Here is a 144,179-nt window from a genome sequence, read left to right as displayed (position 1 = left end):
CTTTGAGTCTGTGAATGGCAGAGAGTCTTTGCTGGTTGTGGATGTCAGTGGTGTGCGGGTCACAAGTCAGTTTATTGTCCAATGAAATTCCAACGTATTTGAAACTGTCAACCTGCTCAACTGTCTAACCACTGATGGACATGGGGTTCAGGAGAGTGCAGTGTGTGTTGGGTGTGCGGATGACCGGTTCCTTTGTCTTATTAACATTCAGCTGTAGATAGTTATTGTTACACCACTGAGTGAAATGAGAGATGGAGTGTTGATAAGTCATCACAGAGTTATTGACTAAGGAGTGCAAGTATGGCAGTGTTGTCAGAGTAGAAGGCAATTGGAAGTTTACCCACCTGTGATGTCATTGTGTACTGACACACCATGGAGTTACACTTCTACATCACTGCAGCAAGGCGATAAGTTATACCAATGGAGATCGGCAAAATCAAGATTTTGAGCTTGTTATTCTTTAACAAAGTGTGAAACCCTAGACCGTCAAGTTCATAAAACATAAGTCAAATACCTTTCATGAGCTTTGTGCAAGTCTTTCAACAAGTCTAAAGCTTCTTATAGCACCTCTGCTTAATACATTATTAAAATGTCAAAATCTAACACAATTCTTCACAAAAATCATTAAGTGTGGCAGGTGAGGCACCTGAGTGAGAGAATGTCCGAGGCTAACCTTTAGGACTGAGTGAGTGGAACTACTATGACAGGCCTATCACACTGAATCATTGGAATTATGCAAACTATCATAAATATTTATATATGGAAGTTAATCATTAAAATATATATCAGTCAAATTTATACAAAAAAATAAAAATTCCACTGGCATTGCAGGAAGTCAGCATTATTCATGAATGTGATGTGTGTATTGCCAGTGCAGGTCACGACTAGTACTGCCTCTGGGATAAAAGACATATTGGAACTCTGTTGCCAGTCAAGACTTCCGACTGACTCAAAACCTTCTTCACCACACAACTCCTGCTCTCTCTCCTTTTCTCCTGTTCTTTTTTCTTTTCTGTTATCTAACTAATCTGTTTCTGCTAATACATCGTCTGTTTTCCTTCCTTGTTCTTTTACATCCTTCCTTTTTCAACCCCTTTCTCTTTACTCTGCTCTGGGTTTTTCTTCACTTAATTATTTTCCACATTTTTCTCATCTCATCTCCCCCTCAACTCCTCCTTTCTGCCCTCTCTATCCACCTTGTCCCACCATGTCCTCTTTTTTCTTTACCCCATTTCATCCCTCTCTTTCCTCATCCTCCTCATCATTATTATTGCTATCGCTCTCTCTTTCTGACCCTCTCTCTATATGTCTCTTTTTCAGATTGATTGTAAACAGCTGTCATTATGCTTAGCCCTTCTGTTAGTGTCATCAGAGAGTGAAGTGGGATGAAGGAGCACTGAACATGCAGTGTACATACTGTAAGGGTGTGTATGTGCAGTAGAGGCTGGTACCTGCTAGAAGTGCTGATGCTTGATTAGCTGTCATCATCAGAAATAACATAATCATGCTGGGTAATAAGGGCTGGGGGAAAATGACACTGCTCAGATAATTTTCTCCTAGGTACAGATGTCAAACATAATTCCCTTAGTGATGCTAATATTTTTAGAAACAAAGATGTATGTACATGATGATAAAATGTAATGATCCAGCGGTGATGTGTATGATAATGTTTTTACATAAAAGACTGTTCTGTTTCGTTCCATTTTTAAGAGATGCACCATTCCTTTAAGACCTGCAAGTTTATAATTAAACAGACACTAAACCATGTACATCATTAGTTTATCTGCTCTGGCTAAAGATGTATAAACTAGCTTCTGTAATTTTAATATGGAAGTTCATTGTTTACCTTTAAGAAAAGTAACTAAACTAGCTATGTGCCTCTGGTTAAAAGGCAGCCTGTGACCACAAGGACAGTGAGGAGATGGTCAGGGGAGGCCTATGAGACACTGCAGGAATGTTTCGAAGTGACAAATTGGGATGCACTCTGTGAGCCTCATGGAGAGGACATTGACGGGCTCACTGAGTGCATCACTGGCTACATTAACTTCTGTGTGGACTGCAATGTCCCAACCAAGACGGTCCATTGTTACCCAAATAACAAACCGTGGGTAACAAAAGACATCAAGGACATTCTAAATGCCAAGAGGAGGGCCTTTACTGATGGTAATAGGGAGGAGGTGAGGGCAATCCAGGCCGACCTGAAGGTGAAAATCAGGGAGGCCAAAGAGAAGTACAGGAGGAAGCTGGAGCGGAAACTCCAGCAGAACAATATGAGGGAGGTCTGGAGTACCTGGGAGTACACTTGGATAATAAACTGGACTGGACCAAGAACACTCAGGCTGTTTACAGGAAGGGCCAGAGCCGCCTCTATTTTCTGAGGAGGCTGAGGTCCTTCAACATCTGCCGGACAATGCTGAAGATGTTCTATGAGTCTGTGGTGGCCAGTGCTATCCTGTATGCTGTTGCATGCTGGGGCAGCAGGTTAAAGGTAGCGGACGCAAACAGACTGAACAAACTGATCCGTAAGGCCAGTAACATTGTGGGGTGGAGCTGGACTCTCTGGCGGTGGTGTCAGAGAGGAGGATGCTGGCCAAACTACACGCCATCTTGGACAGTGTCTCCCACCCGCTCCATGACGTGCTGGCTAAACAAAGGAGCACCTTCAGCGGAAGACTCATCCCACCAAAGAGCACCACAGAGCGCCACAGGAAGTCATTCCTGCCTGTGGCCATCAAACTATTTAACTCCTCCCTCTAAGGATTAGTCTGTTTGACCCTAGGTCACTAAACTGGACATTGAGCATTACATCTTAATAATAATTGTGCAATATTCTGTTTACTACTCAAGTGCAATATTAGTTTTCCCTTGTTAGTTTTTCTTATTACTGTTACGGATATACCTCAATTACTCTCGACAGTACATGCACCTCCGCTTTTACTATTATTTATTACATAGTTAGTGACATTGTATTTATACTGTACTTCACCATCTACCAGTAAACCCACTTGGTACTCGACACTTAGTTTATCTTATACTTATACCAACATGTTACTTAATTTATTTCTGACCTGTTTATAGTGTATAATATCGTTTTCTCCTGTGTGCACTGACGTAAAGAAGAGCTACTGGAACAAAGAGTTTCCCTACGGGGATCAATAAAGTATTTCTGATTCTGATTCTGATTCTGAAATAATCTGGGCTCAAAGGTCCACTTACTAGCTTTTCAGGCTTTCAACTGTATCACGGTCATCATCAGCTATAGAACTTGGGTCAACTGATAACAAATGAAGTTATTATAACTTAGGTTCTGTGAGCCAAGGGTGCCGCTAGATTTGTTCATTTCCAATTTTCTAAGGATAGAGAGGTATGACTGCTTGGTTGGTCCACCACTTTGTTCCAGACTGAAGATGGACTCCCATGTTAGATGGACTCCCATGAAGATCGATACTAATGACCTAATACACATATTGATGGCTTCTTTCCTACAACAGTATAGTGGGGAAAAAACACATGTATAACTTCATAACTCAACTTATACTTGACAACTTACGTATGCATGCGTCGGCGTTGGGTTTGTCTGTCATAAATTGACATTTTTACCAGTTTTAAGTCACATTTTACACTTCATTCAATTCATAATTGTAATTAGTGATCCATGGAATTAAGAACTTCTATGGCAGAGGGGACACACTTGCACACTGGCTAAAACGGTCATGTGCTATGGTGAGTGCCATGTGAGTAGTTATTGAGATCAGAGAGTTTGGGGGTTGGGAGATGATGATTTCGGAAGCAGTGTGTGTAGTATGGTATTTGAAACTGTCAACCTGCTCTACTGTCTAACCACTGATGGACATGGGGTTCAGGAAAGTGCAGTGTGTGTTGGGTGTGCAGATGACGAGTTCCTTTGTCTTATTAACATACAGCTGTAGATAGTTAACATTCAGCTTCCGTCGTGATGGCAATGGCCTAGGCTCACGCACTTTAACTGATAATTTATTCTACACAATCTGGAACTCTCCCTCACCCTGACTATATAACATTGCATGTCCTCACCCACTCCTGGTCACCTCCAGTCTCCACCAGCAAACCTCTACCTCCCCCTACAAACCCTACATTCTACACTTAATTATTCCTCTGGACTACTTTCTCCCACTGCTTACTCCATTGGTACAATTATCTCTTACAGTAATAATACAATGGACAGCAATAGACCACATCTAGGTGGAAGAACTTAATATCAGTTTCTTAGAATTCCCTACCTCACTATGTAAGGTAACCATAGACTCTTTTGCCCTGGTTGACACTGAATTGCTCATGAAGATAGTATCACAGTTTAAGTCCTCCACTTGCCCTCTTGCCCATCCCCACTACCTTTTTTTAAAACAAATTTTAACAGTTTATCAGATGAGATCCAAGCTATTATTAACTATTCTTTACAGACAGGTGTTTTTCCAGCCACACTTAAGAATGTTATAGTGAAACCCCTCCTGAAGAAAAACAACCTTCAGTTCTTAGCAATTTTAAACCAATTTCTAATCTTCTGTTTTTAGGCAAAACATTTAGAGAAATTAGTTTCAAAGCATCTAAATGATTTTCCTTGATTTGATGATTTACCTCAAACTGCATTTTTGAAAAATTTCAGTTCGGTTTTCTGGCCTATCACAGCACAATAATGGCCTTAGTAAAGGTTGTGAATGATCTTAGGATCAACTTTGACAAAAAAAAAACATCTGTCCTTGTTCTCCTTGACCTGAGTGCAGCATTTGATACAGTCGACCACAACATTCTCATAGACTACACAAATGTGTGGGCCTCACTGGCACTGTTCTTAAGTGGATTACATCTTACCTCACAAGTAGAGACTTCTTTGTTGCCCTTGACGAGCACTCCTCTAAGAAATATGAAATCACAAGGCTCAATACTTGGTCCAGTCCTGTTCAGCCTTTTATTGCTGCCCCTTGGTAGTGTCATCAGGAGACATGGCATCAATTGTCACAATCAATTGTTATGCTGATGATACTCAACTCTATATTGCTGTGTCTCCTGATGACACAAGTCCTATCGATGCCCTCCACAAGTGTATGTTAGATATTAATGCTTGGATGGCTCAGAACTTCCTTCTGCTCAACCAGGTCTGCTGACCAGGACCAGGAGAGCACTGCCTGTGTAAAAATCGCTGCACTGAATACCTGCACTAGATACCTGTTGATTTTAAGATTATTTTATTGGTTTACAAATCACTAAATGGTCTTGCTCCCAACTACTTGTCTGATATGGTTTTAAGATATGTACCCACTGGATCCCACATGTCCTCTTGTAATGGTCTCTTGGTTGTTCCTAGGGTCCGGTCTAAGACCCAAAGCAAGGCCACTATGGCCCCAGCCTGTGGAAAAGCCTGCCAAAAGACCTGAGAGGAGCAAAGAGTGAAGATATCTTTAAAAGATAACTTAAAACTCAACTTTTCAGCCTAGTGTACAGATGTTTAGTTTTGCACTATTAGTTTGATTACTTAATACTTGTTTTATTCATTTAAATGTTTTTTTTTAAGTTATGCTCTTTTTAACTATATCTTCAGCACTTGGAGTTGCATTTGATGAATGATTTGTGCTATATAAATAAAGTTTGATTGATTGATTGATTGATTGACATTTGTATAGCGCAGTGTTCACCGGAGCAACCACAACCGCTCCCCTTCTGTTACGTAGCCAAGATGGCAACCATTGAGGGTGAGAAGTGTCCAGCATTCCACACTCAACTTTTTGACCATTATGAGTACATCAGCCAGGTACTCGTAGTGCACTACATTTTGCCATAATTGTCAGTGTGAATGCACTTATGCACTCAAAATAGTATGTAGTAAGTATGGAAGCACACGAATAAAGACACAACATTAGATTCTTAGTTTTTATTGTATTAACTGAAGTACGCATTTACTACATTATATGTTAAGTTTCCAAACATGTCAAAGCAGAAGATTAAGATCTAAATTAACATCAAAATCACCATGTTAAAAACCCTGTTAAATATGAAGTTATGCTGCAGCTAATGACTTGAAAGCTAACAGTTTCTGGTTGTCATGATAGCGCAACAATGCTGTCAGACACAACAACTGTCACAGCAAGCAATGCACTGTAAATAGAGCACAAAGAAGTGCTGATCTCAATACAATCTAAAACAGCCGAACTTGTTTCAATCAAAACATCTAAAATCAGACTGTACACCAAAAGCTACTAGATTTACAGCTTTACGGAGACAAAGACACAGGCAGCCAAAGCCTGTGGGACAACAATGTCCATCATTGTCCAATTTGCGCAACCAGTTTTATTGCTGTCCTTAAAATAATATTTGTTAGCTGGCTTTCTCAACCCTAACCAAAAGTAAGTGTGTATATATTTGCAGACAGCATTAAGTATTCATCAGCCGGCTGTCAGTATAATTTCTTGTTTATTGTCTTTATCTGGTAACAACACAGAGCAGCCTGTGGCTCAAACTATAATTTTACTGCTGTTTCTCCAAACTGCTGTACACCACACCACACAACACAACACAGAATTGTTTGTTAAATGGCTTTTATCTGTCTCCTGCCAAAGCAGATAACAATATCTCACCCATACTAAAAAACAGCCACAAGTGGTACTTGGCAAGGTTCAAACCTATGAGGCAAATGATTTGACAGTGAAAACAGTGTAACAGTTTTATTTGCATTATCAATTATTAAAAAGTATTTAAATGAAGCTTCTACAACTGCAGGTGAGATATTGCTGAAATATTACAAACTAGAAAAATTACCAATGTGGATGCTGTTTAGCATTACCTAACAAATTTGGCCTGACTTACTATGAGGCCTCTGGGACTGGACTGCCCATTGTTACACATTCAAGAACTGTACTTCTTTAGTTGTATCATTATCTATGAGTCTTGAAGCATTCAGGCATAAATATTCATAGACTCTGCTTAGCATTGTCTTTCATGGAACTTCGGTTACAAGTATTACATTTGATAATAGAAAGACACTGTGTGGGCAATAAAAGTAAAGGTATATTTGTAACTTGGTAGCAAACAGTCATTTCTGGGTATTAGCCATTATATAGGGAATCCATATACACACTCAAAGATAAATAAAGGTGGAAAATGCAATGCATGTTTTGGAGTGATAGAACTTTTTTGCTACGCTAGTATTGATGGGAATTTGACTCCTGCAGTATTGTATTTACTAAATTTGATTAACATGAACTACATAGGATTGCTGGCTCCCTTAATGTTTTCCTTTTGGGATCAACTTTGTGATGCATCAAAGGCATCACAGAAAGAGGCATGATGTGGGCCAAGTGGTCATTTTGGTGCAAGGCTTTGTTGACAGACAGACATAGGAGAAACTACAAACATATTTTGCATAAAAATGTGGAGAACCTACAATAGCAGAAAATGAATTCACATGTAAGGGAGTTTTCTTGAGTTGAGGAGTCAGATGAAAAATTATGCTGGGCTCCAAAGGCATTGCGTATCCATGCAGATTTCACGTAATCTGGTTGATTAGCACAAAATGGGGAGTAGACCTTTCACACAGCAGATAGTTTGACTTGTGTCACAGCCTGGCACAAAATGAAAAAAATATACAAACAAATGGGTTGGTCATGTCCTGGATATCAGTAGTACAGAGGGTGGATGAAAGAGGGTGTGCTGAGTTGGTGTTGTCTTGGCAAAAGAAAGAAAACAATCACAACTCAGGAATGGGTGTGGAAAGGAGATCTCACTGAACCGGCTACTACTCAGAATCAGAATCAGAATCAGAAATATTTTATTGACCACCGAGGGGAAACTTTTTTGCTACAGCAGCTCACTATCACGTCAGTGCACACAGGAATAGAAGTACTTAGCAAAAAAAAATAAAAACCCGTGGGTAACAAAGGACATCAAGGACATACTGAATGCCAAAAGGAGGGCCTTTACTGATGGTAATAGGGAGGAGGTAAGGGCAATCCAGGCCAACCTGAAGGCGAAGATTAGGGAGGCCAAGGAGAAGTACAGGAGGAAGCTGGAGCGGAAACTCCAGCAGAACAACATGAGAGAGATCTGGAGCGGCATGAAGAGCATCACTTGCTTCAGACCGACTGGCAGCAGAGGAGTTGACCATTTTAGTTGGGACATTGCAGTCCACACAGAAGTTAATGTAGCCAGTAATGCACTCAGTTAGCCCATCAATGTCCTCTCCATGAGGCTCACAGAGTGAATCCCAGTTTGTCACTTCAAAACATTCCTGCAGTGTCTCATAGGCCTCCTCCAACCATCTCCTCACTGTCCTTGTGGTCGCAGGCTGCCTTTTAACCAGAGGCACATAGCAGGGTTTGAGGTGAACCAGGTTGTGGTCTGACCTACCCAGGGGGGGAGGAGGGAAGAGCTGTATGCGTCCTTAACATTAGCATACAGCAGTTCCAGTGTCCTCTCCTCTCTAGTAGGACAAGTCACATACTGGGTGAAATTAGTCAGTGTTGTTGAAACACTGACATGGTTGAAATCACCCGAGATTAATATGAGTGCAATCGGGTGTTGAGTCTGGAGTTGTGCTATGGCGGTGTGAATGGCGTTGCACGTCGATGCCGGGTTAGCAGAGGAGGGGATGTAAACAGCCACAACAATGGCATGTGAGAATTCACGTGGCAGATAATATGGCCGGAGTCCCACAGCTAGCAGTTCAATGTCTGGGCTACAGATGCTCTGCTTGATAGTAACGTGACTAGGGTTACACCATCTGTTGTTAACTAGAACAGCAAGCCCACTGAAACACTGATACAGATTGTTGTTTTTATGCATTAGCTAACATAAAATATAGGTTATTCAAATTTAGAGAGCGAGCAAGGGAGACATCTCAAAGAAACACGCGTCTAGTTACTGATTATGCCTTCTATTCTGTTCCATGAAAGTGCCAAGAAATGCGTTATTCAACAGAACTGCATGAAAATGAAAACAATACCAGTGGGAAATTAATGATATACAATAAAACAAAAAAGACTGTTTACAACAGTGTGCTCCTCTGTGCAGTTGAATTTATCTGCAGCAACACACCGGAACAGACTGTCACAATGTTTTTTACACAAAGAAAGAAATAACTTAATGTATTACATTTGCCCAATTTACAACAACGCACAAATAATTAAGAATTTGTCAAAGACAGTATTTTTCAAAGTTTATAAAGTTTCCCCTACCTCATCAACTCATAAAACTGCACGATTTTTTAAGGGAGTCTAGTGACTTTCTTCACAGGCTACAAAAGAGTTTATTGCGGTTACTGTTTAAATTGTGAAATCAGTTGAAACAGATAGTGGGTTCACAAACATCTGCTGCTTATCTTGGCAGGTAAGAGAGCCAGGGACAGAGAGGGACAGAGTTTCCTCCGGTTCCAGACTTATAAGAAGTAAATAACTGTTTGCCTGATGGTGTGCGCTGCACTTATCTGTGCAGCTGACTTTATCTGCTGTTAACAAGGCATCTACAGTAGACATAAAGCACGTTTTCCGAATTTACAACAAGGAACAAATAATTAATTTACTAAGATTTTGTCGTAGACAGCATTTCACAAAGTTCCTAAACTTTCCTCTAACTCAACAAATCACAAAACTTCGCAGTTTTTTAAGGAAGTCTGGGGACTTTATTGCCGTTTTTCACTGTATTTGTCAAATTTGACATGTGAGAGGAGATTACAGCACATTTTAGGGACTATAATGTTGGCTGGCGGGGGCTGTGCTGTCTGGCCTCCACAAATGCAAAAAACATTGTAAACAGGAAAGTAAGATAAAAAATAATTGGACTACTGTACCTTAATTTACCCATTATATATGCTCAAACCTGGTAGTTGGGAATAATATTGATCATAATAAAAGGTAACACTTTATTTGGATAGACCGCCTACAGATAGAGCAGAGTATTTGTAACATTTCAACTGTTTTGCTTTGTCTGTAGATGTTTAACAGATTATCAATAGCGTATATGTACAATTCATGATCATACTCTAACCAAGATGTTTTTTGGTCCCTAAACCTAACCAAACCTAGAAAACGGTTTTATTTGAGAAACAGTTGAATTGTTGAATCTCAACTAATAAGCTGTTCAAATGTTACAAATACTATCTTGTAAACTATCTGAAGGCAGACTATCCAAACAAAGTGTTACCTAGTAATATTGCTGAATTTTGGGGAAATGGGTTTAAAATGATGCACTGAACTTCAAAGTCATTAAGGTGAAATGTGAGGGTAATTTCAGGGTTTGTTCTGTTAAAAATATGTGAATAATAACTGTTGACAACTAGACGGGCAGCAAACATTATTGAAATTCCAGCAACTACTGTAAGTGTGGAAACAAACTGTCCAAAGCATGGCCTAAATTAAGAAACATGATGCTGCAGTGTACTGTGGGCACACATTGGGTTGTGTGAATTTAAACGGTATCAGGTCTTCCCCCTTTTTATGACTGCCAGGTTTTCACTCCACCTCCAAGTGTGGCTGTTCAGAACTATAAACACTTTTGATTTCTGACGTGGTCGGACAGCACGTTGTACAAGTACACCCTGGCTCTTAGCAGTATATGAGTGTCATGTTTGAGAGCGACTGTGGCTTAGTGGTAGAGTGGGTCGTCTGCCAATCGGAAGGTTGACGGTTCGAATTGCTCCCGAGGGCTGTGTCTTCGGTGTGTGAATGATTAGTTACTTTGATGAGTGAATGTGATACGTAGTTGTGTGAATGTGATACGTAGTTGAAGCGCTTTGAGTAGTCAGAAAGGCTCTATATAAGTACAGTCCATTTACCATGGTTTATGTATAGTATTTCCTGTTTTATTTTGAAATGCTCTTTTCCCCTCATGTGTCTGGTAGTTATACTTCCTGTCTTTGTTTGCTTTTCCCACCAGTTTTGATTATTTGCTGCACACTGATTAGTTTCACCTGTGTCTCGTTATGTCCTGAGTGTATTTAGTCTGTGTGCTTCCCTTGTCTCCTTGTCAGATCGTCTTCACCACATGTGTAAAGCGTTCCAGCCTTTCCGAGTGTTTCTGGACTTTGTTTTGTTTCTCTGGACTTCAGATTATTTGCTTATTCCCTACTGGATTACGTTTGACTGTTTGGACTGCCCTCCTGATTTTTTTTTATCTCTGCCTGCCTGACCATCCATGTAAGCCTTTTGTATACTGACTTGATATTAAACCACTGAACTTGACCAGCTCTGTCTCTGTGCCTGCATGTGGGTCCAACCCCCTTGTATTCCTCATATTCCTTGGCTACATTGACACGCAACACTACAATGAGCTGTTGGCAGTACCCCAAGTTGAAACTGTTCCCAGTGGTGCACAAGCAAATTTGATGTGCAGAAACAGCCACAGCTCTTGTACTCTCAGGCCAATGTTGTAAAGCAACTTCTTAAAACTTTGACTCCACCATTAAATTTATTCACACCTTGTGTATGTGTGTAACTGTGTCACAGAAAATCAGTATAATATTACTGTAGTATTGTTTCAACACCCAATCATTCCAGACCAGTGGTCCTCGTAAGAGAAATAATTAAAAAGAAAAATACTTGTATAGAAATGTCCCCTCCTGGCTTTTATTGCAGTTTATTTTTGCAGCTCAGTCTGTAGTCTGTTTTGGGGTTTTTTTGTTTTGTTTTTTAACTATTTTTTCGTTCGTGCATGAATTGGCAGGGTTTGATAGACGGTAAGCGTTGCAGAGGAAGATGATGAGGCTTGGGGGTTCTCCAGAGACTAGAGACGAGCATCGATTGCCTAAATAGACTTTACCAGAGACTGGATGGTTGATATGAGGGTATTTCATGATGGGTGAAAGGCAGCATAATGATCGTGATTAGCAGAGCTGGCAGTACGTTTGGCTTCAGGTGCTGAGTGATGGGTTTTCGATCCGCATTCGCTGAGCTGTTGTAGGCACACAGAAGTATAGTCTTCCTGACTGAACTTTCACTAGAGCTTCATTTGTTATCCTGACTACACATCAGTTATGTCAGACCGAATTACGTTTACCATAAGGCAGCATCTTGCATGGAATAGACTTTATCCAGTACCATGTCAACATAATTGTAGGTAGAATTACTGATCTTACAAAACAATTTGCTTATGTACTTAAAAAAGTAAGTAACCAAATATCAGCAGCTACTCTGAGGACTGTAGTGTCCATGTTTCACAGAGTAACTCAGATTTTTTCACTTGTTAGACAAGTATTGCCATATTTGTGTTTGTCAGAGCTGCAAATTATCAGAATCAGAAATACTTTATTGATAAATACTTTATCTGTTTGATGCAACATTATCTACAATATTTTAAAAGGGTATGATTCATAAAGTTTGACTGGAACAGCGAAATGTCTTGCTTACAGAGTCACTCTTTATTACTTGTAGTAAAGGATTACTAGCAAAACTCACATTTTTATAGTCAGGATGTTAAATGAACCAGGTTTTTTGACCCTTCTACATGTATGGAATCAAATACGTTTTTCATATCACCTGTTTTAAACAGTGTAATCACAAAGAACGTGGTATATGAGATATATCACAGTACCCTTACCACTAAACTACATTTAAAAATGACCAAAACCTCCTTTTTCATAACTAATGAAATGGAAATATAAATTGGGTATATATAAGCCGTAACTTTTATCTAAACTATCCAGATCATGTCCTCCATCGGGGTAAGGGTTTCTTGTATACTGAAGTTGTCTCAGCTGGTAATGGAGATCTCAAGTCACAGTGGTCATCCTGGGTTTTCTGAGGATGTGTTTTTATCTCTTAGGTTATTTGATAGCCATATGCTAAGTTGATGTTAGTTAACGTTATGCTCCACACAGACACAATCTTTGCATACTAACTCTTTTTGTAACTTTGCACAGTTATCCTACACCGGTCTCACACACACAGACCTTAATTTTGCCTTAAACATAACCACACACAGTGGAAAGGGACTTTAAAACTCCTACTCCATGTGCTTTTCTTTGTCTGACCATGTGTGTTCATGTTCGTGCACACTGAACATACAGAGGCAGATCAAAGAAACACACACCTTTTCTGGAGCGTACCCAGACATGCATATACACACACACACACACACACACACACACACACACACACACACACACACATGCTCTCTTCTCACATGCACACACCCTTTTTTTCTTTAGTGCATTTAAGTTAGGTTTCATCTTGTATGTTTTACCTTTGTTTACCTTTTTAAATAAATGTTTGTGGATATACAGTGGTGTGAAAAAGTGTTTGCCCCCTTCCTGATTTCTTTTTTTTTTTGCATGTTTGTCACACTTAACTGTTTCAGATCATCAAACGAATTTAAATATTAGTCAAAGATAACACAAGTAAACACAAAATGCACTTTTTAAATGAAGATTGTTATTATTAAGGGAAAACAAAATCCAAACCTACATGTGTGAAATAGTGATTGCGCCCTAAACCTAATAACTGGTTGGGCCACCCTTAGCAGCAACAACTTCGTTTGCGATTACAATGAGTAATAGTAATAATAATTATTATTCTATTTAACATAAATATATATGCCATTTAAACCCTACACTACCTGTTTCCCTTCTAGGTGATCTGACCATAGTTACTGACATTTAAATATTTTTCTTCTTTTATTCGCTTTCTTTAAGGATGACGCCCAGTGTTGATGTAGCCTGAGAAATGTGATAACAGGGTTGACATTTGGAGAAAAAAAAATTGTATTTTTATTTTAGTATTTAAAGTAATTTTAGTAGGTATGATCTATTTTTCTGTGCACTTTGAGCACTGAAAATACCTTTCCTTAATAATTGTTTTCATTGTCATATTCTCTTTTATTGTGACTATTCTCAGTAATTGCACCTTCCATGCTCTTTACAGTGCCAGCCACTCAGAATTGCTGCTGCCAGCTGAAGGGTTTCTGGCTGCCAACTGACTGGGATGTAATTTTCAGCCATTTTCCAGCCACTGTAAACATGCCCATTCATTCAATTGCAGGGTGACACCACGAGATGGTGCTTCCTTCACAAAAACACATTCACACATAAACCATGTGTGAAGAATCGATGAGTTAGGATGAATATGTCAAAAAATAGAAAAGTTGACTCTGAATGACGCATTTTTAACAAAGAGTGTCTGTTCATAGGCAGTGTGTTTGAAATGCCAACAGAGTGTTGCAGTGTTCATGGAATACAACATCAACAGACATTTTTCGACCAAGCATGCTAACTATGCCACAAACTTGTCATCATGGGATAGAGAAGAAAAAGACTTGAAATTGTCTTCCAACTTAATTACCAGGCAGAATATTTTTACAAAGGAGTTGACCATCCAAGAATCTGCAACAAAAGTTTGTTATATGCTGTCACACGAGCTCACGAAACAGAGCAACCCTTTATCTGATGGTGAATTTTTGAAAGACTGTATGGTAGAGGCAGCTAATATACTTTGCCCTGACAACAAAGGTCAGTTCGAAAACGTCAGTCTGTCTCGTCGTAAAGTCACTCGGCGTGTGGAAGTAATTGATGAAGTGTTGTTTGCTAAATTGTCAAAAAGGGCAGATGACTATACATTTTTCTATCGCACTGGATGGGAGCATGGATATCAAAGATACCACCCAGCTACTTATTTTCATTCAAGGGATAATCGACGATGTGGAGTCAATAGTGGAGGAATTCATTGCCATGGAGTCGATGAGGGTGACAACAAAAGGAACAGACCACTACAACAGGCTGTCAGGATGTTTGGAGAGACTGAACCTGCCATGGACTAAATTGCTGGACGTGACCACTGATGGATCCCTGATCCTCACCGGGAAAATTGTTGGGCACCTGCGGAGGATACAGGACTGGGTAAGAGACGACCCCAACTGAGATTTGATCTTCCTACACTGCATCATTCACCAGGAAATCCCTGTGTAAATCTGTGTTGCAACTTAATCATGTTGCTAAAACGGTGATGAAACTTGTGAACTTTATCCACAGACGTGCTGTACCACTTGAATGTTTGCTGGCTGAGCCTGGGGAAGATTTTTCGCCATGTGCAAGAGTTGAAAGGAGTGATAGGGATTGCTCTGAACCATTGACCCTAAGTACTTAAAGTCCTGCACCTTCTTCACCTCTGCTCCCTGTAACCTCACCGTCCCACCTGGGTCCCTCTCATTGACACATGTATTCTGTCTTACTGCAGCTAAGCTTCATTCCTCTGTTTTCCAGAGCAGACCTCCATCTCTCTAGATTTTCCTCCACCTGCTCCCTGCTCTCACTACAAATCACAATGTCATCCGCAAACATCATAGTCCATGGAGATTCCTGTCTAACCTCATCTGTCAGCCTGTCCATCACCAGAGCAAACAAGAAGGGGCTCAGAGCCGATCCTTGATGCAGACCCACCTCCACCTTGAACTCCTCTGTCACACCTACAGCACACCTCACCACGGTCTTACAGCTCTCACACATGTCCTGCACCACTCTAACATACTTCTCTGCCACTCCAGACTTCCACATACAATACCACAGCTCCTCTGTCATACGCTTTCTCTAAATCTACGAAGACACAATGCAACTCTGGATGACGCCGAAAAATGAGTGAATGCATTTGTTACTTCTAGGCTAGACTACTGCAATTCCTTATTATCCCGAATGCCCGAATAAGTCCCTTAAGACTCTCCAGTTGATCCAGAATGCTGCGGCATGTGTACTGACAAGAACTAGGACAAGAGATCATATTTCTCCAATGTTAGCTTCTCGGCACTGGCTCCATGTAAAATCCAGAATATAATTTAAAATCCTTCTCCTCACCTACAAAGCTCATAATGGTCTGGCACCATCGTATCTCAGAGATCTCATAATACCTTTATCCGACTAGAACACTGCGCTCCCAGAATGCAGGGTTATTTGTGGTTCCTAGAGTCTCCAAAAGTAGAATGGGAGCCAGAGCCTTCAGCTATCAAGCTCCTCTCCTGTGGAATCAGGTCCCAGTTTGGGTTCAGGAGGCAGACACCGTCTCCACATTTAAGAGTAGGATTAAGACTTTCCTCTTTGATAAAGCTTATAGCTAGGGCTGGCTTGGGTGAGTCCTGAACCATCCCTTAGTTATGCTGCTACAGGCCTAGACTGCCGGGAGACTTCCCATGATGCACCTCTTTCCTCTCTCCTTCTCTCCCTCTCCATCTGTATGCATTTTTATCCCATTACTGCATGTTACTAACTCAACATTTTCTCTCTCCCGTAGTTTTGTGCTTTCTCGTCTCTCTCTTCTCTCCTTCTGTCACTTTCAGCAGGTATTTCTGCCTCCAGAGCTGCAGAGCTGTGTTCCTGCTCGACAACTGCTACTACAGTTGTTGTTATTGGCTCTGTTACTAGTACTGACATTATTTTTCCTATAGCTGTCATTCCTATTATTACTAATTTATTAATATTAACACTACAATTACTATTCTACTATTTAAAAAGAAAAATTCTAGGTGGTATGTGTCAAATGCACACATTGACACACACACAAACAGCTTATGACTGGCATTGCATGTTAATCTTTATTGACGCTTTTGTTCCTGACAAATAAGTGCTGGGAACAAACAGTGAGGCGGTGTGGTAATGTTAGCAGAAGCCTTTTCTTAATTAAAAAGCTTGTCTTTGTTATACCTGCACCAATGATAACAGCAACTGTGTGGGGGAGATAAGGTGAGGAGTGGGGGTTGTATAAGAAGTAACACAAGAAATGACACTGTCTGTTCGTGTGTCTGTGAGGGATCTTACAAAACTTTGTATTAAATACCTAATCGGGATATTATGTAAATGTATTAGGTACATACATGTAGCGTGTGGTGTGATGGGAATGTGACAAGTACCATGTGTCTATATTAAAGAGAACATAGGGATATACAATGTTATTCAGGGAGTCGTGACTGGTGATGCTGATGTGTGTACTTCATTTAGGAGCAGACTGTTAAAATCATGAATGTAACTGCTGTCACCTATAGGTTTCTGAACAGATGTTGTAAAGGAGAGATTGAGTTTCCTGCTGACACCATTTTTGCCAATTACTGCAGCCACAAAATTTGGTCAAAGCAAGGGAAGCCTGGTTGAAACTGATGAAACCAGCCAGTGGCAATCAATCAAGCAAACACATGACAAAACCAAGACTGTCACCTAGAAATTACTTTTAAATGCTGGTAACTTGGAACAGAATATATTTTATATCAACATAATAAGAAAGCCTTTTGAATGAACATATCTGGCAAGCTGTAAAATGTTTGGACATACAGTACATGCACTACAGCATGATTAATCTTTTTTACGGTTATGTTAAACACTCACAGCAACTGGTCATGGTTAGGTGATGATGATTTTGGTTAAATTTTGAAAATGTCAAACGTGACTTGAGGCACAAGACATGGTGTTTACTTTGTCTATGGTGCATGGTGTACTTTGGTGTTTACTGCACCATGTTTATTTATGTGTTATTTAATAAACTGGAATTAGAAAAGTGAGGGGGGACCCTCTATCCCCTGTTCCCCAGTGGAAATTACACCCTTGCTTTCCCTACTTCCCTTGCCTTGACCAAGTGTTTTTGTAGCCTTAACCTAACTGCATGCAAATAGGTTTATGTTTCGCTCTGGTCCTGCTTTCATCATTCATCTCTTCCACCTGCCTACAACTTCTGTGCGTTAAAAGAACATAGCACTTCCTTCTGTGAAAAAAACGTAATACAAGCATGTTAATTTATGTCTACAATATAGACATAAAAGGTTGGATGCAATGTGATATTCTCAGATTAGTAGTAGTCAAGTCAGGTCAATTTTATTTATGTAGCCCAATATTACAAATCACAATTTGCCTCAGGGGGCTTTAGTAGTGCTGCGTGTTAAAAAAATGTTAAGTGATGTAACATAATTATGTCTGTGGCGCTAGAGAGGAAAGTGTCCAGAATGGAGTAGGAATGTCAGTATTCAGTATTACATGTCACTCTGCCCATTTGATATGTGATTTTGATATTTTCTGTCTACATAAGTATGAAGTATGCCAGATCTACAATAAAATGCATGTAAATCACCCCCTACCTTTTGAGCTATCTTGTCATGGATCATGTGTTGGTCAATGAGAAATGTTTAGACTGCTGGTAGTAGTAGAGGAAAGGTCTATGAGTCACCAAAAACGGAAGGATTCATCCTCTGGGAACCATAAATATCCACAAGAGCGGAGATAGTCCAAATTCCAATTGTAAAATGTATGTGCTGTGTGGTGCCCTCAAAAATTCCTACAATAAAACAGAAAACTAGGGGTCATTAGTTCAAATGCATCTTAAGCACTTTGCATTTCCTTCCATTTGGTCACAGTGGCTAGTTGGTTATGACATGCTCAGTGTATCTGTGCATGGTGCTGACTTTTAATGTTTGGTTTCGATAACCCTGCTATACCCACTTATATTTACAGTACCCACAGTGACATGTCAGGAGGAAGAAACATTATTAGTATAAACATTATCGAAAGATAGAAATAGAAGATAGAAATGTTATCCGACATTTGGATCATTGGAGGAAAGAAATGCTTTAACTACAAATAGAAATATTGTCACCACTGGTAGATTGTTTCAAAGCTATCAGAATCATTAACATTTCTGCAGTCTGTGCTGCAGCAGTATTGATAGTTTATGGTTATGGAGGTAGGGCCGACCTGCAACAGAATGGAGAGTAGTTCCTTCGAAATGTGGCAAATATGTTTTGGCGTATTACATAAGCATATGATGTTAGGGAAATCTGTGCCTATGTAATATAATCATCTGTGGGACAAGTACTAATTACCATTGTATATGTAAACTAGGGGCCTTCTTGAAAAATGTTTTACCTTTGCTCAGGTAATTCATGTTGCACTTCATTTATACCTTGTGCCATATTTCTGTATTTGTAAAGATGCAGTGAGGACCCAAGTACAGTTAGTACACTTAAGGACCAGCAGGATACTGTAAATCTGGGTGAGGAAAGTGGATTTTTTACTTCAGTAGATTTGGAAATAAATTGATTGATTGATTGATTGATTGTTCTGTCATCATTCTGTCATTCTATCATTAACTATAGACCAATCTCCAACCTGCCCTTTCTGAGTACAATTTTTGATTGATTGATTTTAAACAAACAAGCACAGTTCTAAAGTGGTTCAGGTCTTACTTAACTGGTTGACAGTTCTTTGTGGCCATGTGGGACCACTCTTCTGATAAAATAGCATGTGGTGCCTCTTAGGGCTGCATCTTAGGCCCAATTCTCTTGAGCCCATTATTGCGACCACTGGGAAGCATTTTTAGAAATCATAACATCAGTTCCCATAGCTACACAGACAATGCCCAGCTGTATATCTCTGTATGTCCAAGTGATTCCTGTTCTATCAACAATTTGATGGCATGCATCTCTGACATAAGTCTGTAGATGACTCAGAACTTCTTACAGTTGATTCTAGATACAAATAAGATTTTAGACAGTTTCTCTGTCTCAGCTTTTGCTCCAATAACTGATCACCTAAAGTCATTAGCAACAAGGAACAGGTCAAAAACCTTGATGTTATCATTGACCCTGACCTTAATTTTAAGTATCACATTGGAAACGTGATTAAACTCCACTTTAATCATTTAAGGAATATTGCCAGAGCCAGGCTGATACAAAAAAAGTTAATACATGCTTTTATCTTTTGCAGGCTGGACTGCTATAACTCTATAACTCCACGTGTTACTCTATAACACGTGATCTGGCAAAGACCAGACAGAGAGCCCCAAGAACAGGAGGACGCAGTATGCTCAATTTTAAATTGAGATTACAGCAGTGTTCTTGCTGACATGACCAGCTCAGTCAGGCTCTGTTGATTACACTTCGAAACCACTGAACACTTGTTGTGTGACAAAACAATCTCAAATCTAAGGTCTGCTTACTTGCTGCAGATACACCTGTTAAAATAATAATAATAAATTCAAAAACTACTGTACATTAATAAAAAAGCTAAAAAGATAAGTCACAAGTCTAGATATAAAAACAGAAATGGCAGTGTCTGGAGAAGTTCCTCAGGTGGAAGAAAAAAGACTTGGTAATGGATTTTAGTGCAGCTCAAATGAAAGCGTGGAGTCAAAGATGATGCCCAGGTTTCAGACCTCTGAAAAGGGGCAGATGGAGCAGCTGTCAATGGACACTACCAAATCACCAACCCAAGCTGTGGCGTTCAAGACTGCCACAACTGTGTGTTCTGTTTTGTTGGTGTTAAGTTTGAGCATGTTTGATTTCATCCAGTTTTTTGTCATGGAGGCAGTTGATGAGTGACAGAGGAGGGAGGTGGATGGAAGGTTTTGTGTGAACGTACAGCTGTTTTTCATCGGCATAGCAATAATATCTAATCCATGACTTCTACTATCATACACAACACTGCCTCAGTGCTAGGACTGTAACTAAATATGAATACACTTTTTTTTATATAGACATTTCAAACAATTTATTTTCATCTGGGACTCTTCCCATTATATACACCAGTTTATAAAGAAAATCATGCAGTATGGCCTAATGCAATTCTGAGTTGGATTTTTCCACCACCCTCTCGTTCTATTTTCACTATTGATCATCCTTATACAGTTTTATTTTGACTCAATTTAGACGTACTTTTGGTAACACTTTACAATAAGGGACAGAACATTTTGAGTAGTTACCAGGGATCAAATGAGGAACTAACTGCTAGTGAACCATTAGTTAATGAGCAACTCCTAATCACATTTTAAAGCGTAGCTAACGATTAGTTAATGATTACTTCATTAAGAAACCAGTGAGTAACTAATCAGGAACAACTTAATTATTGATGAATTGTTAATAAGTACTTCCCTAATAATTCCTAATGGAGGACTATATAGTAGATGATGATGAGTTACTATAGACTGGGAGATCCTATATTAATTAATCATTAGGTAATGATTAGTTCATGAATATCTGTCGATCATACTGACGCTTTTTGAAAGCATTAATATTGAGTTCCAGCTTCTTCTTAGTGCCAGGTACCTCAGAAATTAGTCAAGGACTGAGTCATCATGTGCAAATACTGTACTTTAAGGACATGGGGAAAGTACCCTTCAGTCAAGAGAAGAATTCTGCTTGTTTAGAGTAGAAGTCTGCTTTTTGCCAAAATCTTCCATTTTAGGTCAAGTGCTTTACTTGCAGTACCTATATTTTACTGCGAGGTACTGCTGCATTTTCAATCTAATGTTATACACTATTTTTGGTGGAATCCTTTGATTTGTCTAATGACTTGAATTGGATATGATTGAGAGTGGACTGATTTTGTAAATACAGCTATTAATAATAACGCTGAGACCACTCCCCCCAAGAATCCTGTGTGGAGCAAAGCAGCATGCATAGCTCATAGTCTCATTGTTTTCCACTATAATATGTGTGGCTTTAGAAGTCCTACTAACAACTGTGGAGGGCATTCCACATTAAAGGGGAAGGGTAAAAACAGGTAAACTGTAGACGCACAATTAAATATGACAAATACCACTCCAGGGATTTCCTTGAGATTTCAACGCATCTATTTAGTCGATTGATGAGGATGGAATGATCAATGGTATCAAAGGCAGTGCTTACATCGAGTAAAACCAAGATGGACTGTTCTCCCCTATCAGCATGCATAAGGATGTCATTCGTGACTCTAAACAAAGAAGCTTCAGTAGTGTTTTTGACGAAAGCCAGATTGAAATTTATCAAAAATATTATTCCCTTCAATAACTTGAAGGAGGTGCTCAACAACAAGTTTTTCCGGTACTTTAGAAATGAAAGGTCATTTCAAAATGGGTCTAAAAAACGGATGTATCAACGCCGGGTTTTTTAAAAAGCGGCTGGATACAAGCTGTCTGAAATTTATCGGGCACACAACCAGAGGTGAGGGACAGGGGCATAATTGTGAGTACAGCAGGGCCAATGATGGGTAGAACCTCTTTAAAGAATCTGGAGGATAAAATATCAAGTTGGCAGGAGGACAGGCGCAGATGAGAAATTGTCTCTATGAGGTTGTGCATGGTAATGGGGGCAAACTGGGTTAGTAAAATTGGAACATTACTAGATAGGTCAGAAGAGGAGAATGGGGGCACAGTGTTGAATCTGATGTTGTTGATTTTGTTGACAAAGAATGATAAATACAATTCACAATCTTCAGTTGAGGTGGTAGAGATAGCAGTCGAAGCAGGTTGTACAAGCTGATTGATTGTGCTAAAGAGAGCTTGGGGGTTATGTTTTATTAGTAGTAATTAATTCTGAGAAGTAAGCTGTTCTTGCATCCTTTATTTTCTGATTGAGTCAGAAGGTCTTTCATGTGTAGAAAATGAACATTAAGTTTTGTCATTTTCCATCTGAGCTCAGCCCTCCTGCAGTCTTGCTTACAGCTAAAGATAGCATAATTAATCCACAGGGATGATTTGGTGGCTGCTACTGACCTGGTCGTAATAGGTGAAATGGCATCTATCACAAGGAACACACGGTATTAAAATCACTGACCAGATCATTAATGTAAGAAGGTTGAATTGGGCTATTATATAAATCAGAGAAGATAGAGAAGAACTTTAGAGCAGACCGGTTATTAAAAATGCGGGAACATACTGTTTGCTTTAGAATTAGAGAAGTTGCCTGGATGGAGGAGTCAAATAGAATACATTTGTGATCAGAGACAAGTTCTATCAATGAGAGAGAGTTTATAGTCAGGCCTAAAGAAAATACGAGGTCAAGGGTATGGCCTCAGTTATGAGTCGAACCAGAGACACGCTGCACCAGGTTGAATGAATCAGTAATGTTTAGGAATTCAGTGGCATAATGGTTAGATGGGTCATCGACATGGATATTAAAATCCCCTACAATTATAATTCTGTCATGATTGAGGACAATGGATATAAATTCTGAAAATTCTGCTAAAAAGCTATTATTTGGTTTCAGCAGGCGGTAGATTGCAATACAGCAGACAGGTTTTGACAGTTGACTTTAAACTTCAAAGCTCTGAAAGTTATCGATAGCGATGTGTTTATAGTTGAAATGGTTGCTGTAGATAACAGCAAGGCATCCACCATGGCATGTGTACCTCGTGGAGTTCAAAAAACTGTAGTCAGGAGGGCAGGGTTCGACCAAATGGCAGCAGTCTTTAGCCAGGTCTCAGTCAAAATGAGAAAATCAAAATTATGCAATATGATCAAAACATTCAGTATAAAAGTTTTGTTTGACAGAGACCTAGCATTGAATAGAGCAAATTTTGCTGGAATGATGGCTGTAGGAAGGACAGTGGAACTGTTTATGTACTGAAGGTTGTTTTTGATAACCTGTTTAGCGGTGCAAAATGGACAAGGAACCCTATTTCTTACAACAGTCTTATTAGGGAGATGAACTGGTGAAGGTGTTGGGGACAGGGATGGACACTAGGGGGTGCCAGTACCCAGGTCAGTAGATTGAGGTGGAACCATAGGAGAAGAAGAGAGGATTTCCGATGGACATGAGTGAGATGTAAACAGTCAATCACATGGATGAGACAGCACCGTGTGCAGCAGTCAGCATCCAAGTACCTGATTTGTTTGGCTGGCTACCGTCCCTATCAAAAATAGACAGGTGATTCCAGAACAGGTCAATAAAACCCACATTGTGAGCTCTACAGGTGGACTGCAGCCAAGAATGAAGACTAAGGCTACTGCTGAAACGACCAGTACCACGGCCTACAGTGGGAATGGGACCTGAAATAAAAACAATGATTAAAATCTGATTTCAATCAGAGCATATGGCTCCACGGCACATCAGCTTCACTCATATCGGATAGTCCATTCTCCACAGCTACCGGACTCTCCATTCGGGCCCCAGGTTCGGCACTGGTCGATGCCAGCCATGAAAGAGTGGTGATGGAGTCAGAGACCGCAGCCTAAGATAGCCGTGAGGCGCGTGATAGAGAAAGGGATGCCTGCGTATACAAGATGTGCTTGGACTGGGCTAAGGCGACCGATAGAAAGCTATTGATCAACTTTTCCCTTTCCCAGATTTTATTCTCAAGTAGGTGGATGTTGCCCTCCAGCCTGATTACAGTTCTCACATGCAGCTATGTTGTTGTTGAAATATTTGAAAACTGGCTGGTGCTAGCAAGCGGACTAGCCACTAAGCAACCAGGCCGCCCAATGTTTGTCGTTAGCTGTGGTCTCTCATTTTGTAGATGTCTGGATAAACTTATGGTGTTAACAGCCCCTCCGTAACACAGCAAACATCCCAGTCATCACCAACTTCAAGATAGCTCCTGCTATCAGAGTAATCCACTGAGGCTGTATGATAGCAAGATAGCTCCCGCTGTCAGACAGTGAGGGGGTGAGTGGATGATAGGTCCATGGCTGTCAGCCATCGACCACTGAGCCTTCTACCATCATAACATGATTAACCCCCCCCCCGGTGCAAGTAAAATCTTGTTACTGAAAGTGCAATAAAAGCTGAGTAGTTTATCACTATGACTAGTATTTTAAATGTTTTTTATAATCATACGATCTGCTTAATGAGGTAACTTAAGCATAGTGTTAACCGTTCCTGCTGCAGCTTTCAGACTGTGGTCGGGAAGCACAGGGAAGACTTTGTATTCTTCCAGGGGCTAACGCCCTTCACTTTTACCCAGCAGCTGGGAAGACACAGGAATGTCTTTGGTATTGAGGAGCTGCAGTGTCTAAGCAGAGGAGGAGAGTGTCAAACCATTCAATTAGTCAGTCAACATTACACTGGTACAGTCTGGGGTCATTGCTGTCAGTCAGCAGCGATAGTAAGGTGGAATCATCTGAGAATTTTAAAAGAAACTGGTTGGGCACGCTGGTGGGACAATCTGCAGTGTACAATGTTAACAACACAAGTGATCTAATGCAGCCTTGAGGTGCTCCAACATTAGTCCTGATCGAAGAGGAAAGTGTATCATTTACTTTTACTAGCTGTATTTTGTTTGTGAGAAAAGAGTTGTACCAGTGAATGTGGTTTGGATTTAACTGTAACTGAATCATTTTGGACACAAGTAAATCAGGCTGAATTGTATTAAATGCAGATGAAAAGTCCAGGAAAGGAGCTCTGGCATATGTTTTAGGTTTGGAGGTGAGATGCACAAGCGTGACAACTGCATCTTCCGTGCTGCAACCTTGCTTGTAGGCAAATTGAAAAGGATCCTCTGTGTTACCATATGCTTTGCAGAGATGTTGGACCATCTTATCCAGTGACTTCATAATAACAGATGTAAGTGCTATTTGCTGAAAATCATTGTACTCTTTAGCATAGTGTTTTTTTTGGGGAGAGGTTTAGTATGAGATGCCTTCCAAGCTAATTAAATGGTATGAGTGCCAACTTACACTTGAAAGATTGGTTACCAGTCAGGGGCCAATTCCCTGACAAAAGATTTTAAAACAACAGCACTGCTTGAGTCAGGGCCAGTGACTTTCCTTGAGTTGGTATGCTGGAAGATGCACCTGACTTTATCAACAGTAAGGACAATCCTATCTGCACTATTGGGTGTAATGCTCTTATGTAAATCTGCACATTACTCAGGGTTGTCGGCAGAGTCAAAACAAGAGAAGAAGCGATTTAGCTCATTTGCAAACACAAGTTCACTGTCCGTCACAATAGGTTTGTTCAAAGATGACATTCCTGTCATCCTCTTCATAGTGTCCCAGAGTCTTTTGGGGTTGTTTGCTTTAAAGTTATCCTCTAGATGCTGTCTGTGTGCCTGTTTGGCCTCCCTGAGTTTCTTCTTTAAGTCATTTTCTAACTGTTTTAGTTTGACAGTCTTTATTTTTAAATGCCATTTTCCTGGTGTTGATATTCCTTTTGATATCTTTAGTCACATACAATTTATTATTTGGGCAGATCTTTATCCTGCAAAATGTACATAGTCACTAGTTACAGTGGTGGTTTCATTTAGGGAACTATTATGAAACGTTTCCCAGTCAGTCCAATCAAAGCATGCTTTAAGCTCCTCCCTACTCTCAGGGGACCATATCCTGATTTCTCTCTCCTCTGGCTTACTACTCTTTAGTTTTGTTTTGTAAATTAGAACTAAATACACAACAGAAGCCAGGCAATGAACTGTCCAGATTACAATGATGCCATGGGTGTACAGCGTGAACAGGAGGGAGCTGAGCACACAGCCCTGGGGGGATCCAGTATTGAGCACTAGAGTGGAGGAGGTGCGACCGCCAATCTGAACTGTCTGAGGTCTGTTTGTGAGAAAGTCTAATATCTAGTTGCAGAGTGTAGTACTCAAGCCAGTTATTTTCATGGGGGAGATAGTGTTGAATGCTGGGCTGAAATAAACAAACAGCATTGGGTGTAGGTGTTGTTGTTCTCAAGATGTGTGAGGGCTGAGTGGAGGGCACTCTCTGTGGATCTGTTGGTTTTGAATGCAAACTGGTGAGGGTCCAAGCTGGCTGGGATGTTGTCTTTCATGTGCTGGAGAACCAGTTTCTCAAAGCACTTCATCAGAATGGGGGTGAGAGCCACAGGGCAGTAGTCATTTAGACCAGACACTGCAAACTTTTTGGTCTTTTGGTCAAACTTTCTGCAACTGGGTGGTCGGCACATGTATAGTATATGGCCAGGGATTCAATTTATTTATTTATATAGTGGAAATTCATAACAGAAGTTATCTCTTTGCACTTTTCCTATAGAGCAGGTCTAGATCATACTCTTTATAATATTATTTACAGAGACCCAACAAATCCCACCATGAGCAAACACTTGGCAACAGTGGCAAGGAAAAACATCCTTTAAGAGGCAGAAACCTCGGGCAGAACCAGACTCAGGGCGGGCAGCCATCCGCTGCCGGTTGGGTTGAGAGAAAAAGAGAGGGAGAGAGAGAGAGAGGAAGAGAGGGAGAGGGAGAGAGAGGGGAGGGGAGAGGGAAGCACAATGCAAATTCCACCTAGAATTTTAAAATAATAATAATGTAATGGTAATATTAATAAAGTAATAATAATAATAGGAATTATAGTGATAGGAATAATAATGATAATAATAGTAATAAGACTAATAATAACAATTGTAATTGTCGAGCAGGAACACGTGGGCAGCAGGTGGCCCACAATCACAGATCCAGTCTCTGCAGCTCTGGAGGCAGAAATACCTACTGAAAGCGACAGGAGGAGAGAGGAGAGAGACGAGAAAGCACAAAACTACGGGAGAGAGAAGATGTCGAGTTAGTAACATGCATTAATGGGATAAAAATGCACACAGATGGAGAGGGAGAGAAGGAGAGAGGAGCTCATTGCATCATGGGAAGTCTCCCGGCAGTCTAGGCCTATAGCAGCATAACTAAGGGATGATTCAGGACTCACCCAAGCCAGCCCTAGCTATAAGCTTTATCAAAGAGGAAAGTCTTAATCTTACTCTTAAATGTGGAGTTGGTGTCTGCCTCCCAAACCCAAACTGGGACCTGATTCCACAGGAGAGGAGCTTGATAGCTGAAGGCTCTGGCTCCCATTCCACTTTTGGAGACTCTAGGAACCACAAGTAATCCTGCATTCTGGGAGCGCAGTGTTCTAGTGGGGTAATAAGGTATTATGAGCTCTTTAAGTGCCTGACCATTAAGAGCTTTGTAGGTGAGTAGAAGGATTTTAAATTATATTCTGTATTTTACAGGGAACCAGTGCAGAGAAGTTAATATTGGAGAAATATGATCTATTTTCCTAGTTCTTGTAAGTACACATGCTGCAGCATTCTGGATCAATTGGAGAGTCTTAAGGGACTTATTCGGGCAGCCTGATAATAAGGAATTGCAATAATCCGGCCTAGAAGTAACAAATGCATGGGATGTTATCAGGCCCAGCAGCTTTACTCATATTCATTCTCAGCAGGATTCTTTTCACAACCGCTGTGGATACTGAAAGTGGCTGGTCCTCTGGAGGCATAGTAGACTTTACAGCTGCCTCTTTGTTGATGAGATCAAAGCAAGCATAAAATGTGTTAAACTCATCTGGCAACATGTCCTCACATATTATGGGGGCGCTCCTGCTTTTGTAGCCTGTGATGGTCTGGATTACTCACTACATGTCTTTGGTATTGTTGGTGTTGAGGTCTTTCTCCAGTCTCTCCTTGATGCCAGCTTTCAGTCTTGCTCTGGCGGTGTTGTACGCTTCCTTGTCACCTGACCCAAAAGCATCTTTTTTGGCTCTGAGTAGAGCCCTCACCTCTCCATTCATCCAGGTGTTCTGGTTGGGGAATGCTTTTATTGTCTTTGTGATCACCACATCATCAACACATTTGCTGATGTATGATGTCACTGATGATATATATTCAAGTTTGATGTGGTTCTCCTGGATGGCGGCATCTCTGCCAGTCTGTGCACTCAAAACAGCCCTGTAGAACTCCTGTAGTTTCATCTCTCCACACTTTAACTGTTTTGTTCTGATGGTTTGACCCTTTTAATCAGCTGGGAGTAAGTAGGCAGGAGAAATGGGGAAATATGGTCTGACTGGCTTTGTAGCTGCCAGGAATGTTTGTGTACACATGGTCCAGTGTATTGGTTCCCCTGGTGGGGGTGTGGACATTATAATAGAATTTAGGTAAAACAGATCTGAAATCTGTTTGATTAAAATCAGCAGCTACAAAAACACCATCCAGTTGTTTTGTCATGTGACAGTTGATGACCTCATACAGTTCCTGTAGTGCATTTTTTTGAATTTGCAACTGGGGAAATGTAAACAGCAGCAACAAAAACACTGGTGAATTCTCTGGCCAGATAATATGGTTGACATCTTTATATTAAAAACTCTATATCTGAGAAACACTGTCCAACTTTGAGTACTTTGATACTTTGCATTTCTGTCATAGACAATACATGCTTTAGAAATAAAGGGAAAAAAACAACAAATTAAAACAAAAATGTAGCTGACATACCACTAGAAGAGCTGCAGAGTCGCACCACACAGAATCCCCACCCCTAGAACATTTGTTCGATTACTGTAAAGTAAGCACAAAGAAAAACTGAGTATTGCAAACCAAAAATAAGAAACGCAAACCAAAGGACAGGCAATACAGTCACACTGAAGCTGTGATTTTTAGATGCGAATCACATTTCTTTGCATTTCACATTGTAGATCTTAAGTGATTTTGGGTTGCAGTTTTTTTTGGATGTTTGCGATCCCACATTTCATTGCGTTTTTTATTAACAAACAAAATGAACCAAATATAATGACAACATACAACTTTGCTAAATGTGGATTTCAGTGTCTTATTTATACTAATGGATATCAGCAAAAACGAGACCTTTACTGACCATATGACATTTGAAAACATTTTCTATTATCAACCCTCTTGGGCACATTTCCTCTCATTCCAGTCATGTCACAGGCATGTAAAAAAAAAAACCCACAAAAGATGTATACGCTGTACAGAACAGTAGGTTGGTTTCTCTGCAGGTTTTACAGACTGTGGAGTGAAATTATAAAGCACATGAATTATTTTTCTATTTCTCATAAGACATCAAACAGAAAATCATAATAATAAAAACATTAGTAATAGCTGTGGTCAGGAAAGCAGTGACTGGAGCAGATTTTTAATAAAAGAACAATCCATGAAGCAACATGTTATATCACCCCAAACCCAGCAGAGCTGTTTCTACTGGCCCAACAACATGAGAAAGCTTGTATGTTAATTAATCTTTGTTAAGGATAAAATACACTTCTCATTCAGATTGCATCACACACACACACACACACATCAGCACACGCCTAGAGACATAAAAGCTAACATGAAATATTATTCCCACACAGAACCTGCATGCTCGACTGCCATTTATTATCGATGTCAAAGACTTTCTGAGAAGCAATAAAACAGATGACTGGATAGAGTCAATTTGTGACAGAAAATATGTGTGCGTGTGGTAAAGAAAGGGGGGAGGCTGTCACGTCACATCATCACGCTTAACGTTACCCCTCCACCCCCTCCCCTTTATCACCGGTGACGTAAGCCACACAAACTACTTAAACAAACCGCGGAGCCACTAGCCGCAGCAGTCCACCGAGCATTTTGAACGGAGTTCACAAGAGTTAAATGGGTGTTTGTTTTTTCCTCTAACCAGTGACACCCAGAACGCCGCGGTTCGGTACTTCACTTTGTGTCACCGAAGACAGAGCGCGGACAGACAGAGAGAGAGTGCCACACGGGGAGCCGCGCGCAGATATATTGGGTGCACAGGCTCGCGCCACTCAACAGTTTGTCACTCCGCCGGTACCCCCGCTGGCACGCGCGGACGAGGAAAGCATAGGTCGTTAAGTATCGTTTAAAATAACACAGAGGTAAGATCATAACTTCTTGATTTACAGGAAACAACCGCTACTATGGCTACTGCTACTTCTACTACAACTACTACAGTTACTACTAGCCTACTGCTGTCAGTACAACTAGTAATAATAACAGTAATTCACTGAAGTCACGCACAACACCCACGTTACACATTTACACTGAAGGGAACTTTCATGGCATGCCTTACATACATATTTTCAAATGTAGTCTTGTGTTTTTCCTGTTGTTAATATTGCATTTTAATATTCAGTATTAGTAGTTGTAGTAATGGTTTGGAAGTTGTCGTAGAAGCAGACTTCGTAGTGGAAATAGTAGTATTAGCCTATTAGTAGTAGAAAATGCTAAATAACAGATTACATTTCTCTATCTAGTGGTTGTCATTATAAAAAGATAACATTTTATTTTATAATAGATTTTTAATGATTATCATTCGATTTCACATTTTACTTAAAATGTTAAGTGAAGTATAATATTAACTATTTGACAAAGTTTTAATTTTTTGTAATTTTCTGTCCTAAGTCCATGGCTGCCCCTGCACACGGAACATGCGTGTGGATGTTGGTTCTGGGTGCGTGTGTGTCACTGGTGGTTGGAACGGACTGCGGGAAGGAGTGTGCACTATGTGTGTACCGTCTGCTGGGACAGCAGTCTGGTTTTCCCTCCCTGGTAATGTCACTATATTTAATTATGACTTTAAAGTTTATATATATTCACTAATAATTGATATATTGAAATCACTAAGGTTACAGAGACAGTCTGGCGTCTCACCTATGGTAAAGTTTCTTAGAAATAAACTCAATTTTATACAGAGACTAACCCAGTGTGGGTAACAGGCAAAGTAGTCTGGTTACTCCTCCTCACAATGTCATATTTGTATAATTTAAATTTTAACTTTCTCTGTTCCTCTTCTTTCATATGCCCCTTTCAATTTATGTTTTTCACTCCATCCCTTTCATTCTTTGCTTTCTGTATAGTTCCTCTCCTTATCTGTTTTTCTTAATTTCCCTTCTTTCCTTTTTCTGTCTCCCATCCCTCTGTACTTTCTATTCCTTCCCTCTTTCATTTCCCCCCTCTCCTCTTTCCCCATTATCTTCTTTATGTCTTCAGTTATTAGATGACTGTAATTATGATAATATTGTCCCGTAGACTTCAAAACAATAAAGCCTCAACAAATATATATTATACATTTCACTGTTCTCCTTTCATTGGTAGGGATTTCTCGCTGAGGGTTTTCCTTTCCTCCATACTTTATTCCTCTCTCCTTCGCTTTCAATTCCTCCTCTCCCTTTCTTCACTCGTCTTCTTTTCCCATTTGAAAACCTCCTCCTTCAGTCTGTCAGTGACTAATCATTGTAATTTTCCATTTATTGTCCTCTCTGTTCTTCTTTCCTCCTTCCTTCTCATTCTATTTACTTACGTAGAATTAATTCCCTGAATTCTTTACACTTAAAAAGTTTCAACCCCACTTAGAATCCTGTGATTGCCGGTGGGAGGGAAAGGACAGTATAAAGACCCAGACAAAATATACTATCAATAGAAATCTAAATAGAATGTTTTCTTTAGGCTTGAAATCTGAAAACCTGTCCATATCTGGTATTTGTTGTCCCCTTTCCATCTTTACACAATTATTACTTGTTGTATGCTTCACATTTTGGCCACCAGAGAGTGCTGCTGCCCTCCACCCTCCCAGCCCCTCAGGTGCCAATATGTCCTCAATTCAATTTTCCTGTTCATTAATTCTGTCTTCATAAGCCAGCGGCACTGAAAGCTCAGCAAGAATCCCTCCTCCATGCCATCAAACAGGAATTTCTGATGGCTCAAATAAGTGGAATCCAATGACACATATGAGGTTGGAAGCAGGTTATCCGGCAGTATGCAGCCCCCAGGGCCCCGCAGATGCCTTTAGTCTGATTATACCCCTGCCACCAGGTTCTATGCACTCACATAGTTAAATGATGACTGGGATAAGTGGCTGGCGGGATGGGGGACACACAGCTTTTATAGGGGAAGCTTCCATTAGATCAATAGGAAATACTGTGTCAATGGGTGAGGAACAGGCTGGTACAGATGGTTTTAAAGGAGAAATTGTGTTTTTCTAAGTCGTTAAGGGAGTAAGTGAGGGATATGGTAAATAAAATGGGCTGTGATCTCCCAAACCATCTGTTGACTGTTGTAATCTCTTTGTCATTGACTGTTTCTCTCTTTTGTGTAGTCTGTGTATTTCTCTATATGAACACAATGTTGGAGTGCAATGCACACAAGATAGATGGCAGAGCTTTCTCTATGTGTTTATGTCTCCATTTAAATTTCAGTAACAATTCATCAAGCTTTATTGCCATGGTTTAATATGACTAGGGTGGGAAAATGAAACAACAGTGATGGAATGAGAAATGCATGATTGAAAATCCTTTTTTTGGTCTCCATTTGTCAGTGAAAAAACTAGACATAATTTCAATTTCTTCTCTTTGAATGCTATTGGAGGATTGGACTACAGCCTCAAACGACTCCACCACAATACATTTTAGCATATCCAGAGTTGAGAGCTGTTTTATTTTGCCATGATCCAGTTAACAGGTTGGTGAGAGACTCATTCTCAATTCATCACGGCACAAAATTAATATGAACTATTTAACATTTAACTCTGAACTGACTATAAGGAATCACCATAGTCACTGACCGAATCAGTAGTTTCAGTGGAGCGCCCCTCACTGGTGACTGTAAACATTGCCACATGCTCAGGAGGTAGAGCGTGTCATCCACTGGTCACAGGGTTGGTGGTTTGATTCTAAACGATCCACGTTTTTACTTAATCTGTAAAGTCTGAGTGGTTATTTAATGTAGAAAATGAAAGGATTCTTTCCCTGATAAAACCATAGTGATTCTGATATTTCAATGGAAACATGACAGTGTGTTGTAATTGGCAAACATTGTATTGATAAGCTTGATTATGAAAAGTCATAATGATAATTTTGATTGTTCTAGACATGCTCACTTGAGTGCGAGGGTGGGTTGGACAGCCAGAAGCTCCGCCTGTGCCAGGACTTCCTGTTGGAGGAGGAAAACGACATTCCTCTGGATGCTGACCCCCGTCAACAGCAGGAACAGGAAGCAGGGGGTGCCATGACAGCTGACGAAGAGGACGCAACATCACCGGAACACCAGCTGGCCAAGAAGTACGGCGGCTTTATGAAGCGCTACGGTGGTTTCATGTCACGCCGCTCCTCCTCTCCAAAGGGGGCACTAGAGGATCCTGGAAACCAGGACGAGGAAGAAAACGTTCGCCTGGAAATCCTAAAGATTCTCAATGAAGCGGCCGAGCACGGTGGTGAGGGGGATGGTCAGGGAGGCGAGGCGGTGAAGAGGTATGGAGGCTTCATGCGTCGGTCTGATGGAGGGGTGGTGCAGGGCGACCTGCTGGAGGCGGTGTTAGGCCGCGGGCTTAAGAAGCGCTATGGAGGGTTCATGAGGCGCGTGGGCAGGCCTGAGTGGCTGGTGGACAGCAGCAAGAGTGGGGGGGTGTTGAAACGGGCTTGGGAGAACAGCGAGCTACAGAAGAGGTATGGTGGGTTCATGGACTAGTACGCCACAGTTATGACCCTTCACTCCCCCAATCCCCTCTCTTCAACCAATCACCTTGTAGTCAGGACTTGTTGGTGTCTGAATCAACTGGCCTCCCGCTCTGCTAATTACATTGCATCATCTCGCTTTGTATAACGTGCTGCTGCCTACTTCATTGGTTCACTTGGTCCTGTAATGATAAAAAAGATAAACATTTAATGTTCAGGCAAATAATTTTTTGGTCTGTTTTTGGTTTTCATGATATTATTTATTAAAAGAATCTGTTGATCGAGGTGTGTTGGTCAAGTGTATGATTTAAAAAAAAAAAAAGACGCACGGGTATAGGTTTCAGAAGTGGGAGACACAAAGTCAAGGGCTCTTCAAACATTAAAATATGCAAATATTTGCTGTATTGATATATAAGTATATCACCTCAAAAGCAATAGAAATTTTATGTAAATACAGCAATTTACATAGAAAACCAAAATAAAGTACTGTAATATTAATGCAGTAGCAGTTATTAGTTGTACTTTACACCTGACCTGATACTTAATGTCAGATCATGTTGTATTTGCATCTTTTCTGAGGCGCACACTTATCTTTACTGCCTGATGTCCAATTCTAGTGTGTTTTTAGGAGAAAATTATAATTACATATTGTCACCTGTAAATCAAAATTTCCATAAGATTATTTCCCCCCAGAAAACAGTGCAGTGGGTAGAGGTAGTTTTTTTCAGCCTTGAGTAGTGTCTGCAGGTCATCCTCTCAGGCGACACTGAGCATCAACAGACTCTACCACGGCTGTTGACATGAGAAGAGGACTAGAACAGACCTGAATGGCGAGTGGATGACATTGGGGAACGAGTGGATGCATACCTCCTGATAAGGCATGCATCCTCTCTTGTGTTGACAATGAAGGTATTTATGTACGTATGGCCTGTTAGCAGCTGGTAGAGCAATAAGGCTTAGCAATAATTAAATACTAACCTGTGCCGTGATACTACACTTCACTGGATACACAGTCCAGTTCACCTTCGTTGTCCCATCGAAATCAGTGGTTGGGATAACTGGATTATAAATAAAGTGAGGTTTATATTATGTATTCAAGTGTATGGTTAGAGGTTAGACAACAAAGTAATAAATGGAAGATCCACTGAAGTCTAATCATTTAAACATGGACACATAAACACCGTAGGAGGCCCTGGGGCAACAATGAGCAGTAGACCCCTATTAACCTCCATTCCTCTGTACATTGTGTATGTATGTACAGTCTCCGAGTCCATATCAGGGCTGTCCAGCACCTCAGGAACTGGTATAACCTTGCTCCCAGCAATGTCATTACTCAGACACCTTTGATGGGTAAGTGCAACTTTAAAGAACCCACTGACGAGGGAAGACTGGACATGAACTTGGTTCAGAAGGTGAAGGTACCAAGCCCATTTCAACTCCTTGAACAATGGCATTTGAATGGCAAGAGGATCTTGCTGACAGAGGTAAGATGCTCTCTGGGATAGTAGATTGAGAACCTCGTGTCTCGCAGTATTTTTACTGGCTTTTTGAATTTCCAGTTAGAGAAACCAAGATGAAGACATCATGCCTTTGTACAGTAATGGTAAAGTGTGCAGCAATACTCAATAAGTCAGCCTTACGGCATGCATCAAATTTTTCAAAACTAGATTTGTCAATAAAGTCTTGCAAACCGAAAACCATTTTTACCAGAAGTTGAGACAGTAACACAACAACCAGAATGGGGCCAGAGACAAAGTAAAAGAAAATGCAGCGTTTATTTGGCATTTACATAAACAAAGGTTCTGTAAATGGAGGGGCAACAAAACCCAAATAAAAGACCACACTAACTTATCTACAAAGTGGCTTCAAAGACCACTACAGTGGGGGCACCATTACTGGATCTTTTCCAGCTCAGGGGTTTGTCACAACGAGTTTTTAACCACAAGGTTCAAAACATGAGCAAAACAGTAAATATGTTTGAGTTGGTTGACGTACGAAGAAGATGAAGGCTTCGGAAACTTTGTCAACGTCTGTGATCATTCCACACTGATCATGCCTGTGACTTTTTCTCTGATTCCCCACTCTTTCATTAAATATTCACAAGCTTCAGCCGAGTGAGCTGCTCTGTGAGTCAGTGGAAATGGTTGTACCCATAAAAGAACAGTGACCAGCTTCAAGTTTTCAGTTATGTAGTGGCGTGATCATCTTGTCTCCAACAGAGATTGCATTGCTACTTGGAATAGTGTAGGTAGAATCCAGGATGCTGAGTTTCGAAAGCCTCCATCTTCTACCATAGAGGATGGCTGGCCATCCTTTACAATCATATTCAGAAAAGGCCTGATCCAACCTTTGTTTTCTGGACACTGTAAGAAAGAGAATTAAGTGTGTGGATAATAAAAATTCCTGCCAAATCTCACAATTAATCTCCTCTCTTCTTAACCCAACAATGTTAAGTGTAACTGAGGCATGTAGTGTAGTTTAGAGGCAAAACTTTCAAAGCTTTCAAACCAATGAAACACTTTGTGAAGCACCAGTGACATTTGAAGCTTCAGATGTCATCAGTCACGTGGCAGCGGCCATTTAACACAAGCTCCGACACAACGTATCTCAACAGTGCACTTCACAGGCGTGACACAAGCTTCGGAGCTTCTGTATCGTCTACCTATCACTAGAGTAAACCATTGAGGCTATTTTGAAGGTAAGCCTCATATATTCTTTATTTTAATAATTTTTTCAAGGAGCTGAATCAACATTTGACATTTGAACAGCCGTCACTGATTGCAGTAATCCACAACAGCCTCTGCTGAACATTAAATTACCTGCCACTTATATATCTCTGAAATAATTGGATATGTGAGCAATAATAATATATGTGTGTGAATTAATATGTTTATTCATGTACAACAGGTGAGGCAATTTACGTAAAATGGGGACAGGTAAGTCAATACAACAATTTATATCAGAATTTTCCTCAGGCTATTTTTCTTGGCAAGGGAGAGAGGCCTAAACCATTTACTCCATCTAATGACAAAAAATCTGTATTCAACCAAATGCTGATAAAATCTCTAGCAACTCTATAAGAGTAAGCTCACCACACTATGGCATCAGACATCAGACAATCAGTCAGTTAGTTAATAAATCTGATTTACATTCATCTGAATACACAGAAATATGTCAATCTCTGCAGAGTTAATGGAGGTTTCTTATCCTGCGTCTTATCCTGCGTCTGCTCTAGGACAGAGGACAGGAAGTAGGCAACCTTCTGTAAACTCAGGTGGAATCAAACAACTATGTTAAAATCATACATCTCACACATCATAATCTCACATACACCATCACTGTCTCAACATGCACATATGAAGTCTCAGCATACTCCTGTAGAAACCTGCGTGCCATCTTCTCTGCAGGTGTGTGGTGCACATTGTGTGCATACTAGAGGTCTTCACAGGTCCAAAATGTTTTCTACTCCGGGGGGGGGGGCAGGCACCAGGAGGCAAGTAAGGTTGAGTTCACCTGCAGCAACATGGACATTTTGGGGTATAAGCAAAATGTTGGGATTTAGGTAGGGCAGGTTTGGTTATTAGGGACCAATAATCAAACGTGAAAAACTGTCTCAAAAGGTGGCTGTCCACTTTGAAATGCTGATATTTAAAGTACTATCTTCTAATCTGAGCACTGACTGTCACAACCAGCTGTTATTGCAACACATACACAAAATAACCACAGGCAACTTCTCTTTTAAAAGTACAATACAATTTAACTTAAGCACTGATTAATAATCCATAACTTCAGCCAACAAACCACTGTCATCTACTCTAAACACAATAAGCATACAACAATCAGCAAGCATGTAAAGTGCAGGTATGTATGTATGTGTGTGTGTGTGTGTGTAGGGAGCGAGGAAGATGGCAGGCGTGACCACGTGGGTGGTCGTCTGAACCAAAATGGCGGGCAGGCCTGCGAAACTCAAAAAAAGGGGAAGAACAAAAATGGAGGATGCACTCTATTTGTCCTCAAGATGGCGTGGAATGTAGCTAGATATGCTACCACGCTATCTCTGTATATGTACATGTAAAGGTGTGTGGGTTACTGAAGAGGAATGAGAAAGAAAAGCACACAAAGTAAGGTACAAGAGATCTCAAATGCTGTGGTGAGACACAATAGTTGCCCCTTTATCACACAGGAACCCGGCAGCGAAATTTCATTCAACAGTCGTGTTACTGGACTAACACAAGTGTAGTAGATTAAAGGATTAAATATATTAAACTGATCATGCTGAATGATCTTAATTTTAGTAAGAGGAAGGAGCAGGTTTACACTCACTTCCGGCTATCAGAATAAAATCAACATTCATATTAAATAACAACGTTCAACTCAGTAAATTCATTTAAAAATGGGCACCACTCCTATACAAGGAGAAAATCTTGATAGTCATTTATAATAATTAATTAATCAATTGATTCATTAATTAGTAAATGAATTGATAATTAATTTAATAATAAATTTAGTCTCGATCTGAAGTTGCTACAGAGTTCTTGTCTCAGGACAGTGACCGGAATATTTCATACTCACAAACACAATAACCAACGTTTTATAAATGTTTATTTAACTACAAATGAGACGGTGTAGTCCCTCATTCGTCCAGGAGTGTTCCATCGTAGAAAAGGTTTCAGTCGTAGTCATCTGGACACTGTTTTCAGAATCAAGACGTTTCGGCTCCCATCCGGAAGTCATTCTCAATTCTCATTTTCACAATTGAGAATGACTTTCGGATGGGAGCTACAAACTACAAACTACACACACAGGACAATAAGTACTAGACTACACAAATAAATATACTACTGGACACACAAATGAACGGATAAATGCAACCATAAATGAATGATATGAACACAGTGATGAATAAACAATAAGTGAATGAATGACCATGTGACACAGAGGATGTAGTGAATAATTATTTTGGTTAGCAGTATTAACTTGTGTAAACACAGGAAACCACTATGTGGACAACTTTAATAGTTACCAATCAAATAAACTATAGGCACCGTTCAGCAACTGAGAAGTTTTGGAAAGTTAAAGGAGATTATTATTAAGAATTATTAATCACCTGAAGTAATTTAGCTCTCATACCTATGTTGATGGGAGATCCTAATTTGTATCAATGTAATTGTTCGTATTAAGCTAAAGCATCAAACCCCAATGTCACAGAAAAGTATCTGTTGTTTCACCTGAGTTTTGGCTGAGTAGGGCAAGCGTTGGAGGGAAGAGGAGAGGAGAAGCAGTGCCCTTTCTCTGGGGCACACGGTGGTGATCGGTTCTGGATGAAACTCCAAAGAGTTACATGTTTCAGGACGCGCTGTCGGTCCCACGGGTGACTCTGGCCTGAGTCGGATCTCTTCTTCCATAAGCAGGCTGATGAAGTTTGGTTGTGATGGCAATGTGGTGTGAGCATCTGCCAGCTTTTGGCTGAGTTTAAAGTTAATAGAGTTTGTTGGGTCTCAGGATTCAGTCAGGTGTTGTCGCATCCCCACCCCCCCACTCTCTGCCGAAACTTCACTCCACTCCCACCATATCTTTATTCTTTCTGATGGATTTATAAAGTTAATAAAGTTTCATTCTCCCATGTTAAAGCTTTGTTTTATTAGTTGTTGGGGGGCACCACAAACTGAATATTGTCGACTTATAACCGAAGTAATTAACAGACAGTGTTAATTAAATGTCCTACATGGTACATACATACATATTCACATTTCCTGCTTCATTACCTATTAAGCACATCATAAGTGGCAGATATATAACATCCAGTAACCTTAGACATGTTCAATTGATTAATATTAAGGTTAAGACAACAAGAGATCAGTTGAAAGTATTCTTGGCAGTATGTCCTTAGAGTGGCAAGCAAGGACTTACACTACTGAAACTGTATCCCAAATGATCACACATGCTGTCCCAAATTGACATCATATTAATTTCTTTACATAAACAACAGTTCTTGTTGACAGGTTCTATTTATCTTTGTAGCGTCAGCATGACAACATCAAGTTCCACACTCTTCTTTATATTGCTACTTAATGTAACACATTTATTAATACGTGTGATCCTGCATGGCAAAGTCATTTTCTTTATTCCTTTAGTCTTAAAGTTTGACAGGTCCTTTCTTTCACTTGATGAAGACCAGAGATCATGAGATATTCCTTAAAAGAGGGTGGTGTCAGGTTGTGTTATGCACGATCAGGGAGAGTAGGTTGTAATTTACTAAACTGGCTTAGGTTGTTCATGCTTCGTGAGTTTCGAGAAATTGTCATTCAACCTGCCATTAGTGACCTGAGCCCAGCAAAGGTCATGGGACAGAGGAGGTTGCTGGGGAAGGCTTATCAGTATCTGGACAGGCCTAGTTTATGACTTAGAAGCCAGCTTTCAGAAAAGTCAAATACTTTTCATTAATAAATATCCAAAATGTTCATCAGGATCGAGATTGATCATGCTACACAAGTAAACGGCCCAGTGGCATGGTACCGATATACAATGAAACATGCTAGGAGCGAAAACACACAGCAGAAACAGGACAGCCAGTTAAGAACCTCGGGAAGATCTCTGACTGCAGCCTCAAAGATGCCACTTCCATCCAGAACACCAGAAGAGCTTGAGACCTGGCTCATCAAGGTGGACAAAACAGGCCTGCCAGGGAGGTTCAAGGCCTGGATTTACCAGCACTCCATGTTTCCCCAGATCCTGTGGCCTCTGCTGGTGCCCATAACAACAGTCGAGTCCATCCGGAAGTCATTCTCAATTGTGACCAGGACTGAAACCTTTTCTACGATAGAACACTCCTGGACGAATGAGGGACTACACCGTCTTATCCTTCAGCTTCCAATCAGTGGCCTGACTGAAGAGTTCATGTTGTTACACACACGGGAAGCACTTCAGTACATCGAATCCAGGGACCCAAAAGTGGTATCTGCTGGCATCCAGGTTCGAATAGGCAGAATATGGAGTGCAGACAAATCACTGGAGATGGCTGAATCTGTGGATGAATCAAAAGGCACTGGTTGGCACTATAGCAACAGTTGCAGGCGTAGGCTACTTCTCTGTGACCAAGATAAACAACGACCAGGGCAAAGAGCGGCAACATCTGGTTCAGGAGCAAGTACGCATACTGCACTTAGTACTGTAAGTAGGAGTGTTGCTCCTTGCCTAGGAGTGTTGCGGGGTGCAACACTCCCTCTTTATCTAGCTGCTGCTTCTTCCCAAAACATACTAGTCACATTGCACATATTATGTATGCTAATAAACTATTGTCTTGGAAAATCAGCTTCTTTTGGCTGATTTCTTTACATTTCGTTATAGGTAAAACATGACAAAATTGTTGCAAAATTATTATATATTTTACAACACTGACTTTGGAATTTGGGGAGGCAGTGTTATCATGTCATTATCTAACTTCATTAATTCTTAGTGGATGTTTCCAGACTTAGATCTTGGAGCAAAAACTAAGCTCAAGAAATGTCTGGTTGTGCAAGGCTATGAAGTTGCATGGCATGCATAAAAAAGAGCTTTAAAGCCTGATCCATCACTTAAATAGTTTAAATACTTACATTTTATTATTTATTATTTCCATGCTTCCCTTTAGCGACATGGCTCTATGGATGGCGTTGTCATTGTGTCATTACCATTAGATTTGGTACAGATATCCATGGTTCGTAGATGATTAATCCTAATGACTTTGATAATCCCCTGATATTTCATCTAGCACCAGAGGCAGACCTTTCTTCTTGCACCACCATTAGGTTGACATTTGTGAATTTTCTGAAAGAAATACAGGGGTGTGGGTGAGCAAATGTGGTTGAGATCATTTGTAGAGCCTGCTGTTGTGTAGGGGCCGGGGCTAAGCAAATAGGGGCGTAACTATGGCAAACAACTGGGGGTGCAACTTGTTGTGGTGCATGCAAATGGAGCTGGAGCCAGGGCCGGAGCCGCAACACCCCTGGGTCAATAACAGGCTCCATCTGTTATTGAACAGGGGCGTGGCGAAGCAAATAATGGCAGGGCCATGGCATCCCCATGAGGTGGACCTTGCTATCTGTCTTAACTACTTGTAGCATTAATCAACTTGATAAATATGTAACAATGGTTAATAAGCCTCAAGGGACTCACCAAAATTATGTAGCATTAACACATTAATTGCTACAAAAGATGAAGTAGAGTGACTGCTCTCAACTTCCGGTTATCAGAAATTCATTTAAATTTTATTTATATAGCGCCAATTCATAACAGATGTTATCTCATTGCACTTTTCCTATAGAGCAGGTCTAGACCATACTCTTTATAATATTATTTACAGAGACCCAACAAATCCCACCATGAGCAAGCATTTGGCGACAGTGGCAAGAAAAAACTTCCTTTAAGAGGCAGAAACCTTGGACAGAACCAGACTCAATGCTGGGCGGCCATCCGCCTCTGCTGTGTTAGGTTTTGAGAGATTTAGAGAGAGAGAGGTTTGGAGAGAGAGAGAGAGAGAGAGAGAGAGAGAGAGAGAGAGAGAGAGAGAGAGAGAGAGAGAGAGAGAGAGAGGGAGATGTTTAGAGAGAGGTTTAGAGATAGAGAGAGAGGACACAACTATTAAACAACTAAATACACACACACAACTAACAACTACTAATGAATTAATAAATGCAGCCATGAATAAATGCAATGAATACAGTGATGAACAATTAATGCATTGAGGACTACCAGATAGAGACGTGAATGATATCTTGGCAAGATGTATTCATTTGTGGGAACACATGAGTGGATGAAAACTTTGGCATTAACCAGTGAAATTAACTTAATTAACCATTCAGTACCTGAGAGACTGGGAAGCATTTTTAAAAATATACACACAAAAAACAACTGTTACAGTAAAGAGTATATGTCATCTTATGATCCCCCCCAACTCTATGAAAGTGGAATACTAAATTGCTGGAGTACCCCTTTAATGCATTTACATGCTAGTAAGACTGAGAATAGCCTGATATCTGCCTGCCAGTATGGTGGCTGATATAGCCTGTGATGTCAACTGCAAGACCTCAATAGGACTAGTTCAAATAAGAAGGTGCACCAATCTGATACAAACACACCTGTGCATTATTTCAGATTGTCTGCATTTACCCTAACTGTTTTTGAGTATTATCAGCTGGTGTGTGGACAGCGATCCAAGATTGGTAATTGTAGGATGCTTTCAATACTTTCATACAAAATCTGTGGCAAAGTTTTTCTTGCGGGTGTGCATGTTGGCTACTTATGGTAGCTGCTAATGGTTACACACATACTTGTACTCAGTCTAATAGTAATATAGTTAATGGTAGATAAACTTTCACCTTCAAGATGACTTAATTGTTAAGTTAAATAATTTTCTTCTACTTTGTTGCACTAAAGCAAAACAATTCCTCCTTTGCGGAGACGATAATATCCCTAGCACTAGTCTATTTCTGGACATAGAAGTGTTTTGATACAAGTATTCTTACCTGATAGCAAATTATACCAAATCAGAATGATTTATTAATTTAGTCATTTTTATCTTTGAATGAGAGATTCTCTTTCATTAGACCGTCTCAGTTTCCCTATGCATATCATCCCTCACAGCCACCCCTTCATCTCTATTATCTGAATCAGTCACTAATATAAATTAAATGAAAGATGCCAGTCTGATCACTGTGTTTGGGGAATACAGATCAGACTCCATCTCCATCCCCTTCCATCTATCTGATAACGCCAGATAGATGATAAGAATGAGAGAAACAGAAGAAATGAAATCTGAAGGGAATGTGCATTGTCTCAATAACAGCTGCTCTGAATTTCCCTGATTACTCTCCAACAGCTTCTCATTCCTGCTACTTAAGGCGGCCTCTCCTGCCACCCATTGAACACGTTTTATATGTCTAAATTGTCTTCTCATCTCCCTCACTTGTGTCTTTGTCCCTTCCGCTTAAGATGTGAGGAAAAGAAGGAAGGAATCAAGGAAACCAGCCTGTAGTGAAATGAGACATCCCCTTTCTCTCAAAATCCAATTTTAACTGTTGTCAGTTATGCTCTCTGCACCTCATCATGCAATGGGCACAACTCATAAAGCTGATCATGTGTAGAGAGCAGTACAAAGGCATAGTGTAGCATGGGTGTATGTCACTATTTTGGGATAGATAACACGAGAGCACCAGCAAATTTGAAAGACCAAACAACTGTACCATTACTTACTTATTTAACTTGACACAAAACAGGGCCATGTCAATTAACCTCTTTCAAAGAAGACAGGTAAGAACCATAGACTGTATATAAAGATGGACGACATGACAGCTCCCCAAAAGTGAAGCCAAAACATCTTGATCACCCCCTGGTAGCTGGCTGCAGTACAGGTCAAGATTAGATTAGATTAGATTAGATTAGATTCAATTTTATTGTCATTACACAAGTACAAGGCAACGAAATGCAGTTTAGGTCTAACCAGAAGTGCAATAAGCAAGTGCAGGATATAAAGTATGTAGTAATAGTTAATAGTTATACTTTTTTATAGTTTGTCAGAAATACAATAGAAGTTGACTCGCTGACAAATACATTGCGTTTCCTGTGGCTTCTTCACAATAAAAATCACCCCATGATTGTTGCCAGTTAAGCGTTTTTAGTGTGAAGCAGCAGCAGCTGAATGTTCTGTTTGCGTCAGCAGTAACTTAATACAGCTCTGACATGAGGTAAAGAGAGTGAAGAGTAAACAGTGAGGCTGAGATCAAATTAAGTTGGTTTACATGTTGCATAATTTCCCTTTGAATCCCTAATGCGTGTGAAGGCACTTTGAATCCAATGGCAGGAATATGCCACTTATAGTGAAAACTACTACAGAAAGGTAATTTCATAATGTAAATACATTGAATGGCTATTGCAGAAGAAATGCCGGTCATAAATAGTATCAAAAGCGGTGTTTGATTTCATGAAAATCTTAATGATTAAAACTTATGGGCACAATGCAGTTCATTGAATCCAAAACAAACTATGTGTCAAACACATTAATTCTTGTTTGCCAGAAGATTTCGAGGCAGACCTTCTGGCCCTGGGTTTTAAACAGCAAAGGTTGTTTTATCAGTCTGTGATATATGATAATAATATGAAAATCCTACCAGTAACTGCTATGACATATCCTTCTTACCACATCACTTCATAGTCCATACTTGCTGCAGGAAATTTCTGTCATTCAGTTATGAAAATCATGCCAATGGAGCATTATTGACAATGAAACCAGTGTGATTTCATTTACGGTTTGTGTAGCTGCTCCAAAGACAGTGTTTGCTGGCAAAAACCGAATAAAGCTTAGTGATTTTGTTTTGTTATTGCTCTGAACATGAGAGACAGAGGTCTTTCAATTATAGATCATAATTATCCCTCTCTCTCCTCTCTCCATCTCTCTCTCTCTACCTTCGTTCTCTCTCTCTCCATTTCTCTCTCCAGCTGTTCATTTAGCTTTCAGCTGTGAAATGGGGGGATCATTCAGTCCTGTTGGGATGGAACATAACAGCATTTTACTTCAATTAGACTGCACAAAAACACAATTGATCCTCCAGATAGAGCACAGCAAGACTTTGATCATTAGGTATGTGTCATTAGGTTAGTCTTGTGTGATTATTATTATTGTGATTTATTTTTTAATTTATTATTTGCTGTGTTGCATGATTTATATTCTTCTTGTATATATTTTTGTCCATTTAGTTCCCAGGTAAAACAAATAAACCAAAAGTGCACTATATATATATATATATATATATATATATATATATATATATATATATATATATCCTCTAGCCTTAAAGAGCAACTTGCAGGTTGAAACTAAAACTAAAACTAACATTTAAGCAATATTACAGATGCCCTGCAGTAGCACTGAGGGGAAAAGTTTTCTGTTTATGTAAAATTTCTTCTGTGGCTCTTCAGGAGGAAAAATCCTGATGAGGCACCCATCGATGGCGGAATGCCTCATGGCCAGCAAGGCGAACATAGCCAGCCCCCACCTCCTCCATCTCCTCTGGTTTGGGGAAATGAATAGCTTTGTGGTGGATGGTCATCATTTCCTCCATGATGTTGTGGACAGTCCTGCAAACTGTGGCTAGTGGCATGGCAAAGATGTCTGCAGTTACCATGTAGGAGGCTCCACAGGCAAGCCAGTAGTCCATGACCTTTTTGCCGTGGCAGCGTCTGGACCAGCATGTTGATGCCGTTCCAGGATAACCTGAAGGCTGGTTTCAAGTCAGCTCCAGAAAAGAACATGGTGAGGATAGGCACATGGTCATTAATTTGTACATACCTTTGTAAGGGACTTTGGTAAAAAATAAAAAGCAATCACTTTTTTAGAATTTTTTAACATTGTTTATTAATTGTTGTTATAGTTATTATGTATTATATGTATTGCTTATTTATGTCTTATTACTATTTCATATTTTTAAACTGTATTCTAAATATGAATTGTCTGATATGAAATTGAAGTCTACCAGAAATACATTTCTAACATCTGACCTGTTTGGTCAGGTGCTTGCTTATGCTTAAGAAGGTTTCCATTTCTTTCATTGCCTGACAGGCTTCCCAGGGGTCAAAAAGTTACTGTAGCCTACATGATTACTGTATCATAGACAGGAAATGTCCTGTTTGTGTTGACATCTATCCTGGTTAATGACTAAAGATGTACGTGACACAGATGAAGAGTACTTCTTGCATTAATGTATAGTGATGTTTGTGCACCTAACTGTACAAGGCCTGTCAGACTGAGTATCAACCGCTTGATGTTTGAGTACCAAGAAGACAAACGGCAGGTATGTACACTATGTGGAATGTGGGCTAACACCTCACATTACCAACATTAAATGTACTGTGAAGAGTTTTGTACATGTATTAATAGGTTTTTATTGCCAATGTTTGAATGGTTTGAAATGTAACTTTAAAAATGAGACAGATAGCTTTACTTGTTGCTAAAGTAACCGCTAACTGCTGCTAACTCCGGTTGCTACTTATCTCAGTTAGCCATGCAGCTAGCAGTCCAAGGTGGTTTTCTTACCAGCTCCTGGCACCCCAGGGCTGACCCAGCCATAACCCCTGCCGTAACCACCGCATAACCCCAGGCCTCCAGACGTGGGTGCTGACTGATGCCCGACCTCTCTCTCGCTCCTCTCCTGCTTCATGCCTCTGCTGTCCCCGCCTGGACCACCCGTGGGGTGCAGGATGCACTCCGTAGGTGCAAGCGTGAGCAACAGGATGCTGACTGCAGTTCACTTAAAGGACATCGGTGTCATAAATGACAAGGATTTTCTGAAAACTCCTTAAAATAAAGACTTTATACAATATTAAACTGCATTAGTTTTTATCTAGGTGTACCAAGTAAACAGTCAAGTCTACATATAAATGGGTAGACAGGTTAACAAAAAAGCATAATGATTAGACAAATGTAGCTAGAGAGACATGCTTATATGGCACGTGTCCTCTCCACCCTCCACCGCATCCTGGCTCTTCTTTGACGGATTCGCCTCGTCTTCAGCTTCTTTATAAAGAGTACAACAGCAATCTGGGTCTGATCCATTTTAATGCATTGTGTCTAATTTTCTAATGTCTGATGTCTAATTTTATTTCTCCTCATTCATTCATTCATTCATTCATTCACCAATGTCCACAACAACAACCTTCCACAACCTTTTTCCTGCCACTGTTTTTTTATATGTAGGCTACAGATCTTGGAACACTCAAAATATATACATATTAATATTTTTTAAATGAAATGAGCAGACACATATTGCCAAGACGAGGTGAGATGGTGATGTCATCAAGTATGCTACTGTTCCAATTGCAGAATGACCGTATTGCTTTTTTTGCCGTATTACCTTGGGAGTTTGTACTCCTGAGTCAAACTTGCCAAGTCCGAACTACCAGTTACGCAAGTCTGAACTTGGCATACTTGGTACTGAGAAAGGCCACTCAGCGTGTGGTAGTAGGTGGTAACAGGGTCATCATGTAAGACAGTTAGACACAAAATGATGAAAACAGAAAATAATGACGCAATTTTCTGCAATTTAACAGCAGTTTTTGTAGCTTAGTAATCTTCCACTTTATATTAGGGTATATGTGTATTTAGATAGATTTTCATGTCAATTATATGTGCTGTTATGATTATTGAAAATTACACTCACTTATTCACTCACTTCTGCACCAGCTTCTACACTGCTGCCACTTTTCTTGAAAAAGAGCTCAATCTTGTCAACTTCACCCAAAAATTTTAAGGGGCATAAATTCACATAAAAAGACTATATCCTCAATGCAAAAAAAATTTAGAGAACATAGACAATAAAGCCACAGATTAAATGAACCTGCCAACATGTTAATAGTTGTATTTTCAAACACAGTGCATAGGAAACAGCATGAGTACAGATGAGACTGTGCTGACATCAAATAGCAGTGTCTGCTCCACTGGCAATAAAAGCTCAGACTGAGCAGTAGTAACCTATTTTCCAACTGCTCAGTCTCTTTGAATTATCCATCATCATCACTAGCCTAAGAACATATAGCCTGTAACCACACCTAGTTACACACACTGATATAACTAGAGACAAGGGGGGCAATAATAGCCAAGTGTAGGATTTTCATGCCTATTAACATCTGTCTGCATTCCAAAAGGAATTCCTAACTTTCCCCAAGTTCACTTCCTAATTGCATTTCATTTTCACACATTTGAAAAAGGGATTGATGCTCTACTAACCACTTCAGCAACCTAGCCTACATCTCCTTCAGCAATGACGCGCAACAGAGTGCTGTGCGCTCATACCTGCTGTTGCAAACCGATTTCATCCTTTTGGAGCGGGGTTTGTGACTTTTTGAGGTATGATTAGAAAAATACATCTGACTCATAATATAAATTGATCATAACTACATATTATAAAAAATATTAGTAATAAAATATAAAATAAAATAAAAATATAAAAAATCCAGATATCAAAGCTTGAAAGGGCATGACGCCACTGGGTGGCACTGAGTCTGAGCTGTTTTAATTTAATGAGTCTTTTTTTCTGTTGTCATACATGCGTTTCACCATTTTTCATCATTAATTATTGTGTTTGTGCAGGTTGCACAAACTCCAGCCTGTTAGGACATTGAGTCCACAGTTTTCCCAACAGGAAAAAGAATAGCGCTAGCTCCGTGCCTGGGTGTTCACAATGGGATGTCGAAGCCATGACTGTGTGAGACTGATAGCCGATGCACTTCCTTCAGTACACACAGCTTCTTCATCAGGGGCATGTTCAGTCTGAAAATGGTATGTACCATTTTGCTACGGTTTCCGGGTTGAACAACATGTTTCCTCAACTGTGTGCAACGGTGTGCAACGGGCAATTGTTAGACAACGAGACTTACGAGTCTCGTTGTCTAACGATTGCTAATGCCAAATTAGTCAGCATAATGATTTCAATCATGAGAACAGCATGTGGTGAGTATTTATTGTTGTAAGGCAGTGTAGCTATCTTGTAAAACCCACCAGCTGATAAGGCACAATTGCTAATGTTAGCTAGCATTCGCTTCCTATTTTATAAAACCTACCATTTGATAAGGCATAATTGGTAACTTCAGTTTGCTAACATTAAAACCCTGAAGTCTAGTTATAGAGCTTGGTGACTTTGTTTGTACAGCTAATACATTTGTAATTTATTTTCATGTGGTGTAATGTTGGTGTGTTATAAGGTTTTGGGAGATAATGCAAGTAATGAAGATGTACCTAAAGCCAGTGCTGCTGGCTCCTTAACTACGATCTGTGCTTCATAGTACAACCTCAAACCTTCCCATCGTTCATCGGGTGGTGTAACTTTACTCTTCAATTCAATTCAACTTTATTTAAATAGCACCAATTCATAACAGAAGTTATCTCATTGCACTTTTCCTATAGAGCAGGTTGAGACTGTAATCTTTATATTATTTACAGAGACCCAACAAATCCCACCATGAGCAAGCACTTGGTGACAGTGGCAAGGAAAAACTTCCTGTAAGAGGCAGAAACCTCGGGAAGATCCAGACTTAGGGTGGGCAGCCATCTGCGCCCATCCGCCTGAAAGAGATAGAAGGAGAGAGGAGAGAGACGAGAAAGCACAAAACTACGGGAGAGAGAAGATGTCGAGTTCGTAACGTGCATTAATGGGATAAAAATGTACACAGATGAAGAGGGACAGGACGAGAGAGGAGCTCATTGCATCATGGGAAGTCTCCCGGCAGTCAGATATCACCCAAGCCAGCCCTAACTATAAGCTTTATCAAAGAGGAAAGTCTTTGTTGAAGCCATTTCTATGGAAGTATGAGTTTATTTTGTAAATCTGAGAAAAACTTGTGTTGCAAATGAAACGTATAAATTGGAATGTAAACAGTTAGCCAGTGATCTAGTATAATGCAATTTGATTGGCTGTTAGATTTAGTATGAAAGAAATAGAACCCTGCGAAACAGTCAGAAGCCACTGGACTTTGGAGCAACACAGTCTTTTGACCTACACGGAACTACACAGTTAATTTGTAAGAAAAGTAAAGATCCTAAGTTTAAAATGTTTTATGTTTCGAGATTCATAATTAAACAGTCATCTTTCCAAGAACTTTGGATTCAAGACTTTTATTCACTGACGTTTTGTGTTGAGTACAAAAGAACTGTGAAGTCCTAAGCTAGTGAGTTAGCTTGTTGCACTCACAGTCTTAAAGTCTTTAAATGTGGAGATGGCGTCTGCTTCCCAAACCCAAACTGGGACCTGATTCCACAGGAGAGGAGCTTGATAGCTGAAGGCTCTGGCTCCCATTCTACTTTTGGAGACTCTAGGAACCGCAAGTAACCCTGCATTCTGGGAGTGCAGTGTTCTAATGAGGTAATAAGGTATTATGAGCTCTTTAAGATACGATGGTGCCTGACCATTAAGAGCTTTGTAGGTGAGTAGAAGGATTTTAATTTCTATTCTGGATTTTACAGGGAGCCAGTGCAGAGAAGTTAATATTGGAGAAATATGATCTATTTTCCTAGTTCTTGTAAGTACACGTGCCGCAGCATTCTGGATCAAGTGGAGAGTCTTAAGGGACTTATTCGAGCAATTGTTTGCAATAATCCAACCTAGAAGTAACAAATGCAAGGACTAGTTTTTCATGTGTGTTTCACTGTGTTTCAAGTTTGTTTCATGTGGGAGTTAAAGGATAAATTCTGATCAAAGATAACTCTGAGGTTCCTTACGGTGATGCTGGAGGCCAGGGCAATTATATCATTAGATAAAGTGTCTTGGAGGTGTTTGGGGCCAAGTACAATAACTTCAGAGTTTAACATCAGAAAATTGCAGGTCATCAGGTTTTTATGTCCTTAAGGCATGCTTGAAGTTTACCTAATTGATTAGTTTCATCTGGCATGATCGATACCTTTAATTGGGTATCATCCGCATAACAATGAAAGTTTATGGAGTGTTTCCTAATAATATTGCCTAAAGTAAGCATATATAAGATGAATAGAATCGGTCCAAGCACACATCTTAAATCTAGCATTAGCTGTACATGTTCTATAGTAAACAGATAAGTCATCCATAATGTAGGACAGGGCAAAATATGCAATATACTGAGAAACACCTCTCAGTATAATGCAGTCCGGTATAACTCCAACACTATGACCTCTAAACATTGTAAGCTTTGTAAAGGTAGATTTTATGGCAGGGCTGTTGGTAGTTTCATTTAGCTTGGCTTTTGGTATAATTACATATTCTTTTTTTACATTTAATTTCTGTTCTGAAACAGGTCTAGGGAAAACTTTGGATGCTGCTGCGAAGGAGAGGGAGTGTGAGGACCTGAAGCTGTGGAGGAGGCCAGCCGTTATTATCCCCCTGTACTGGAGCTTCCACTCCTAATGGAGATCCAGATGTGATGGAGACAAAATGGCAAAGCATGGTGAACCATGTTCAGGACATCCATGTCACAGTTACTGCCGTGACGCCTAGTTTCTCTGTGTTTTTACCCTCCCCTGTTCTCCTTGTGTGTTGTCTGTCTCTCTGTGTCAGTGTCTGGACTTGGCGATCTTCCTCCCTCTCTCCCCCTGTGCTGCCTGTCTGCCAATCAAGCACACCTGATCCTCATCAGCCTCATCACTCTGCAGTACTTCTAGCCCGGCTCTTCACTCACTCATTGCCAGATTGTTCCGTCAGCTACCATGGTTGTACCTCTCTGGCATCCTCCTGCGAGAATCTGTTGCTTTGTGATTTCCCTGTGCGATTTGCCTCTGACTAATCCTGTTTCTCTTTGTGCCTCAGGACCACGCACACCTACCTGCCACTCTTTCCAGATACACTACGCTGTCTCCTGCAACCCACTTTTGGATTCATTCAAGCAACCAGCCCTAGACTTCCCCCGTTCCATTCCTGCTTCCCTCTACAATAAATACCCTTTTATCATTCAAAACCTGTTTGCCTTTGAGTCTGCTTCTGGGTACAAAATCTACAAAACCTAACAGAACAATCGAGCCATCATGGATTCGGACAATCTCCGCCAAACCACAGAAAATCTCCACCTAACTACAGAAGATCTCCGCCATGCCCTCTCTAACCAAGGTAAACTCATGGGCCAACATGACCAGGTTATTGGAGAGGTTATGGACACATTACAGGGTCTGTTGGCCAGCGTTTCACGGATTGAAAATCAGCTAAACTCAGCCAACTCCCAGCCCACTCAGTCTGTCCTCAGCTCCCTGCCTCCCTGTCAACATCCAGTTTGCCCAGAGAACCTCATGTCCCTGAGCACTACATTGGAGATTTGGGTTCCTGCAGTGTGTTTCTCCTCCAGTGTTCCCTGTTGTTCAAGCAGCAGCCTCAGATGTACTTAGTCAAATAAGTCCAAGATAGCTTATATTTTGGGTTTGCTATCAGGGAGGGCTAAAGCTTGGGGAGCAGCTGTTTTGGAGAGTTCATCTTTGGCTTATTTCTCTTATGCAAATTTTTTAAGGTTTTGATTATCCTGTTAAGGGTAAAGACACCGGTAAGCGGCTTTTGTCTCTCCGCCAGGGCCCTGTGTAGGGAGTATTCAGTGGAGTTTTGGACATCAGCGGCAGAGTCAGGTTGGAATGGTGAGTCACTTCAAGGGGTCTTTGTTAAGGGGCTCAGTGAGTCTGTCAAGGATGAATTAGCTGTGAGGGATGAGTCTAAGCCAAACGGCAGGAGAAATCTGAAGCTGCAGTCTGCATCTACTGTGGTCGGTTTGGCCACTTCCTGGATTCCTGTCCTCGTCGGTTAAAAGGGAAGACTCATCAGTAGCAGTGGTCGGGGTTCTGGTGAGTCAGTCATCTGAGTTTCCAAGGACACATATGCAAATTGATGCAAGACTTGTTATAAATCTCTCTGGGGCTGGAGTCTGGGGCTGATGAGAATTTTTTGGATGCTAACCTTGTGGCCCAGGCTGGTATTGACACCAAACATCATATGTTCCTCTTCATGCTAATGCTCTTAATGGAAGACTCCTAGCCTGTGTCACTCATCGGAACAAGCCTCTGAACCTGCTCCTGGCTGGTAATCAACACAAGATCATCCAGTTTCATTTCTTTCCCTCCTCCCATGCTCCCTTGGATTTGGGAAAGCCCTGGCTACAGAAACATAATCCTCACATCGACTGGTCTGCTGCCAAGGTGGTGAGGTGGAGCACTTTTTGTCATTTGTCTTGTGTTCTGTTGGCACCTGGCACCTGCTGAACCTGCAGCTGTTTCTCCAGATCCCGTCCCTCCTGATCTCTCCTCTATTTTCTCTGTGTGTCATGATTTGGGAGAGGTGTTCAGTAAACAGCGTGCTCTTTCTCTGCCCTCACATCGCCATATGACTGCGCCATAGATCTTCTCCCTGGAGCTCCTCTGCCATCCAGTCGACTATACAACCTGTCTCTTCCCAAGAGGGAAGCCATGGAGAAGTACATTCATGACTCCTTGGCAGCAGGTTTAATCCGTCCCTCTTCCTTCCCTGTGGGTGCTGGTTTTTTCTTTGTCTCTAAGAAAGATAAGCCTTCTCCCACCAGTTGACTCCTGCAGAACGCAACTGTGACGTTGGTAACCGTGAACGCTTACCATTTGCTCTGGAAGAATGGAGACATTGGCTGGAAGGGGCTGAGCATCCTTAAAACTTGTTGTACATACCCCAGCTCCTAACTACCAACCAGGTCAGAGAGTTTGGCTCTGTTCAAAAGAAACCCCTTTTGAAAACGTACTCTAAAAAACTCTCCCCGCATTATATTGGCCCTTATGTTATTGACAATATTATCAACTCATCTGTTGTTAAACTCAAGCCAGGTCTGAGAATCCATCCCACTTTTCACGTGTCCCAGTTGACATGTTTTCCGTTTATTTGGCTGAAATTTAATCAATAATCAGTTTTGCCCTTGTCATGCAGATACAGCTCCAGCAAACCCACCATCAGTCCTCCCTAGTCCTATCCAACTCTCAGTTGAAGGAGAAGAAGGTGAGCAGTACTTTGTTGATAGTAGCTAGCTAGTTTTATCCAGAGCAATCCATGGAGCTGATGATGGAAGATCTCAGTCTTTGGGGTAAAACCCTCCACTACTTCTCCCAGAGTAGAGATCATTCAAAATAAATAACAAATTATCACAAAATAATGATGATGATGATGATGATGATGATGATGATGATAATAATAATAATAATAATAATAATAATCTAATTAAGATACTACTTTTAATTTTAACCCCAAGTGAGATTTTTCCTGACTGGATAATCACATTACTGTCAATACATTGCAGTAGGCTACTTTCAAACAAATAGTCAGATTGACAACGGCATTGAATTACATAAAGTAGCTCCTCAGATATTAAATATATTGCTGTATTATAGTATACCATTTATAAAAGTATAGTATTGGTATGCATCAGTAGTATGTGTAGACCTGCTCAGTGTTCTAAGTCAGTCATCAGAACATGTTGGTAGTTGAAATTATGATGTTGATACTATTACAGGATACTCTATATATTATATACATGTATACTCCAGAACCAGGACCTTCCTCAACCAATGAAGCCAGAGAGGAAGTGAAAGAAGAGGCAACGGACAGTGCTAGAAGCAGCAGTAAAGAAGATCACGAGGAAGCAATAAAGAGCAAGCAATGCATGGGACAAAGAGATGCTCAGCTTGAAGATGCTTCAGATACTGAGGCATGCATATTGGTTTCAGAAAATGATGCTCTGTTGGGGTGGTCAAGTGGGCAAGTGTAGTGTGTTACAGCGGTGTAGCCTACATGGGTGATCTATGGGGGCCCAATATTATATTTTTATATGGGAGAACCTTTAACATGCAAGCATGTATTTGTTTTAATATAAAAAAGCATATGTTCACATGTTTTTTATTGACTTATCAGTGACATATATTGACAGCTGCAGTGTTTAACATGCAATAAGTTGCACTACAGAAAGAGTGATATGCAACACTTTCTGTCACTTTTTAATTGACGGGTGATGGATGGTGACCTTTGAGTAAACATGAATTAAACCCGGCCCCCTTGACCTCTTGACCCTCCCTCCCTCCGGTGGGTGGCGCTATGCATGGACCAATGAGTGTGAAGCAGGCGTGGCTAGCAGGAGCTAATGGGAATGAAGCAGGCGTGGTGAGCAGGAGCCAATTGGAGCGAAGCAGGCATGGGAATGAAAAAAAACCCTGTAAATGAAATAATATGAATAAATAATTCAATCAGTCATTCAGTGAAATCAATAGTATCAAAAGTATAAAAAATTATTTACAAACTTACCATCTGTAAAATCTAATCTTTCAGGAGAAAAAGACATGTCCTTCTCTGTCGTCTGTCTGGTGCAGAGTGAGATGTGAATGAATTGAAAGAATGTCGGAGGGTAGGCGGAGCTTGCGTGAAACAATGGGCATACAGCAGGCAGGGTTAGGGTTAGCCAATGGGAAAATAGATTAGGAGGAGCTTGCGTCAAACAAAAAAATTTATAAAAGCAGAATATTTCTGGTCTGAAACATCAACAGATGAATCAGTTGAAGATGATCAGCCAGACGCCTCTGACGAGTTATCAAAACGCAACACCAGTGGTCGCACTGAAGAAACAGGTGTTGTATTTGAGTCAGATCCAGACACCTCCCGCCAACGTGCTTCAGGAGTAATGGGTTTTAGAAGATGGAGGTGTGTGGGGATATGCGTTCAACTATGAAGTATGGAGCATTCCAGATGTCATTACGGCTGCCCATCAAGGTGTGGATGAACTTCTTTTGCTGCACAGTAAAGAGCATCCTAACCCACTATGTCACAGTCTGGTATGGGAACTGCTCAGCTGAAGAACGCAAGGCACTGGAGCGGGTGGTGAAAACTGCCCAGTGCATCACAGGGGGTCCACTTCCAGCCACTGAGGACATCCAGAGGAAACGCTGTCTGCGTCGAGCCCGCAGCATTCTTAAGGACTCCTCTCACCCCGGCCAGAGACTGTTTTCTCCCCTGCCTTCCGGCAGGCGCCTCAGGTGCTTCCGGACAAGGACCAGCAGACTGAGAAACAGCATTTTTCCCAGAGCTGTCTTCCTGCTGAACTCTGCCCCCCGCTGATTCCACTGTCCCCTCATATATCTTAATTTAAATGCTGCTATATTAATATTGTTTTTGCTACATGTACCACATGTTCATGCACTACCAGACTATTTATTTATACATATACTGCATCATTTGCACTCCAGTACTATGTACTGAATACTATACTGCAATAACTCAGCTACTGCACTGTTAACTATTTCCATAAATTGCACTACATAATTTTCATTGCACTACTGTTCTGCCCAGTCCAATTCATTATTGTACATATCCATCAGTATACTTCTGTTTATAGTAATGCCATCTGTATATAATGTCCATAGTACCACTTGTAAAATATTTTCATAAAATTGCTCTATACTGCATTTATGCACATACTTTATATCCTGCACTTGCTTATTGCACTTCTGGTTAGACCTGAACTGCATTTCGTTGCCTTGTACTAATAATAAAGTTGAATCTAATCTAATCTAATGAAAATTATGGTTGAAAAAGCAGAAAAACTGAAGGATCTCTTTCTAAGGAGTCAGACATTGAGAGCCATTCTGATGATGAAAAAGACTCTGTTTACAGAAGACACCACCCCCAACTCCTCCTCCTCTGACTCTGCCCTGCAATTCATTCCGTTTAAGCCCTGCCCTCGAAAAGACACCCCCACCATCCATGCTGGGGAGCCATGACTGGATTATACCTCCTCCTACACCATCTCTCTCCCCTGACTGGCCCTCTTCTTCTTAGGTATCATCAGCTCCAAGCACCTCGCCACCCCCCTCTCCCAAGAAAGAGGACGAACCTGATGGGGTGCTCTCTGACCTATTTCTGAACACGGTGAGAGCCGTGGTGGTTCGCCTGTTGAGCAACGTTCTGACCGCATACACATCTGAAATCTGTAACGGCTGTCAAATTGATCATCCGAGTCAGCTACAACACAAATGTCTGTTTGAGATGCCGACGCATTGTTGTGCGTTTCCAACAGAAGTTTAAGACTAGAAATGAGATTCAGAGAACCTTTGCCCCATACTACCACTCTTATCGTTTATGCTTGTTACGAGTCTGTTTTGGAGATCAATTCCAAACGACAGGTGCTTGTGGACTATTACTGGGACAATATGAACAATCATCAATTGGACGGATTACTACGTCATTTACTAGGATATGCCTTTTGCGGAGTGTGGGCCACAGATCAGTTACCTTTACTGCGTCAATCCTTTAGACTTCCAGCCTTTTTTATCGTCAACACACACCCTGCACACGAACCAGGAGAGCACTGGTTGGCCCTCACCCTTGAGGAAGGCAAAAAAGGCAGCTTTTTTTATTCTTTCTGATTCTCCCCAGATTTTTCACTTTATCCTAAAAGCATCTTGCAATTTTTAGAAAACCGTTTTGAATCTATTTTATACCACAATCGGCTTATCTTGCGGCCTATCTTTTGAAAATGTGCTGTCTTTGTATCAAGATGATGTGATGAAAAATGATGCTATGGTATCAAAATTTGTGAAAAAATATCAACGTTGTACGAGGCTGCAAAGAGCCGGATCTTTTCACCACACAGTCTGTTCTTTACAAATGTTTAAAGATTGTTACAACTTATAAATAAAGATGGATCTGGAGACGGTTAAATTCGTTTGATTCCTACCTTTTGAAGTTTATGATTTTGCTCGCTAGCACGGGGGTTACTCATCAAGGATGAAGGGATGTTGAGCTCCCGTAAAGTATTTAGAAACCCCATCCATCCCTTGGGTTCACTGGATTTTTCATGCAACAGGTCTAGCAGGTGTGAGCCTTTCAAAATCTCTCCCTTATGGACAAACTCTCCTGAGAGAGCCCATCTGCTCTTGGTTAATTTCTTCATAATGTACACTGCATTGTTATGGTAGCAAGCAGGTAGGTTTTGCAGCACCTCGTTAACAGTTTCATCGTGCGTTACTTGTTTGTCTTCTCGCTGATCTTATTGCTCCCCAGATTCTTTGGCTAGAGTCAAAGTGATACAACAGTCTTCTTTTTCATCTTGTTTGAGCAAAGCTAGGTATCTTTGCAGCAGTCTCATCGTTTCCCCGGTGTTGGGAGCAGAAGCTACAGACTGACTCAGACGGTTTAGCTGTTGAGGCGAAATCAAAAATATCTTTTGACTCATGATTTATCTTCTAATAAGCCCTCCAAGTAGCTCTCCAAACATCGGCACCACCGCTGACAGCAAAGGTAAAAGAAAACCTCCAGACTGTTTTCTCAGAGCCTGATGTTTGGTTTTTAGACTGTTTTTTTTCCTGGCCACTAAACCTGATCATTTTCTTTTGTTTTCTGAGTTTTTTATATTGAGCAGAGATCAAGGGAATGTTTCCTTTTAAGAGGTTTAAGGAGAGCAGGGGGAAACAGGTTTTCATCATCAAAAGAAGGAGACAGGCCCTCAACAAATTGAATCTTTTTCTTTTGCAGGTCAGCATACAAAGGGTGAAACGATGTAAAAATCCATACAATGTTATCAGGCAGTTTATCCATCAGATGATTACAGTTTTCCGAAACAGACTTTACAAAATAAGTCTTGCCGCAGCCGCTCAGTCCTGTGACCAGACAAGAAAAAGGCACTTTCAGTCTGGGGTCAAAGTTAGTTTCTTCGGATGAGAACGTTTTCTCCTCAATAACCAAAAGGCAATGTTTGTCCTAGACTCAGCAGCCGTCTTTTATCATATACAACTCTGAACTTTTTTTGGAATGATGTGTTTTTTAGAAGGAAGCCTTAACTCGCACACTACTGTGCTGAGGGATTTCAATGACTGCCCTCTCTGAACCAGGTCTTTCACAGCATTGGTGCGTCTGCGTAATGTCTTTTAAACATACAATAACCTTGTTGTTTCGAGTTTGGTAAACGTAACTTTTTGGACCCACAGCCACAAATTCTTTGATGCTATCTAACTAGTCTGTCAAATCTCCCAGGTAGTTACCCAGCTTGAGCCGCGTCTCTCCCTCTTGTGTGACATAGATGAGGCTGTCTGTATCACAGTAAAGGACTCTGTCTTGCAGCTGTTCCAAATATCTGTACATCAGACGTCCGTATGTGTGTGTGTGTGTGTGTGTGTGTGTGTGTGTGTGTGTGTGTGTGCAGGTGCATGTTTGTGTGCACGTGTGTGTGTGTTTGTGTGTGGTCGGTGCAGCGCAGAGTTAACCTCTGAGATTTAACTTCTTTCTTTTTCTTCTTTTTCTCATTATTTGTGATGTTTTTTGTACAGGCTTCGCACACGGAGCTTCATATAGAAACTTCAAGTACATTTGACATCTGGCTCTGTGTTAAAGACAGTAATTGTAAATTGTAATTTCCCTTTGTGTCATGGTACAGCTGTACCATTCCTAGTGTCTCTGTTTGTCCCCTGTTGGTTCCCCTGCTTCATGTGTGTGTGTGTGTGTGTGTGTGTGTGTGTGTGTGTGTGTGTGTGAGCTGGGGTCACCGGCCTTCTGGGAACTGCCAATCAGTGACTGACACACCTGCTACCCATCTGCTCCTGCTCACCTGCTCTTCATCCACAATCAACACCTGGCAGTGTATCTACCCGGCTCTTCTCACCAGTCTTCACCAGATCGTCTGTTTACCCCAGTAGTATTACGCCTTGACTTCTGACTTACCTTCCTAGAGAATTACCTTTATGCTATCTGAAACCCAGACTAACTCTTTGACTCCCTGTGTTCAGGTTTGTTCCTCTCACCTGCCTCCAAGTTGCCCACCGGCTTCCCAGGAGGACCTCACCTCAGATCTCCACTGCTCCACCTCAGCCCGCTGTCCTTTCTCCACCTGCCTGCTTTCTCCAGTCTCTTGCCAGCCCGCTGTCTTCACCCAGTCCACCGGCTCCCAGCGATTACCTCCACACTTCTGGTTCCTCATTGTACTTCCTAATAAGCGGAAACTACGTCACTCCCTCTGTACTAGTCTTTTGGGTCCAGCCACGGTGTACCACAACACCTTATGATACTGTGAAACTTTAATGTATAATCTTTTTCAACATAAGAGTGAGTAAAGGTCCCCAGATTCCAGATTTTATGGGCAATTTACCTTTATTTTGTACTAAGTGTGTACGTAAGTCCGGCTGACACGCATTCAGTATGCCTTAAAGCCATAAAAGAGACATTCCTCAGTCTGTCTTCAGAAAGACCTTTCAGGGACGCAGGATGTATTGATGATTGAGAAAGCCATGGGCATCCGTTAGGGTTATATTTACCTTGTGTGAAGAGTTTCACCCGCCAATTTCAAACTGGCCTCACAGATAATTTAGCAGCAAGGAATCTTCAGAAAGAGCAGCAAACTTTGACCTTTTAGGGACACGTGATGTATAGATGTATTAATGAAATGCCATTGGCACCCCATTATAGTTTTACTTATCCTCTATAAGGAGTTTCACCCGCTAATTTCAAACTGCCTTCACATATGGCTGACCTTCAAGGGTGATGTTATTATGGAGGAAATCCGATATACCCTCATTCCTCACTCTGCCTTCACGCAGTCTGCACTGGAGCTGTACGAGATGCCGCATGTTGACATTCATCAACGGATATCTGGACATTTATTCAACTTCAAAACTTTAATCATTCATTTTTTAGTTCACATTTTACCGAAATCATCGCCTCACGTAAGCTCCTCCTCACCCTGCCTGCTGCGCTCCCATTGGTTCACACAAGCTCCGCCTACTCCCGCATTCTTCCAATTCATTCACATCTCACTCTGCACCAGACAGACGACAGAGAAGGGTGTGTCTTTTTCTCCTGAAAGATTAGATTTTACAGATGGTAAGTTTGAAATTATTTTTTATACTTTTGATACTATTGATTTCACTTAAATGATTGAATTATTTAATCATATTATTTAATAATTAATAAAGGGTTTTTTTTTCATTCCCACGCCTGCTTCGCCCCCATTGGCTCCTGCTCACCACGCCTGCTTCACTCCCATTGGCTCCTGCTAGCCACACCTGCTTCACGCTCATTGGGGCACGTATAGTGTCACCCACTTCCGGGAGGAGGGAGGGTCAAGGGGTCAAGGGGGCCGGGTTTAATTCATGTTTAATCAAAGGTCACCATCCATCACCCATCGATTAAAAAGTGACAAAGCGTTGCATATCACTCTCTCACTACTGCTAGCTGTGCACTTTAAGTGATGGGACAATTAACCTCCATTCTATATTGGAGTTGTATAGCCAAATCCATACTGTGGCCATATCTCTGCAGGTGTGCCTTAAGCATGTCCATCACACACACATGTAGGAGCCATATGATCTGCTCCTCCTTGGTACAGATTATAGACATTTCATTGCACTGTTATCATTAGCTCTCTCCTGTTCTTCTGTTATGAGAACCGAACCACCCCACCCAACTGACACTTTATCATTTCTAACAAACTGTCCCTTTATTTTGTCAGAGAAAGCATTGGAGCATCTGTCAAATCTTACCATACTTCATGACTGTATCTTTTTCATTTTTGCACTAACATGGAGACATTTTGGCTTCCTTTTGTTTTAAGATGTTGCATTATTAGAAATCATCAGTCCTCACTCGATTCATGGCCCTGTGTTGTTCTTGTAAAATGTGATCACTTATCTTTATGACTTTGCAGGTGATTTTTCCAAAGCACACTCACACCAAATTTATTTCAGACAGCAACACACAACAGAGGGCTAACAGACGAGGGACACAAATTCATTTTATGATATTTCTCTGATGTACCGGCGCTCCCTCTCCTCATTCACTCTATGTTGAAACTTTTGTACACACATACACACGCAGGGCATGAGGCTTAACAATTCAAAGTGTTGTCCTGCAGACTTGCTGACTGCAGGCAAAAGTTGATTAGCTGTTGCAAACAGGCTTACATTTATACAAAGAAACAGGGATATCAGAAAGAACATCATGTACTGAGGACAGTATGTATTGTAATGGCCATGAAAGTGAAAAGTATCAGTTTTGGGGAACAAAGCAGAGACTTTAGCAACTTACAAACAGAGGAAATGTAGGATTCCTCCACTAGAGCGCTGTCTCCACACGAAGGGTGGAATCGTGTGCCAAGAGGCTGGGACCAGCCTGTGCACCACCGAAGGGAGAGCTAAGTCTAAACCACAGCTCCTCCTATCAGATAGTTGTACATTCTCATATATAACTCTGTGTAATGTTAAGAATAGCATTCTTTTTTAGGATGATGGCTACAGATTAACAGCTTGCTGACTGTGGTTTTCTAAATTGAAAAGATCCTTGTACAAGATGAGACGGTGTAGTCCCTCATTCGTCCAGGAGTGCTCCATCGTAGAAAAGGTTTCAGTCGTAGTCATCTGGACACTGTTTTCAGAATCAAGACGTTTCGGCTCCCATCCGGAAGTCATTCTCAATTGTTTCATATCAGACTATGTACAGTTGTATTTCGCATTTCTATTAATTAGAAATGCCAACTATCCATAATGTACAGTTTAGTAATGCCTAGAAGCAGACCTTTGAATGAGAGTGTAACACCTCTTTTTCCAAAAGTGCCCCCCTTCTTTTAGTGGAGACTCATTTGGTTAGTTTCACTATTAAACACAGTCTAGTTTTCCATGACATTGGCTTATTATTGTATAATACGCTAAATTTTATTATCAATAATACATTTTGTTTATTACATATTTGGGTGAACATTTTTAATTTATTATTGATAAATCAGCTTCCAGACCAACAAAACTGTTTAGTGATCATTTGTGAAGAATGTAAATAATCGGACTGATAGTACATCTGCTCTTGAAATTTTTCACCGATGGGAACCAATGGACGAGTGCCACAGACAGGAAGTCAGAAAGTATTGAGAAACGGACTTTGTTGGTTTTGTTCTTTACACTCAATTTCCTGACAGTAAATTAAAAACAAATATGGGATTGCATTAGTCTTATGCTTTGCCTTGTGATTATGATCAGGTTGACAATCCTGCATTGAAATAATCCCAAAGATGTATATAACTTCTTATCGTATAATAAAGTAAAAAAACCTAGATAACTCTGACTCTTCCTCTTTCCGTTCCACACAGACACGCACACCTTGTCGTCTGATATCTGTTGATAATATCTGAACGCATCTTATAAATCAACCAGCTCTCTCTTCATGACATCTGGAGGTTGAAATAGAGATTAATTATCATCATTAAAAATGAATATTAATGCCTATCTTGCCATCAAGTCTGGATTAAGATAGATGATATCAGCCACCACCACCAACATAACTTTATATTAACTTTTCAATCAAAACATAGTTAAGGTAAATTAATTTAATGATACATAACTGTGCAAGAAGTAATTCTTCTTGTCATCTAAACTTTCTCTTAAAACTAACATGGTCTGTGAATAGTGGAGACATAGCATCATGTGCCTGATGTCTGTGATTGGTTCTTGTGTTTTGGAAAGGCTAGATGAAACTCTGTATCCAGTGCTATGTTCAGGGGTATGGTTCCAGCAGGGGCCTGTCTCATGAAATGATTTCAACTTACTCTGGCTCTTTGAGATATCACAAAAACCAAACAAATGCAATCACAGCTAATTAATATCTTTTCTCCCTGTCATTTGATATTATAACTTAGCCTACATGTATTATTTAAGAGCAAACATTGTTTGCAGGCAATAGGGAGGAAATTATGAAATATGCAGACTGGAGGGGTCCCTCCAACAGCAGTAAACCCTCCTATAGAGGATATAGTTCTGTCTAGTCACCAGGGTTGACCTATTGTTGAGGGGGTCTACTGCAATACTATAAGCTTGTGCCAGTCAGTCAGGCGTCGTTTCTCCACTGGCTTCCACCCTTCAGTTTTGGTTTCTTTATTTGGTTTGTCTTTAATTTCTCTTTTAGTTAAAGGTTCTGTATACAAGATTTTGAACATTAATACAGCAGCAAACAACTATTTGCTATGTAAGATATAGTGGAGTAATGGCGTCCTAAGCAGAGAATGGCATCATACTCCCTCTATATGTGTTGTCATCTGAGCTTCTCTGTTCTTTCCTAGTTTACACTGCACCTGGTTTGACAACCCCAGAGGGTCACCAAAATTTAAAAAATGAGTCAGTCACACCCATGTGCATGTGTGCTGGCAGATTGTGTGTGTGTTTGCACTAGGGCTGGGAATTAAGTTTTGATAACTGTCACAATTAGATTCAGTAATAGAAGTGTGATGATATTAAAACATGACAATATTTCATGTTTTTTTAACAAATAGATTGAGGAAAGCACTTTGGGATATTGAAATGGCTACATTGTTAAGAGATGGTAGTTTATTGGTAAAGTGCAAAAGTATAGAGAAATATGTAAGAAAGAAATAGCAGAAAGAAGAACAAGTTTTGTCCTAGGGGAATTCTTGTGATTTCAAGAATTCCCCTAGGACAAAACTTGGAAGAACTGAAAAAAATGCTTAAAAGAGAAAAGATAACAGGAATTAGATGGCTGCAGGCAGTTAAGACTGGTGAAAAAAGTTGACAGTCTGCTGGAATTCAAAGATGAAGTTCTTCATGGAAAGGTGATGGTTGGATAAATGAGATTCAATATAAAAGCATATGTTTCTCCTCCCTGGAGATGCTAGAAAGGTCAGAGGTATGGCCACACTGCTGGGGTGTGCAAGGGAAAGCAGAGATGTGGAAGATGTGGAGGAGAACATGCTTACGGAGAATGTGGAAGTAATAGTACAGTAACATGTTGCAACTGTGGAGAAAATTACACAGCAACCTATGGAAGATGCATAATGAGAAAACAGGTGGTTGAAATTCAACAAGTAACAGAACAGAGAGTATGCAGAGGCAGTAAATATATGAATACATTAAAAACAAAATCAGATGTTATATGCATACAGGAAACATTGCTCAAACCAGTTCTAGATTTTATTATTAAAGTATATTCTAGCATACGGAAAGCTAGAACCAGTGGAAACGGGAGAGGGTGTGCAATATTTATCAGACAAGGAGTAAAATATAGGCAACTAATGACAGTACAAGAGTTAGAATTAATAGTTATCAAAGTATGGACCAAAGAAGGGAGTATGAAAGTAATAGATTTCTATAACCCATGCAAACAATTAGAGAAAGAAAAATCAGAATCAATTTTTGAACATTGTAGAGGGAAAGTACTCTGGTGTGGAGACTTGCATACACACAGTACAATATGGGGGAACCCAGAAGATTCGAATGGAGAAATTTTAGAAGAGATAATGGATGAAAAGGAGTTGGTGTGTTAAAATTATGTTTCAGGCACAAGGGTGAATTTGGTGAGGGGTACAAAATTAGCAATTGATCTCACAATGGTATCACAACCTGGAATAAGTAGTTGGTATTGAAAGGAAGCACTGTAGGTTGTGATCACTATCCAATATCTGTTAATATAGGAATAGAAAGTGATATAGAACAGGTTGAAAGAAAAGGGAGATGGAAATTTGAGGAAGCAGTTTGGAGCAAGTTTAAAACATTAAGGGGAAATTGAAAGTTGTAAATATAAATCAATCAGTTAATGACTTGAATTCTGAGATCAGTAGAATTCTATTAAGAGCAGCAAAAGTCTATCCCAAAAAGAAGCGGTAATAAAAGCAAAAAGTTAGTTCCATGGTGGACATAGAAATACAAAGTCAAAATAAGGCTTTCAAATTTTTGAAAAAAACATTGTGCTTTCAAAATGTAATTAATTATAAGAGAAACCAGGTAGTAGTGAGGAATATGATATAGAGGACTAAAAGAGAGTATTAGAGGAAATATTGTGATTCATTAGGTAGAAATACACCATTAGAGAGAGTATGGGGTATGATTAAAAGAATGTCTGGTAAGTGGAAAGAATATAGATATCCGATAATGATGTCAGGATACTCCAGGCTCCACTACCCACTAATGATCCACACCTGCTCCCAATCACTCCTGTTCCATATTAGCTCCCAATCACAGTGAGCATAAAAGCCCTGCACTCACCTCAGTATGTGTCCAACTTCGTTCATGACTAGGACTCCCCACACTACTCGGCATTACGAGCGGTCTCCCTTCTCCATCGATCTCCCTCCTTCACACTTCCCTCTCTCCATACTAACTCTCTCCCTGGCTGTTATCAAATAAAGAACATTGTCCATCTCAGTGTCTCCTGCCTGTCTGTTCCGTAAAAGAAAGTCGGACCAATACTGAAGGTATAAGCTGGCATTCCCGTAGTCTCTCTGTCAACCCCCCACTTCACCATGCCGAGGGCCAGACCGGAGCCCTTTTTTGATTCGGTGGTGGATGATAAGGGTGTTCTGTGGCTATACCCAGCGAAGCTAGACATGCAGCCCACTGTGCCAAATCCCTATCACGTCTGGCTCGAGGTGGTCCACGAAGTCACCATCTCGCACGCCGGACTACCAATTATCAGCCGACTAACCCGCTATTCACATGCATCGGCTCCATCATCACTCTGCTCCCCTGCTCTGCCGCCCAGCAACCCACCATCTCCACTGCCATCTCTAGTCCCAGCGCCCGCGGCAGCCTCCAGTCCCAGCGCCGCGGCAATCATCACTCGCAGCCAGATCGCTGCAGCCATCACTCGCTGCTGGTTGGCAGCAGGCAGCACCCCCTGTTGGATCGCAGCAGTCATCACTTCCTGTAGGATGGCAGCAGCTCCCCGCTCCCAGGCTCTCCGCCAGACCGCAGCAGCTCCCCGCTCCCAGACTCCCTGCTGGATCGCAGTCGACTCCTCTCCCAGCTGGATCGCAGCAGCTCCTTGCTCCCAGTCCTGCTGTCCAGACGCTGGCTCCCAGTCCTGCAGCCCTGTTGCCGGCTCCCAGTCCTGCAGCCCCTTCGCCGAATCCTTGTCATGCTGTTCCAAAGCCGGTTTTCAGTCCTGATGTCTCGTCACTGGCTCCCTGTCCTGCTGTCCTGTCGCCGTCCCCTGAGCTGGTTGGCAGACCTCCAGGGGGTTCCCGCCTCCGGCATCCAGAAGGTTCCCACCTCTGGCTTCCAGAGAGTCCCAGCCTCCACTTCCACCTCAGGCCTCCAGGGGGTTCCCGCCTTAGCCGCAGACCTTCAGGAAGTTCCCGCTTCCGGAAGGTCCACCCCTTCGCCGCAGACCTACAGGGAGTTCTCATCTCCGACCTCTAGAGGGTCCACGCCTTCGCGTCCGTCTCAGGCCTCCGGAGGGTCCACGCCTTCGCAGTAGACCTTCAGGAGGTACCCGCCTTCACCGCAGCCCTCCAGGGGGTTCCTGCCCTCGCCGCAGCTGGCCTCCCTTCCTCCTGTGCCACCAGTACTCCGCCAGGCCTCCAGATGGTATTGATCTTCATCGCAGATCGCATGAGATCAGCTCCTCAACTGTCAAGCCCCTGAGTCATCCACCCAGGGTCACAAGCTGTCCAGGCCCCGGGCCGTCCGCCCGAGGTCCCCAGCTCCTCGCCTGTCCAGTCCCTGGGTCGTCTGCCCGAGGTCCCCAGATCCTCGCCAGACCAGTCCCCGGGTCGTCCACTGGGGGTCCTCAGCCCCGCACCAGGCCAGTCCCCGGGTCGTCCACCAGAGGTCCTCAGCTCCACCCTGGTTCTGCTACCAGGTCGTACACCTGGGATCCTCCGTAACACCCAGGAGCGGATTCATGGTCATCAGTCCGAGACTCCGTGCTCCACACCTGTCCAAGCTACTGGTCGTCAGTCCGACACTCCCTGCTCCACACCTGTCCAAGCTCCTGGTCGTCAGCCCGAGACTCCCTGCTACACACCTGTCCAACCTCCTGGTCGTCCGTCCGAGACTCCCTGCTCCACACCTGTCCAAGCTACTGGTCGTCAGTCCAACACTCCCTGCTCCACACCTGTCCAAGCTACTGGTCATCAGACAAACACTCCCAGCTCCACACCTGCCCAGGCTCCGGCCGGCCGCCTGGATCAACATGCTCCCCTTGGTGGAGGACGACCACCATGTCGGCGGGGTTTTTCGGCCCTCAGGAGCTGGCCGTGGAGGGGGGGTACTGTCAGGATACTCCAGGCTCCACTACCCACTAATGATCCACACCGGCTCCCAATCACACTCCTGCTCCACATTAGCTCCCAATCACACTCAGCATAAAAGCCCTGCACTCACCTCAGTATGTGTCTGACCTCGTTCATGACTAGGACTCTCCACACTACTTGGCATTATGCCCAATCTCCCTTCTCCAGCAATCTCCCTTCTCCAGCAATCTCCCTCCTTCACACTTCCCTCTCTCCATACCCACTCTCTCTCTGGCTGTTATCGAATAAAGTATATAGAATAGAAAATTTGCAATAGCAAAAAACATAGAAGTGCTGCAAGATGAAAAGGAATATGGACATACAATTAATATGATGTTTTCAATGAATAATGCGTTAAACAAATCTGGAAAGACAACTCCAATGAAAGATCAAATAAGCTATTGTATGTTAAATAATCTTAGTGATAGGAGTAAAGAAGTATTATTAAAGTTGTATAATAAGATATGGGAAGTGGGATCATTGCCCACTCAATGGAAAGAATCCATAATTAACTTGGCAGAAAGTTAGAGACCGATAGCTCTAATATCTCATGTAGGCAAAATTACGGAAAGGTTAGTTTATTATTTGGAAATCAAAGAATTAAAATGTCATCATATATATATATATATATATATATATATATATATATATATATATATATATATATATATATATATATATATATATATATGCATTGGACAATTGTTATGCAATTCTCTATGTATATTGTATCTGTCCCTATCAAATAAACATTAATAAATAAATAGATGGATTAAAAGTTTTTCAGTTGATATAGGAATAGGAAAATAGGAATATAGGATGATCTCAGTAAGATTAGAAAGATATTTTAGTGGGAATTATTTAGTATAAAATGGAACCCCTCTAAGGTAAGTCCAATATTGTTTTCAATTATGATAAATGAAATATTTAGCAATGTAGATTGGCAATTGTAGGGTCTATTGGGGTCTCATTATTTGCAGATGATGGGGTTATGTGGAAAAGGGGACAAAATATAGACAAAAGAGTTCATAATTAAGAAGTTACAACAAGCAATAGAGAAAGTAGAGGCATGGGCACTGGAATGGGGTTGTGCTTTTCAGTTGTAAAGACAAAGGTAGTTTTTTTTTACAAAAAGGAAAATAATATCAAATCAGTCTTAAACTATATGGAGAAAACTCAGAAAGAGTAGATTGTTTCAAGTATTTGGGAGATTTTGTTTGACATACAGCTCACTTGGAAAACACATATTGAAAGAATAGTAGGAAAATGTAAAAAGATACTGAATATTATTAGATGTTTGATTGTTTGCCCTGCCCTGATTAGTTTCACCTGTGTCTCGTTATCTCCCCTCACCTGAGTGTATTTAGTCTGTGTGCTTCCCTGGTCTCTTTGTCAGTTTGTCTTCGTCCTAATGTCAAGCGTCCCGGCCTTCATCGCTGGCCTCCAGAGGGTTTCTGTCTTCACCGCTGGCATCCTGTCCTCTGGACCTGCGCTATCCATCTGTCAGTTCCTCGAGCCGTCCACCTTGGGTCTACTGCTCCGCACCCGTCTTGCCCTCGGGACGTCAGCCTGAAGTCGCTACACCGTCTTTGTCTAGCCCCCAGGTCCCCTGGCCCTGTTTCGCTCATTGCATTTGAATATTGTCCGCTGTACAGCAGGTTAAGTCTTTGAAGATGAAACGTCAAATGCAGTTTTCATTTTTAGATTATTGGACTTAAATATTGCTTGCATGAATGGAAAATCAGGTTACACTGTTTATATTTCATTTTCAAATTTGAATTAACATTTGAATATTGTCTACTGTACAGCAGGTTACAACTTCGTAAATTGAATGTCAAACAGCTTTTCATTTTAATATAGTCATGGAGCGCCCAAAATAGTGTGAAAATGAAAATTGGATTATTGCATTTTAATTTGTACTCAAACAACATGTGGAAAATTATGCTATTGTGGAATTATCATTTGAATAATAATTCCCTTCACAGAAGACGTCTCCAGATATATTCTTTAACAGCTAATGATTTGTCTTTGTAATATAATACTATATTCTGATATCATAATTAATATATATAGGCAGTCATGTCTCGTTAGCTATAATGTTAATAAATTAATATAATTATTACTTTTATTTTATTGAAAGTTTTACTAGTCAAATACCTCTCACAAATGTAGTTTATCCATAAATTGGATAACATTTTTAGTGTTTCTGAGGAAATTTGATAACTACATAAAAAGTAATACAAGGTTGTAAGATTTTTATCATATTGATATTATTTGCCTTTTATCTCTTGTTTCTTAACTCTTGAACTCCTATTCCATTGACGTAAATGATTTATAACTGTCATGCACTACACGTGTTTTATTTATTTAGTTAGGCTAGTTGCAGTGATTGTTGTACATGCAATTTACATTTAATTGAAAAGTGAAAAAGCGCACGCACACTCAAAGTCCCACAATACCTCGCGTGGCAGAGGAGACGAGCGGGGCGGGGAATGGTTGATTGCCTGTCATGTGACAGGCGACTCCTTGTTGAGCACGCGCAGCATTTTGCTTGTTTGATGTGACATCCTGCTTATTTTTTTTCTCCCGAGGCTACAGAAACAAACGGCCGAACCTCTGCCGAGACAACAGACCGAGCACAGCCTGTCAAAACTGTTATCCTGCTAAACAAACACCACGGTACGTTCACCGGCTCCGGCAGCTGTAAACACACACACACACACTCTCATGTGCTATCAACTTCAATGTGAAAACTTGAATTAGAGCAGCGTCCTGTGTGTCTTTACGTTAGCCTATGTGTTGAGAAAAGGTCTCGGTGTCAGCTGAACAGACAAGGGGATCACTGTTAAACACACTCGGTAGCTCAGTAGGACTCATGTTGGTGAGTTATAAGCTCATTTCGTTTAAATAGATGCATTATCAAACTGAGTCCGTTAAATAGCTGTCAGTTATTTTCCGCTTTCTTGCAAAACGTCTTTTGTGTATCGCTCATTGATAACTGTTGACGGAACTGGCGGCTTGTGGTGGTTTTTAAAGAAAAGCTAAACTTTAAAAAGGAGTTTCTTAACTAGGTTAACCCCTCAGAACAAACGAGCAAAATCCGTAGTGCATGTTTTTTACCCGTGACCCTGTGTTGTACGTGTTTAGCCAATTAATACTGTTCAATTAACTTTACATCACTTTTTTAAAGCATGTTGTAGTGGGTAGAACTATGGTTTTCTTACCTTCCACTCAGTTATTGGTTTTTAATATGTATTATACATGGTCACTAAGGTATGGAAATTTGAGTTTTTAATCCTTAAAAGTGAATGCATAATGTGTACTTTTTAAGGTACTTCCGCATAAGTAGGAAACCATGCAAATAGTTAAATCTAGTGCTGAAATGATTAGCTGATTAATTATTTAATTAGTCAATCAACAGAAAATTAGTTGCCAGCAATTTTGATAATCAATTAATCGTTTGGAGTTTTTGCTGAATAAATAACACAAACATTAATCTCGTCTCGTGATCAGTTTAGTTAGAATAAACATCGACCACGCTCAGATTTGATTGACTGACGTCACATGAAGCCGGACAGACGCTGCACGGAATCGGCCCGATGTTAATGTAATTGGTCACTGACTTTCTGCCAGATGGTTAAAGTTTGACGGCGTCACGACGTCTGATCGTTTGCCTGGACGATAAACGATCTGGCTCGCAGACATCTCGGATTTCGGGCAGGTCGGAAATGTTGCTCGGCTGTCTTGTGGCTTCAGCTGTTCCACGGTCCAGTTTCCCTCCTGGTTGCTGTCAAAAGATGCGTTATAACTATAGCGAGCCTGTTTTAATATCGGAGTAGTATTTTGCATGTTGTGCTAAAACTGTAGTCTTCAGACTGCTGTAATATAAAACCGAATTCACTGCAGGCAGACCAGACTTACTTTCTGTTCATAGCAGAATTGCACAAAGTAATGCTGCTTTTAGTCAACATTGTTGAGGACACAGCCATCTTGTTTGAATAAACTTTATTGTAATTGTCACAGGACAAAGCCGACCGCTCAGTGTGACCTGGTGTCCGATCAGTTGATCCGTCCAGTGCGACCGATCGCCGGTTCTGCTCGTGCAGATAGGCCGATTAAATTGTGTAGTAGGAGTTAACGCAGAAGCACAGTGCCTTTTGGTAACAACCCCACAGAGGTCATCACATTTTGATTCGAATCTGAGGTAGGTCCGGCCCTTTTCCCATTCAAACAGACCCGCCCGTCCTGGGTTCGGTGGGGCCAGTCACAGCCGTTTATCTAATATGGGGTCCCCAGGAAGTGCGCAGGGCTTTTAAGAGACTTTGACATAGTGGCCAAACGGTGGAATTACAACTTCGGGGTCTGTCACGTGATGCACACTGGCCCCACAAAACCTTTTCCCATAGATGTACATTGTGAAAGAAGCAGCTGTAAAACGATGGACACTTATTTTAAATTTATTTTATAGCCGGGGTTGCATGAAACGCTAGTGCGCTTGCGCCTGTGGGGGCCGGAAGCTATAGAAAGATCCGGGAAGTCAAACTTTTTTGGCCACTGAGCAGCTTTCATAGGAATGAACGGAGCCCCGCCTCTGACGCTCTATCCAGTTCTCTTTATACATCCATGTTGCCAACTCAGACCAGTAGAGAAAGTTGCACAGGCAAAAAGCTTTGATGTGAAATAATCAGAACTATTTGTATTCATGTAGGACCACATCACTCATAGTAGGAACCTGATTGAGAGAATACTGTAGGTTTCCGGGTCTTTGTCTCAGGCGAGGCAGCCCACCTCTGCTATAAAAAAACGGATTACTTGTGTTCACCCTGCTGTCCATTATGTTTCTCTCTCTAATGTATCCTCTTTCTTTCCCTTCCTTCCTTCCTAGATCCATCATGAATTTCTTCCTGGAAACAATCCAAGTCCTCTTGCTGTCCATCTGGTACAATGTGGAATCTTTCATCCACCTCTTTGTGCCCATGAAGAAGAAGAACATAGCTGGTGAGGTGGTGCTGATAACGGGGGCAGGTAGCGGGATCGGTCGTCTCATGGCTCAGGAGTTTGCGGCTCTTGGTACTGTGCTGGTGTTGTGGGATATTAACCAGGAGGGGATGAAGGAAACGGCTAGACTGGCTAAACAGAGCGGAACCAACAGAGTCCACTACTATCTGTGTGACTGCAGCGACAAGAACGAGGTTTACAGAGTGGCTGACCAGGTAAGGTTCCTTGAAAAACAAAACTATACTGTTTGACCAAGTACAATGCTTGGCTTGCTGTACTCAGCTAGCTGCACCCTGTTGGCCGACTCAGTTTATTATAACCTGTTGTTGGGGTATGCCCGCTGTCAAAAAGTAGGTTTGGCCAGCATTTGTATCAGTTAGAATAACGTTGTACTCATCAAAGTAATTGCAGAGATCTGGGAGCAGCAACAGCATTAAAGAAGTCTGATGGGACAGGAAACTCGAGCAGGGACAGGTTGTAAACCAAAAGTTTAGCCAGATTATCGAGACCGCTTTATTTTGATTATAGCCTGATCGATACTGAATTTTTGAGGCCAAAACTGATATTGATATTATCGATACTGAGCATTGCTGATCAGTCTTGATATAGATCCTTAAATTAGTTTTTGTTTTGTTTTTTTTAATCAGCTTGTCAGTGCCCTTTGGTGGACAAAGATTGTACTGGAGACAATGTTTCTAAATGACCTCAAACTGTTACTTATCGGCTGACATACACCGATACAGATATTTCTGCATTAAGCTAATATTGGCAGATATATCGGCCTCTTCAAATTTTGACACTTTATTTTTACAAGTGTTTTTTTGTTGTTGGCAGAAAGGTTTCCAAACTAACTTATCAAAACACAGCTCTCATACACTATTGTGTTATCATGTTGTTATAGCTAGCGTATCGTTCCTAAGGAAACAAATCTATTCGTTTAGCTACTAAATATTTACTTTACCCTTTTTTCTGTTTGGTGCTAGGTAGTAGGGTACTTTTGGCTTTCTGATCTCCTTTACTGGAAATGTATTCATAAGAGATGTGAGTCTCAACCACAGTCTATGTTCATTTCAATTTTATTTATATAGCGCCAATTCATAACAGAAGTTATCTCATTGCACTTTTCCTATAGAGCAGGTCTAGACCGGACTCTTTATAATATTAATTACAGAGACCCAACAAATCCCACCATGAGCAAGCATTTGGCGACAGTGGCAAGGAAAACTTCTTTAAGAGGCAGAAACCTGACAGAATCAGACTCAATGGTGGGCGGCCATCCGCCGTGTGTAGAGAGAGAGAGAGAGAGAGAGAGAGAGAGAGAGAGAGAGAGAGAGAGAGAGAGAGAGAGAGAGAGAGAGAGAGAGAGAGAGAGAGAGAGAGAGAGAGAGAGAGAGAGAGAGAGAGAGAGAGAGAGAGAGAGAGAGAGAGAGAGAGAGAGAGAGAGAGAGAGAGAGAGAGAGAGAGAGAGAGAGAGAGAGAGAGAGAGAGAGAGAGAGAGAGAGAGAGAGAGAGAGAGAGGTTTGGGAGAGGGAGGCACAATGCAAAGACCACGTAGAATTCTTTATTTTCTTTAAATAGTAGAATAGTAATTGTAGTGTTAATAAATTAGTAATAATAGGAATGACAGCTATAGGAAGAATAATGTCAGCATCAGTAACAGAGCCAATAACAACAACTGTAGTAGCAGTTGTCGAGCAGGAACACAGGGGCAGGAGGTGGCCCACATCCACAGATCCAGTTCTGGATGTAAAACCAAAACCATGAGATTAAAGTAGCTGCAGAGTTGGCTGATCAGCAGTGGTTGCTACACTTTCACAGTCATTAGTCATTTGGATCTGTGTTAATTTAAACTATTACTTAGTGGAGTTGTGTGCTATTTTGAAGAATGTAGTGAGCAGGACATTTTACAATGTAAATGAGCTTGTCATTGCTCACTGGTGGAGAAACTATGTAATGGAGACATTGTAAATTACCTGAAACATATCTCTACTGACATTTACTGTGACTTACAGGCCGACATAAACGCTGATGGTGATATCGGTCATGCCAATATATTGGTCCGTTTCTGACTTGTTTAAGTACAGCTTCCAACTAATTAAATTGCAAATTAATCTGGAATGAGCCGCGCATTGACGCAATAAAATACTTTTCCAGTGGGTTTCGGTGATCCTTACCTGCCAACATTGAGAGTCCCAGAATTATTTAGCCTAGTTTTACACTGAAAGGTGAACAAACATGAAAATACAGAAGTTATTTTCTTTTTGTTTGGCCAGTTGTTTTCATTAAGTATCTCATATTTTATCCACATTTATATCAATGCATGTAGACTAAATATTAGGCACACCTCTTGGTATAGAACAATACAGTTCAACAGTAGCACAAATGATAACCTCTGAAATGACCATAAAGTTGAAACAGCAAAACAGTTTAAATAAAAACGGAACATTATAACCTTCATGAAGGCAGGACTTATTGCAGGCCTGTTGTATTATACTGCATTAGTTTTAACTAGTCAGACCTAATGAACGGCAACGGAGTCTGTTCGTGTAGTTGTATGTAAATCAGGGCGTTGCCTAGAAAAGCATGATCAGCACAACCCAGCCTTGGACAATAGGCGTGTCATGGAACTGCCTTCAGGGTATTGTATTACATTACATTTAATGCTAAAATCTTACAAATAATACAACTTGATGGTGTATGCTTATGGAAAATCAGCTCAAGGAAATACATTTCTCGATTTTACTCTAGCAGTCTGTGTGTTTTGTGTGTGTGTGTGTGTGTGTGTGTGTGTGTGTGTGTGTGTGTGTGTGCGCGTGCCCTTGAGGCAGGGGAGGGATGACTGTTGTGTAAACAGACACTTTCTTGGCTTCATACACTAAATGTAGGCAGGAACTGTAACAACTAGACCCAGATGAATACACACAGAAGGATCTGAATTACTTCAACAGCCCAGAAACACACGGCCACCAACACTGTGGTTGTTACACAGCTCAGGGCCATCAGAACACACACGTGTGAGCTGGCAGCTTAAAACGGCAGCATCTTAATTGTGCAAGGTCTCTTATAGAAAATAAACGATAAGTAGTGGCTACACCAACAGATTTAAAGGCATTCTCTTGTATTAAGCTTACAGGACAGGAATATTAAACAGCACAGTGTGTCACAACCTGTCTGCATTTTTATCTTAAGACCCTGTGCTGCTGTTTGGTGATTTAATAAGAATAGTAATTTAATTGTAGTTTTCCCTCTCTTCATTTATAAAAAAACTCTGAGACCACAGCACTGACTCACCAGCTGAAAAAACAAATGAATAAATGTTAAAAAAAACTGAATAAATAAGAGCTGGTTAATAAAAGCTATTAACCAAATTCCTCAGCACATCACACATCTCTACCTGTCAGTGTCAAGCAGACACCTTGTCACCAACTTAACATCTTTCACGTCATTCAAAGAAGTTTGTCAATTTAAGACTTGTTGTATCTCAGTCGACTTACAGCAACCTGTAAAGCTGATCCAGCTCATCCGTGCCTGTCGCCCTGTTTCACAGACGTAGCTAGCTATGTCGCCATCCTTGACCCAGCCTACAATATCAGGATGTCCCAATCTGATCTCAAAGATCGGTATCGGTCCGATCAAGTCATTTTTTTAATCTGATCGGTATCAGCTATGTTGAGCTGTATTGAGCCTGATCCGATCCTTTGTTTTACATCAGCTGTCACACAGGTGTTTTTTGCTCGCGAAGCTTTGATGCACAACAATGCAACGAGTGCAGCCGTCGTTAACTCTCTGCTGTCTGTCTGTCCGTCCTCCACTCCGCGGAGCCCCTTGTGTGTAAGAGCAGGGGCTGAACCACATACCATAAACTACAGCAAAATGCAGTATGAGACAGTTTGAGCTGAAATGAAACGAGTGCACATAAATTAGGTAAATAACAGTGTGAGTCTCTCGTGTTTTGCTGTCATCTATGGTGCGTGGTGTCTCACCGCGGGCGGGGGGCGGGGCCCACCCGGGGCCCACCCCCTGCTCGGAGGAGAGACGGACAGCGGTAGAGAGCTGACAACAGCCACACTCAAGCCCCGCGAGCAAAAAGGCAATAAGCTTAATTTATTAATGTAATCCACGCAAAAGATGTACAGACGACGAAAATAAATCCTTAACAGAATAAAGTTAATTCAGGTAACTCAGGCAAAGGCTGCACCGTAGCAACAAACACTGGAGGACACTTAGAAAAGGAGAGAGAGATTCCCTCGAGACAGCAACAAAGCCAAAACGATTACAGTTTATTTTACTTTATTTTGTAAAAAAAAAATAAACAGAAACGATGCAGAGCTATTCAGTTGTCAAGCATATAGGCCTACATTGGTTTGATTTTAATAACTTTAATTTACTTGACATGTACACTTGTATTATCTAGGAAAATAGAAGTATCGGGCTCGGTATCAGACGATACTCAATATTAAATGACTCGGGGAAACATCTATGGGCACAACATTAGACCTATTTAACTGCTGAAGAAAATTGGTACAGTCAATTAAGAAATTTTCAAATTCTACAGGCTTTAAAGTATTTTTTGTTTCTTACTTATTTGTTCTTACGTTTGAAAACTTTACATTAGTGTGGATGGAGGGCCAAAATAAGCCAGTTTAGGGTGGATTTACTCTGAAAAGAAGGTGATTTTTAATATGTATCTGCACCCTCTTCAGGGCTACAGCAGGGGTAGCAATGGCAAGGACTGCAGTGCATGGGAAACTCATACATCCAAACTGGGAGGAAAAAATGGAAGCTAAAACATATGGTTTACCTTTGACTCAGGTCACACTGATTTCAGTCTGCCTGGGTTCCCTGGTTCTTTGATCAGTCGGCCTTAAGATGCCACAAATGTTAATTTCTGCTTGACTGGGTATATAGGTCCCAGGACTTGGAATTGATCTCTCTGTGTTGGTGAAGACCTAAAGGATTTTTAGGACATGATGTCATGAAGACACATTGTATTGCCTTCTAACCTTTGAAGGGGTTTGCACTTTGTGACAATGCAGCAGATATGTTATTGATTGGTTTAAACTAGGATGAGCAGATCGATCACAGGAAGTAATTCATAGCTTGTGTTAAGAAATTTCTTGCACAATGTAAACAACCTAACTCCTGGAATAGTAACTTTATTCAGCGTATCAACAGCTCACGTGAACAGTCTAAACAGTCTTCTGCTTGGTAACATTTCAAGCAAAAATCTGCATATTAAGGAGCTCTGTCTGCCCCTGGGAATATATTTTACAACATGGGATTGCATCATTTATGATGGACATTTTTCTTTGCTCCATGCAGGTGAAGCGAGAGGTGGGTGACGTCAGCATTCTGGTGAACAATGCTGGGATCGTGACAGGAAAGAAGTTCATGGATGCTCCGGATTCCCTGATTGAGAAGACAGTGGAGGTCAACACTATGGCTCACTTCTGGGTCAGTCAGACCCAGCAGTCTTTCGGCTACAAAATCACTACACATTGCCAGCTTAGTTTTTTCATGAGGTTTCCTGCGTTGGATCCATATTTACAAAGCAGGGCTCCAGACTAACTTTCCACTAACTTTCCACTAGTAGCACTGGTGCTACTAGTGGTGCTACCAGCACAAAATTTAGAAGCACCACCTAAATTGACATGCAACGCACCTCATTCCTATTTTTTCCAACCTTAACTGTATTACTGATAAATGCTTTGGTAATAAATTTACTGAAATATTGTGCTGTGTTTGGCCACACCGAGAGCAGTACATACAATACATGGCCTTCCTTTTGTTGCAGTAGCCAATCTAATATTGCAACACCCCCCACAACGTTACACCACTACCCACACAACCCACGCCGCAGTTTATGTAAACAAGATTAATGAACAGTTTTTAAAACGATAACTTTAGTAAAACATGTCAAATAGAACAAGGGGAACGTGTCCCTCCAGGAGGAGGCTGGCTAGAAGGAGCACATACTGGCACAATGGCATCCTGGCTCTGGCTAAATCTACATCCGTCTACTGCTGAAGCCCTATCCACAACCTGGATGAGTAACTAGTGTAATAGTATAATATTATAACATTTGGTCAATACAGCAGTTTAAGAAATACACATTTGTAATTTTTGTAGGTTTTGTTCTTTTTTTTATTAAATTCTTGTGCAAGAAAAATGGTTTACATCTGCAGTTAGTCTCTAATTTGTTAATGCTAAATACTAATTTATCACTAATCTTAACCATTTATGAATTAAAATGAGATCAACATTGCAAAAGTTTACTGTAGCACTTGAACCTTTATTATTATTTTTTGTTTTATGTCCCGCCCCATCCAGGCTGCGATTCGGTTCACGAAAAGTGACATTGACGAGCACATCGACTTTATGAGAAGTTTCACCAAAAGGCACCCGATATAGCTAAAAAGCCAGCTAGCCAAACCCAAACCTTGCTTATCTTATCCCTGTTGCCTTCTGTGTTACATCTTCAGCTGTAAAACCTTGACTAACAGTTGAACTGGTATTGAGGATCTTGAGGAGGACGATGTGGGTCGACGATGCAGCTCTCTCGCTCTTGTTTTTTTATAATGGGCTGCTCAAGCGGCCCACAGAGCCACCGGCCGACCGGGATTCATCCCGGTGCTCCTGGCCAGTCCAACTATCGGAGGGTCTGAATGATCTCTTCTGAAAAATGAGTCGATAGTTTGTTTCATTGTCACCAAAGGGCCGAGTGAGAGCACTTACGGACCAGACACAAGTACACATCATAGACTGTGTATATAAAGATAGACGACATGTCAGTTCCCTAAAAGTGAAGCCAAAACCTCTCGATCGAAACTAAAAACTCCAAGTACACGTAAAATAAATTTTTCCCAAAGATGCTGAGGTCATTCGAACCACGATGGTTTTGATTGATTTTCGTAGGTGACGTTATTAACAACAAGCCTAAAAATAAAATAAAATTTCCCCCTTCCTGTTTACTCGATACACATCTGATTTCAGCTACAACACGGAGTCAGGCCACCTACAGAAGTTCTCAGATGACTCTGCCATTGTGGGGTGTGTCAGTGGACAACCGGAGGAGGAATACAGAGGCCTAGTGGATGACTTTGTTGGGTGGTGCAGACTGAACCACCTGCAGCTGAACATTAGCAAGACGAGGGAGCTAATTGTGGACCTACGCAGGGCTCTCTGGAGGCGGTGACGGAGAAGAGGATGCTGTCCAAGTTGGTTAGCATCCTGAACAGCGTCTCCCACCCACTCCACGACATGCTGGTTGAGAAGAGGAGCGTCTTCAGCCAAAGACTTGTACCCCCAAGGTGTTCCACTGAGCTGCACAGGAGATCATTCCTGCGTGTGGCTATCGTTGTCACATTAAGGACATCAGTGGACTGGAAGACCGCTGAGTTCTTACTGGACTTACAATTACATTCTCTAACTTCTGGCAATGTGCAATGCATCATCTTTTAACTTATATCTTATAATTAAACCCAGTTTGCACACCTTACAGCAATACACACACTGTATGCATGCACATGTTTAAAGGGCATACTTTTATACTTTTGACTCTTATGTTTAGTACTTGTGTTTTGATATTTGTTCTTGTGCACCATTCTTGCGTGGTTTATTTGGGTACTGTTGCTGTGACATGAGAATATCCCCCCAGGGATAAAAAAAAAAAGTATATCTAGCTATCAATGTAAAATTTTACATTTTCTCTAGCCTTTGCTCCAGTTGTCTCCCCTTTTTAGCTTTTTTTAGTTAGTTTTATTTGATCAATACATTTAGAAATGATCAAATCAAGAGGAGCGTGGAAGTTTTACTTACTAGCTTTTTCCAGGACTTTTAACTGCATCTCTCTGAAGTTCTGTACTTAGGTGACATGATGACTTAACTTAACTATCTGCATGACAACTGAGCAAACTTCATCTGCTCATAAAGACTGTGAGATACATTTGAAAGCTCCAGAAACATATACTAAGTAGACCTTGAATTTTGATTTGAAAATGATTTTTCTTTTTTTGGTCAAAATAATCAAGATAATTAATACAAGCAACTTACAGTATATTTAAATGAATAAATTAGAAAGTGGTTGTACCGTTCAGAGGACAACTGACAATCAAATCCCTGCCTGTTTCTAGGCTTCTATATTCTGTTTCATGGTTTATTTGTTTTCTGTCTCTCTCCGCTCAGACCTACAAGGCCTTCCTTCCTGCCATGATTGCCAACAACCACGGCCATCTTGTCAGCATTGCCAGTTCTGCTGGACTCATAGGAGTCAATGGATTGGCAGGTGTGTGTTTTCTCATCATATCGTGCATGTCACTAATTCTTAAATAGAATGCCACGGACTAAAGCCCCTATGTGTACAATTCTTGTGTGTGATTACCGTATCTTTCAAATTATTCTGATGGTCATAAGTTTTTGTTCAATTGCAAGTCATTTGCAGGTCTGGTGGAAATTGATAGTCTAATGGTTGGACTGCCATTTTTAGTCTCATTCATTCAGTGTGACATGTTCATGTTAGCCATTTTCTGTTTGAGATGGGTTTAATTTTGTTTTGTCCTAAGGGACTGTTCGTTCGTATTTATGAGAGGGGGGTGCAAAACGGGGGAGGCACGTCAGATAATTTTTAAGCACTGGGGAGGAACATATGTTTTTTGTTTTTAATTTTGGCAATAGAGGAAGGACATACAACTTGAAATTTTTGTATTTATTTTAAATAAATTTTTACTTTTTTCAAAATACGTGTTTTACCGCTGTTCTAAACACTCACTAAACTTGTAATCTCGCACCCCTACCTTAACCTCATTGGACCTCAGGCCCCACCTGAACCACCCATTGGACGCGATGCATGCATGACTATAGTGAGTCCCGTATCTGTGATATTAGATTTATCAGGATTTTCGTTGTTTAAAAGCAGCTTTCTGTTAGGTATTTTTGACCCCCCTTGTGTTTTGTGCTGCAACTTGCTCTTGTGTTTGTAACTTAAGGTTTTATATCTATGTATTGGGCAGTAGGTGGCAGCATAAGACTGACACAACACAGGTTAATTTAAAGATACTTTCTTGTACTATTAAGTTTATATGAAACATGGATATACATTTACAGCATGGGGTGACTCCTGTTCAGACTCTCCCGAACGGAGGGCTATCAGACTTTTGGAGCTGAAACTAGCTGGATAAAAACATTAGCCACTGGCCTAGCTAGCTTGCCAGCCTTCGTAGCATTACCTTGACATATGCATTGTTGGCGTTAGAAGTGGATGTAGTCGGTGCTGCTGACTCATCAGTAGTACAGAGATGTGCTCCTGGTGGACAGCCACAGGTGAGCAAGGGGAACTGTCAGGGCTTATTATATTCAAATAAATAATATTTAAAAAGTCATTAGTTATAATTTTATTTCTACGGCCGCCGTGCCAATTTATTATTCTGGCTGCTGCTACTACTCTTGTATATGTTACGGTTTATTTGGGAAAATTAAAAAAAAATTTAAAACCACAGAATAAAAACAATAAAACTAACATTTGATTTAACAGAAAATTAATTAAAAGCAGTGGTAAACAGGTAGGTCTTAAGCTTGGATTTGAAAGTAGTCAGGAATGTCTCAAGTCTTAGCTCTTCTGGCAATTTGTTCCACATTTGAGCAGCATAGAAGCGTCATGTTTAGTCCTGAAAGGTCTGCATGGAATAGAAAAGAGAGAATGATGACAGTGTAAGGTTTATAATGTAGTTATGGCACAGACTAGTACTAGGGGTTAAGTCCATGTGCAGCATTTTTTTGATAACAAGCTGCAACTCTACAAGTAAAGGCACATTGACCCGACAACCAACAGTGGCTGCAATCGTGTAAGGGTTCAAGGTTCAAGGGTTCATGTAATGGTTATTTTACAACATAAGGTTGTCTAACGAAATTTACGTTTGTAATCAACTTATTGACACACACACACAGCACAACATAACAAAAAACTATTAATTTTGATGGAGTGAGGGGCATGAATTTAAAAGTCACAGCCTGAGGAAAGAAGCTTTCTGTAGTCTGGTGGTACGGCAGCAGATACTTCTGTATCTCTTTCCAGACGGCAGCAGGGTGAACAGGCTGTGGCGGGGGGATTGTATTTTAGTATCCTTTGGGCTCTGCGCAGACACCTCACCGATATCACTGGTGCTTGGTAGATGGGTATTAATGATGTTCTGGGCGGTTTTAATCACCTGCTGCAGAGCCCTCCTGTCCCGGGCCGTGCTCAAACCATTCCAGTTTGTAATGTTTCCAGTCAGAATGCTTTCTATTGCTCCTCTGTAAAAGTTGACAAGAACTTGGCATGGAAACTTTGCTCTCTTAAGTTTCCTTAAGAAGTACAACCGTTTCTGAGCTTTTTTTTAACCAGAGTGTAGCTCTGATGTCCATGACAGTTTCTTTCTTTGTAAATAAACATTTCCTCTACATATGTTAATTCCTCAGTCAATCAGCGGATACTTTTCATATCACTGAATATCCATTCAGAATGTTTAGACTGCACTATGGCCCATTTTAGTGTCCCTGCAGGAATTTAGGGTCTAGTGACAGGTTCAAGGGTCTGTCAGAATAGTTTCAGCTCTGGAACTGATGCGCAGCTCTGCTGTAAATACTGTCACGTGGTCATAACTGAATTGACAGGGGGGCTGAGCACACAGTCCTTAGCTGTCCTGCATGATTTCTGTCAGGGCATTTTTGGAATTGATCGGTAAAAGGCTGTATAAAACTAATCAATTTCCAGGATACGCAAGCTGGAAACACTTTATCGTCTTTTAAATCAGTAGAACTGTTTTCTTACTCAGTGTTAGTAACTCAACCTCTGAACAGCACAAAGTAAACAAACAGGCCTGTTGTAATATTCACACTGACTGAGTGTCAGCAAGGGATTCATGCAGATCTTATTTGGGTTGTAAACAAAACAACATACAATAGTTTTGTCTCTAGAGACCTGGTTCATGTCACTAATTTAAAGTCCTGCTGTTATTGTTCAAAACTGCATTTGAACTTGAAGTGTAACTTCACCCCCAAATTCTGCTAGCTCCCTCCATCCCAGCATATTTAAAAAGTGCAGTAGAGGACTTGCAGACAAACACTTTAGAGGGCGTGGGTGTGTGTGTGTGTGTGTGTGTGTGTGTGTCAAAGGAGGTAAGGAGACACCAACCAGAGTGATCGACAGACAGCTAACCAGACATGAGCAGCTGCTGCAAGACTCTCCGAGTCCACACTGGCACTTTAACAGTCAGAAGCACATTCATGGCTCGAAGTAAACGTTTCTGTATGGTACCTGTGTTGTAGCTGAGCTAACTCTAGCGCCTCAGAGAGGCTAAGAGGCTCTCCGGTGAGTGTGTGTGTGTGTCTGTGGGGAAGTGTTAGTACGTCGCCGTAGCCCTGCTGTTTTTCATGGCATCATCATCAAAAGAATGCAGTCCGGTGGTGCTTCTACCGCTGTCAAAAGAGAGTCTGAAGTAGGGCAAAAATGGCCTGCATGACAGAGTTTCAAGACGAAAACCACTGCTGAGCAAAAAGAACATTAAGGCTCGTCTCATTTTTGCCAGAAAACATCTTGATGATCCCCAAGACTTTTGGGGAAATACTCTGTGGACTGACGAGACAAAAGTTGAACTTTTTGGAAGGTGTGTGTGTCCCATTACATCTGGTGTAAAAGTAACACCGCATTTCAGAAAAGATCATCATACCAACAGTAAAATATGGTGGTAGTGTGATGGTCTGGGGCTGTTTTTTTGCCCAGTCTCTTTCTTATGGTGGAGTCATGAACACTGACCTTAACTGGGGCAAGTGAGGCCTGCAGTTCTTTGGATGTTGTCGTGGGGTCTCTGAATGGCTGAAGAAGAACAAAATGAAGACTTTGGGGCGGCCTAGTCAAAGTCCTGACCTGAATCCTATTGAGATGCTGTGGCATGACCTTAAAAGGGCAGTTCATGCTCAAAAACCCTTCAATGTGGCTGAATTACAACAATTCTGCAAAGATGAGTGGGCCGAAATTCCTCCACAGCGCTGTAAAAGACTCATTGCAAGTTATCGCAAACGCTTGATTGCAGTTGTTGCTGCTAAGGGTGGCCCAACCAGTTATTAGGTTTAGGGGGCAATCACTAGGTAGGTTTGGATTTTGTTTTCCCTTAATAACAACCTTCATTTAAAAACTGCATTTTGTGTTTACTTGTGTTATCTTTGACTAATATTTAAATTTATTTGATCTGAAACATTCAAGTGTGACAAACAAAAAGCAAAAAAATAAAAAAATCAGGAAGGGGGCAAACACTTTTTCACACCACTGTATGTCACCTATACACCAGTATCTGGCCCAACAATAACAAAAAAGTAATTTCGTAGGTATTCTTGGACATTCTTAATGGTATTTTAGAGTTTGGTCTATAGTTGGCTAAAACCCCTGGATCAAGAGTGGGCTTTTTAAGAGGTTTAATTGCAGCTAATTTAAAGGTCTGTGGTACATACCCTCTTAATAAAGACAGATTGATCATATCCAGTAAAGAAGTGCTACCTTAGGGTAAAATGTCTTTAAGCAGCCTAGTTGGGATGGGTCTAAGAGACAGATTGATGGCTTAGATGAAGAAATCATTGAAGTTAGTTGGAGAAGGTCGATAGGAGAAAAGCAGTGTAAATATATGTCAGATTTTACAGCTGTTTCTAAGGTTCCTGACTTTAAGGATAAAAGCTACAATCAGAATATATCTGGCCAGCAAAATGTGACATTTTCATAAAATATTTCCTAGACATTTTTGCCTTGATGAAACAAGGAATACACACACTTTTGCCACACCTTTTATTTAATTTGCTTGAAATTATCCCTTGACAGATCATACCTGAAGAGCATAGCAGCAACTTAATTCAAACCCCAAATTACAAATTCCATACTGAGATTCAGTATTTGATTCCATAATTTAAAAACAAACAAACATTAATTTGGAATGCTGCAGAGGTATGTATTTATTGAGCCTCCCTCAAATGCACGTTTTCACATGGAACAAAACCTGATACTTGTTTGAAACACAAACAACCTTCCAAATTCCTTCTTTGTCACTGATTTGAGGCAGCTACTGGTGGAAATATCTTTGTCTTTTATCACATCCATACTTAGCTGGCTAAATCTGAAAAATAGTTTCTGTTTTGGCCTTCTGTCCACAGTTAAGGCCCTTTTTTATATATTTCAAAACCGTCACAAACCACGTGATTTCAGTGTGGACAGAGCCACTAAATCCAAAATAGATCTTTATGAAAATGACAAATATATGTGAGTGTGGACATAGCCTTTTTCTTTCAAGTGAGCATGTGGTTGAGGTGTTTCTATCACAAGTGAGGCAGGATTTGTATAATTTATAACATCACTGTAACTCCCTTCCATGTCAGCCTGTTTTCAGTTTTAACTGAGCAAAACAAAATGCATGCTGTTTGGTATTTGGGAAGTAACTTTACCTGTGGTTTCCTAATCATCTGTAAAGCCCCTTTCACACTGGACAAAAAAACCCATTAACATCTGCTTTTGTCTTAAGTACTCTTGTAGTACAAAGGGTACAATTGGCATTCATTCCCAGGTCAAATGACTCTGCAGCAGTCACGGTTATTTATCTGCTCTGATCAGCAGTAATAGAAACACGACACCCAGGTGGACACACTAATTTGACTCCTTTCATCTGTTTTTATCTGCGGATGTCTGTAAACTTATGGTCTCATCCATATGTTTATAGTATTAGCATGCTAGGCTAACAGTCTGTCAGCTGTGACTTTATATACGTGCTGTAATGTCTTTCAGAGCACACAAACACCGTAAACACACCTGTCACTGCCCAGCATGGTGCTGTTAAACCAGAAACACTGTGGCTACCTTATTTTTATCCAGTCTATGGGGTACACAGAGCAGCCTTCATGCTGCTTTCTACTGTTTACTAACCTCGTTTTCTGACACGTTCATGACGTCGAACATGACTCATCATAAGAAAACAAAGGCAAACTCGTCTACTGGCAATGGAAAAGGAGTCAATCGCCTATTTTTAGCCGGTTTACATGTTAAAAAAAAAACAACGAAAAAACCTGTATATATGCGCTAATTTGGGTATAAAAAGGGTGTAAGTAAAGAGAATCAGGTATCTGTCCTGATGGGATAAGATTATTGAATTTCCTACATTTTCACTGAAGGCATTTGGGAATAAATTATGGGTTTCAGGGATAAAATCCCTGTCATGATGCATCTGGATGAGATGAAAAATAACAAATATCCAAAGAAATTAGTTACCATTTCCTGTCCAGTTGAAATGTATCCTTTATAAATGAGACTTGAGGCAAACAACAAAACTGGTATAAACTGACTTCTATGACGCCTTGTTAATGATTGTTGTTTTTGTTTTTTTCTGTACCTGTGACCTCTCTCCCTGCAGACTACTGTGCCAGTAAGTTTGCAGCAGTAGGTTTTGCAGAGTCAGTGGGTCTGGAACTGTTGGCAACTGGGAAAGATGGCGTCAAGACCACCATTGTGTGCCCATACTTCATCAACACTGGAATGTTCGATGGATGTCTAACTAAGTAGGTCTCTTTACATGATTTTCACCTTTTGGCGTTTTTTTTTTTTTTTTAATTTCAGGTAGCTACCACTCTTTGCTGAAATGAAACTATAGGGTTCTGTATCATGAAGCATGTTCAGTTTAGTCTGGCTCTCTTTGGACGACCTGGCTTCACTGAATATAACATTGGTGATGCTGGATTACCGGTATCATGATGTTGGTTATCAACTGGCGGTGTAAACTCTGGGTTTACTATGTTACCTGAATCACTTTCCTGTTTCAGGTGAAACTAGGCAGGGTAAACAGCAGACACTCAGGAAGACTCCTCCCTGAGTGCAGGGCTTAAACAACACTGAGTATCTTAAATTTCTGAGTTCTCAGACCATTTTCACAATTGAGAATGACTTCCGGATGGGAGCCGAAACGTCTTGATTCTGAAAACAGTGTCCAGATGACTACGACTGAAACCTTTTCTACGATAAAAGTATGATGATTTACATGCTGAAGTGAAAGTGACATGGATAATGTAAGGGATACATTTTATTGTTGCTCCTGTCATATATTATTGCCGATCGGATGACAAAGGCAAGTTGAATAGAGCTGTAAATGCTCTGGTATTTGAACTGAACTAGGTTTATGTCTCTCTGTTCAGACAAATTAATTCCTGATAATATCTGTTTTCTTTAGATATACTTTCTATTGAAGAAATAGGTGACAGTGTGTTCTATGGATTATCCAGAGTAACCCAAACATTGCTTCTGGAAAGACCAGGATTTGATGAATGTAATCTTTCAATGCTATGAGCGCCACAAATGAAATAAAATTCAATTCACTTCCATTTTGGGCTGGGAGATATATTGAATTAATTCAAACCACCAGCACTAGTCACATCTCAGACAAGGTATATTTATTATTCTACAACACAGGACTGCACAATGAAATGAAAGTTGTAGCCCCCTTCATTCTATCCACACATATTTAACTTTAGAATAAAAATAAAACATATGTAGCACTTTCCCAGTATCAACTACCATAACATATAGCACCCTGGGTACTCAAACCAATCCCTATACTATCACTTGTTACCTTTTTATTGATGTGTCTTGTATTAATACTTATATGAAATGAAAGTATGATAGTGTGAATGTGTAATTTTAACCCTTGACCTTATCACTGTAAACCTTCGGCTTTAAACGGTTCCTATTTATTAAAGCGACAAAGAGGAAAATTATATAAAATTATATATATATATATATATATAATATAAAATCACATTCAGTGTTATCTTAGGGTGTCACTTATGTTAACCTAACAAAAAAAATACACAACCCTTTTTCTACCAAGCTGATGGAAAATGAAATGACAGGCAAGTACCCTTTTAAACCTGACTAAACTTATGACACCTTTGCACCACAATATTTATGGCAAATGTCAGTATTTAACTTGGCAGAAAATACCCAATAAATTTAAGCTCAACAGTTATTACCTCTGTTACTCTAAATAACACGCATGAATCAACAACAACTGAAATTTAATGCTTTTACTTTTATGGGCCCTCAAAGAAAATAAAAACAACAAAAGCTGGCAATAAACACCAATAAAACAACGCCCTGTTGCAGGCCTGAGCACAGCTTGGGTGCTGTGTGTGGTAACTTAAACCTGTCCTAATGGCGTCTTCACTTGCATGAGCAATGCAACAGTGGGTTACTCACCCAAGTTGAACAGTTCAACCAACTCCTTACTGTAAAGACTGATCAGTTCCAGCGGCGAAGAAGAAAGACAACGGCTCTGTCCATACATCAAACGCTAGCATGCCGTTAGCAAGTATGCTAACTAATAGCTAAGAAGCTGACTAGTAGATTACAGGGTTGAGATTAGCTCCCAGAAACACCGTCCAATCGACAGAAACTTTTAGCCGTACAACACACTTAAGAGTCAGGCTACTAGTAGAGTCTCTAAATCTTACACTTGGCTTACTTTTGTAGCTAGTCTCTAAAATTAGGAGAAAAACACACACACAGTGGCGTCGCAGGCAACACCTGTTTTTTCCCATTATTCCAACCTTCTCTGCCTGTTAGTCCCACCCCTTAACCAATCCTAATTTTAGAAACGTGATGAGTCTCTATACACACTAATCTGTGGCAAATTCTAAAAGTAAGCAGATTAGTCTGTCACACCTCGTGTTGAGAGATGTACGTTTCAAAATAACTATGGAGAGGTTACCATCACAAAATGACAGCCTACTATTGTAGCAACTGTAGGATTTCAGGAAAGCACTTCATCAAAATGGGGGTGAGAGCCACAGGGCGGTAGTCATTTAGACTAGACACTGCAGACTTTTAGGTACAGGGACGATGGTGGCTGTCTTGAAGCAGGCGGGAACAATCTCCTGTGACAGTGATATGTTAAAAATGTCAGTATTGACATCGGCTAGCTGATTGGCACATGTTCTTAGTACACGACCAGGGATGTTATCAGGCCCAGCAGCTTTACGCATTCACTCTCAGCAGGGTTCTTCTCACATCCGCTGTGGATACTGACAGTGGCTGGTCTTCTGGAGGCGGAGTAGATTTGGTCTCTCCTGATGTCTCCGCTTTGCCTCCTTGATGCCAGCTTTCAGTCTCGCTCTGGCGGGGCTGTAAGCTTCTTTGTCACCTGATAAAAAGGCAGCTTTTTGGCTCTGGATAGGGCCCTCACCTCTCCATTCATCCAGGCTTTCTGGTGTGGGAATTATTTTGTCACATTTGCTGATGTATGATGTCACAGATGTATATTCCTCAAGGTTGATGTGGTTCTCCTGGATGGCGGCATCTCTGAACATGTGCCAGTCTGTGCAATCAAAACACTGTTGTAGAGCTGCTGTAGTTTCATCTGCCCACACTTGCTGTTACTTACTGTTTTTCCTGATGGTCTGACCCTATTAATGAGCTGGGAGAAAGTAGGCAGGAGAAGCAGGAAAATATGGTCTGATTTGACCAAAATGAGGACAAGGGAGGGCATTGTAGCTGCCAAAAATGTTTGTATATACTGTACATGATCCAGGTTATTGTTTCCCCTGGTGGGGGTGTGGACATGCTGCTGGAATTTATGTAAAACAGTTATGAGGTGTGTTTAATTTAATATCACCAGCTACGATAAAAATACCATCCGGTTTTTTTGTCATGTAATTGCTGATGACCTCATTCCTGCTGTGCATTTTTTTCAATTTGCATCCGAGGGAATGTAAACAGCAGCAAGAAACACACTGGTGAACTCTCTGGGCAGATAATGTGGTCGGCAACTTAACATTAAAAATTCAACATCTGGGAAGCATTGTCCATCAACTTTGAGCACCAAGCATCATTGATGTAAACGCAGAGTCCGCCTCCAATCGTATTACTGGAGTCTTGGGTTCTGTCGGCGTGGAACCAAGGTCCACCCGTTACGTGCAATAGCTTGATCCGGGATGTTGTGGTGGAGCCAGGTCTCTGTAAAGATGTGAACATAACAGACTCTAATTTCCTGTTGCTGAGTTAGCCTGAGTCTTATTTCGTCCATTTTATTTTCCTGCACCTGGACATTAGGCAAAAGTAGGCTGGGAAGTGGTATAGCCTTAGGAGTTAGCTTAGCTCGTATCCCAACTCTCTTCCCCCTCTTCCTGGGGCGATTGCGATGCTTGCGGTGACATTTGGTCCAGCTGGGTGGTTGGAAGATGCCGTGGGCAGTGATTGTCTCAAGGTCCACTGTACTTAATCCAATCTCTGCACTTCGTTTTCCCACATTGTTCCTCTCATAGGTAATACGTGCTTCCATAGATAATACATGCTTCAGTAATAAAGGCTCCAAAATTAAATTAAAACAAATGTAGCGAATTTTGAAGGAGCTACTGGCCACCACATCTGTACGCGCCGCCATCACCATGGACGACACTATAATGATGCTTCTTTGATCACAAACTCAATAAGGCTCTCTTTGTGTCGCTCTGATGGTGTCAAATGATTGGCTATTATCACCTTAGCTCTGTTCGGCTTAAATGAACCAATCTCAAACGTTATCTCCATCTCTTTAAACATTATTTTCTCAGTTATGATTTCACTGTCCTCCACTTATTTATTGTTTTCCCATGTCTTTTGTTTTTGTATAAAAAGGGGTATATAAAAAGGAATTTATGCAAGTGAATTTTTTCTTCAATCTTTACACACTCCCTTTTTCCTGATTCCTTCTCTGATTATTTTCAGTCCTTGGCTTTAGTAATCACATGGCCTGTGTTCCTAGTTTCCTACATATTTTCTTGTCCTGGGTTTATTGAGGTGTGTGTATGTGTTTCTGTCTGAGTGTAACAGGCCATACAGAAAGCCATTAACCAGTGCTAGCTGTGGGCTTTATAGCCTGACTGTGATGGCCAGTGCTCAGAAGACTGGTGTGAGATTGACTGACTTGTCGTGGCAGACGAGAGGAGCAGATGAACAAGGGGAGAAGAGTAAAGAGGAGGGGTGATAATCGTAGTTTATGTAACTTGGCAAGTCAATTAAGCATACAGTCTTATTAGTAATGACAGCCCTGAAAACCAGGGACCACCCGGGGAAGAAAATGGAACGAAAACAAATCAAGGAAATGAAACAGAATATAAAAGGACAGGTACTGAGAGAAAGATGAAGCGTAATATTTTTATGGAGCATGAAATGGAGCAGTAGGATTACAGTACACAGACACGAGAGAGTGAAGCCTTTATTATTTAATTTATTAGTAAAGACATGTTGTTGACAATGTTTTGTCATTGTTGCTGTTTTGCTGTTAATGCAAACTCAACACTTCATCTGTTCACATTAAAATGCTTCCATTGGTTCAGGTGGTATGAAGTGTTCAAAACGCTGCTGGCTGTTTGCTCAACTGCACCCACTCGCAGAACACATTTCACCAGTGCTCCAAGACCTCCACTGGCTTCTGGTCAGAATTACAAATCCCCAGGACCAAGCACTGAATTTGGGGAGATGGGACCTTTTGTAATTGCTGCTCCCTCTCTCTGCAATACTCTACCAGTCCACATTAAGGGGGCCTCCAACCTCTCAACATGCAAATGATCTCTCAAAACTGGTTTTTACTCTTGTTTTAATCTTGAGTACACTAAAATGCACTACATACATACAGAGAAAGGAGTTTGGCACTATGTTGCACTGATCGAAATAATGCTGGTGGAGGTATATTTAATTTTTTTCTCTATTTCTTTCCTTTCCCTGGCTTTTATTTGGCGTATACCTGTTTGAACACATGACAACCAGTATAATGATATTGTAGCCTGTTATGACATCAGATATCTTGAATGTCCATCATAAACCAATTACACGATGCTTGTTAGAGACATGAAGTTAAGTAGTGTGTACGGGGTAAGCTGAGCTTTTCCCAATGATGATGTAAGCCAGCCCAGTGAGGGTCAGGAGCTGTGTGCCAGTAAAGTTAAAACGACAACCTTTAATTGCCTCCAACTTTCTCCTTGATCATTTAATTTTAAATGCCAATAGAGCCAAATAGGCAACAGAGCTGTTGTCATTAACCTGTATTTATGTTAATTTTGCCAGATGACATCGCAACCATTAAATAGTGGTTTGGTAAGCTTGGCTTGGAATTTGCTCCCAACTGTCAACTGGACAAACGCATTAATATTACCTCTTCATATATACTCAGCAACTGCGCCTACTTCCTTCTCCAACAAACCTGGCTATGTGATACAGACATCATGTAATTGGTTTATGATGGAAATTCCGATACCTGTCACAATATCATCTGATCTCACCAAAATTAGAACTGGCAGAAAATTGCAAAGTTCTGTAGTGCTTGGGCGTGGTCAGGGGGCTCAACACTGCCCCTGTACGCAAGCCATCAAAAATTCCTTTTGATGTTCATGAGATTTGGTGGGATCATTGCTCTCATCATTCTCAACATATTTCAGTTTCATTTTAAGAGTTTGCTCAACAGGAAGTCAGCCATTTTAGATTACCTGCATTCATTTCAACTGTCTAAACACATGTTTGAGGCTTTTAGGATGCTCAAAAACTCTTGAAACTTTGCATCCATAGTCAAACTGGTAAATATTTTGATTTGATGTCACAGTTGGGCTTGGGTGTGGCACGTCGCCTATATATAATGCCCCATAATTACTTTTAACCTTCAAACTCATCTTTGACGCCCTTGGTATACTGGTACAAGAATATACAACGATCTTGGTGCCATGCCCTACACCCAACAGGACATTTTGAATTTAGTGTGCAATTTTACTGCCTTTTTATTTATTTATTTATTTTTTTTAAAGGTGTACCTGGCTGCAGCCTGCAGAACAGTCAGACACCTTCTGTGGTCTCCATAATCACTAAGGCCCTGTTCTTCAAACATGGGTTAACTAACCCAGGTTAACCTGATGTTAGTTAGATCAAATGATCCTGTTAATTCGCAACCAGCTAACTAAAAGCTGCACTAATCAATATTTTTATATATACACAATGACTCAAATAAATGTGTAATGCGAAAGGGATTCGATCCTAGTAACGAATCTTCAGAGAATTATCACCAACTCTGCTGTTGCACTCAGCTCTACAGATCATTTTATCTTTCAGTTCATTGTTGTGGTTCTCCGGCCTGCAACTTTTTAGCAGCGGGGGGGGTCGATATACTTGAAGCGTATAAATAAGGAGAGAGAAAGAAAAGGCACACAAAGCAAGGTACAAGAGGATCCTAAATGCTGTGGCAAGACACAATAATTGTCCCTTTTATCACACAGAAACCTGGCAGCGAACTTTCATTCGGCAGCCGTGTTACTGGCCTGTGGCTGGGACGATACAAACAATGGAACATGCTAAACACGAAAACACACAGCATTAAACAGGATGCGGCGGCCCGTTATTTCCCACAGCAAAGCAAAAATCACAATGAATGCATCAGTCCATTTGGATTATCTGGTGGAGTCTTCTCTGAGTCGGATACTAACGGTGGCTGTGCTCTCTGCGGGTTCTATGGCAAAAAGACCCAAACCCAACCAACGTGTTTGAGTTGTTTGTTAAAAACTGCAGTGGCCAGCTGTTTTTTAGGTAACTGGGCTTTTTATTTTAAATGAAACTATATATTTGTGAGGTGTTAAGTCTTCTCTAGGAACCAATGAATTGCATTGTTTGCCTACTATTCTGTAATAGAAAGCAAACTTCTAGTGCCACACAAAGATGGATGAATAGACGAGAAAGGAGCCACTAACTATTCAACAAAAACACAAAATAATGCCTGAGGTCTCTGTGGTGACATTTAGACTGGTAGACATTAGACTGACCGCGTCTTTCTTTTTTTATCTACCCATACATACACACACCATTGCAGGGCCACTGTGGTACACTCCCAGATGTCCTGGGGTCAGATTTTAATGGTGTTTGGAGACTTGTGTCCATTCTTAGTTCTGTCTTCCTGCCTTCATCCATCCAACAGCCCCCTGAGGCCACCAGGACACATGCTTTACGCCAGCGCCAAACACCTGGCCTGTCACTTTCTACTTCTCACATCTGTACCTTGAGGGTCTTTTTAAAATAACCACAAAACATCATAAAAAAAAGTACGTGTTTATTCTGTGTGCCTTACCAAACAACACTGGACTTAAAAGTAATTTTTCGTTCATATATTTCCTACAGTCGTAGACTCACTGGAAATTTAACGCTTTTAGTAGCATAGGGAAGTTTGCTTCACTGGTCAAATTATGCATTAATATGTACTGTGATCTTTGCCATTAAAATGATTTTATAAAAGGTGTACTTACTATAACAAAGATCTGTCCCTCATTTATGCGCTAATAGCTTGCACAACTCAACACAACAACTTCAGTTATGACACTCAGTTCAACAACTCTGGCACTGTTTTTTGTTAAAGGCCCCACACACTACCGGTGTTCAGTCATTCTGGCTGATTAGATCTCTGCTCACGTTGGGTGGAGCTAAGATGGGAGTTATGTGATGTTGTCATCACCACCATGTACTAAAAATAATGGTAAAGGTAGTTTCCTTCTCTAACAGGTGCAACAAATGACCCACTTGAATTATGACACACTATGAATTCCTTCCAGCAGAGACCGTCATAACTTTGGTGATGCCCTGACTTTTCCTCAAGCTCCATCATGAGGTTTTGTATGCAATGTCTCAATAACTATTGGGTGGATTGTCATGAAATGTGTTACCGACATTCACACTTCCCTTAGGATGAATCGTATTAACTTTGGTGATTTGGTGACTTTGCATCTATCGTCAACGTCAGGTCACAATTTCAAACTGTCCAATTCTTTTATGACAAAATACAGTATTTGCAAAACTGACATTCCCATCAGCCTCAGCTGTACTTTGTGTATAGTGCTAATCAGCAAATGTTACCATGCTAATATGCTAAACTAAGATGGTGAACATGGTAAACTACTAAAAACCAACATATTGTCATTGTGAGCATGTCAGCATGCTGGCATTAGCATTTAGCTCACAGCACCACTATGCCTAAGTACAGCCTCATAGAGCTGCCAGCATGGCTGTAGACTCTTAGTGTTCCTCATCTATGTACCCAGCGCTCCCTGGAAAAATTAATACTGAGTGAGTCGATTATCGTGGTGAAGTAAACCAAACGAGATGCAGAATACACTGGTGAGCTTTCGTAATCTTACCGCATAAACGCACATTTTCCTCAAACTCACTTTGCAAACCTTGCATTTCATGTTGCATATACTTGCATGTATATTAATTGGGCAAGCCTGTCTGTACTTTGCCAAAATGGTTCCAGTACAAAAATCAGTTTTTGTTTAATTTGCATAACAACTGACTAAAATCATCAGTCATCTTGCATTTATACATATTGTTCAGAAATGCCGTTTTAGAGATCTACCAAGCCACAAGTAATCTCTCTCAGGACAAACGGGTAATGTAATTATTTGTTGGCAAGTGGTTCAGTGCTGTTTTTCTTGTCTTCATCAGATGGCCAAGACTGCTGCCAATCCTGAATCCAGACTATGTAGTCAAGAAGATCATCCACGCTGTGCTCACAGACCAGGTCTACCTGCTGCTGCCCAAGAGCATGTACTTCATTGCTGCTCTCAAGAAGTTAGTGTCTACCTTTTCTCTTCTCTTCCACATAACACTGTAGCACTGTTACACACATCTCTCTACATACAGAGCTCATTGCCACTAAGTAGTTTGTATCTACTGAGTCAATGGTGCGGGCATTTTAGAAGTAAAGGTTCATGGTTAATTTATTTATCATTATACAACATAAGGTTGTACAACAAAATACATCCATGCACATCCCATGCCAGTTTGTAATGTTTCCAGTCAAGATGCTTTCCATTGCTCCTCTGTAAAAGTTAACAAGAACTTTTGCCTTCTTAAGTTTCCTGAAGAAATACAGCGTTTCTGAGCTTTCTTTACCAGCGTGGCGATGTCCATGACAGGTTCTCTGTGATGCTGATTCCCCAGGACCTAAAACTGTTCACCTGCTCCACCTCATTTCCACTGAGTTTGGAGTTGGTTTTGCCGACGTTGAGCAATAGGTTGTTCTCTGTGCACCACTCTGCAAAAATGTTGATTTCCTCCCGATTAGAAATTATCATTGTTGTTTGAAGTCATCTGCAAATTTCACAAATGAGTTCTCTCCATGTTGGGGGCTGCAGTCAAAGCCGCTAACATGTCATGTGATTCCACCACACTACCGTTATCAGTTTCTAAAAGCTTAAGGTTGTGTATATGAGATTTTGAACATTTATATAGCAGCAAACAAGTATTTGCTATGTAAAGATATAATGGAGTAATGGCGTCCTGAGCAGAGAATGATGTCACACCCCCTCTTTGTGTGTCGTCATCCGAGCTTCTCTGTTCTTTGTTTTGGTAGCCGGTCCGGCCATGCTTGCATGTTAGTGCATGTGAGCCCCTCCCTGTGAAACTGTTAGTTTGTGAGTGAATTAAGGATTTATTTTGACCAAACCAGGCTGGTTATTGGTGGAACAGTGGAAAGACTAACAAAGACGGTTTTGGTGAGTTTTATTTTGTTTCTGTCCAGTTTGAATGAAGTGTGTTTTATGATGATCAGCGAGGTAAAATTGTTTTATCAATGGAGTCTGGTGGCGAGCAAGCACGATATAACGGATGTTTCTGGTTAAACAAAGAGGATCTTACTCTTTAACAAAAAGTCAGACAGGCACATGGAATGACAATCTCAGCCTGTCAGTGGCAAAAACAAGCACTTTTAGTGGACGTACTTTGAACGGCACATTTGTCCCCAGCCCATTTTGCAGCTGCCTTTTCACATTTAACTCTGTGAATTAAGGATTTAGTTCGACCAAACCAGAGTTGGTGATTGGTGGAACAGTGGAAAGACTAAAGATGACTAAGACGGTTTTGGTGAGTTTTATTTTGTTTCTGTCCAGTTTGAATGAAGTATGTTTTATGATGATCTGCAAGATGAAATTATGGTTTATCTCAACAGAGTCTGGTGGGCCGTTGCGCCCATTTGTTTTGGTCTGAGATGCTGCTGCTGTAGTGCGAGATCTAGTGGCAGTGAATGTCGCATACAACTCGTTTAATGTCCTCACATAAACAACAGGAAAACAGTTAAATCCCTTTTTTTCTTCCTTTGGTTTTTATTAGCAAAAATTAGCAAAAAACAAAGGGAAGTAAAATCTGGCACATGCTAACGTGTAATCGCATTGTCAAGAAGGAGAGATGGCTGAGAAATAGCCAAAGAGAAGGGCAGAATAACAAAAAATTTAAAAGCTGCTGTTTTTAGACTGCAGTCAAATCACTGTTGGACCACATAAAGATACCAACACAAGGACTTCAATGACAGCACCTGTATTGTATGATTTGCTTAATTGAAATACAAGAATAGTATACAGTAACAAAGGAGTTAGAGGTGACAGAACATTGTCATTCATTTATTTTTATTTTTTGGCCACTTGGGGTCAACGCTGACATATTATTATCTTCATAAAGTTGATATAAAGAACATGTTAACAAACAGTTGCCTAGTTGCACATCCAGCACAGACAGAGCAACATAATCATTCATTTGGAGTTGCGTTTGTGTCCACCTGATGAATCGTCCAATACTCACTCACACATTCAAGTCATTGTTGAAATAAAAAATATTAATTAGTGCAGCGTTAAAGGGACAGTTCACCCCAAAATCAAAAAGGACTTTGTTTTTTCCCCTCTTACCTCTAGTGCTATTTATCCATTTAGATTATTATGATGTAAGTTGCCGAGTTTTGGAAATACCAGCCGTAGAGATGTCTGCCTTTATTGAATTTAATGGAACTATATGGCACTTGGCTTGTAGTGCTCAAAGCGTAAAAAAAATACATTTGGAAAAACTCAACAGCAAAGTCTCTTTCCAGAAATCATGACTCAGTTACTCAAGATAATCCACACATTTGTTGTGAGCAGTTTCATGTGGGAACTATTTTCTTTCTACCAATAGTTTCTACATGAAACTGCTCACAACAAATCTGTGGATTATAGAAGATAAAGCAAGTACTACAGGTCAATAATCAAATATAAAATTGACAATAAGATATTAAAGTGGAGCTCGTGGGTTGGAGCTGGTGGATGGAGTCACGGGGGATGGTGTCAGGACTGTCCCTTTGTCTCTCAAAGCGACAGTAGAACTCATTCAGTTGGTTGGCCAGGCGTAAGTCATTAATGGACTGGGGGGGCTTTTGGTTTTTAGTTGATGTGTCTGAGCCCCGTCCAGAAAGAAGCAGACTCAATGGCATCTCTTACCGCTTTGCTAAACCTGTACTTTGACTCCCTAAACCTGTTCCTGTCTCCACTCCTGAACGCCTCATCCTTTTCCGACCTTAGCTGTCTGAGTTTAGCTGTGAACCAGGGTTTGTCATTGTTAGGACCCACCCTGGTGCGCGATGGTACACAGCAGTCCTCACAGAAGCTGATGTATGACGTCAGTCTCTGTGAACTCATCCAGACTGTTGGTATCAGTCCTGAAAACATCCCAGTCACTACAGTCCAAGCACGCCCGAAGGTCCTCGTAGCTTCACTGGTCCACTACTTTGTTGTCCTCACAACAGGTTTACAGAGCTTTAATTTCAGGTGGACCATGATGTGGTCAGAGTGGCCCAGTGCAGCGCGGGGGATGGCGTGAGATGTTAGGATGAGCCAACAGGCTGCTTTGGTCTTATTTAAAGTCAGTGTATTGTAAACTCACTGTCAGCTGTTATCATGACTGCTGTTGTGCCTGTGGCTCATTAGTATTCAACAGCACTTTGAGCCAAATGTGGTATATCTGACCATATGGTTTGATGGTGGAGGCCTCCAACTTTATTGTAGAATAAAACATAACTCTGGTGCTACTGACTCAGACGGGTTTTAGCATAATATCTAGTCTCTTGCTATTGTTGGATAGTAGTAATATGAAGTGAACAACAGTAGTACTTAATTATTATTAATGATGATTGTACCATAATGAGTATAGTACTTGGAGTCCTGAGTAATGAGTGTAACTGCCCTCAGACCAGTATTTTCTTTTTCTTCATACCCTTGCTATCTGTGAGACACACATCCCCACCACCTGCTCCCTAACATGACCCTGAAGCTTGAGGTCACATGTAGGGTCAGAGGTCAGCCTGACTGAAACAGGTGGTCTACAAGTATCCAAAGTTGATTCTATTTAGCCTTCAGGCTAAATTATCTTCACAGCTTTGATATTTATATTGTGGAAATATAATAGAAAACATCTCTCAAAACAAGTACTCTTTATATCACTAATTAGAGAAATGCCTAGCAAATGGTGCTTCCAAACTAGTGCTTAAAATCTCAGGTTTCACTCTCAGTACTAACTGTTGTGATGAGTTACAATCAGGTAGGTGGGCCTTAGTGTCTTGGTTGAACTTTGACCCCTCTGGTGGTGACCCCTAATGCTTTATGGTTTGTTTGTCAGTTCTTGTTCTCATTTAGTTACACTATTCCAAATAGTGTCAAAGGGATTTTGTCAAATTAGGTAATGTAGCGAACAACTAATAATTACTAATAATACATGCTTGCAGCTGTTCATTTCCCAACTGAAATTCCCAGCTAATATTCTGATAGCATGTGAATAATCATATGTTCAAAATAGTTTTAGCTAGAGTTTTAATGGTGCTCACTGTGTTAGTTGGTGAATACAGCAGCCACAGAAGTGCACACTTGAGTATTGATACCTATTACTCTGTTGTCTGGTGCTAATAGAGCTATTCTGTGAGGGGAAAATGGTGAAATCTGTCTGCATTCCAAAGCTGTGCAATAGTTACCCATCTAGCTAACATCATGTTAGCCTGCAGTAGTTAAGCCATGTTTGCAGGACAGGGCCTTAGTGATTGTGGAGACCACAGAAGGTGTCTGACTTCATACTCACATGAAACCACAGTTTAATTTCTTTACTGGTGTGTATGGGGGTATTATCATCCTGGAACATCAGCATATCATGGCCATTTTATCCATGCAGAACTAACATTAGACCCATACCATGTCTAACAGATGGCAACATGCATAGTGGGTTGAAAGCATCCTTTGGCTCTCTCCAAATGAAAGCCAGTGTGGCTGTAGCAAATAGATTGGAGGATGACTCATCCAAACATTTTCCATTGACCAGGGGGGCCACGTTTTGTCAGTTACACCAGGTTATGTGTTTTTGTGTAATGCCCTTGGTTACAATTGGTCTTGTAATGGCAGCCCTGCCCATGAATTCCATTTTGCTGCTCATGACGTACAGTTTTTATTGAGAGGGGTCACAGGGGTGCTGATTCAGTGCTTTAATAATTTTCAGCCTGTACCTCGGTGGCATTAATCATCTACAACAACAACCTGCGTGTCTATCTCCCAGTGTTCTTTTAGCCAGTGCAGTTTGTCCATATTTAGTGTATCCTGTCATGATGTTTGAGATTGGTCCTCTTGACAAAATTAAATAATTGTTTGTGTTTCCTTGTGTAATTCAGGCAGTTAAATCACCATTAAAATGTTTATCATTAATCATGAAATGAAAATATATGAGACAGAGGCAAGACAGGAGCCAACATCCTCCAGAGAGTGTATGAGAAATATGATTTTAGTTTTGACAAAAACTAGCTAAAGCAGTATCAGTGGCAGAACATAAAAGGTACCAGTTATCTCCACTGCCATCAGTCCATTTGACAGAGATACTGTATATTGATTAATTAAATTGCTTAATGCACTTCCTGCAGTTATGAAAGAAGCAAAGTCAGAGTTGAATATTTTATATATTCCTTCCCTGTCCTCATCCTGTCCCTCCATCATCCTCTTCAGTGTTCTACAGTGGAAGCTGACCTCCCTCCTTGGCTCTTACCTGGGACTGTCAGTCGAAGTAGACTGCCACACTAACCTCAGTCTGCCCTGCAAATTGCACTAGCACACATTCAACATTACTACCATGTTTTTCTGCAGACATTTTGAATAACTCTGCATCTCTGCCTATCAAAATGAAAATGTGTGAGGATGTTCTACTCTACTCTAAGCACTAACAACACACATCAGCTCATTTTCCATTCTGTAAATACTATGAAGATTGAAGCTAGGACTGGAATGTGATTAAGCAGTGGACTCAAAACAAACTCAAGTTGGCGTGTTCTCAGACTATACGCAACCATACCAGTATACACACACTGACTTCAGGTCTCCTTTCTTTGTTTAATACTGTCCACACCAGATGGAGAAACTTGAAATTCAAATTTAGAAGAAATATACATAATACAACAAGTAGAGGTAACGCAAAAATACTGTATCGGTACTGCAATCAAGCACATTACATTTTTACAGACAGTGTATTTAGCGGTGGTGAATGAGGCAGAAAAATGTATACCATATATAACATATACCATAGCCAAATGTGTTAGTTATTTTTGGTTGCAAAGGCATCATCTTCCCTGACTAAGTGCAAAATTATTTTTGTATGCTTAAAGGGGAATTCTGGTTTATTACAACTTGGATCTTATTTTAGTAGTTTTTTGTTTTTTTTAGAGAAAGTGACAGCCCTAGTTCATGGCAACTACAGTAGGTCAAAGCTGAGGCAGGAAATAGGTCTGCAAACTGAGATTGGTGTTTGTAACCAACAGTTTGGCAATAATTTTACCTTTCACCTTCATTTTCTCTTCCAAATAAGAGTGTGTTTCTGCCCCATGTGGATTTCTTTTTAGTGATGTTGCTTTGCGCTCAGATCTCAGCAATTAACTTTGGTGAATCCGATGTTGTTACTACTGATAGAAATGAACAAAACTATAAAGACAAAAAGGTTGTAATAAACCACAATGATGCTTTAAAGACTCTAGCACTAATGCACTTTGTATCAACTATGGAAAGCACTGTTATTATGGTGGTTGTGGATTTAGCATGCAGCACTCTCACAGCCTGAGGACCGCTTTTCAGAGGGATCTTATAACCAGGATTATTGTTCTCTATTGATTTACGGGGACAATGCACTGTAGAACAGAGCTGACAGCGTGGATTCTCTTTGACCTCAGACAGTTGCTTTTAGACATAAACAACACTCACTGTTACTGTTTGTAATATTATCAAGACAAGTAATGCAGAGAAACTGACTTTTGTAGATTTGTGACTGCAAACAGCTTGAGGGTGTTTTATTGTTTGTTTGTACTCAGGCAGGTTCCTTTACAATGGAATGATGATGTTCTTCGGGGCGTTAAAGCTCACATATTGTGAGTATCTGTCAAGTGAGTTGTCGGTGTCTGTAGAGTAGCTCGAGGTGATGTGTCATCATGACTCTGCAGACAAGTTCTCTGGTTTGGCAAAAGCTTGTACAGGTTTTGATTGAATGTGAGTGCCAGTTCAATAAAGGTCTGTTTTCATGCTGCTTTTCACTTGAGTAACTTAAAGTAAGTTAATATTTAATCACTAAAATGTGCCTGTTTATTGTGCCTAGTCAATTGTCTCTGTTATTGAAAAGTGTTTAATAAAGATTATTTTGTCATGTATCTGTAATGTGTTTGTGTGTGTGTGTGTGTGTGTGTGTGTGTAATAAAGCCAATGCTCACATCTCATCAGCCACAATTAGGGTGTAGCACTACTATCACTGAGGCTTAAATGTGTCTTTTCTTTTTCACACATAGCTATATCGTTACCTTCAGGGCATGTCTATCAAGTACATTTACATAAAGCAGCAACACACACACATACTGGCAGAACGGGTTTCTGTATAACAACAACGCTCAAAGATGCTCTGGCTATCTGCTGCTGTAATGTTAATAAAGTTCCACAAAACATGAAAAAACTTATTTAGGTGGCTTCAATTGAGGCTTAACATTCACACAGTTTCTTTTGACTGTCACTCAATATTACAACATTAGTCCAACGTTGCCCAGAGTACCACCTTTAGCCTATAACGTTAGCTGATTACTCATCCACACTCTCAGCCCTGCTGGTCTTGGTTGTCTTTTCCAGTTTAACTTCAGGATCCATATGGTCTCCAACACCTCTGTCAAAGTAAGGAGTAAAACTTTCATGCATAGTAACCAACACACGGAGGGTTGGCCTCGGCAACAGCATCAAACAAAAGCTGCCCATGCTGAAATTCATTGCAGCAGAATGATTCAGTTTCTGCTGGCATTGTAGGGCAATTTGAGCAAAGGTACCACCAGTCACTATATGCTCTTGGCAGCTCAGGTTCTGGCTGGTCCCTGCCAGCCATATTCTCTTGCATTGCTAATGCAGCCTCGGCCTATCTCCACTACATTTCTTTGGCATGTACTCTGGCTCGAATAAATACGGCTGAATATACAAGTTAGCAAAAACACTGTAAAATGTATCCTCATCCAAAACATTCTCTGCACACATTTTTGAGGATGGAAAAGTAGCTAGTTTGCAATACAAGCAAAGACAACAAGGAAGTTCTGTTTTTATGCGGCATCTAGACCCCCTAGCTACCCAGATACGGAAGCTAGAAATCCGTCGTTCTTCCGTGCCTCCAATTACGTCACTGGATGCAGGAAGAACTACTTTGCGAAGTTAGCTTTCTCGGTCAATGTAGCATGCACTTAATAGGGATGAAATGTAACTTGGTACTAAAAGGTCACTTGGTTCTTAAACAGACTTGTAAAATCTTTGCAGGGAGAGGAAATGAATTGCCCTCCCTCTCTGAAATGCTGCTGCCAACTGCTGTTGAGGTTCCACTAAGAAAGGCACTGATCTACTGAAACTCCTCAGTGACTCCTTGCAGTTCCCAACAAGAATTATGTGTGACTGCAGTTAGTTAGCAGTTAGTAGCTGTAATCATTGAATTCATTCACTGCAGCAAGTAAATCTGCATGGATCATTTGCCATCTTAAATTTGGTGACCTTTGACATGCTAAACCCCACTGATGACAATAGTAAACCTTTTTTGAACAGAATTGACCTTTTTGAAGTGGTGATCAGATTCTACAGTGGACAAAGTTTCATACACTACTTGTCAGGTAAAATAATTATTAAAGGTCAAATGGATGAATAAAAAATATTTTCCATTCAGAGTTACGTGTATTTGTCTATCAACATTAATGATGAACATCCCATGATCCTATAAATATACAGGCTTTGTTATGGAGCCAGGACAGAGATTTGGAATCAAAAATAAAATTTGGCATTGAAAACAAAACCTGGACTGAAAAAGGAAACATTGGCATTGAAACATTTTATTAGAAAAAGTTGTATTCACTTAAAATTAAAAAAATATTTAAATTTATTTTGATATTTTTTGCATTCTGATGTTTTTTACTCTCTGTGTGTGTGCATGTTCCTTTTTCCTGATGTTACCATCACTTGGTATTGCCACGTCAACCACAACGGCTTTCCTCTGCTGTTTGTCCACCACCACGATGTCAGGCTGGTTCGCCATTACCATTCTGTCAGTCTGTATCTGGAAGTCCCACAGGATCTTGGCTCTCATTCTCTACCACCATTGAAGGTGGTTCCCACTTTGACTTCGGGGTTTCCAGTCCATACTCCGTGCAGATGTTCCTGTACGCTATGCCAGCCACTTGGTTATGGCGCTCCATGTATGCTTTCCCTGCCAGCATCTTACACCCTGCAGTTATGTGCTGGATTGTCTCAGGGGCCTCTTTGCACAGCCTACACCTTGGGTCTTGTCTGGTGTGGTAGATCTGGGCCTCTATCGCTCTGGTGCTCAGGGCCTGCTCCTGTGCAGTCATGATGAGTGCCTCTGTGCTGTCCTTCAGTCCGGCCCACTCTAGCCATTGGTAGGATTTCTTGATATCAGCCACTTCAGTTATGTTCCGGTGGTACATCCCATGTTGGGGTTTGTACTCCCATGATGGTCCCTCCTCCAGCACCTCTTCCTCTGTCCCCCATTGCCTGAGACATTCCCTGAGCACGTCATCTGTTGGGGCCTTATCTTTGATGTACTTATGGATCTTGGATGTTTCATCCTGGATAGTGTCTCTCACGCTCACTAGTCCACGGTCACCTTCCTTACGGCTAGCGTACAGTCTCAGGGTGCTGGATTTGGGATGGAACCCTCCATGCATGGTGAGGAGCTTTCGTGTCTTAACGTCTGTGGTCTGTATCTCTTCTTTTGGCCACCTTATTATTCCTGCAGGCTATCTAATCACTGGCAGGGCGTAGCTGTTTATTGCCTGGGACTTGTTCTTGCCATTGAGCTGACTTCTTAGGACTTGCCTTACTCGTTGGAGGTATTTGGCAGTTGCTGTTTTCCTTGTTGCCTCTTCGAGGTTGCCATTTGCCTGTGGTATTCCAAGGTACTTGTAACCATCCTCAATGTCTGCTATTGTTCCTTCTGGGAGTGAGACCCCTTCTGTGTGGACTACCTTCCCTCTCATTGTCACCATTCGACTACACTTCTCAAGCCCAAATGACATCCCGTTGTCATGTAACCATCCTTAATATCTGCTATTGTTCCTTTTGGGAGTGAGACCCCTTCTGTGTGGACTACCTTCCTTCTCTTTGTCACCATTCGACTACACTTCTCAAGCCCGAATGACATCCCAATGTCAGTGCTGTAGATCCTGGTGGTGTGAGTCGATGTCCCGCTCGCTCTTAGCGTATAGCTTGATGTCATCCATGTAGAGGAGGGTTGTAGTGGTCCTGAGTCTGTATCCATAGCCTTGTTGATTATTTGGCTGAGGGGGTTCAGACCTATGCAGAACGGTAGTGGGGACAGAGCATCTCCTTGGTATATGCCACATTTGATGGACATGCAAGTGGCTTGCCATTGGCCTCAAGGGTGGTTTTCCACAACCTCATCGAGTTTGCAATGAAGACTCTTAGAGTCTGTTGATGTTGTACATCTCCAAGCATATGCTTTCTTGTAATCAATCCAGGCAGTGCACAGGTTGGTGTGTCGTGTTCTGCAATCTTGCACTCTGTCCAGTTTTTCATATCTGAGACTCTTTCTTGGATGTCTGCCACTGTGATAGCAACCTCCCTGAACAGAATCCAGTTACTGTGGTCCTCTCTCAGAGCCACCAGCCACTGTGCATCGCTCTTGGGTACTTGTTTTTTTATTGCACCTCTCTCGACCTCTGTCAGTTGGCTTGCTTCTCTCCGTGCCTCCTTGATTTTAGCCTCCAGCCTTCGTTTCCATGGTGGGTATTGTTTCTCATGGCTCCCATGGTTGCTCTTATAGCCAAGCATCTCGAGGATCACTGCTGCTGAAGTGTATATCAGCTCATTGGTGATGGTTGTGGTAGAGATCGCACTCAATGCTGCATTCACATCTTCTAGGAGACTTTCTGATGATACTTCACTTAGCCGTTGTAATTGGCGTCGGGGTTGCCTTGCATTCATTCTCGCCATGATCTTATCTTTCAGGTCAGTCGCTGCCTCGTTCAGCGTGATTGCACTTGTTGGGGCTTTGTACCCAATCTCCGGTTTGGGAGCCGCTGTTAGCTCCCCTCTGATCTGGCGTCCTGGCTCGCCCTTGCTGTAGCATTTGTGTTGTATCTCGTCAATCTCAAGTTGTGATAGCAGTTGCCGTTTGTGGATGTTGGAACACTGAGCTACTAGTTGCTTGCTGTAAGCCTTGATTTTGGGTTTCGAAGTGACCATTCATCCCACATCCTTTGGATGTAGCCCCTCTGACTAGGGTTACTGAAGTAGTAGCATTCCAACAGAGCCTTGTTATCGCATCTCGCCCATTTCCACAGCACTAATTCATTCATCAGTACAGAGTCATACATGGGTTCCACCTTGCCTTTTTTCCACGAACACTGTTAAGCTAATTAAACACTTTCTCCATATTTTTCACGTTGAAAGTCTTGCAGCCTTCCCTTTTATAGGCTTTAAATGTGAAAAAAACATCAGGAAGTGTGGAGTTTTGTTGACGGTAGCTTAACATCGATCAAGATTACGACAAAGAAGAAAACAACTGGAATTATAATGTGAAAATGTTATTTCTGTATAAAAAAAAAACAAAGAGCAGCAGAGTGGTGAGTATAACATGACTCTCAATGACTCTTCCCCCCTCAATGTTTGTTTACCCAGCCTTTATTAGCGACTGGCCCTTATTTGTTCATGGTGGCTACGCCTCCGGCAATTATTTGAGTCTCTGTCATAATTTGAATACTGGCTTTTATGAGAATTTAAAGTAACCACTGAACCAGAGATGGCTACAATCAGGTAACCCAGGCACTGAGGAGGACCCAGTGAAGCTCAAGTATCTTTACTGTATCTATAATGTAATGTACTCAATTGTGGCAGCACTTCTGCATAGCACTGTGGGAAATGTTACCAGCCTCTCTTCCCATGGAAAAATATCACCAACACTCAATGGTTTGGTATTTAACAATAATAATGTGATTATCATTTTAGCTATAGTTGTGCATAATCATAGGAAAAACATCTGCACACTGCAATCTGTGCAATATTAATTTATTAAAGGAAGGTTTTGGTCAGGGACCTTTTCAGGCATCAACTAGAATGTCCCTGATCAAAAGCTTGACCAAGGAAATGAATATTGTACAAATCTTAGTGTGTGGATGCTTTTCCTAATATTCTACATTGTGTCTTATCTCCAGCACCTCTCACTCTTTAGTTAATCAGCAGTGATCTTTTTATATTGGACTGTGTAAGTGATAACTATCTTGAACACATTTCTCGTAGCCTAGCATGACAACATAGTACTGAAAAGTAAATCAAAAACCCATTCCTCTGCAGTTTGATATTAAGGAGGCACTGTGTTCAGAAAAACAGGCTTTCAAGGTCATCATCTGAGTAAAGTCTTTCTCCAGCTCCATTATGTTTTTGCTTTTCACTCCTCATTCAGTGCGGTGAATAAGCCAGGTTAACACTGTCCCTGCTGACATTGACTCACATTCTGAAGCATCACTACAAATTCATAAATCCCACGTTCTGCTTTGAAACAGTCATGAGCACGGTTATGACACAACTGTGTGTAGACAGTTTCGATAAATGAGGAAACTTAACCTGAGGCCATCTCAGTTGGACCTTCTTTTTTTTTTTATAACTTCATCAGTGTGTATTGATTCAGTGAGCAGTGTCAGGGCAGTGTGAACCTTTTTCTATTTTCACTTCCCTCCTAAAAGCATTTCCTTTTAGTCTATTTTTCTTCCCTAAATGCCCTCTATTTATTTACCTCATTATCTTTATACACAATTAGAATTCAGGTCCAAGTTAATTTATACAACCTTTTATCACAAGAAGGGGCTTTAAAGAGGGGACATAAACAGAGAATGGAGACAAAAACAGGAACTTAAATGCAACCTACCCAGATCTAATGAATAACAAAACTACAGGAAAAAGTATAAAGAACTGACCAATCTAGGTATGCATGGAAAAACTCCTATGAGCAAACAAATGGCAGGAAGCTTGGTTGGATCACTGAGGCTGACTGAGCACATAGTAGGTTCTGGGTAGAACATTAGAGTTTATATATGTAATGTGGATAGTGGCAGTCAATTAAAGCATATGGGACTGGATACTTTATATTGAATTGATGTGGAACTTGGGCTGGTGCCAGTGGCTGTAACGGTAACAGCAGCATCCCTCCTATAACTGGTGTAAATAAGAGGCTCTGCATTTGTGTGTATAAACACATTCCCAAAATCGATATATGTACGATATTTTTACATTATGGTTTTTCCTCGCTATGTTGATGCAACAGAACGTAGTCCATAGTCCCAGTGAACCTGTGACTTTTGGCGCCCCTGGAGGTCTGGGGCAGTTGCCAGCTTTGCCCGACTGGTAATCCAGTCTTGGGTGTCAAGAAATACACCCATCCACAAAAATCTCTACATTCTATGATTTTGTTATAGCACCCCAATGTTCTCCCGAATCTCAAAAAATGACTGCACCTTTTGGTCTTCCAGTGTCTTGCCTCTGCCTCATCTTACCTTCATTTTAATTCTTTATTCAAAGTAAATCAAATGCTTTTAACGATATTTAAAAACAGGATTTTCGAGCAGATCACTTTTGGGGTGGGGGTAAAGAATCAATGCTCTTATCTTCTACTATGAATCAGGTGCAAAGGAAAAACAGACTGGAACACACTGATTGATTTGCAGCCTTTAATTGTGCAAACAGACTAACGTTCCAACACTACTGTGTCTTCATCAGTCAAAATGGACAAAGACATGAAGCAAACATATATAGTCAACCTAGAACAGGTGTACAATTCTCATTGGGTAATTGGTTGAACAGGATTTTAAATCTATTGGATAATGAATCCCAGAGTGGGAGTTGCCATAGTCAATGTCCAAGTGCCACACCCCATGCATTAACTTAATCAGAGACAAAAAAAAAAACACAGCCACATAGAGATAAAAATGACAGAATACAGGTGCTGAAAAAGTTGGTTCTCTGACATAATTGAAAGAGTTTTCCATGGTTTTACCATTGATCTTCTGTAACTCGTGATGGATCTTTTTTATTTCATGCGTTCTTTTTTTTCTTCCGTCTACATTACCCACAATGCATCTCAACTGCCGACAGTTTGGTAGGAGATTCAGGTGTGTTATGCTAGTAGTCGCTAATGTAGCCTTGCGACGTTAGCCCCAAGCAGAGATGAGGAGCGGGCTACAGAGGTCTGCTAAGGTCACATCTTTATAACTCCACACACCGAGATTTTTGTCATTTTCAAACTTGTAGTCTTCAGCTCCAACCAATGCTGACTCAAGTGAAATCTCTTAAGGCAATTTATTAGATTTCACACAGCTCCCTCTGGAGCCACAAAATGCTTTATACATTTTTTTTTTTTACAGATGCAGAAGTGTACTCCCCAAGACCTTTTAAACAGACTTTGATCTGTAAAATTGGTGCACTTCCTTTTTAATAACATTATGGTTTCCCTTTATGTGGACGGAACAGAAAAGGATAAGCACCCAACAGTGTACTGCATGCACACACTAGAGTAAAGTGTTTGGGAACATGTTAGATTTTCTAATTATAACAAGATTAAGGTGAAGTATTTTAGGAATACTTCAAAAAATTAGGGCTTACATCGTACGCCATCACCCAGAAGCTAACATTAGCGAAGTGGAGCACCGAACTCCAGCTGGGCAACCAGCACACACTGCAGTGCTTTACAACACTTCTAGCCAACTCTGATCAGGCAAATAAAATAACTTCATTCATTGTTTCATTTTTAATACTTGTGTCCATACAGAGTTGTCAATAACAGTGAGTCTCCCTGGTACTAACGTTGTAGTTGAGAGGGTATTCTCCAATGCTAGGGTCATAACCGTAACACCACAAAGATTCCCATCCCTAGTTGTGGCATTCCTGTGAAACACTTGAAAGAGGATCTATTTAAAAAGTTACTCTGAATAGCTTGAGAGTCTAGTCAGGCTTGTACAATGCAAATATCAGTCAGATGCTGGCAGCTGTGACTCTGACAGCAGGTCATTGGGTCTGCTTTTCAGCCACTGTGCTGTCTGACAACCTGACAACCTTATTGCAGCAAAGGAGGAAAAAAATGTAAATATTCTAACTGCATGTTTCCCCCACATTGACAGAAGAGTTGGTGAATGGATTAATAAAACACAGATGGATAAAAAGTACATGGATGGATTCATAGATGTGGGAGCAAAATTGCTGCACATCTAAGGTGATAAGTTTTAAAATGTCTCCAAATACAGAGCTTGACTAAGTACACTGGAAACAGTAAACTGGACAAACACCCAGCAGAAACAACAAATAATATAAGAAGTAAATCAGCTGGCTGCACTGTGTTTATGACCTTCAGTAAAACCAAACACAGGCATCAAGCTGCCTTTTTACTGCCACGGCAGTTGGAGCCATCAAAGACCATCAGTTTTATGGAGACACTGAGTGTCTTTATGGCAGTGGGTACAAGTATCTGGCTAGATACAACTTATGAAGCATGATAATGTTCCTGTCAGGAGCTGGTTTTTAGCTGATGAAGAACAAATCAGTTACAAGTACACACCACCCACAATGGAGTAATTTCAACCACTGTTTTGTGTGCAGTTGTATGTGTAAACAGCATTTCATGGAGAATCAATTCTAAATTGAGTATGTGTAGATTAATTAAGGTTTTTACACTCATTGGAGCTGTTAATGGTAATTCTGATCCAGAAATGTCAATTCATCCCTGGAAAATAACCCTATGGATAGTCTGCGCTTCTGGCCATACACTGTCATTAGAATAGTTTCAGGTTTCCTTGTTTTAAATATACTTACCTATGTAACATGATCATGAGAATTGTGGATTCTGATTATTCTGATTATTTTACCAACAATGTGTTGGATTTTACAGTCGAATGAGTTACTTAGATTATTGTATTGGGAAATTAGAGGTCAAAAAGAAAGCTATCAAAACCATGGATAGCGTTCTGACGGTCAACGTGCTGAAACGTGAAAACAGCATCAGCTCCTGAGGGCAGAGGAGCTGTCTATTTCACTGCGGTGCTGAAATGACCTCGGACTTTAACATAAGGCATTTTTTAGTGCAATAACCTATGAGAGCACTCCTATTTGATATAAAGGCAAGAGATGAGATGTAAAATGGAGCCTATAGCACATGACCAGACCGAAGAGCTGCAATATTTAACAAAAAACACCATCATGTCCCGAAAAACTAGCCAGCTACACACAGTCTGCATAAATCCCATTAAATGATGATTTTACTGCACAACAAACAGATGTGGCTTTACCCACATCTGAAAAACACATACACAATGTTAACAGGCGCTCGGAGGCAACCTGTCTGAAATGACAACCTGTTAAATAGGGGAAGCCCATCAGATACCCAAAGTCCCCTTGAAAAAGCAAAACCTGTACCCTGGTAAGCCTACCATAATGTATGTAGAACTTGTCTTGAAATGTATATCTAACACATCGTAGAAAAGGTTTCAGTCGTAGTCATCTGGACACTGTTTTCAGAATCAAGACGTTTCGGCTCCCATCCGGAAGTCAATTGAGAATGACTTCCGGATGGGAGCCGAAACGTCTTGATGGACGAATGAGGGACTACACCATCCTATATCTAACACAATACGATATTTAGGACTAACGTTATATCTAGCTTGCTGTCCTAACGTTACCTGCTGCATGGTTGTTAACACACCACGAACTGTCGAACTGCTGCATTGCTGCTACGAGGGGGTCGTCCGTGGGCTGGCGACTGTTTATAAAAAGCCAAAGGAATCTGATTTAGGGAGCTTTGCTACCTTCTCCTCCTGTTCTTTTCTCTCTTGTCTTTTCTTTCTGCCGCGTTTATGTTTGAAAGGCATGACTGCTCGCTCCGCTTGCAGATGTGCTCAGCTTGCCAGTCTTGACAGATTTAGTGCCTAAACTAGCTACCGTATTGTTGGGATTTACAATGGTTAAATGGGCACCAAATTGAGTAGGTGCAATCAATTAAATTATTCAAAGAAATTGATCAAAGATAATCATAAATAATAACTTTAATTAATAAAGTCCTCGGGGGCACCATTCTTCTTAAAGAGAAATGATAGCCAATCAATTGATTGAATCTCATAAAATGTACTAAACTATCAATTTGGAACTCAGATTAATAATTAAATTAATATCTATAAGCAGAATTACCATTGATAGCTAGTAGGTTTTGGAGTTCAACATAGATGAGGTTGGCAAATTATTCACTCTTGTCCAACATTAAAGAAACCAGCATAATTATACACAAACATTGATTAAAAGATAAACAAAGCAATGTGTCACAGGTCAGACCAATGGGAGCTGAAAGCTAGGCCTGTAGGAGGAGTTCACACCTCCGGGGATTCTGGGAGACTGAGTTCTATGGCTCTCCTTTGTTTACAGAACAAAAGAGCATGCGGCCTCCTAATAGAGTTCAGTTAAAGTCACACAAATGAATTAATTCATCTGTGGAGTCCCAACAGTATATCGTATCATCTCGTCACATGATCAAATAAAGACATTAGACAACATCAACATACATATTACCCAGCAATCATTATTGCATATCTGAATATGACAAAAATACCAAAGAAAATTATTCATTTAATTGAATAGTTTTTTATCATTTATTCACAGTTTTTATAGTTTATGTAGAATAAGCATATCATTTTGTTATAGATTGCTACTGAGATTGACCAAAATAAATGAAGACCATGATGGAGATTGCCTTTTCGAGGGCATATATAACAAATGGCAACTATTTTTAATTCAATGTGTATTCTTCGTTGAACACAGGTGTAATTCCTAGGTGGCATTCTAAATCACTAGAAGGGGCCCTTTCTCTACCTGGGGGCATTGTCGTAGGGCCCGCTCTATTGACCGTCTGCACTATCTATATTTACGCCCCTGGGCTTCAGAAAAGACAAACTTCTAATTTAATGTTGATATATTACACAACTGTCAATAAACTGCATTTATGTTGTCTTTGTCAGACAATGTCATGGTCAGCGGCCAGCAGCTTGACTTCGGGTTAATAGGTTGTATTTATGAGTCATGACCAAATCTATTTCCATTTAGTTATTTCTCGCTCTGTTGTCTGACGCCAGAAACAGAAAACATGTAAATGAGTTAAACTATATCGCAAATTCAGCTTCATAAAAACACAGTACAGTTGATCACAGAGAGCCGGAGGGGACTGAACAACTGCAGGTTTAGTTGTAAGGTATACATATCAGGCTATAACTTCATCTGATGTAGCCTATTTCATCTTTATATTTATTATTTGGAATCTGGAGTGGGGTGATAAATATAGGCTTTTTAATGCATTTAAACTCTGGTTAAACTCATGGTTCTGCTCCTTCTGCTTCGCTTTTGTCTGGAGTTAAAAAGACAACCTTCTATTGTCTCTTACTTTATCTGTGATCACTCATTTTGAATGTCGATATAGCTGATCACACAGCTGTTGTCATTAACCAGTATTTATGTTGATTTTGTCAGTAGACTTCACGATTATAAAATAATGATTTGCAGCAGCAAGCTGTAATTAACTGCTGTCGGAATGGTTCTGAGATGCCTGATAAATTCTGTGTGGGCAGGAGATTTTTTTTCCCCTCTAGTGTAGATTATGTATTGCAGTGAGCTACAATGTTTTACACAGATTAATTTATCAGTCATCTGTTTTATAGATAAAATGCTTAAAATTCATCAGCCCACAGTTGAGGATCTAAGTGTGGGTGCCTGCTTTGCGTGGGCTGGGCGTCCCCACTGCCTGTGAGGATTGCACTGAGGCCATTAGTGGAACAATGGGACATTGTTACAGTTTGATGGGTTGGGTACTACTGCTTTGCTGACTGAGACATCCATCAAATCTATATTTTATGAATATGAATTTGTCTGACAAATGACAATGACAACAGCTATACTGTGTGATCGCAGAGAAATTCACAGTGACCATCAGTGTGCGTCATGGCGCATCATGAGCACATATCACAGGACAGCTGGATCTCCGCCTTGAGAACACAGAAGGTATAAGCTCTGGATAAAGTGAACTCATTCCTCAAACCATCTCCCAGACCTTCCCTAGAGGCAGCAGTTAACATTTCCGAGACAAAAGACATGGGGCACCCAGTAGCTCACCTTCCTTACCACTGCGGCCCGGGCTCGATTCCAACCCAGGGTCCTTTGCTGCATATCATCTCCTCTCTCTCCTGCCTTTCCTGTCTATCTCTGAAGTTGTCACTATACAATAAAGGCAAAGATGCCTGACAAAATAATCTTAATAAATAAAAAAAGAAGACAGGCTACATGTGTGACTGTGCATCTCTTTGGGTACATCCCAAGTCTCTTATTTGTCATTTCATCGATCCTTGCTTGAACTGGAAGTCGCTCTGGTCCGCCATCCCAAAGCTCTTATTTCTGCTTCGAGGAGCCATGAGAGCAGCCTTCACGGAAGTCCTTTACTGTCCTTTACCCCCTTCTTGGACATCAGTTATCGATTGGACGCTGCAGCTGATCGGACTGATCTGATACATCACAACATCACTGGAGTTTCATACCTGAATGAAGGGACTGAATGAGGGACTACACCGTCATACCTGAATGAAGACAGAAGTTTTATATTTAATTTGTTTTCTGATTCACCATCTAGTTCAAAATCCGTGTTAATTGTAGGTCTGAACAACAAAAGGACCACAAACAACTTTCTTCATTTATTAGAAATATTTTTCTTTTCATGATCTGTTATTTCCCCCATTAACTTTTATTATGGATACGATTAAGAGAGCAGGAGAGTCTGTCAGCAAGAAACAATTTTTACATCATTTATCGTCATTTCCATTCAGTCACGTGTGAGGCTGATAATTCCTGAACGTTGGGTTTGATATGAGTTACATAATTTCAATTTTCCCTGAAACTACAGAGAGAAAACACTGCTGCTCTGGAAGTGATAACTGTGTGCCTTTATTAGTATTAGTGCAGTGCACGTGTGCAGACACAAACTCCATCAAAAGTCTCTACAGCTGTTAAAGCCGACTGACAGCTGATCCAGCTGTGATCAGCTGCCGCTGTCATCAGAAACGAACGTCGCTTCACGTGACACTTCAGAGGAAAGGATGTCTTTTTTCTCTAAAAACATATTTTCTCATTTCTTCTCTCCTTGCATGGTTTCCTTGCGTCTCTCCATGCATCCCCGTTGGGAGGGGTTTAAGGCCTTTGCACACCAAGTCTGTATTTTTCGTATGCATTTTTTTAATCCGTCAACCTTGCACACTGAGTTTGATGCATTTTATTATTCTATTCGTTGCGTCGTCAAGCAGTGAGGATGATTTTGTGGGCACCTCATCTGACTGCAGCTCCTGCAAGTCCTGACGCTTCTGTTGCTGTGTCTCTCGCTCCTTCTGTCATTTCCTTCCTTGCTTCTCTCCACTGGAGGTAACGTAACCTCCCCAGGCTGTCGCCACTCTGACTCTGACTGAAGGGGCTGAGCTGTCCTCCCTCTCTGTCTGTGTGCTGTCCTCATCCTCTATTTCTTCCTCATCATCATCATCCACCTGAATATTACTATCCGACCTGTTGAAAGTAGGCTATCTGACAATTTTGGACAACAAATACCGACTTGGTGTACAAAGGTCTTTAGGTGCAAGGAAAAGACGCAAGTGAGGGAAACATGGATGCAATTAAGAGACTTGAGATGTACCCTCTTTCTCTGATGGTGCTGACGTGGACACACAGTTTCCTAATGAATAAGCAAATATTTCCCTGCTCATGGTTATGTTAATTAAAGATCTTTATTGATAAAAGATCTGACATTTTTATGGGCTGCATTTGCAGTCATTACATATTCTGTGGTTGATTCTGATTCATTATGGATTCAAACCTTAGGCTTAGACTTAGGCTTCTAAGTACATGGGGTAAACATGTAAAAGAACTTTAATTCTGAGGTAAATGAACAGTGCAAACACTGCAGCAAAGGCTGGTCATATAAGGTTTCATGTCATTTAGCAATATATGTCAGTCTACAGTGTACTGTATCAGTCATCTTCCTGTCGGTTAGTTTCAAACTTTAACTGTTCCTAATAAGACGGTGTAGTCCCTCATTCGTCCAGGAGTGTTCTATCATAGAAAAGGTTGTCTACTCCATTCAGTGCAGTGAGGAAAACTGCAAAGAACGGTACATAGGCGAGACCAAACAGCCACTTCACAAAAGACTTTATCAGCACAGACGACACGCTAACTCAGGATTACAGAGCGCCGTGCATTTGCATCTAAAAGCTACAAACCACACATTTGAAGACAGCGAGGTGAAGATTCTAAGTAGAGAGAAGAGTTGGTTTGAACGGGGCGTCAAGGAAGCCATTTTTGTTAAAAAAGAGAACCCCTCTTTGAACAGAAATGGTGGTCTGAGATTTAATCTGCCCAAAGTCTATCAGAGTGTATTATCACCTTGGTCACGCCAATCACATGCTAATCAGGTACTTAACAGTGATGAAGTAGATGCAGCCAGAAAACAATAGGCCTGATTACTGATTACTGGGCCATCTTGAAACTATTAGGTCAGTTTCAGGTGAAACTAGCTATTAACAGATACTCAGGCAGATTCCTTCCTGAGGGCAGGGCTTATGTAACACAGAGTAGCTTAAATTTCTAATTCCCGTCCCATTTCTTCACAATTGAGAATGACTTCCGGATGGGAATTATGATTTAACTGTTCCTCTTATTTGATGCAGTGTGTCTGTTTTTTAACATTGTTCTGTTTCTCAAGACCGTTCCCCTTGACACATTAAATCTAGCTCTTTTATAGCTGGCATCAGTGCCGCTGCTAGCCATTTTGGTGCCCTAAGCATAATTCCTTTATTATTCGCCCGCGTGAACAACCGGAACGGACCATCCGGCACGGGGGGGGGGGGACTAGACTAGAGCAATTATTAAATATCTTTCTTGTTCCCCCTTTTTTGTTACATATACATGGCTAAAATGTGGCTAATATTTCTATAGGCTAATGAAATAATACCGGCATTTTAAAAAAAAATTCATTAGGCTATTTTTGGTGCCCCCTCAGCACTTGGTGCCCTACGCACAGTGCGTGATGCGCGTGGTGGGAGCGGCGGCGCTGGCTGGCATTGCTGCTAATTGATATCCATTCTGATATGACTGACCATTATAGCAGTGTTTTTTCTTGTGCTTAACTCTCTGAGTTAGAGTGAAAGTCCTTTTCTTTGGGATTGTCACAAACTGGCTCAAGGTATGTCACAAGGAGGGAGTCCATGCAAGAGATTTATTTAAAACAAGTATAATCTATTAAAACTAAAGTTAACACAAATGAACAATGGAGTGTGTAGATCAGCAACGTCAGCAATGAAAGCAGTGCATGGATGTGTGGTTAATGTGCTATGGAGGTGTTGCGGGTGCAAACTAAAAGAAAGTGATGCAGGGTGGGTGTCAGCTGTAGGAAGGGAGAGACAGCATGAACACACGGGCCAGCTTTTATAGCCCAAGGGCCCAGGTGAGGTTAATCAGCTGACGACCCTCCCATGTCAGCCAGTTGACTGCTGAGGTTGGCCAGGACAGCCTCCAAGACAGTGGAAGGGGCGTCACAGGGATGTTTTTACATTTTTGTGTCTACCCTGTGAAGTTGCTGACCATGTGGTAATTCTTATTTACTGGATTTGGAATTCAATGGATCTTTCATGAAAGGACAGTAGAGTTGCCTATTTGGCACCGAACAATACTGACATTCCGTACATTTTTATGATGTAAAAAGGTTTGCTTTTTGTTTCTAATTGTAGAGTTCAAGTAAAGAAGAGCTTTATTTGAAATTCAGTGCAATTTAAAAGTTGCAATATGGTTTTTGAAGTGCAGGTCAACCTCTTTTAGAATGTTTTGGAATACCCCTATAGTACTTATAGTCCTGTCTCTTAACAGCTGGTGAACAGCCAGCCAGTCCATTTGGATGTTTACTATGAAGATGCTGAAGTGCATTTGTAGATGTTTGGACAATGAAAACAAGTCATCTACAGTACTTATCATCACACAGCTCACTTTGTGGTTTATTCTGTTTAACATTAAATTAGCACATGCACTGTCTAGTTCATAGAGGGGTTCCTGCATTTAAATGCATTTTATTGCATGTTCTAGATTTAGGAGCAAGAAAGTAGATATAGATATTGGGTTCCTGGAGCCCTACTTGAGGTTTCAAATTGACAGAGTGGTTAGTTTAATTTTTTTTGTTTTCCAGTAAGATTAGAAATAGTTGAGTCCAGAGACTTAAACCAAGTAGGTTCGACTAAAATGATCTAAAGAAGAATAGCCATTTTAACTGGTTCAGTTCTGCCAATTAGGGAAAGAGTCAGTTGTTGTCTTCTGTTTTACAGAATAGAGTACATGAAACAAATCTGTCAGCTTAAATGATTGTTGATAAATTTGAGAGCTTCTTGTAAGTCTGTAACTGGGTTTTGAATGGAAAGTAGTATATTTGTGCACTGACTAATCTTATAATGTACGTTGGTGCTTTGTGTTCCTTGGATGTTTAAGCTTTGCCAGATAGCTGCAGATTAAATGGAATTTTGGTGAAAATGGCAAATAGGAAGGGGGAAGAGTGGGCTTTCTTGTCTTGTTCCTCTGTGTGCTTTGTGAAACTTTGTGAAGTTATCCCATTAGTGATAAGTTATCACTGATGTCATGAAATGCTTTTTCTGCATCCAAGGATAGTACTATTGGTTAGTGGCTAAGTAACAGATGTATGGTGCATGAGGTAGTCTGCCTGTATTACACAGACGTGCCAATGTCAAATTTTTATGCTACAGTTATTGTGGCCAACAATATCACAGTAAACGGTATTATCATAATAACCTTTTCTGAAATATAACTAGTAGTGTTAAAATATAGTGAAATTACTTCATACCATGATTGCCTTGGAATTATTCAAACCTAAAAAAATTGAACAGTGAACTGTATATTGCAGCTTTGTTGGAAATCATTTTAAATGCAGCTCAGTGTCTGTGTCTCCTAGGTTCCATGCACCCATTTAGGTTTTTATACATATTCTGATTTCTGATTGTTAATAGTTGTGAAAGAGGATGAAAGTAATGAATGTGATGAATGTGTGACTTAAATAAGGTATAAACCATGAATTGAATTTTGTGTTTGGAATTTTTTGGTTTTGTCACAGTCAAGAGTTTCTGATTCAAAGTACTGACTTTCTGGAGTGCCTGCTTAGTGTTATTAGTTAAAAGACAGAACATTAAACCATAAAAGCAATGGACTACGGTGCAGTTATATTGGGCTTTTACAAGTCATGGCCACAGTAGTTAGAGCCAGACAGACAAGGAGCCTGATTCTCTGGTCCTGTTGTGACAGCTGTGTCTTTGACGCTCCGTTGTGATTTATCAAAATCTGCTAATAAAATGGCAGAGCTGTGCTGTGGTGCCCTCTGAAATGACGATATTCACAATAAGGACAGTAGTAAAAATTGTTTAAATAAAATAGTAAAACCGGTATACCGGCACATCTCTAGTGTAAGGATTGAGTTTTAACTTTAAAATGCATTAATTCTTAATGTATTTATTTTTATTTATTCATTTATTGTGGTGCTGCTGGCGTGGCTTCTAGGTTCCAGGTTCAAGTTCATTATTTGTTTTAAGTGATTTTGTATTTCGAATTTTTATGGTATAATCAGAAGAATTTTCTTTTAGAACAGGTGTTCCTGTTTCCTTCAGCAGGGTTCGGCAGGTATTTGAAGATCATCATTTGCCTCCAAGAAAGAAGCCTTGTCTTTAGTAATGAAGAGCATATTTCAAACATGATCTTTCAGCAGTAACAAAGGGAGCCCTGCCTTTGTCAAGAAGCCCACCCCTCTTTACTACACAATCAAGTCCACCCATCCCCCATCCTGCCCAAAACCACTCAGAATGCTCAAAGTGCAAGTATTAGAACGAGATAAATACATTTAGCTTTTAGACCTGCTAATTCCAGAGCAGATGTGTGTGAGGTCCAGACTCCTTTTAGAGTCATCAGGTACCACGAGGCCTCTTTCCTCCACCTTGTGCACCACTGTGAAGAAAGGTTCTCTGATTGATTGACAAGTGGTCACATCAGATCAAGTGATTGATCTGTGATTGTCCATTATTCTCTGTGCAGTCTTCCTTTTTTTATTCTTTTCGTCTCCTCTCATCATTTTCCCCTCACCCATCTCTATTCCTCACCACTTTCTCTGATCATCGTCATTCCTCCCTTTTTGCTCTTTCCTCACCATTCCTGGTCTTTGTTCCTTTCCTGTCCACATTATTTCTCTGTAGCTTTATTTTTTAATTTTATTTCTCTTTTCCACTCCATTCTCAATAACACCGTCTCACCCTTGTTAGTCATGAAAGTAGACATTAGTTATTAGTTAATGCAGTTATCAACTTCTTAATGCTGATTTGTTGAGATGCAAAATGCATTTAGAAATACCAGTAGGATATAGTCATTTTAACTGTATTTTGTTCAAGGAACTCAATTCAGAAATTATTTTTTATAGATTTTTTTAGATTTTTTTAAAATAATTTTCAGTTTCTCTATTTAAATGTGGAATTGTAGGAGTTGCTGGGATTAACAAGACCAGTAACTTCTCTTTTGGCTGCACCTCTGTGTGGCCGTTCATTCTTACACACACTGACAATGCCCCCAAAAAGGAGGTGACACAACATCTGCTTTTACACCATCTGGCACTGCTGTTGCTATGGTTACCCATGGACGCCTTAAAAGGAGCGAGTCAACATTACACTGTGTACAGCGTGAGGATAACTACCCAGTACGTGCTTAACACCCACTACCAAATGGGATTTGGTGAATTATGTCCTTTAGTCCATGTAGGGTCCACTACATACATCCCACCAGAATTAAGGTGGTCCACAGAAACATCATAGGGTGGATGAATTGGTTCCACGGTGGGTGTCATGGCGGACAAACACTTACCCCGCTGACCACAGGCTGGCGGGGCCGTGCTGTGATGTGGGAACCGGTGCGAAGACTCTGACGTTGTCCAGCGTGGTCCGCTGTTGTCCACAGCATGTCCACTCAAGATGCGAAAACACCACCCAGAGACGGTGTCCTGGATAAACAGCAGCCTGCCTGCTCAACTGCCGCTCATGGCAGCTACTGAGCAGCGGCCCAGGTGTTTACTGCCCTGCCGAAGCTGCATAGAGAGCAGGGGCCTGTGGGTTGCTGCCGTGGAGTTGCTGCGTCGATAAGCAAGAACTTATTGACCTCCTCAGCCAGAGCCCGACAGTCAGTGACAATGGTGTTGGCCAAAGCAGCCTGTAACTGAGAATGCAGCTGCTGCAGAAACAGCTGGGTGAACAGAAAGTCTGGTTTGTGGCTTCCCAGTAGATCTAGCATTTTATCCATTAGTTCAAATGGCTTGCTGTTGCCAAGGCCTTGCAGGGAGAAAAGCCGGCAGGCCCGCTCAGCGTTAGAAAGTTCAAAAGTCCTGAGACAGCAGAGAACACCTCTGCTAAGAAGGCCCCCTCGCCTCAAAGTCACTAATGACCTTTTAATGAATGCAGATGCAGGCATGTGTTCAATTCTTGTGCTGCTGGACTTAAGTGCTACCTTTAACACAATTAATCATGGCATTCTTTTAGATAGACTGAGGCACTGGGTGGGCATATCTGGCACTGCACTAGACTGGTTCTCTTCTTATCTGTCCAATAGGAAATTCTGTGTCAGCATTAATAACTTCATGTCATCCTTTTCCCATATCAAGTACGGTGTGCCTCAAGGTTCAATTCTGGGACCAATACTGTTCTCCTTATACATGCTTTCCTTGGATGATGTCATCCGCAGACATGGTATTTCTTTTCATTGTTATGCGGATGACACACAGTTGTACCTCCCTGTCAAGCCCACTGACCTTAGTACGCTGAGTTCTCTGCAGGACTGCCTGTCTGACATAAAATATTGGATGTCGATACATTTTCTTCAGCTCAACTGAAATCCTTGTTATTGGGCGCCAACACATCACTAAACAAATACTGCCATCTACTGGTAACCTGTCACAACATATCAAGCCTGTTGCAAGAAATCTTGGTGTCCTGTTTGATAGCAGTTTACGTTTTGAGCAACATATCACTAAGCTTGTCCAATCATGTTTTTATCACCTCAGAAACATTGCAAAAATACGATCTATTTTAAAATCTTAGTGATGCAGAAACTGTTGTACATGTTTTTATCTCCTCACGCCTCGATTATTGTAACTGCCTGTTCACTTGTCTTAATCAAAAAACTTTTACACGACTGCAGACTGTACAAAACTCAGCTGCTAGGCTGTTTACCAGGACCAAGAAGTACGACCACATCACACCTGTTTTAGCCTCTTTACATTGGCTACCTGTTTGTTTTAGGATTGATTTTAAGATCTTGTTGATTACTTTTAAGGCTCTTCATGGCCTGGCTCCAGACTATATTTTAGACCTTATAATCCCTTACGAACCTTCACGTAGTTTGAGAGCTTCAGGCAGGGGTCTTATGTCTGTTCCAGAGTCCAGGATGAAAACTAAGGGGGGCAGAGCTTTTGCTGTTAGGGCCCCGAGGCTCTGGAACAACAACAAATTAATTTGTCTGAGTCAGTGTCTTCGTTTAAGTCTCTTCTCAATACACATTTTTATCAGAAAGCATATCCTGATTTTACCTGAAGTGGCTGTTTATATTATTGCTTTTGTGTATTTTATGTATTTTATTTCTTTATATTTCATCCTTCACTGTGGTATTTTATTTCTCTTGTTGTGAAGCACTTTGTACTTTGTTTTGATAAGTGCTCTATAAATAAAGTTTTATTATTTATTATTATAAAAGTCTTTAACAGGTGAGCTTTAAGAGTCGCATATTTATCCTGCTCTGGAGGATTCAGTCATCTAAACGCAGGGATATCTAAGATGCAGGGATAGTATTTATAGCTAGCTATCTGCCCATAGCATGTAATTGTTAATCAGACAAAGCGTTAGCTAAGCCTTAGCTCCTACCTGATATTAAATGTTTTGATGCAGGGTCCCATAGCTTTTCATAACAGAAATTATCTCATTGAACTTTTCCTATAGAGCAGGATTAGACCATAATCTATATAATATAATTTACAGAGATCCACCATGAGCAAGCACTTGGCGACAGTGGCAAGGAAAAACTTCCTTTAAGAGGCAGAAACCTCGGGCAGAACCAGACTCAGGGTGGGCGGCAATCTGCCGCTGCCAGTTGGGTTGGGAGAGAGAGTGTAATGGTAGTGGTAATATTAATATTAATAAAGTAATAATAATAGGAATGATAGTGATAATAATAGTAATACGACTAATAATAACAATTGTAGTAGCAGTTGTTGAGCAGAAACACGGGGGCAGCAGGTGGCCCACAATCATAGATCCAGACTCTGCAGCTCCAGAGGCAGAAATACCTGCTGAAAGCGACAGAAGGAAAGAGGAGAGAAACGAGAAAGCACAAAACTACGGGAGAGAGAAGATATCAAGTTAGTAACATGCATTAATGTGATAAAAATGCATACAGATGGAGAGGGAGAGAAGGAGAGAGGAAAGAGGCGCATCATGGGAAGTCTCCCGGCAGTTAGGCCTATAGCAGCATAACTAAGGGATGGTTCAGGACTCACCCAAGCCAGCCCTAACTATAAGCTTTATCAAAGAGGAAAGTCTTAAGCCTACTCCTACATGTAGAGATGGTGGCTGCCTCCTGAACTCAAACTGGGATCTGATTCCACAGGAGAGGAGCTTGATAACTGAGGGCTCTGGCTCCCATTCTACTTTTGGAGACTCTAGGAACCACAAGTAGAAGATGGAGACACTGGGAGAGGACTGGCAGGACTGAAGTCCTGAGGGAGTTATTTGCAGAAAGAGAAGTTTTAATTAATCTACGATTGTGTGAACTGTGTGATCTGTTTTCAATGAGTCCATCTTCACCACTGCTGTTGATTTTCAGTAGAAATTGTAGAGTAATTCATCAAAATGACAAGTTTGATGTGTGCATAAGCATAGAGGTTTCTGTGGTTATTTTACATCAGTCTGGTGCTGGTTGCACAAAATTTGACAGTGGATCTGCCATGCGTAATTGTGCCTTGACAGTGTGCAACATCCCTTGAATTAGACTGCAGATGGAACAGATACCTGCTGTCTTCAGATGGCTTTAAAGTGAGCCACCAGAGTAAAGAAAGGCTAAAAACTGTCATGGATTAAAGAACTGGTCACTCATTATTTTTTATTCTATCTAGCTGGCATTAATACCATATTTGGAATAGACTTCATTTTTTCTGAGCTGTAGAGTTGTGTTGAAGTGAAATCACCTGAGCCCAGCTGAGCTGCCGATGTTAGCAAGAATGCTGTTATCCCAGCTTCAAATTGAGCATATTGCAACCTGCCTCTCTTGTGAGTTTGGACTCCTGAATTCAAATTGGTACACTCTCTTGCTGTTTTGTCTTCTATCAGCTTTAAGTACAGTATTTTGATTGTGTAAACATATTGAAGTTTTTATCACAGCAAATGCATTATTGACTGAAGGTCAGAATACACTGACACAGCCTTTCACGTAGGTTTAGTCGCGGTGCCTCCATTTCCTATAAAGCAACACAGCGGACTCTGCATTGGCTCCAATAGAACAAGGGCAGTTCCCATCACTTGAACCAAATGATTAAAAACGTGTAATATCTTTGCAGTAAGATTGGTAATGGAAATGAAACTGCACTGTTTCTGATAACCTTGGCTAAAACCCTCAGTGCTTCAGCTGAGTTGTTTTGCCCTTTTATTATGTTTGATAAGAGAGTATTTTGGAGATGTCTTTTCTTGTTGTTCTTTTTTCTTTCTCTGGTCCATTTGTCTGGGGACAGAGCCATTATTCTCTATTAGAAAGCTTTTCGTCTCTGGAACACAGCTCACACAAATGGAGATAGTGCCTCGCCTGTCACCTCTGTTCATTTTACATAAAAGCCATTGTATTCAAGCTTTTAATAATGTGTTGTTGTATTATCCAGCCTTGTCTCTGCTCCCTCTTTGAAGACAGTCATTGTTAGTCAGAGGATTGTTAGTCATCCAAAAGCTACTAACACGGGCTGATTTAGGAAGAGATGCAGGAAGGCATCATTCTGGCTCTAAGAAATTACTCAACAAAGCCTACTTAGCACAAATACGTTATTCCATTAGGAGCTATTTGTGAAATTAATTCTTATTGCTGACACTAACAACGGCAGTGCCCCCTGGATTGTTTACCAGCAATTTATTATTGCACTTCCATAAAGTTAGGGGACTTGCCAGAGTCACAATTGATGCAGAAGCCAAGATATCCTAAATTTTAGTGGCTTGGTCACACTCCAAAACCACTGAAACATAGGTTTCCCATAAAATAGTGCTTTCTATAGAGTTGTAAAGTAGGATGAGTTTTCCTCACTCTAAATTCTCATTTCAATTTTTGTTTTAATGATATCCTCAATGCCCCTCAACATAGAAATAGGGGAGTTTCCTTAATAATGTAACAATACTTTATGCTTATGTTATGACCATCAGTTTTAATTATTTCAGTGTCATTTCTGAGTATATATAAATAAATAGTATTTTTTCGGAGTTTGGTATGCTGGATGGCAGTGGTGGAAGAAGTATTCAAACTCTTAGCATCAAAAAATACTCAAAGTACCAAAAGTAAAAAAATTATATCACTGAATTATATTTATTGATGCATTACTGTGTTCATCACTTTAATGTTTCAGCTGGTTATTGTGGAGCTAATTTTAATTACTTTGTATACTGCTGGGTAGCTTAATCTGTGATAATATATCATAATTTATTAGTTATTTTAAATCTGCAAAGTAACTAGTAACTAAAGCTGTCAAATAAATGTAGTGGAGTAAAAAGTACAATATTTGCCTCTGAATTGTATTGTTGTAGTATAAGTATAAAGTAAAATGGAACTACTCAAGTAAAGTACATGTACCTCAAAATTGTACTTGTAATTAAGTAAGTAAAAGTACTTATATAGTTATATTCCACCACTGCCGGATGGCTCTAAATACTACAGTTCTCATCAGTTTTGGCCTTGGCTGCTATGAAGTAGAAGCCAGTCAGAGGCACAGATAAGTGCTGTAGCAAATTCAAAACACTTAAGTTGTATCAGGTTTTTACAAAGTGACATATTTAGCTTCTGCAACACACGTAACAGAATTTTATGCTTGGTGATAGATGTGTCTTACTGAAATGCACCATGTGAGTCGTAGTTAAGTAGATATTTTCTAATGCATTTTTTTCTTCTTTTTTTTTAACTGATTCAACCAGGAGAGTTTCATGGCCATGAAAGAGTTATTACTCCTTTATAATAGGATGTTGAAGGACACAAGAATATGCCATTACGCTGCACTTATTTCTGCCCATCAGCACAACCCCAGATTCCTATCCCAGAGTGTGGATCTTGTCACCTTACCGTCTCTGTAGAAAAGTATCACTTGTCTGGAAGCCGAGCTCAGAGAAAAAGACAAGCTCATCCTGGAGTTCTCCACTGTCGCCTCGGCCCAGGCAAAACACCTTGCAGTCTTCAGCTCCTCTGGCTGCGGCAACCGAAATGCGACCATCCCATCTCACTCCTCAGACTCTCCAGAACTGGACAATGATCCCACTCTTCCGTGGCTTGGCTTCATCATCACTGGTGCCCCGGAGCATGCAGCCGTTTCAGCTAAGCCTGAAGATCCATGGCTCCTCATGGATGCAAAGCCCAAAGCAATGGCCATTTCTACTCCTTGCCGAGCCCTAGTGGATGCAAGGTCATCCACTAGGGTCCTCTCACCGCAAGTTACTGAAAGAGGCCGTGATCAGGAGAAGCTCTGGAGGTCTCATTCGTCCAGAGACAGCAGAGAACACCTCTGCTAAGAAGGACGCTGCCCCCTCGCCGCAGCAGTCCCCGGCCACATCTATCCCAGGGATGGAACTCGGCAGTCTCCACAATCACGAAAATCATAGTCCATGTCGGCACCAATGACACCGCCCGTCAGCAATCTGAGCTGACGAAAGCAGACTTCATCCGCCTCTTTGACCTGCTCAACAGCAGTGGAAAGCATGCTTTTATTTCGGGTTCAATTCCTACACTGGTTCATGGAATTGGCCATTTTAGCAGGATCCTCAGCCTTCATACCTGGCTCCAGTCTGTCTGCAGTAGCCATGACATTGGTTTTATTCACAACTTTAACTTTTTCTGAGATCGTTCTTCCTTGTTTGCACAAGATGGTCTTCACCCAAACAAGTCAGGTAGTTGCATGCTGGCGGCTAACCTGCAGCACGCTGTGCTGTCCTCCTCACGTAGTTGACTGTTTACATCACCTGTTTCCCCTTGTTCTTCTTCTTTCTCTTCTCTGCCCACCAAAAACAGCCACGCACCCTCTGCTGCCACTAACTCCCCCTTGTGGACTGATCATAGTGCTGCAGTGCTGTGTCATTTGGAGCCCGGATCCCTCTAGTGCTACTTTTAAAATTCCTGTGGTAATTTTGCATAGGTCCTTAATACGAAACAGACACAGCCGACATAGCAATAATAATAATTTAATAAAGATCCGGGCCAGAACCGTACCTCCAGTCTCAACTTCAGTGCTAACCCAGCACAGACTTTTTAAGATGGCTCTTCTCAATGTAAGATCTCTAGGGACTGTGGTTGGGGTGGTGGCCTTGTTACTGTCTATAGGAAGCATTTAAAGTGTAACCTCATAGCTTGCGAAGATTTTTCCTCTTTTGAAGTGCTCATGTTTAAACTTAGTGACCCCCTCCCGGTCATATTTGCTATTATTTATCGGTTCTGAAAATACCATCTGTGGAAATTAGGACATGTTTGTATCTGATCACCTATGCATTGTTTTTAACTGTGAATTACAGGCTGCTAGTACTGTCTTACCCCACTCTGAGTACACACGTGCCCTTAATGAGCATAGTGCCTCAAAATTCTGTACACTGTTCAATTCTCCTGGCAATGTGTTTCCCGATCCCTCCAACAGCAACAATTTGGTTGATTCTTTCTTTTCTTGAACTACCTGTGTTCTTCAACCTTAGATCTCATAGCTCCCCTGAAAAATAGACCAAACTCAAAGACTAGAAAACAACCATGGTTGATTAACAGTATTTAAAGCTGTAAAAGGAAATACAGAAGAGCAGAACGCAGATGGAAGAAATCAGGTCTCCAGGTCCACTTTGTGGCTATGAAAGAGTTATTACTCCTTTATAATAGGATGGTGAGGGATGCAAGAACATGTCATTTCTCTGCACTTATTTCTGCCCATCAGCACAACCCCAGTTTCCTATTTTAGACTGGATCAGATAGTTAACCCACCTTTTCCTTGTGCCCCTGCTGATTGTGATGCTGATTTTGAAAAGTTTCTTTTGCACTTTGCTGGAAAGGTGGAGTTAATAAGATCTGGTATCACCCCCAGTCCTGCTTTTTTAGATGTGGATCACCCGCACAGGGATTCTTTGAGCAATTTTTCTGCTGTAACTCTGCCTGAACTAACAAACATCATGTCTCTTATGAGAGTATCCTCCAGCCCTCTGGACAAAATCCGAACTAGGTTTTTATTGAAAGTTATGGATTGTATTGCGCCCCATTTGCTATTTATTTTCAACAGCTCGCTGTCTACTGGCTGCATCCCTGATTACTTTAAAACTGCCTGTGTCCAGCCAGTCCTAAAAAAACCTGGGCTTGATCCCACCCTCCTGGACAACTATTGTCCAATCAAAAAACTTGTATCTAAGCAGCTTCTTGCTGTTGTGGAAAACAATAATACCTTTGAAAAGTTCCAATCTGGCTTTCGTCAACACCACAGCACTGAGACAGCCCTTCTCAAAGTCACCAATGACCTTTTAATGAATGCAGACGCAGGTATGTGTTCAGTTCTTGTGCTGCTGGACTTAAGTGCTGCCTTTGACACAATTGATCATGGCATTCTTCTAGATAGACTGAGTCACTGGGTGGGCATATCTGGCACTGCACTAGACTGGTTCTCATCTTATCTGTCCAATAGGAAATTCTGTGTCAGCATTAATAAGTACATGTCATCCCTTTCCCATATCAAGTACAGTGTGCCTCAAGGGTCAGTTCTGGGACCAGTACTGTTCTCCTTATATATGCTCCCCTTGGGTGATGTCATCTGCAGACATGGGATTTCTTTTCATTGTTATGCGGATTACACGCATTTGTACCTCCCTGTTAAGCCCACTGACCTCAGTACGCTGAGTTCTCTGCAGGACTGCCTGTCTGACATAAAAAATTGGATGTCGATACATTTTCTTCAGCTCAACTCAAGTAAAACTGAAATCCTTACTGTTGGGCCCCAACACATCACTAAACAAATACTGCCATCTACTGGTAACCTGTCACAACATATCAAGCCTGTTGCACTAAGCTTGTCCAATCATGCATCACCTCAGAAATCTGATCAATTTTAAATTTTAGTGATGCAGAACCTGTTGTACATGCTTTTATCTGTGAGCAAGAATCTCAACTTAACATGCTGTCATCAGTGCTTGTGCACTGTCAGATATTATAAAACAGGCAGCAGAGTTCACTATCTAATAACGTTAAATGATGAAGCTGAGCAAAAATGTTGAGTAGATTAACTGTGAGAAGGGGGCATCCCTCGAGCTTACAACGGCCATTTTAACTCACTGCTCTCACTCACTCTCTCTCTCTCTCTACTCCCTCTCGCACATCAGGTGCCAAATATTGTGCGAATATTGTGGCTCTTTCCGTAAATGTTCTGTCATGTCTGAATAAAAACAACATTAACGTAAAAATCACCTATGTCTGAATGACAAAAAGCAATCACTTCAACAGACAGATCAAGCCAGCAATGTTACGTATTCCAGATCTGAAAAGGGCTTTACCCATCCTGTCTGGTAAATCTTTCTCCAAACTCCACGCTCCCAGATTACAAAACAGTCTTTCTGGTGAAAAGCTGCAATCTCCAAGACCAAGCCAAGATAACCCTGATGACATCATCAGTGTTACATTATACAAGTGTTTTTACATGATGAGTAGTATTCCTCATGAATAGTAAACTGACCTTTATGTGTAAAATGGGTGAAGTTCCTCTTTAAGTCCACTGTCTTTAAAAGCATGGTACTGTTCAACTGCAACTTGTTTACAAGACCCCCTAATAAGGCCAGATTGTATTACTACTGTTTTGCACCTAACAACAATGACACAGTTTCTATCAAAGGTCTCTTTTTTACATATTTTTCACATTGTTTCACAAATACAAAATGCAGTCATTATACTATAGGTACATTTTATTATAGCACCCAATAGCGCCCTAAATCCCAACATTCTGGCTTACTGTTAATACTGTAAACTTTGCACACTTTCCAGTTGATTTTCAAGACATTCCTTCTATCTAGTTAAATATGCATGTCAGCAGTCTGATGTGTTAAAGGAGTCTCTACCATGTCTACCCTATCTCATTAAAAAAGACAAATCTTTGTCAAAATCTAGCTCATGTTCCTACTGAGACTGAATGCACTTATTGTATGTTCCTTTGGACAAAGGCATCTGCCAACTGAATGTAATGTAACACCCACATCTACTCATATATTTATTTAACACTGGATTCAACATCTGCAGCTTTAATTTATCTACAATCATGAACCATGGCAGATATGAGAAAAGTGGGATGTTGGTTTTTTCAGCATATCCATGAGCTGTTGAAATATCCTGTGTTGTTTTAATTCCTTGTTAGTTCTGCCACAAAACAGTAGACAACACAAATACAGATCGAAAATTGCAATATAACTGTTTGCATAATGAACTAAATCAAATATGTAATAATGCCAAAATATGTCATAAGTGTCGTTGACAGTGTTAAAGGTAAAAACATTATCACCAAAGCACCAAAAAGCTGCAAGAGCTCTAAATACATAGTAAACCCAAAATAGTCATTATGAATCTGAATAGATATAACTTAGCATAATAACAGCAATATTTGTTTAAACACATCTGTTAATTGTGGTGAAGGAACTTGCAAATTGTAGCTTTCTAACAAATAATGCTAATGATAGGATGTCCAGACTAGAGGCAGCACTGCGTGCAGCATCATTGAACTACTCATAAAATATATTCATTATATAAAGGCTATATTATTTGGGATATTTATAGTTTCAGAAAGAGTTTCTTGATCAAGCTTGTTTCATACACAAAACCATTTTAAAGTGCTTTACATAAGGCATAACAAAATCAATAAGAAATGCAGCATAGGATAAGAAGATAAAAATATGTGTTAAACTAACTAGAACTCTTGAAGACATGAGGGCCAGCCAAAAGGTCTTAATGGCCAGCTGATCTCTTCGTTGTGTTTCTCTCCACAGCATCCTCCCCATGAAGCAGGGGATTCTGCTGGGCCAGTACATGGGAGCTTTCAACCTCATGGACAAGTTCAAGGGACGCCCCAGAAAACAGGAGTAAATGAAGAGAGAGGAGAATAAGAAGTGAAGGATAATGGAAGGAAACATCGAAGTACTAAACCCATCCATAGCAACACCTAATTTAATCTTAATCTTCCTAGTGTATTGGTGTAATAATACTAATAGAGGAGGGCAGAACAGTAGTGGCAAAGATTGGATTTGAATTTGAGACTTTAATTCCTCCCTCATTTCAATGGTTCATACTTATTATTACTATTCTGTTATAGCACACAAATAGTGAATGCCCATTAGTCTCACTATATCTTGCACTGTATAATTCATGTTTTAAGCATTAATATCCTTAATGTACTTGTTTTTAAATTACATTATCATTAGCTAAATTAAATTCTTATTAATAACAATTTGTAATTGAAAATATATGTTGCCACAAATTAACAGGTGATAGAAGGACCCTTCCAGAGGGATTATGGAAATGTTTATGTTTCATTATTTAGCAGGAGATGCGTAGCATCAAATGCAGGTGGAAATCTATTATATAAGTGTATAAGCTGGATATTTTTTGATAACATCTATAAAAAAACGGCTTAGCTGTAATTGAATACTGACTTGCTGACATTAAGTGATATTCCCTTATAATTTCATATTAACACTGTTGTGAATGTAGCCATAATTATCATTTATATGGGGTTTTAAGGCACACTTTTTAGAGATTTGTTGTTAATCTGGCCCAGTGTTTTTACAGTCTAAGTAATTTCACATTAAAAACCAAGCGCCAGGGCCAAGCGCTCATACTCAGGAACAGTGAACCCTACTAAAAGGGTTGCTGACATATCCGATACCTCACCTAATGGTTTGGTACCCGACGGTCCAGACCACTGAAAGCTCTTGTATGTTCAGTCTGAACACGAAGCGAATTTCCACCATGTGTTATAAGCATGAGTTTGAAAGCTTGATTGTTTTTGAAGTCCGTCTTTATTCACAAACAGCTAATGTACTGACTGTTAAGACGTTAGCTGTACTAGCTATCAATGTACTAGCATGCTACAGCTAGCTAGTGTGTGAGTGGAGACCCCTTTACTTTTCTTCTTGTTTCCATATATTCATGAATTGGAGTAAGAAAGCCTCAAGATAAGCACAAATCTTTCGCTCAAGGTCGTGAGGGTGCATATTCACCTGAGTTTGCTCCAGATAGGTTGCGTTTGTATACACATGAAATCACGCTGCCTCTAAAATTCGATTTGCATACACACCTTTATACTGTGATCTTAAGCACATTATTAAAAAGGCTTGTGTCATATTCAGACTATGCAAATGTCAGAAAAATTTGTTTTGAATTAGTGGCTAGATGGAAGTAAGAAGCATCCTTAGTTTCCAAGTGAGTAAGGTCACCTTCAGCTACATCCACTAACTTTTTATTTCCTACAGTGGTATTCCTCTAGTTACTTCAGGTCATCCAGCTATTTTCTAATTTAAAAAGCTTCGAAATTGTTTACTCTATGGTTTACTAGCAACATTCACAGATGTGCTTTAACATTACAATAATGCCTGCTATTTGACCACGATCTTGATCTAGGTATCATTGGGTTAGAAAAGCCATAGGGAGCTTGTATATTACAGTATACTTCTCATTAGTATGTTCAGCAGGCAGACAGAAAGGTGACTGTTTCCTGTGGATGAAAACATTTTCAAAATTCAGGAATACCCTGAAGTAATTGTTTTTTGAAGTAATGGCCATATATGTTTCACTCAAATATATTCATTTCCACATAGATTTTAATGGTCCTATCATGATACTTACAAAGCACATTTACTACCACATAACACTCAGAGTCTGTAATGGCGATATTATAAAGACTGTAATACATGCATCTGGGTGCTTATCTATCATGGCTCTAACTTTGTTTTAATTTAACAATGTGTCATATGTAATTTGTAACTGATTGAAGTCATATGTGTGTATGTAATTTGTAGAAGTTTAAGACAGCTTAAAGGTCCAGTGTGTAGGATTTAGGGGCATCTAGCAGTCAAATTGCATATAAAAAGAAAGCAGGTACTGTATTCAAATACATAACAGAAATCTATTTACAGAATACATACACCTATCCTAATAAGGGAAAGGGGGTAGTGCCAGGAGGGATTTTAGCAGCTCAACTTTTACCTACATATGAGGTCACCTGGAAGCACAGAGAAACAATGTAGGTTAAACATACAAGCACAAGTTACAAAAATGGACTCAAGTCTAATGCCTCATTCAACCCATGTGGCTCCAAGGAGCTGAGAGTATATATCCAATACGCTTCCCTTTTCACTAACTGATTTATGATATTGCCACCCCTAGAGTTAGGAGTGACTCTCTCGACCCCTATGAATTTCAGGGAGGCAGCAGAACTGTGGTTTCTTTCCTTGTAGTGCCTCGCAATTGCGTAAGCCATGTTTTCATTTCTTATAGCTGCTTTATGTTCAGCTACTCTCAATTTAAGATTATACTTCGTTTGGCCTACATATATAAAGCCAAATGGACACTTCAGCATATAGATAACATACAATTAATAAACGCTCTAATTTTATACTTTTTACCTGTGTGAGGATGGTGAAACTCCTTAGTAAGTGTTAGAGCAATGTGTACATCTACCACATCTATAATTTCCATATACCTCCTTAGAAAGGCAGTTAGTTTTTATGTTAGGTTCTCTATACATACACTGCATCCGGAAAGTATTCACAGTGCTTCACTTTTTCCACATTTTGTTATGTTACAGCCTAGTTCTAAAATGGATTAAATTCATTATTTTCCTCAAAATTCTACAAACAATACCCCATAATGACAACGTGAAAGAAGTTTGTTTGAAATCTTTGCAAATGTATTACAAATAAAAACAAAAAAACCACATGTACATAAGTATTCCCAGCCTTTGCCCTGACACTTAAAATTGAGCTCATGTGCATTGTGTTTCCACTGATCATACTTGAGATGTTTCTACAGCTTGATTGGAGTCCACCTGTGGTAAATTCAGTTGATTGGACATGATTTGGAAAGGCACACACCTGTCTATATAAGATCCCACAGTTAACAGTGCATGTCAGAGCACAAACCAAGCCATGAAGTCCAAGGAATTGTCTGTAGACCTCTGAGACAGGATTGTATCGAGGCACAGATCTGGGGAAGGGAACAGAAACATTTCTGCAGCATTGAAGGTCCCAGTGAGCACAGTGTCCTCCATCATCTGTAAATGGAAGAAGTTTGGAACCACCAGGACTCTTCCTAGAGCTGGCCGCCCTGCCAAAGAGAGCGATCGGGGGAGAAGGGCCTTAGTCAGGGTGGTGACCAAGAACCGGATGGTCACTCTGACGGAGCTCCAGCGTTTCTCTGTGGAGGGAGGAGAACCTTCCAGAAGAACAACCATCTCTGCAGCACTCCACCAATCAGGCCTGTATGGTGGAGTGGCCAGATGGAAGCCACTCCTCAGTAAAAGGCACAGGACAGCCCGTCTGGAGTTTGCCAAAAAGCACCTGAAGGACTCTCAGATCATGAGAAACAAAATGTTCTGGTCTGATGAAACAAAGATTGAACTCTTTGGCCTGAATGGCAAGCGTCATGTCTGGAGGAGACCAGGCACCGCTCATCACCTGGCCAACACCATCCCTACAGTGAAGCATGGTGGTGGCAGCATCATGCGGTGGGGATGTTTTTCAATGGCAGGAACTGGGAGACTGGTCAGGATCGAGGGAAAGATGAATGCAGCAATGTACAGAGACATCCTTGATGAAAACCTGCTCCAGAGCGCTCTGGACCTCAGACTGGGGCGAAGGTTCATCTTCCAACAGGACAACGACCCTAAACACACAGCCAAGATAACAAAGGAGTGGCTACGGGACTCTGTGAATGTCCCTGAGTGTCCCAGCCAGAGCCCAGACTTGAACCCGACTGAACACCTCTGGAGAGATCTGAAAATGGCTCTGCACTGACGCTCCCCTTCCAACCTGATGGAGCTTCAGAGGTCCTGCAAAGAAGAATGGGAGAAACTGCCCAAAAATAGGCGTGCCAAGCTTGTAGCATCATACTGAAAAATACTTGAGGCTGTAATTGGTGCCAAAGGTGCTTCAACAAAGTATTGAGCAAAGGCTGGGAATAATTATGTACATGTGATTTTTTTTTTTTTTCGTTTTTAATTTTTTTTTTTAAATTTAATTTAATTTTGGAATAAGGCTGTAACATAACAAAATGTGGAAAAAGTGAAGCGCTGTGAATACTTTCCGGATGCACTGTAGATGTGACAGTAGTCTTTCCCCTTCTCTTATGTATCCTAAGCTACATAAGAGACTTGTGAGTCCACCAGGAAGACCTATTGTTGCAGGGAACCACTCTTTATCCAAACCATTGAGTAGGTTTGTTGATCATTTCATTAGAGATATTGTAAAACTTATACCATCTCCTACATTTTTGGTAACTTTTGATGTGGAAAGTTTATATGCAAACATTCCACATGAAGGTGGTCTTGAGACCATGCAATGTTTTTTAGAATTGCAAAGAGAGGAATTACCGGTTAAATTTTGGTTAATAATAATGGTTTTGACTAAATTTATTTTGAATTCTAATTATTCTATGTTTAACAAGAACTACTATTTACAGAGGAACGAGCATGGGGTCTCCCTTTGCCCCTAATTATGCTAATTTGTTTATGGGCATGTGGGAGAAAAGGTACATATTTAACAATAATCCTTTTATTGAAGAGATTTATTAACAATGTGGTTTTGTGTTTTACATCTACTGAGTAAGAGCTCCATACTGACAGAAACATTATTCTTACATGCCCAAAGTCACCATCCTAAAAAATGCTAGCCAACATTCTCTATGGGCAGTTTGTAAGACTTAAACATATGTAATAAAGATAGTGATTTTGATGTCAAAGCAAGAGAAATGAAGGCAAGATTTGTCCAGAGAGGTTACAAAGACCATATTATGGATACAGCTGTCAGTTAGTCTAGTGCCTAGAACAAAATAATTTCGGTCTCATAGACCGAAATTATTTTGTTCATCTCATAGACCGGAAGATAACAGTTTCTTTTGTGTCTGAATATAGTACTGTCTCCAGAAGGGTTAAGAACATTACAAAAAACATTGGGGTCTACTTAAATGTGACCCTTCTTTGCAGCATATATCTGCCTCTATGCCAAGGTTTTGTTATAAAAGAGGAAAGAATATAAGGGACTGTATTGTCACATCTATGTATAGATGAAACATGAAAACTAACTGGCTTTCTAAGGAGGTATATAGAAATTATAGATGTGGTAGATGTACACATTGCTCTAACACTTATGATACTAAGGAGTTTCGCCATCCTCACACAGGTAAAAAGTATAAAATTAGAGAGTTTATTCTAAGGTAGTGAAAGCACAACAACAACACAATATTCCATTTTTGCCAATAGCGCCTCCTAAATCTTACACACAGGTCCTTTAATTACTGATATATCTATATCGAATGGATTGCAATTAAGAGAATACACTTGTCTTAATCATGCAAACAGTTAAATGACTCATAAAGTACTGGAAATAGGCAAAAAGAATGTCAAGTATGTATCTAAAGGTACATTTTAGTACATATAATGTTTTCAGAGCTATCTCATGGTATTTGTATGTAAACTACCTGGAACTGTAATTTTGAAAATCCTGATCAATACATTTTCTGATTTCAAATGTTTTGTTTCTGTTTTGAGTCTCTTGTTCAGCATTATGAAATAAGTGAGTTACGTTATATTTCCCACAAGACAACTTTATGGTAAATGGTAAATGTTTTTTTCAATGATTAATGGTTGTCATTGAATTTAAGTTTTCCTTTGATTATTATTATTCCATACTGCCAGATCACAACCAAGGCACAAACCCCAGCCATGGGCTTGAAATGACTGAAATGTGTACTTAAGTTGACCACTTTTTTAAACATCCCCTTTAAAGCATATTTAAAAAGCAGTCACAGTACATTACACTTGTTGATGACAATCCCATCCACTCAACAGCACCCTCATATAGGAATTAGTGTTAAAGTCAGCCACCCTATCCTCCCCATCCCTGTGTGTCTTTTTGTGCTCTCCTCTCCTTGTGTTTCTTGTGTTCCTCGGCTCGTCTTTAGATGTGTGTGTGTGTGTGTGTACGTCTTCTGGTCTGGCTCCATGGTTTCCCGCCTGCTGCTGATCATCGGCACACCTGTCTTCAATCAATCATCAGTCTCCACAGCTCAAATACCTGGCTCTCCCACACCACCAGCGCCAGATTGTCACCGTACACTTGTACGGCCACTACGTCAAGGCTCGCCACTTAAAGACAGTTAAGTACGTTTTCTAGTATTGCCTATTACCTCGTTTGTTGATCCTTCTTTTTCTGCCTCAGGATTTTCCTGTGCCGGTGATCGCGGCTCCTGTCCCCTTCCAGATTTCTTCCAGCCTGTCTACCCTTCTATCCAGCCACTCCGCCTTGCCGCCTGACTTTAAACTCCTTTCATGTTCTGCATCTGTGGGTTTGTAGATCGTACACTACGACAATTACAGTATATTATGTTTTCCTAAGTAGAATATCTGGTTTTAATTAATTACTGTTAAATTCAAATTGGACATCAAAGCTATTAAATGCTTTTTTTGATTAAAAATCTAAAAGAAAGAGATGATACTGTATGCCGTCTTAAGACAGTGTTGTTTAACTTTAAATATCTATATATTTTAACAAAAATGTCAAACATAGTGAGTTTCTGCTGAAACTTCATGTACGCAAGCTAAAGAACAAACAGTTGCTTCTACTATTTATATCCTGCAGTGTTTTTTAGCTGGACCGCAGCAAAGCGGACAGAAAGTCCGTCCCTGACTGAGTGAAGTTACACCATTGGTTGGTCAAGTGTTGGAGTTTCCCCATTGGCCATTGCTCTTTTAAAATGAATAGGCGCAAGCAGTCCTGAATTACTTTTTTACAAATCATCAGAGATACCTGCAGACTCATTTCAATGAGGCAAAGGCAACTTCTGCAGATAATTGCAATATGTAGGCACTTTGTAATTTGTAATTTCTGTTTGTGATCTGTATCGTGATCATAACTATTATTGCTATGGGTTTATGATAACTTGCACAACAGCCATTTTTCCATGCGTATACAGATAATGTTGGGAATAAAGAAATCACACAAGCTGAACAACAATCCAAGTAAATATTAACTGCAATTAGTTATATGACATTTTTCAGTAAAATGTCAAGCTGTCAGTGAGATTTTCTTAAGAAACTACTGTGGTGTGAAAAAGTGTTTGCCCCCTTCCTGATTTCTTACTTTTTTGCATGTTTGTCACACTTAAATGTTTCAGATCATCAAACAAACTTAAATATTAGTCAAAGATAACACAAGTAAACACAAAATGCAGTTTTTAAATGAGGGTTGTTATTATTAAGGGAAAACAAAATCCAAACCTACATGGCCCTGTGTGAAATAGTGATTACCCCCTAAACCTAATAACTGGTTGGGCCACCCTTAGCAGCAACAACTGCAATCAAGCGTTTGCGATAACTTGCAATGAGTCTTTTACAGCGGTCTTTCAGCGCTGGAGGAATTTTGGCCCACTCATCTTTGCAGAATTGTTGTAATTCAGCCACATTGGAGGGTTTTCAAGCATGAACTGCCTTTTTAAGGTCATGCCACAGCATCTCAATAGGATTCAGGTCAGGACTTTGACTAGGCCGCCCCAAAGTCTTCATTTTGTTCTTCAACCATTCAGAGACCCCACAACAACATCCAAAGAACTGCAGGCCTCACTTGCCCCAGTTAAGGTCAGTTTTCATGACTCCACCATAAGAAAGAGACTTGGCAAAAAAAACAGCCACAGACCATCACACTACCACCACCATATTTTACTGTTGGTATGATGATCTTTTTCTGAAATGCAGTGTTATTTTTACGCCAGATGTAATGGGACACACACCTTCCAAAAAGTTCAACTTTTGTCTCGTCAGTCCACAGAATATTTTCCCAGTAGTCTTGGGGATCATTTTCTGGCAAAAATGAGACGAGCCTTAATATTCTTTTTGCTCAGCAGTGGCTTTCGTCTTTGAAGTCTGCCATGCAGGCCATTTTTGCCCATATTCTACAGATGTCTGTTTGAACTTTTGTATTTGCAAAGTGAGAAAACTTTGGACTCGTCCATCTTGAAATGAAAAACCCCCTGCGCAGTGGTTGCCTAGTCTCAAAAATAGGGAGGTGCGCAATGAATTTGATTTGGCCAAATAATATTTAAAAATGTTATGAATTTACAAGAACAGTGTGGCTACAGTGCAATTTTGGGATACCCAGGGTTGTGAAAGATGCAATGGTTATGTATGGAATCACAGGAATGCCATAAAAAAGAATAAATCTGTAAAAGAATTCAATTCAATTTTATTTATATAGCGCCAATTCATAACAGAAGTTGTCTCTTTGTACTTTTCCTATAGAGCAGGTCTTGATCGTACTTTTATAATATTAATTACAGAGACGTGACTTTTGGCGACAGTGGCTTTATAATATTAATTAAAATAGTAATAATAGGAATGACAGAGACCCATCAAATCCCACCATGAGCAAGCATTTGCTGCGACAGTGCAGTAAAAATGCATACAGATCCAGCCTCCCGAAGTAAGCAAATGTATGCACAAATTTTTATATCATTTTGAGACAGGATGTGGAGCTTGATAACTGATTTTTTCTACTTTTGGATATTAACCCTGCATCCTGGGAGGTGAAAGAAGGCAGTCCTTGAAGTTTGTTTTATGAGGAGAGTTAAAGGATAAATCCTGATCAAAGATAACTCTGAGGTTCCTTGTTTTTGTCAGTACACGTGCTGCTGGAGGCCAGGTCAATGCCATCTAGAGTAACTATATCTTTTTGAGATAATTTGTCTCGGAGGTGTTTGCGAGGGAGTTAAAGTACAAAAGATAACTTCAGTTTTGTCAGAGTTTAACATCAGAAAAATTGCAGGTCATCCAGGTCTTTATGTCCTTAAGGTATGCCTGAAGTTTAGTTAACTGGTTAGTTTCATCTGGCTTGATCGATACTAGCTATACTATCCTGATCGATATAATTGGGTATCATCAGCATAGCAATGAAAGTTTATGGAGTGCTTCCTAATAATACTGCCTAAAAGAAGCATATATAAGGTGAACAGAATCGGTCCAAGCACAGAACCTTGTGGAACTCCATGACTAACTTGGGCGTGCACAGAGGACTCACTGTTAACATGTACAAACTGAGATGGATCTGATAGATAGGATTTAAACCAGCTTAGTGCGGTTCCTTTAATGTCAATTACATGTTCCAGTCTCCTATCCAGTAATAGGATGTGATGGTCAATGGTGTCGAACGGAGCACTAAGATTTAATAAGACAAGTACAGAGACAAGGCCATTGTCTGATGCAATTAAAAGGTCATTTGTAATTTTCACCAGTGCTGTCTCTGTGCTATGATGCACTCTAAACCCTGACTGAAAATCCTCAAATAAACTATTGATATTTAGAAAGTCACACAACTCATTGGCAACTGCTTTCTCAAGGATCTTAGAAAGAAAGGGCAGGTTAGATATAGGTCTATAGTTGGCTAAAACCCCAGGATCAAGAGTGGGCTTTTTTAGAAGTGGTTTAATTACAGCTACTTTAAAGGATTGTGGTACATAGCCTGTTAAAAAAGACAGATTGACAGATCATATCCAGTAAAGAAGTGCAAATTAAGGGTAAAATATCTTTAAGCAGCCTAGTTGGAATGGGGTCTAAGAGACAGGTTGATGGCTTAGATGAATTAATCGTCAAAGTCAGCTGAAGAAGGTTGACAGGAGCAAAGCAGCCAAAACACACATCAGGCTCTACAACTGTTTCCAAGGTTCCTGTGTTTGAAGACAAGTCGGCACCGGTTAAAGGCAGGACTTGATGAATTTTTTCTCTAATAGTTAAAATTTTATCATTAAAGAAGCTCACAAAGTCGTTGCTACTGATAGCTATAGGAATACATGGTTCAATAGAGCTGTGATTCTCTGTCAGCCTGGCTACAATGCTGAAAAGAAACCTGGGGTTGTTTTTATTTTCCTCTATTAATGATGAGTAATAAGCTGCTCTGGCATTACAGAGGGCCTTCCTACATGTTTTAAGACTATCTTGCCAGACTAAACGGGATTCTTCCAGGTTGTTGGAACACCATTTCCTTTCAAGTTTTCGTGATGTTTGCTGTAATTTGCGGGTTTGGGGGTTATACCATGGAGCTAACCTTATTTGTTTTATTATCTTCTTTTTTAGAGGAGCAATAGAATCGAGTGTCGTTCGCAGTGAGCCTGCAGCGCTATCAACTAGATGGTCAATTTGGGAGGGGCTGCGATTTGCATAGGAGTCTTCTGTTATATTGTGACATAACATTGAATTAAATGCAGATGGGATCGCTTCCTTGAATCTAGCCACAGCAATAACAGATAGACATCATTAAATAGTAGTCCGATAAAGAAGGATTCTGTGGAAAGACTATTAAATGTTCAATGTCAATGCCATATACCAGAACAAGGTCGAGGGTGTGGTTAAAACAGTGAGTGGCTTCATGTACACTGACAAAAGCCAATTGAATCTAATAATGAGATAAACGCAGTACTAAGGCTATCATTTTCAACGTCCACATGAATATTGAAATCACCTACAATAACCACTTTATCTGTTTTAAGGACTAAACTTGATAAAAACTCAGAATAAGGACCAGGAGCGCGGTACACTATAACAAATAGAATTGGCTGTCGTGTTTTCCAGGTTGGGTGAGAAAGACTAAGAACAAGGCTTTCAAATGAGTTTAGGTTTAGGGTTGATTAATAGGCTTGAGTCGAAGATGGCTGCAACTCCACCTCCTTGGCCGGTGCCTCGAGGAATATGAGTATTAATATGGCTGGGTGGAGTGGATTCATTTAGGTTAACATATTCTTCATGACCCAGCCAGGTTTCAGTAAGACAAA

At 40.6% G+C, this 144,179-nt stretch overlaps 2 protein-coding genes across 5 annotated transcripts; both read left to right on the top strand.

The window, feature by feature from the left end:
* Positions 1 to 29,972: 29,972 nt before the first annotated feature.
* Positions 29,973 to 34,148, top strand: penka (proenkephalin a). Its single transcript, XM_044220132.1, has 3 exons — positions 29,973 to 30,290; positions 30,817 to 30,963; positions 33,280 to 34,148. Exons 2-3 carry the CDS (start codon positions 30,820 to 30,822, stop codon positions 33,874 to 33,876), a joined length of 741 nt encoding a protein of 246 aa, XP_044076067.1. The 5' UTR covers positions 29,973 to 30,290; positions 30,817 to 30,819; the 3' UTR covers positions 33,877 to 34,148.
* A 36,719-nt stretch (positions 34,149 to 70,867) lies between these two features.
* sdr16c5a (short chain dehydrogenase/reductase family 16C, member 5a) lies at positions 70,868 to 138,892 on the top strand. Of its 4 annotated transcripts, none has more exons than XM_044219119.1 (7): positions 70,868 to 71,066; positions 73,273 to 73,600; positions 78,708 to 78,839; positions 81,570 to 81,669; positions 87,803 to 87,947; positions 96,886 to 97,011; positions 133,139 to 138,892. In XM_044219119.1, the coding sequence occupies exons 2-7, from the start codon at positions 73,280 to 73,282 to the stop codon at positions 133,233 to 133,235; spliced, it is 921 nt and encodes a 306-aa protein (XP_044075054.1). In that variant the 5' UTR covers positions 70,868 to 71,066; positions 73,273 to 73,279; the 3' UTR covers positions 133,236 to 138,892. The 4 variants fall into 4 exon arrangements, with proteins under 4 accessions (XP_044075054.1, XP_044075050.1, XP_044075051.1 ...); XM_044219115.1 differs by lacking the exon at positions 133,139 to 138,892 and adding an exon at positions 102,219 to 103,900; XM_044219116.1 differs by lacking the exons at positions 70,868 to 71,066; positions 133,139 to 138,892 and adding exons at positions 71,122 to 71,268; positions 102,219 to 103,900.
* The last annotated feature ends 5,287 nt before the right edge of the window (positions 138,893 to 144,179 follow it).

This window comes from Siniperca chuatsi, linkage group LG13 (genome assembly GCF_020085105.1).
Source record: "Siniperca chuatsi isolate FFG_IHB_CAS linkage group LG13, ASM2008510v1, whole genome shotgun sequence".
Lineage (NCBI taxonomy): Eukaryota > Metazoa > Chordata > Actinopteri > Centrarchiformes > Sinipercidae > Siniperca > Siniperca chuatsi.
Note: the sequence above shows the minus strand (reverse complement) of the source record. Positions and strands in the feature narration are given on the sequence as shown.

What these genes read in the sequence shown, in the direction of transcription:
- penka (XM_044220132.1), top strand. Translation starts at nt 30,820, where the DNA reads ATGGCTGCCCCTGCACACGGAACATGCGTGTGGATGTTGGTTCTGGGT. An exon ending in AGTCTGGTTTTCCCTCCCTG is followed by an intron (nt 30,964 to 33,279) that starts GTAATGTCACTA and finishes TGATTGTTCTAG; the next exon opens with ACATGCTCACTTGAGTGCGA.
- sdr16c5a (XM_044219115.1), top strand. Translation starts at nt 73,280, where the DNA reads ATGAATTTCTTCCTGGAAACAATCCAAGTCCTCTTGCTGTCCATCTGG. An exon ending in TTTACAGAGTGGCTGACCAG is followed by an intron (nt 73,601 to 78,707) that starts GTAAGGTTCCTT and finishes TGCTCCATGCAG; the next exon opens with GTGAAGCGAGAGGTGGGTGA. An exon ending in TTCGATGGATGTCTAACTAA is followed by an intron (nt 87,948 to 96,885) that starts GTAGGTCTCTTT and finishes TGTCTTCATCAG; the next exon opens with ATGGCCAAGACTGCTGCCAA.